We start from the raw sequence: 121896 nt of genomic DNA on the forward strand, positions 1-121896 counted from the left end.
AGCTGCCGTCAGGCTGACATAAAGTTCAAAGACGTGTTAGATGGGTCTCTTGGCATCAGGCTCTATTTTTACAGCTTGTACACTAATGCTACCAAAGTTTAAACAATTGCAAAGGACCAGCAGCTTTGAAGGACATGAACATGTCAGGCTTACTGCAGCCAGTGCATGCTGAGCCCCGGACGGCAGGATTTCCCAAAAGCCCCGACACACAAGCTCATTGCAGTGGTGTGGTGTGGTGTGGTGCAGTAGGATCCCTTGCTGTCCCAGGAGAGCTGTTGAGAGCAGAGTGGGTGGGCACAGCATGGGGACTGGGACAACACCAGTGTGACCAGGCAGTGCACTGGCACAGCAGGAGAGGCTGTGAGGGACTGCAGGGGGATGCAGCAGCCATGCAAGCTGAGCTGTGCGTGTTCCCCCTGGGGAGGGGGATCTGAGGGTCCCAGAGTGCCTGGGGTTCGGTGCAGCCCCATGCCATGTGAAGAAGCAGCCCCATGCTGAAGAAGGAGCAGACAGTGACTTCAGACGAGCAGAGGGGATAAGCCCTCCATCACCAGCCATCACACCGCACTGCCTGCATCTTCTTTAGTGCTTGCAAAATGCTGTCGCTCGAGTGCTGCTCCTTAGAGGGCTGTAGGGGCAGTTTAATACCAGATCTGTGTTTGAAAGGTTGGAGTTATGAGTCTGTCAGCATTTCCATTACAGGGCCTGATTAATTTGGGGGGTATGGGGCAGAGTTAGGAGTTGTCATTCCAGATGTGAATTTTTGTTTTAATTCCTCTAAAAAAAGAAAAAAGGGTTTAAATCCTCTAACTTTGTGTTTTCTCTTTCAAAGGAAAGAAAATATGTGCCGTCTGGGTCTGTTTTGTTTTTGCTACAGAGCTCCAAATGCTGTTTGCCAGGTTCATAGCCACAAGTGCTTTCATTTGAACCGGGTTCGCTCTCTATCCTTCTTTATAGGATCACCCCAATTTTAGCCTGGGGATCCTAACCAGCATACCAAGGGATCTGCCTGAAAATGGCCCAGGCTCTCAAGAAGGAGCTGCTCAGGCCTCCCGTCACTGGTAGCAGCAGTGTGATGCTGCTGCAGAGCAGCGGGTACCTTTTCCCAGAGGATAAGCTGTGACAGAGGGATGTCAGGTCAGGGGACCCCCACCAGTGCCACAGCCCAGCTATGCTATGAGCAGGGAGCAAAGACAATCTTCTGCAGCATCCAGTGTCAGATGCCTCGACAAGAGCACGGCAAGTCCCATATTAAAGATTTGGGTCTTTGCTGAGCAGCAGCTTGCCAGCACCCCCTGCCCCAGTGGGCAGCAGAGATGGGCTCAGGAGGCAGTGGTGACAAAACTAAAGAAACTAAACCTTTCTGCTAGGGGAATGTTGAAATGTATCAAGTTATCACCAACACTTTAGCATTTCTGAAAAGCAAATTTCCAGCACACTGTTTTCAGGAAAAAAACAAGCTAAAATGAGGGGGTTCCCTTGCCACGGAAATGCAGGTTTTCCCTCATACATGCTCAGCATCTGTGCCTCCTCTCTGGTGGGTGACAGGTGTTTCCATCACCCCAGCAAACTGCTAATTCCCCTGTGACTTCTGCCCTGCTCCCCATCTCACTCATGTGCCAAGTTTCTCATGTTAATTCTGTCCTATATAGGAAGCCTTTTCTGTTAGCACGTACATCTTTCATCCTCCTAAATGCTCCCCAGACACCTTTCACTTGTTTTTACATCACAAGAAAAGATAGGGACTGGTACACCTAATCAAATGTTTATATTTTCTAAAGCACCCTGGACATGGCACATCGGTGCCACGTTCCCCCCCCGCCCCCCCCCCCCCCCCCCGCTAAGCACACGGTGGGGGATTCAGTAAGTCTTGTCAGGTAAAAACTAAAACCAGGGAGGGGGGCTCAGCTCACACCCATGTGCACTGAAGGGGCACTTAAGCAGATAAATACTTTTCTGCAAACCAGAGGACATTCCCCAGCTGCCCTGCTCCACTGGTGTATGGTATCACCATCTGAGCACAGCCCTGGCAGCCTCATTGCACAAGAACTCAAGGAAACTTGTCCCTTTATGGGTTTTGCTGGGAACAAACCCTGTTCCAAGGAAGGGAAGGGACCGGGCAGCACCTGGTGAGGTCCTTTCCATTCCTTTCCCTGCCTACCCAGGACATGCCCCCTCCAGGGATGCCCTCAGTTTGCCTCCACGTGCCATCTGCGAGAGTGGATAGCATCCTTCTGCTTTCCCATTAGCCTCCCTGTAAGAGATACAGGTAAAACTGTATTTCTATCCCACCCACTGCTCTTAAGCATTTCTAATGTATTAACTGCTGTCCTGTTACCTTAGTGGGAAGGCTTGTTAGTTCTCATGATTTAATCATTACAAGGACCTTAACTTTCGATGAAAATGGGTGTGCTAGAGAGATGAGAAGACATTTACTCTGACAAGAAAGCCAAGGCAGAGCATCTCACACACCCGGGAAAAGGGGTCTAAACCCTTCTGGGGTGGGGGGTTGCTCCAAGCTGTTCCATTCTCAGTGGCTCCTGTGCACGTCCGATCCCACTCCCCCAGCCACGTGCTGGAGTGTGACTTGGAGAAAGGATCCCAGCTGCCGTCCCTCCCCGCTGCTGCAGCTTTTAAAGAAAATTAAGAGGTAGCGGACTCAGGATACAAGAAATGGGCACAGAGCTCAGCAAAGATAAAAACAAAAGCACCAGGATTTGCTGCAGCTGCTTGGTGAGATGCGGAGGGGGCTGTGTAATGGTGAATTTCCTTTTATTGCCATCTTTTCACTTGAAAATCTGCCTGGCAGCTTTTCAGCTCTTTGCAGAGAGACTGTTGTTGTTGCTACTGCCGCTGCTGTTGCTGCTGCCAGGAGAAGACTTGCAAATAATCTTCCCATTGAAGCTGACTTGGTATCAAACTTGGTATCAGCATTTTTCACCAAGGGCTTGTGCGGAGGCTGAAGGAGCTGGGCGGCAGGCTCGAGTGGCTGCATCTGTGCCTCACAGCCCGGCATTGTCAGCGCTGCCTGGGCTGGCAGGGATGCTGGGGAGCTGGCAGGAGAGCCTGGCGCCAGCCAGCCCACCAGTGCTCGCTTTCCTTGTTCCACTCTCCCACCACTCGAGCCCTTCTTGAGACCTTGGAAATGTAACGTGTTCTCTGTCTGGAGAGAGAGGCTGGCTGAGGCTGGCATCCCCCACTGTGCCCACCCTGCCTGGGGGCTTTCCCTGCTGTGGGGCCGGTGGGTGCCATTTACTGGGGCTCCTTTGTGAGGATCGCAGTGATGGGGATTTTTCTGTTCTCCTTAAGCAAAGGCTAAGCTGTGATTTCCAAAGCTGCTCTGTAACTGAGCTTATTTTCTTCAAGCACCAAGTGCCACACTCCTTCCTCTTTTGCATCCTGCCACAGACCGAGCTTTCATTTCCTCTCGCAGCCATCAGAGGTGATGCTGTGGGCAGGGTTCATTCCAGGTGAGGCTTCTGGGGCTCCACTGGCCAAATTTACCTCTCCAAGAGCCGTCAGGAGGGAGGCAGGGGAAGTCCTTCCCCATGGCAAAGCCTCAGATCAGAGCTCCACAAAGCAGCCATGGTTTTGCCTCCTCTTCAACCTGCCTCCACGCCAGGGTGGGTAGAGGAGTCATAGACAAGTCACAGCTGGAAAACCCAGGCATCCCAAGGGAGACTAAACCAGCCAGAGATAAAAGACTAGAAAGGAAAAGAGGTGTGAACAGCCCAGGTAGAGCTATCTGATAGATGAGAGGGGGCTGGATGGGGAATGGCTCAGCCTCTCCCGGGAGGACAAGCTGAGCAGCTGGGAGGTCTTGTCCTGCCCTGTCCCTGGCTGCCCTCTGACTGACTGCTGGGGTGGGAGCAGCAGGGATGAACCAGATAAAACACAGTTCCCTGCTGCCCTGCATAAAACTTTGCCTAACAGCAATTAAAATTATTTTTTTAAAACTGTAAAGAAAACAGCTAGAGTCCCAGATGTCACAGCAGCCTTCCCTGCCAGGGTGTTCTGCTGCAAGTGCTGCCTGCACAGAGTGGGCAGTGAGAGTGGCTGCCAGCCGATCCTAAAATTTTCCATCTGTAGGGGCCTGTTTAATCAATAGCTACAAAAATACATTAATAGAATGACACTAATAGGTGAGCAACTATGTAAGTAGCTACCTGCATTCCTAAAAACCTACTGCATAGTAATGCCAAGTCATAACCTCCGTGGTCACATCCATTCCACAAAGTGGTTTCTGTGCTCATGGCAGCATCCTCCCTGCCTGCCCAACAAATCCTCCAGACCCCAGCCCCTCGCATCCCACATGTGCTCCTGCTCAGTTTGCATTTGACACAACTGTTGACTTTCTTCCCAAGGAAATTCATGCTTCCTTATTAGGATCAATAGATTAATTGCTGACATAAAGAAAAACTGCAGGAAAAACACAGTTAAAGAACCAAAGTATGATCAAGGGAAAGGAAAACATTTCCAAACACAGGGTATCTTTGGCAGGGATCTGACACTGCCCCTCACCTTGAAGGCTGCGCCTTTGCCTGTATTTACTGAACGTCCCAGGAGCAGCTGGCCTCAGAGAGGCTGCTTTCCAGAAATGACTGATGATGGATGGGGAGCTCCTGGAGGGCAGGGAGGCAGGAGAGGAAATCTCACCCTGTCATCGAGCCCTGAGCTGGGGTACCACCACACTTGAGCACACCCGCACCCATGCACACAAGTTGCTGTGCTGCAGGAGCTGTCCCCCCACCTCGCTCTGGTCCTTGGTCCTTGTCCCTGGTCCTTGTTCCCAGCCCTGATCCCCGGTCCCTGGTGCAGCATACTCATCTGAGCTGCTCACCATGCAGATGCTCAGTAGCCTGTACCCCGATGCTCCAGCTCTGCTCCCTTTCAAGTGCAAAAGCAATTCACACAGTGATTTTTACAGCTTTTTAAAAATAATTCCTTTAGAGACTATTATTTTATATAATTTAGGAGCCTAACCATGGGAATGAAACAGCCCCAGTACCCATCTTCCCTGAGCACCACGCTGTCCAGCTGACGCTGGCAGGATGCGGTTATAGCTAATGCCATGACCGATGTGTGCCTGGAAAAGAGGTTTAGCAGAGAAGAGCGGTTAGCTCTCAGGATTAGCCCAGGGAGCGCAGGGAGGAGAGCACTGTGAGGGCTGTGGTGAAAGGTGTTTGCTGTTCACTGTGAAATTATACCTGGGCTCTTTGTGGAAGAACAAGGGTGTGAGCAGGCAGCCCCCTCGCTTTTGGGGCCAGCCACAAAGAAAAGCAGGTGAAGATTTGGCTGGATACCGAGGGCTGCCAGAGCTTCACCGTCCTCCATCATCCCCCAGGACCGAGGCATGAGCACAGACCCACATGGGATTTTCCATTCAGGGCCTGGAAAACCCAGCTGGAAGGCAGTGCCAGGCGCAGGGACAGGCCACCACACCAGTGCCTGCAGCTCCTACAGCATGGAGCAAGGCGCCAGCATGGGTCAGGCTTTACGGCACTTTTTTCCAGGTGAATATCACAGCGAACTGGAGCAAGGAGGGGATGCCCCCTGCACTACCACAGCACCCAGCCTTCACGGCAAAGGCTTGAATTTGCAAGTGAGCTCATGTCGGGAGGAAGGTGCCGGGTTGGCGGGCAGGGAGGGGGCGGCCAGGCGTGGGCCAGCAAGGCTTGGGGGCAGCTCCAGCATGCCAGAGCTGATAATCCCAGTTTTACAGAGCAGAGCTTGCACATCGAGGTGACAGAGCCCTAGATAGAAAATGAAATTTCCAACTCGCACCACACATTTTTTCCACAGCTTTTGTGCATTTCCCCATCTTCCTCTCCTTTTTTTTCTGCTTTTTTTCCCCTGCTTTGCTGGCCAGGCCTGGAGTGTGGGGAACAGATGTAGGTGGGAAAGGGTAAAGGGGAGGGGGCTTCTGTGTGCAGATGAAATTAGTCATGGAAACGCAGACAGCATGTGCATTCGCACGTCAGCCTAAAATAAGTGTGTGTTTTTATGGTTCCCAAATGAGGTTGGGAAGTGGACAAATAATTGTTTCAGGGTTTAGGTTTAGTTAATTGATTTATTTTTTTTTTCCTGGCAAATTCTCACGATGTAGGAAGCTGCAGCATCCAGCCAGGTGAGAGGATGCTCAGCAAAGACCATCACCCAAGCCCAGGACGGGAGAAACGCCACGCCAGGGTCTCTTGCAAGCCCATCTCTCCCCTCTCCCCATCACTGTGGTCCCCATGAGATGGACAGGACAAGGCACGTCCCTCTGCCATCCCCAGCTGCCCCACTCTGCCAGCACCACAGCAATGCCCCAGGGACCACGGTGTGTCCTGGTGTGAGAAGGACCATCTGTCACCCTGGGGATGTAGTTGTGACTTCCTTAGAGGAGCACCATTAATTAGCAGGCAGCCCTTGCTGTCAGAGAGCTGCCCACCGCCGGGCAGCATGGGGATGAGGAGGAGGCATCCAGTGAGGGAGAGAGAACGGGTCATTTTTCAAAGTGATGAATGGGAGGAAAAGAAAGTGGAAAGGCAGACAAGGCGAAGAGAAGGGAACTGATTTCCAGATAAAGTTTTCAGGACACTTAAATAAACAGCCAGTGGAGAAATGGATGAGGGGTGGCGGGAGGGACGCGTGTGAGCTGGGCAATGCGGGAAGCATTTCAGCAGGACACTTCAAATAAACAGTATTTAAAAAACCATGCGTGCACTCCGTCCCAGGGGTTTTTCTTCAAGGTTCCCCCTCTGCAGTTTCCACCATGTCGCCAGCTTGGCCCGAAGCTTGCAAGCATTTCCAGTCCCATTTTGCCCCCTCAGCAAGGAGGGGTCCCAGCCACAGGGACCCTTGCCACGGCTGCAGGGTCCTTTCTCTCTTCCAGCCCTCCTCCCCAGTGTAGGGAAGAAAGGCTGCGGGTCCCTGGCTCCTTCATCCCTGGAAAAGGAGTGGAGGAGGCAAAGCCATCCCATCCCGTCACACCCAGCTGCGTACTGCCGCCTCTTCTTCCTTTCAAGAACAAAAGAGCAAAGGGGGAGAGCAGAAATTGCCGAGCCATTAAAAACAAAAATGAAAGCCCATCAATGAATTAATACAGCATTAAATGTTAATAATTAGGGGATCGTAAACATTTATGGGAACAGATTAAAGCCAAGTTCTGCTCCATTAAATTGTTCACGTGGCCTCTGCTTTCCACCCACCTCAAGGGAGGAAGAGAGAAAACAGGAGAAGAGGTTTGGTCCTGAAGGGCTCTTGCTCCCTCCAGTCACATCTCCAGCCCTCAAGGAGCTTGATGCTCTGGGGGTCTCTGGCAGCTCCAGCCCTGCCAGCAGCCCCTGGGGACAACCCTGTGAGCAGGAATGGTGGCTCCCACGCAGGATGCTCTGGGGTGGGCTTAGTCCCACGAGGCAGAGCCCGTGCCCAGTGAGAGCCTGGCAGCTGCTGCGGTGGGCATGCCGGGGTGTGGCAGTCACTCTCTGCCACAGCTCAGGGGACACTCACATTGGAAATGGTGTGTTTTGAGCGTCTGAGCATTGACAATGCTGCAATTTGTCATCCACACTGAGCCCAGAGATCCTTTTTATTTCTTTGTGGTTTTTAGGAAGTGTTTGAAATCAGGTGATCTGAGATGATGCAGTGAAATGTGCTGAACACTGGCAGAGCATCTCTTGGACACCTCAGCTGTGCTTTCATATGTGCCTGCCTGTTGTGGCTCCTTGTCAGGGTCAGTCACCTCTTAACAATAGACAATGAACCAGCTGTGAAACCTTGCACCACAAGGACAATATTTTCCATTTCTGCAGCAATATTTTTTCATTTTTCTGCAAAAAAAATAAATGATTGTGCAGCCTCTTTTTTCCTTGGTTAAGCCTACAGCGGTGCAGTTAGCAACACTTCCAGAGGAAGAGAAGACAAGTTACTGGGAGCGAAATGCTGCCCACCTTTCTCCTCTCCTGTGTTTGCAGCATCCCCGTCCTCACTTTGCAGAGGCAGATGGGCCGGCAGCGGTGCACCCTGGCCCGGCTGGCTCTGGCCTGGCAACTCAAGAAGGTTTGCAGCAGCCCAGGATGAGCTGTTATGCTGGGGGCAATTGCTTGGCTATTTTTCTACCCCACAGAGAATAAAAATGTGTTCTTTTTATCACTGAAGTAATTGTTTCTTAGGAAAAAGTTTCCAATTTTTTCAGGGAATATATTCTTAATGATAATTTTTTTTTCTAACCAGAATTTTTAACATGCAGAATCTTTTCTGTAAGTATGCCTTTTCAAGCACTTTATTTCATTTACCAAAAACATGCTGAAATTGTTGGCAACAACAAAAAAAATTCCGTTTTTCACTAAAATACTTTTTGAACCTGGATTCAAAATATAAGTAGATCTTAGGTGTCTGCTTGGGCTGCCTGGCCCTGAGCTTGCCTCCTTCACACCTGATTTACCTATTCACTGCTCACAACTTCTCCTACAAAAATATCCATCTTTTCAAGCTTGTAACAGGGTCACAGGAAGAGCATGAGGAATCTGTCAAGCATCTCTGCACCACTGGAAACACGTCACAGTGCTCCTCACTCATCGTGGTGCTGCTGGAGCCAGTGCCTGGGGAGCAGGGAGAGCATCTGTGGCTCCATGATGGTTCAGTGGGAGCAGGGCAGCTCTGCCCAGACCCCTGGCCACAGGGAAGCAGCTGGGGAAGGAGGAAGACTCCCCACACCATCACAGCTGGAAAACAACCTATTTCGGGGCCATGGCCATGCTGGTGGGAAGCCACCTCCCAGCCGGGTGGGATGCATGGGGAGCTTGACCACCAGGCTACTGGAGACAGGCAGCTGGTGGCCATTCCATGGGAGCCCAGTCCTGCCCCTCAATACTGCTGCCCACCCTGCAGCCCTGACACTCTCCCAGCAGGCAGGGATGGGAGCGGGCAGCCAGCCCAGCCCTTGGCTTCATCCCTCGGGAAAAACCCTACCTGCAGCTTGCCTGGTTTGCTGAGGGCAGCCCAGAACAATGCGGGTCTGTACAGTCACAGGCAGGCAGCAGGCAGGCAGGGAACACATCTGGCCCCCACAGCCACCCCGCACCCATCCCAGTGGGACGGTGTTGTTGTTGGCCACCCCGCACGGTGCTGCAGGCTGGGGCTGGGGTCCGTGGCGGCGGGGGCCTTTTGCAAGCGAAAGCTTCCTGCTGGGGACCCTTCAAGGGCAGCCCTTGTAGCAGATCTAATTATACAAACAATTTTGTTCTGCTTCTCCAAATAAACACAGCAAGGTCTGCGGGACACGGCACGATGGGAAATTAGAAACGAGAACACTTGCTAATGGGCTCCTTAGCTGCAGGGGTAAACAGATTATTTGAAAAGGCCCCGGCCTCCCCTCCGACAGATCCACTCGCTCCTCTCCTCTCTCCTCCCTACCTCCTCTCTCTCCCCCCTGTTGCACCAAATATTAACAAAGCTTGCAATTCAATCAAATCTCTGAACTGTGAAAGGAGATTTCTGTAGATTCGATTTCAAGGCTTTTCCCTGTTAAGATTTGCATTGAGAAAATTAGATTAAAATCCTGCATGTAAAAGGAAAGGGTAGGAGGGGGGGCGGGGGAGGTGTGGAGGGGAACTGGGGAGGGGGAGGGCGAGGGGGCAAAGAGGGGCCCCAGAGTGGCTGCCAGCTGGCTGAGTCGAGTGGTGACTGGCTATGGAGTGAGGCCAGGGACCCCCTTCTCTCTCCAGTACCCACGAACAGGGACCAGGCTGGGATCCCCCGCTGCACAGCCTCCCACCTGAGCTCTGCTCCGGATCAGGACCCAGCACCCGAGGAGCCGGATTCCTCCTCCACACCTCTTGCAGACAAGTGACTTATTTCGGGCTGGGAATGGGTGACACCAAGGTGTCTGCACTGGTATCAGACTGGTGCTTTGGGTGCAGGGAAACGTGTCGCATCAGTCGTCCAGGCCTGACGACAGCCCCAGATGGGAGGTGTTACCACCCCATCCCACTGCCATGCCCCAAAGGGCTTCAGGGTGTGGATGTCCTCTCCCAGGCTCTGCCCAGCTCCTCTGCCCTGGCATGGGACCCTGACTTGTCCCCAGCCTGGAAATGTCCCACGTGTGGATCACCACAGTGTGATCCTGCACTCCTGATTATTTACGGAGCCTTCACATACATTTCATTAGAGGTTTCTCACAGATGATAAGCCCTGACCTCCAGCAGCAACATTTCGGAGCTACTGGGAGTACAGCCAGGACATCCCCCACCCCGGCCAGCACTGGGGAAGCTGGGTGCCTTGGCGGCACGCCACAGCACTGTGTTTCAGGATACCCAATACCCACAGAGCTCAGAGGATGAGGCGGGTGTGGGAGCTGGAGGGGGGCTCATCTGTTGGTGAGATGGGAGAATCCTGCCCCCATGCAGTGTGATGCTCTCCCTGGGTGGCAGCTGCTGCCAGTATTTGAGTGGAGCTCTCTGGCGCAAATGTGCATCTTGGGACTTGCCAGTGCTACCGGATCCTCATCCCAGGGATGCTGTGGCTCGGCTGGGGAGACCCCGGCACAATCCCACAGCGGCCCCGGCACACGCAGGTTGTCTGCAGCCCTCCCATCATATACACACACAAATGGGGTATATCAACACCCCATCACCGGCGGAAATCGAATGCGAGCCAGAGTCCCTTGATGGCGGCTTGGCAGGAACATGCTGTTGGATGGGACTTTGTTTTCATTACTACTCCATGTAATTTATAATTGTATCAAAACTGAAGAACTAATTGCAATTGCCATCCTGCTCTGTGCCTGCCCGCTGCCCATCCCGGTCCTTGGCAGCAGCAGGATGCAGGAGGGCTCATCCTGTGCTGGGACGTGGGATGGAGCATTGTGGCCAGGGCAGGGCCGGGGTCTCTCCAGGCTCTCCTGCCCACCGGGGTTGGATACATACTGGGATCCAGGGGTCACACAGCACTTGAGCTGCTAATGAAGCCTCTGAGATGAAAAATTATTCTCTTTGAGTAAAAGTTTTTGTCAGCCAACTACACCAGCTCTATGCTTCCTTCATTTGTTTTGGTCACACTGAGCTCTTGAAATTAAATTTTCTTTTTCCAGATTAAGAACCTCCCTTTGACATTTGAACAATGAAATGTGTCAATTTTTCTCTCCAAAATCCTTTCTTTTTAAAACGTCCTTCAATCTTACTTTTTAAAAACTAATGATCCAGAACAAAACAAATATTTCCCTGCAAGTGAAAGGTAACATTTCATTAAACCTGGATCAGTTCCTTTTTCACTCTTTGATTCCCTGAGTATCTTCCAGTGGCAGCTCTCACTGAGGCCCCTCCGCACTGCCTGAAACATCCCAGCGTGGGGAAGATCCAGGGAGAAAAAGGTGTTTGACCTCTCAGGGAATGCAAGAAATCTTTGCATTCAATTCAATTCAGGGAATGCAAGAAATCTTTTCAAAGGAAGCAATGCATTCTTCCTATGCAAGAGCCCGGATGCACACTGGGAAGCCAAACGCTGAGCATCTAAGTTTGCTGTTGCAAGATGAAGTTGCACACTACAATCGCAGATCCATACTCCTGTGACTGAAGTGGGACCCCACCTTGGGGCTCCTGATGCACCACCAGCCAGAACAGCACCTCAGCAGGGTGCCCAGCTCCCGCACCCATCTGGGCAGACCGGTGGACAGGCTTGGCTGTGCAACGGGGCGGATTGAAATGCAGAGCAAACCCTGAACTCCCGAGTGGTGGGATCTAAACGCAGCCCCTGGGGTGATGCTGTGGGACTCCACACAGCAGCTCTGTCTCCAGGAGAGATGGGCATCGTCTCACCACACTAGCAGCCTGTGTTTAAAGTTTTAAACCTCTTGTCACATTAATTCATTTTTTGCCTCACCTTTTGGACCTCATTGCAGCTAACACATCTTCTCTCATCAATTTTGCAAAGCCTGGGATTACACCCACAATGTCTGTTCACTGCCACACATGTTGTGTCCGAGCTGGTCAGCAGCGACTCACTGACAGTGGCACCTTCCAACCCACAGCTTCCCCATGAGAGCTGGGCCGAAGGAGGTGGTCCTTGGGGAAAGAGATGCCAAGGGAATGATGCCCCCAGAAAACTGCAGGGCAACATCTTTGATCAGGGGACTGTCCTTTCTCCTCCACCATACAAGCCACTAAATCCACTGTTTCCAACCGGCAGACCCCCTCCCTCCTGTTCTTGCCTGCAGTCACCCTCCAGGTCTACCCCATCACCTCTCCATGTAAGAGATCCCGCGGCTCCCAGGGCTGTTAAGCCTCCTGGCTGGAGTTGTGGGTCCCTTTGCAACAGCCCCTGGAGGGAAAGCTGCCCATGTCCCAGCTGTTGCTCTCCCTTCATGCCCTGGCAGGGCAGAGGATAGCCCCTCAAGTCTTGGTGTCCTCTCAGTGCCAAGGTCCCTCATCCCTCCAGGCATCAGCTGGAGGGAAGCAGAGATCGGGTACCACTACCCTGGCACCCTCCCTCCTCCTGTATCACCCAGGGCTTTTCTCATTGCCCAGAAGGATGGTTTCTGGTCTCATCTGCTGTCCTGCAACAAACCACCACCTGAAAGCAGCTGGGGGAGGCATGGGGCTTTCCAGATGCACGTGCCAGCAAAATTCAGTGTGGAAAAAAAAAAAAAAAAAAGGCTGAGAGAGGGAAAGAGGAGCTGTTAAAGGAAACCAAATCTGCCGACCACACCAGGGCGGGCGGCTGGACCCGTCTGCATCTGGGGCTATTGAATCACAGAGCTAAGTGGTTTCCTCTCCACCTCACCGGGGAGCGGCTTTTATGTTCCACTGAAAAGGTATCCTGCTCAAACAAGCGGAGACATAATGGGGAGAGCATCCATTAAACAGAAGGAAACGAGGGCATGTTAAACATGAAATATTCATGGGGGTTTTGCCAGCTTGTTAATGCATTTGTGTTTGCAAAATACCTCTGGCTCAGGAGCAGCGGAGGGAGGGATGCGCAGCAGGTCGGAGGGACCCTGGACATGGTGTGGGCAGGAGGAAACTGCGGAGGGGAAGGCTGGAGAGAGGACAAAGGCAATTTGTGCCTGGTAGAATGGTTTGTTCATAAATTACTTGCTTAGTATTGCAGAGGTAAATAAGGGCAGCTAGCAGCTTCTGGTTGGCACAGTCCAGCCCTGTCACTGGGATCTCTGGTGTTGGGGTGCCCTGTGCCCAGCATGAGCACCGGGCTCTGAGGGGCTCTGGCACTGCCTTTGCTTCCATGGCATTTCATGGACAGCAGTGTCCTGGGCTCTGCTGGTCTGTGCACCCCTAAGCCCTGCTGAGAGAACAGCCCACCAGGAAGGCTTTCAAGTATTTCTCCAACTTCATATTACAGGGACCCCATTGCTTCTACAGAACTCACTTCCATATGTTTACTGGGACATTATGAGATAACATCAATAATTAAAAATAAGCTACAACTGTTAAAATGGGTGAACAAAGTGCATCTGATGATGAATTACCCAGGCTATGCAAAACAGTATTTGCTCCGTTGGTTGCTAAGCCATAGATTTCATTAACTTCCAGCAGGCCTCCCAGTTATTTAGTGTAAGTTAGGGAAGTTCTATTTTATTATTTCTATTACTATCATCCTCATCATCATCATTATTATTGTCTTGTAACACAGGCTCATGGGTGAGTGTCACTAGCAAGACCTGCATTCATTCATCTCGAATGAAGAGCTGGCTGAAGGCAGCATGGTGCCATCAGGAGCTGGGAGGGTCCCAGCAGTGCCGGCTCTGGGATGTCCCTGAGCACTGCAGGAGACACCAGCTTGTGAATCTGCCTCTTCCCAGCCTGAGCAGGCTCTCCAGGACAGAGATGAAAGCCATGCATCCTTTCCTTGTTCATTCTATTGCCATCCCTCCGACCCATCTGTCTCAGAAGGGGTTTACTCACCAGACAGGAGTCCATAGATCATGCTGCAGTGCCAAGGGCACATGCTTTTGGTGTTACACTGGGACCAGAACAGCTGGCATCAGCCCTTGGCAAAGCCAATCTCAGCTCCCCTGGAGGGCTCTGTCTGCTGGGCATGTTGTGGTCACGCCAGGCTGCCCACCCCTCCTTTTACCTGGTTTTGGTGCCTCTGTTTGGGGTGGGGCAAGTCCCCAGTCTCCCCCACTGCTCTGCTGCAGGGGAAGGACCTGGGTGGGGAGTAAAAGGGTGGGGGGGACCTGGAAAGGCTCTTCACACAGAATAATTGGATGGAGTGCCAGCAGACAAGAAGGACAGAAGAAAGAGAGCACATTTTGATGAAGAACATTTTTTAATGATTCCTATTTTTCACTACTAATTAATGAAAGCAGGCTTGGGATGGAGAAGCAGAAGCAAGGCAGAAAGGATTAAAGGGGCTTTGTCACAGGTGTTACTGGAACTGGCTGGTGTCTCAGAGCCCAGCAGCAAGGGGGAAGTGATATCTGTTGGGCCTGGGCCGAAAGGAGTGTTTTGCAGCAGAAAAAAATCAGCATGTAACGAAGCTGTAGAAATGTGGTTCGTGCCTTTATAAAAATCTCCCTCTCAGAGAAAGTGGCTGGGGAGGGAGAGGGTTTCACCAAGGAGCAAGGAAGCTGGAGGCTTCCCTGGCTAGAGGCAAGGAATGGCAGACAAAGAGCTGGAAATTTTGCCTAGCACAGTGACAAATCCTTAACAAGTGTGAACTTCTCAGACCTTGAGTCCTGGGGAAATGGGACCAAAGTGTAAAAGGGAAGATGTTGATACAGATCAGGTTTATGCTGTGCAAATACATTCTTACACTGATATTTGGGAAATGCAGTTCGGACTTGGGCAGGGAGGAATTAACAGCAGGGTCAAATGCAGCTTGGGCTGAATATTTTCTCAGAAATTGTTTATTTCTATAATGCCTGTCTTACCCTGCAGCTTTTGCTTTCTAGCCCTCTGCTAGTGGCAGTCTATTGGAGTCCAATGCCATGCACCAGCAGCATTTCCCAGGCTCATACCAGTGCTCACTCTGCCAAAACCCAATTGGAATAAAAACCAGAATGATGAAAATGGTCTGTGGGGTCCTGAGGGACTGAGAGCATTCCCTCCTCCAGCAGGGGATGCTGGGTGGTCCAGCCGTGCTGCAACCCCAGCTGGCTGCAGCACTCACGGGGACTCAAAATCTGGCTCTGAGCATCTCCGGCGGAGCTGAGGGCTCTTTGGGAAACCCAGCCTCAATCGCTTCTTCGGAGCGTGGCCTTTTCTTCAAACATAGCAGCATGCTTGGCCCGACACATAGTTCTGGACTATTAATTCGTCTTCCCATTGCAAACCTCCTAGGACTTGGTTTTCTGAAGGGGAAGTGAGCTGATTATTTCAAATTGATGTTCAGGGTCATCGGCCAAGCTCCTTCCCACAGACAGTAATTCCAGCCAGCTCCCTGCTCACTCCATGATCTCAAATCCCATCAGCAGGATGGGCTCGCATTTAGAGCTTTGACATCATCAGGATGGTTTATCCCTACACTCTGCAATCTTGTGCAGCTCCCCACAGCACAAATGAAGCTTGCTGGAACATCTATTAAAAATTTCTCTTCCTTTTTGAATCCAAATTTCAGGTCAATGAACTCTAAGCAAATTGGCCACAGGTGCCTGGCAGCCCCTGACCTGCAGTGCTGCTGAGTGCAGTCCCTGTACCCTGCTCTGCTCCACTGCAGCTCACCTCCTCTTCTTCCACAAGTTTATCCCAAGGAAAAAGTAAGTTCAGCAACCTCAGTGCATCTGTGGGATTTGCTTCAGCTTTTTTCTTAGTCTTCATGGGAAAAAAAGAAGATTAAACACTCTTTCCCCATCTTTTTAAGAGAATTTATTAATTTCTTTCCCACTTGAAATGGTTATGTGTTTTGCTCTCCCCTCTATTTTATTTTGTCCTTCAAATTATAACACTACTAATAAAATTCAGGAGGAGCTTCTTGCTTGCTACATGAAGAACATTCTAGTTGTGCCCAAACAACACATGATGCAAATGACAACACAAACACCTCCTTAGCTGCTACCCCCTCATCAGCTGTGTGGAGAAAACCCTGGCTGAAAGGCATTAATTCTCCATGCACCCCAAAACTAGGGCTGGCCCTAGCCAGGCAAGAGCTGCTTGCAAGTCCCTGTAGTTTGGTGGTGCTGGAAATGTGCCTGCCCTGCCAAAAGCAGGGACAAGTTATCCCTGGTGTAAACTGTCTTGGTATAAGTGAAAAAATCTCCCCTTCAAACTCTTTTTTTAGTTCTAGAGGGGAGAACCTGGGTTAGGAACTGCCATCACAGGGGCTTTTTGAGTGGGAGGTAACCACACACTGTGGCCAGGTGTGAATCTGTTCTAATTATCTCTGGCTCATTAGCACCAGGGCAAAAGCTGGGAGGTTTCTCCAGCAAAGGGTTCTGCACTGGGAGCTAAGACTGCAAGGCTTTGCCTCTCTGGATGTCCCTTACCCTTCCTGAGTTGCGCCACTCTGGCTACCCTCTATCCAAGCAGCTCCTCTCTGTGACAGCAGCTCCTTTGCCATGGAGGTGAGGACCAGGAGGGATGGAGGAGGGGGATATTACACCTGTGGGACTTGAGGCAGGACTGGTGTGATGGGAAGGCAGCAGAGGACAGGCAGGATGTGGTACCTGCACGTCCCCTGTGTCTAACAGGGATGGTGATGCTGCAGCACAACAAACTTCCCTGAGCTTCAGTCTTTGCATGGTATTTGTGTGCGCTTTCATGGGCTGGAGACCTCCTAGCACTGCAGTGTCCCCATCCAGCCCCAAGACGTGTTCTGAGCTGTCCCCTGCAAGAGCCACCAGCCAGAGACTTGGGGTGCCCAGAGCCCTATGGCTGGACCTTGGATGGGGATTCACTGGGGGGAGCAGGTCCAGGTGTGCCCTCACAGCTCACACCAGTCCCACCCAGGGCCAGTTATTCACCATGGGGTTTGTACTTTCTTCTTCTTTCTCTTCCTTCCTTTTCTTTTCTTCCACTGATATTAAAAGCCTAAAAATAGCCGTGCTTCCCATCTCAGCCAGTAATGTAAAACCAGGTTAACGTAGCTGCAGCGTGCAACAGCAGCCATCTTGCTTGCTCTGAAATCAAATTTATTAAGGCATTAGTCTCTTTCTCTCTCTTCCTAGCACCACCACAGTAAGCACAGTTTTTCACACAGCAATGGCTGCAGATTTGCTCTGAGCAGAAAGCAGAGAGCAATGTCAGGGGGACAGGGCTGTGGCTGGAGCAAGGGGCAGCTGCTGCCGGGGGCTCATGAGCATCGCCCCACAGGCACCCTCGGCCACGGGAAAATGAAGCCTCAGCGCTGGCACCCACACTGTGCCTGATCAGCACAGCCCACGCTGCTTGTCTGTCTGGGGAGAGGGGGCTCTGCACCCCAAGTAACCACCCTAGCTTGTCCCCAGTAACTCCCCAACCTAATCCTTAGTAACTCCCGCAGCCCTGCCCTGATGGGGCTGCTTACAGGGGCAGCTCAGCTCTCAGGAGGAACAATGCACCTTTTCTGCAACCAGGCTGAAGGCTAACAGCCATCAGGAATTAGCTGAGAGCATGCTCTACGTGTAGACACAGCTTCAAATAAATGAACACAAGTGTCAGGCAGCTGGTGAAAGCCAGCACAAGGGGTTCAAGGGCAGGAGGAAGCAGGAATGGGCATGGGGAAGGGGGAGACCACCGAAGTCTTTGTGGATGACCGCTAATGGCAGCACAGTGAAGGCTCCTTGCTGTAGTTGGGGCCAGCCTGCAGCTCTGGCAGAGTCCATCCCTCGGCTGCTGGGACCAACCTGTGGGTAAGGAGATGGATGGAAACAGGTGGGCTGCCTCAGGCAGCAGTGGGGAAGGGGTGAGCGGTGGTGCCTGGCTGGAGCAGCAGAGCTGTGGCCTTCTGCCCGATCCACCTTGGGGCAGGAAGGGGGAGCACATGGCTTAAAATCAAGTGACCCCCAGGCTGGGCAGAGGCAGAAGGCAGCTGGACCCTCCAATGGATGGAAGAGGCTGCGAAAAAAATTTGCTGTTTGCTCCAACCACAGACCAGTGGGATCCTTTATAAATAATGAACCAATATTGATTGCCTTTGCCAGTAAACAGAGTGACCTTTATTAAAAATACACAAAAAACTCACTTAAGCAAACTCACTGACTTCTTGCTACAGAGAGATTTATGCAAAAAGTTGATTTGTGCCACAACAGCCAGAAATGTGGTAAATGAGGCAGGCAAGGGGATCAAGCCACCAGCACAGCAGGCTCTGCATCCCCCTGCCTGTTGCCTGCTCCTGCCCTGCAGCTGTGGACTGGGACGCACTGCACCATCACCCAGCAGAGCAGCCTGCCTGGGGACCCATAGGGTGCCCCAGGGGAGGGGGAAACCCTCAGGACACAAGATGTTGGGATGTGATGTAGTTATTTGAGATAAGAGAGAGCTCAACAGAGGAGGGGGAAAGACAAGATGTTACGCTCCACTTCAGGGCACATCACATCGCACAATAACCCACTCGGGCACTTTTGATGCAGTGGTTTAGAACTGACCCCAATTTGCTTTAAATTGCCCACTCAGCGCCCAGGACTGCACTTGCGGAACACTGAGGGCTGGACACGGATGGCTCCCTCAGCCTAGTGGAAGTGGCTCAAGGCACTGTGTAAACCTGGGAATTTGGCTCGGAGCTGCCCTCTGTCTGATCTCTTGGGGGTTTTGCAACAATTAATTATCTGCTATACAATAGCGAGATCATTTCTCCTGGCCAAGGTTAAACATCCCAGTGCTGCAAAACAGCATTCATGTTAGCTTGAAATAAATCTCTCTTATTCCCTAGGCAATGCTGCTGCTTTTGATTCTTTGCCCATAGATTAGAGAAATGGGCAACAGCGCGGCTCCAGACACTGCGAGGGAGATTAAGTGCTCCTCACCCCTCGGCCACCACTTGAGCTGTGAATTACCACCTGGACCCCTCTGGCTGGCAAATTGTTCATGACCCCATGGCAGTTTTTGCCAGTGTGTGACTCAGTCCACAGCCATTTAGAAATCCCAGGGCTGTCAAGCTTTGTTGCAGGTAGCCTTCGAGCACTGGGTGTTGGGGTGATGTGGTCAGGGATGCAGATGCTGCTTCTGGGCAGATGCTGGGGAGTTGCCAACACAGAGGAGAAGGGGCTGGTGGAGCCCCATATAGCTCAGGCTGTCCTTTGTCAGCAGCGGTGTGATCCTGGCATCAAGGTGAAATAAGTCTCTGAGGTCTAGAGGCTGCACGAAGAAAAACAGGTAGAAATGGCACTAGGTACTCAGATCCCCAGACTTAAAAGCATCTGGTTTTGTTCCCAAAGGAGAGGGGGAATCAGGTGTGTTTGCTGTCTGCTAGATGCTACATCCCGTTTGCCTTCTCACACAGTAATTGCCTGTGTATGCAAAGTGACGGGGAGATATTTCTCTCTTCGAGAGTCATTTACACACAGCACTTTGCCACATGGGAATGTGCCCGCTTGTGCACAAGTACAGGCATTTCCACAAATAAAAGCATTTCAAGTAAAGCACCTTCTTCAAGAAGTGTGTGTAGGACATGTGCAGAGGCGATGAAAGCCCATCCCAGCTGGGATGCAGGGAGCTTGCTGCAGGACTGGCCCGGCTCTGGCTCGGGGGTCTCACCAGCCACAGCAGGGACACAACCCAGCCTCCACTGGCCCTTCTCACTCTGTCACATGAGGGGCTACAGCTGCAGGACCCAAAGCAGGGGGCCATGGGAACCACACCAAGCACCCAGCTCAGGCTTTTACTGAGTATGGGATGCAGGATGCTACCCCACGCTGCTCATGCCTTCCCACCCTGAAAGTCAACACGCCAGGCTCTGTCACAATGGTGGAGGAGCCAGTTCCATTAACCTCTCTGGACTTGTCCAGGCAGCCTTCTTGGGTGCTTTTTCACCGGTGCATCTGCTGGCCTGCCATGTCCGGACATGTGGACTCCCCTGGGGCCAAACAAGAGCAAGAGAAAGTCTCCCTCCATCCCCTCTGATTGCAAGAAGGACCTGCAAAGCATGCAGGCTGCTCTGGCAGGGGTTGCTGGGGAGTGGTCTGGGCTGCACCAGGGCATGTACAATGCTAAAAAGCCAGCATGGACCAGGGCCAAGCGCGCAAAGATTTTATTAATTGGAGTGCATGTGGGTAAGTAGCATTGATCACTACAGTCAAGGGAAGTACATTACTTATGGCTTTGGAACAAATGCTTCTGAAGCAAATGCTTCTAGTTGCTTAGTTGATTTGGGATTTTATTTGTTTTTTCCCTCTCCTCTTTTTGGAGCGGCATGGCTAGGCACTGAGTGTACAGCACCTGCGCTGCATGCCTTACAGGTTTCTTGTATCAGAGTATCCCATTTCACATTCTCATTTCCACCTCCCTTATCACCCTTTAGCTCCCAGGAAAAGATGTGCAAGCCAAAGCCAGTCTGGTATTATGTTTTGTCCCTAAACTGTCTGTTAGACTTACCTGCAAAGGCATCAGATCCCCACACCCGCAACATCTTTCAAATATTCCAGCTGACCTGAGGCAGGGAGCACAACAGCCTTCCCCAGCATGACTCTCCGCTATTTTGTAATTAACTTTGGCACTGCCCAAACAGCATGGCAACACAAGAGCTATGTGCTGAAGCATGCTCTGAGGCCAGGCTGAGCTGTCCTGGTATCCAGCCAGGATCTGGCAGTCGACTGCATTTTTCCTGGGAGGCTGGAGTGGAGGAGCTTTTCCCCAAGCTCTCAGTGGTCCGTCAGCCTGACAAGCACCGCAGCATCCTCCATTACTGCTGCTCACAAGGGGCCACTCCAGACCATGCTCATAACCCAGCCCTGCAGTCCTGTCAACAACAAAACCCATTGCACGGCCAATAAATAATTCATGCCAGCAAACCGGCTCTGCTTGCTGCCACTCGTACAGCTGCTGCCCAGGGTGCCAGGAGAGCCCCAGAAGGGCAGAAATACCCTTCCACAGGGCTGTGGATGGGACACAGCTCCTCCAGCTGCCTTGCCACCCTGTCCTGCTGCTCCTGCTGCCCGTCCCTGACAGGACTGTTGGCTTTGTGCTCGCTAATGCCCGCTTGTTGCCTGCAAGGGCAGCTCTGCCTGGAGCCGGAGCAGCGGCCAGTGAGCTGTCTGCTCCCCGCCAGTGGCTTCTGCTGTTGCCCAGAGAAGCTGGTTAGCCCACAGGATGAGGATGCTATTGCACCAATTCAAAAAGGTCACAGTCTGCAGCAGCTTGTCTGTCCGTCTGCTGTAGTGGGGTGCTGTAGAACCCAGGCTGCCCTACAGGCAGGTTCTGAAAACACAGGTTTGGAGAGGGGCTGTGCTTCCTATCTCATGCTCCAGGAGCCTTCAGGTAGCTCCTTGTCTTAATCCAAACCCCAAAAAGAAGCATTAGCTAAAGGCCAGTGTTGACTCCAGGTCTAAACCACGTTTTTTTCCCTATACACACTGCTCTATTGCTGAGAGCCAGAAGCTGGAATGTTTCTAACCAGCCGAGAAGCAATGCCTTGGGACGGCTTCCCCAGAGAGGCAGCCAGAGCACAAAATCCTCAAGTGAATCTAATCTGAAATTTAATTAATTTATAAATGGAAACACATGGTATCACTGCCTGAGGGAGCAGAGGTCTGCAGCTTATCCAGGCATCCCAGGCCATTGCTCCTGCCACAGGGTATCCTCAGGATGTCCAAGCATCCCAGCCCAGGACTGGGACTGGGGAGCAGGGACAGTCCCACAAACAGACCTGTAAGTTCCCCTCACTTTTTTTAAGATTCTTTTTTCTAACATTAGAGAGAAAATGGGTTTGAGGGCTTGTGGGTGGTTTTTATTCCATACATACAAATACAAAACCAAAGGTAAATAAGCACATAGTTTTAATGATCAATCATTCATTCAATTTGCACTTGCTTTTTCCACCCAACACACTAAGGAGAGATGATCTGAATAAATATGTATCAAAATGATCAGTCTGTTCCCAAAACAGCTCAGGTCTTTAGGAAGGTACAGATACAGGGGGCTGTGTTTGCCTCTCCACCTCTGTCACCTGCACTGTGTTGGGATTTAGAATTGGTATGACAGAGGGACGATATTTGCATTTTGAGAAAATTTCCTCAACTTCCTGCAGAAATCTCTTGATGGAATGGCATTGATAGAAGAAAAAAAAAACCTTTTTCTCTAGAATCCTTGAAATGTTCCATTTTGGAGCAGTCAAAGCAGATTATGAAAGAAAACAGACTCTCCAATCACAGCCCAGGCAGGAAGGCTGGAAACAAGCGGATGCAAGCATGAAATGTGATGTGCAGTGGGATGAGACAAACTCCCTATCTTGTTTTGGCCCATTATGGCATATTATTCATCAAAACACTTTGTTGAAATCAGCTAGCTCCGGGTTTTGTTAATTTTCTCTGTTTCAAAAAAAATCCAACATTGGTGAAAAAGTGCCAAAAATGAACATTTAACTAGCTGCAGCCAAATGGTCCTTGAGTTTAGCCTGTCATCCCAGGTTATTACTTCACTTACATCCCCATGATAATTTGGGAATGGTTTCTCTGAGCCAAGGGTGGGGGAGAGTGGATAACACACTGTCTTGTTAAAACATTCTGGGTATTTTCCTGGATGGCAAGAAACAGCCAGGATTAAGTCCTTATCCTGGTGAGGAGCATTATTACAATATGCCTGGTGAATTCTTTGCACGGACAGAGGGGATCTGTGTGTCCCACAGGAGAGGGGTCCTTCACCCTTCCCCAAAGCTGCTGGACAGAAATTAATAAACCAAGCAAGAAAACCTCGGGTGTCTGAGCATCCTAAGTCCCCCTCATGCAGCGAAGCAGAGATGCTTTCCCAGCAAAGCCTGCTGGTGGTGAAGGGGGCTGGGAGCGGGCTGGGGTCCCGGCACCAGCACCCCGCAGCCCTCCCAAACGTTTCAATGTGCAATCAGGGGCAGAGGAACGAGTGCCACGTTTGAAGGCGCCGTTGATTTTCAAGTACCAGTTGCAGGCTTGTTTTGTTTGGGTAAGTTGGCGCTCGATCGAGTTTCTTAGCAACCCTAATGGGCTGATGCTTTCCTCTCCCCGGAACTACACATGGCAGACAAGCCCCGGCGGCATTTCTATCAAAGCATCCTTTGCACACCTGCCCAGGCAGGCGAGCGGGGCCACTCCTGCTCTGCCACACTGGGGTGCATGAGGCTGGCCCCCTGGGAATGGCATGGTACACCTTGCCTGTCCTTGTGCTGAGGCCAGAAACACCAACATCTCCGCAGTGAATGTAGGGTCCCCCTGCAATCCCCCCAATCTGTATTTCCAACTCCTGCTACATCCAAGCTTGGCCTCTGGAGCGAGGACAACCAAGCAGGGTTGTGCTTTATTTCTCACATTTATTTATTTAAATTTTATAAATCAGTCAAAGCCACATTTGCTGCTACTCATATTTCTTTGCATCAGCCTCAGGGCAAGGGTGGGTAGTTCAGCAGTCCCCTAAAGCAGCTTGGTGTTTTTTACATCACAGTGGAGCAGGAAAAGATCATCAGTGAGGGACCGTACATTGAGCCAATTAAAGGAATCATTGAGATTATAAAGGATGGGCCATGCTCATCCTGGTGCAGTTCTGGACTTTAGAGGGTTTATACAAAACCATGTATTGCTTTTGTATAATTTATCACCCTTCAAGTAATATTATGAAACCAAAGCACCACCCTTTAAGTAGCATTTTGAAACAAAAGCACATACGTTGTTTAATCTTGCTCTGACACCTCAGATGGTTGGGGTTTCACTATTCTCCCCTTTAGGACAGTGACTCCAGGCCAGCTAGTTGCAAGTTCCATTTTTTTATTATTTTTATTGTCCAGTTCTCCCCACTACTAACGTCAGTCAGATCACTGCAAAACAAGCACTGAGCGAGGATCTTTAAGGTGAGGGGGAACTCGCTCTCCACCAAAGTCTGCCCTGTGTCCTGTGCAGGGCATTAAAGGAGAGTCTGGCACAGGTGGGTAGTTTTACCCAGCTGCCCACCTCCCTCCATCGCTGGGGGCAAAGGAGCCCCCTCAAGGACCCCAGTGAAGCCCTCCAGACACCCTGACCCCTCACTGGGCTCCTCAAGGTTCAGTCCCAAGGCCAGATTTGTGAAACTTGAGAGCAAACAATGTCTTTTCCATTAAAGCTCTCCAGCAACACCACCCGGTGTGCTACCACATGCACAATCTGGTGAAAGTCAGCAGGTCTCTGTGCTCAACCATTAACGTCCCTCATTAGTGTGCTAGCACTTAGTCCCTCGGCTTTCCAAAGGGTCCAAAATCTCCAGGCTTTGCAGCATCACTAGTGGAAATCTTTTTCCTCTTTGTGCTTTCTCAGTCCAGGGATGCTCTGGTGCCAGCCATGTCCCCATATGCCACTGCAACAGAGATCAGTATTTCCAAGCTTAGGACAGCAGGTTTGGTTACTTTTGCTCACAAACTCTTTGTGGAACTATTTTAGTTGTGACTTTCAGGATAAACTTGGGCTTCCATGGAGGAAGTGGAGAGGCTGTGGTGTGATGGTGATGATTTGGGTTGATTTGCTGTGACCTTCAGCCATTCCTGACTACAGGAACCACAGATGCCAGCCAAGCCCGGACTTGGGGCAGACCAGGACTTTCATTCAGGCTGAACAGGTCAGGGGAGGTGGACTAGCACATGTGGGCATCAGGCTGGGGCTGAGCCCTGGACACACTGGCATTTCTCTGCACCCCACAGCACCAGGGCAAGGAGATGCCAGCCCCGTTCTTTGTAATTAGGGCACCTGGAGAGGTATAAGAAAAGAGGTATAAGAAAGAACCAACTGGAATATCACCGGGAAAAGGACAAGCCAAAGGGTAAAAATGTAGTGGGCAAGACTTCATGGAAGCCATGTGGGCTCTAAGCCCCCCCCTCCAGATCTTGGCAATGCCTTGATCCACCTTTTTTGGAAACGTATGTGTACATGTTGTGAGGGTGGGCAAAGCTGTGGCAGGGGAACTTGGCCAGCCTGCATCTTTTCTGTCATCTTCTCCCGCTCCCCTCGCAGCACTGGGCAGCTCCCGAGGGCCGCTGGACGTGACAAACCAGCTGAAGCAGCGACTGCGGGATGAAGCCAGCGATCTGGTTTCAATAAAATCAGCAGATTGTTTCATGGCTGGATGGGAAAGTTGTGAGGCTCCAGGATTTTCTCCTCTGACAGCTGGATCCTGTTTGTCCATCGCCGTCTCCCTGGACCACAGCTCTTACCCCACCTCTCTGGAACAGGCTTCCCAGAGAGGTGGTCGATGCCCCAAGCCTGTCAAAGGCATTTGGGCAATACCCTTAACAGCATGCTTTAACTTCTGGTCAGCCCTGAACTGGTCAGCCAGCTGGATTAGATGATCACTGTAGTCCCTTTCAACTGAAAATAATCTACTCCATTCCATTCCGTTCTGTTCTGTTCTGTTCCATTCTCTGGTGGTTGTGCTGGTCGGAGCACAGCGCCTGCCATGGGTCCCAGCACACCCAGAGCCCCAGCCTCCTCTGGAGATGCAAGACAAGACTGTGAAGCAGAAAACAATAGTTAGGTCTGAGAGCTAAATGCTTCTGCTTGTTAGCAGCTTTCAAAGTCTTTGGAAACACAGGCAGGTTGGACAGACTAGAGGGTTTCCAGGGAGAACTGGACTGGCTCCTTGGGCTGCCTCAGGCTCTGGTGCACCAGCCTCTCAGGGCACTCAGTGGCCAGCAAGAGTTGGTAAGCTCTCTGCCCCTCCTGCTTCTGAGGATGCCACTCCTGCAAGCACTGGAGTTACAAACCATGGAGAGGGCTGGACTTCAGGATGAACTCCCCTGTCTTCTCCAAAAAGTGTAGCTGCCCCCCAGCTCAGGGCGTCTGTGGGGTGCAGGAGGCAGAGACATGGGAGCACCTCCTGGCTCCGGCTCAGCAAGGCGCTCCAGTGTGCGGCTTTGATGGGGACATTAAGCATATGCTTAAAGCTGAGCCTGCGCTCCAAGGTGCTGCTCAGCCAGGGACCCAGAGTTAGTTCAGACAGAGGCAGCTGACTGCTTTGAAATATTGGGCAGTTTTCTAGGCTACATTTAGCCTTTCTCTTTACCTTTAAATTCCAAAAGCAATGTGACTTCTAAGGAAAAAAACAAGCCTTTAAAGCAGTAAACAGCTGTTTTTCCTCTTTCTATATAAGAGCAGTCTTAAAAATTTAACAACCTTATTTTTTTTCTAACTTTTTTTTGTGAAGCAAGGCTATTTCAGGGGTCTGTCAAGCATTCTCAGTAACAACGTGACATATCCAGTAACGGCATCACTAATAACCAGCCTGGCCTTCCTCCCTAGCTCAGCTTTATTACAGTCCCTAAACTGGCCCAATAGGAATTTCTGCTCTGTATTTAAATGAACTCACAAGCAGTAAAGGAGCGTGTATAAAGAATGGGGTGCGTATTATGTCAGTTTTGTGTATTGTAACCCCGTTACTTACAGCCCCTACATCTTCTAAATTCTGGCAGGGGCAGAAGCACTAACTTATTCACTCCCACTGTCTCCATCCCCAAAGTGTGCAGTTAATCCCAAATCCAAGGCTGCAATATCAGCTTTCTGTTCTAGCCAGGACAGAAAAAAATCCAGAGCAGGACGGACCAGCTGCATTTAGTGCCCCATCAGCTAAATTTCAGTGAAATCATTTGTATGAATCGTTCAATTTGATGAATTGTTTAGAAAGGGGAAAAAAGCCCCATTAACTGTACATTTGCTGTTAATTAATAGTCTGGTTTTTTTCCTCTCTTTGGCACAACGCTTCCGCACTGTGTCACACTCCGCTATGAGCATCATAGGCACGGCAGCAGCGGATGCTGTGGATGGGTCATCCAGATGGGCATGAGCTGCAGCAAGAGAGTGAGCTGCATCTGTATGACCCTGGGGAGGATGACTTCGCTGAGCTCCATGCCCTGCTCCAGAAAGGATGCCAAAGCCATGCCAAAGCATGAGGAGTGGTAAAAGCTAAGGGCTCCATTCTGCTCCCAAAGCCTCCATGGGGCTGCTCCTGCTTCAGCCCATGGGCAGCTGCAGGGCAGGTGAGATGTTCCTCATCTGCTCTGTTTTATTATTTTTAATACATTTTCTTTTTGTGTATTTATTTTCTGTACATATCTTGTAAATATCTCTGGAATGTTACTCGAGAGGAATGCTGGCCAATATCCCCTAGAAAACAGATGCCGGAACTGCTGTGGGCGATGGGAGCAGGGCATTCCTGTGCGGCTTGGGGCTGGTGGGTGCCCACAGGTCCTGAACCAGGGTGTCAAACCAGTAGCAAACCCACATGGTATACAATTGCAATGAGGGAAAGTCTTGGTAAATCATTTTCATTCATAACAACTGTGCCAATGTGCCCACAGGACATTTCAGGAGTCAAAACAATGGTAGGAGGAGGGAGCAGTTGCACAGCAGAGCATCTGCCCGGCTCCTACCTGGCCCCTCTTGCAGCGAGGCACCAGGTCAGCTGCAGCATCCCCATCCGCAGCCCTCAGCAGCGCAGGCAGCCCTTCAGCAAAGATCTTCATTGCCTGTTTTAGACCAGTTCCCGTGCTCCTACGGCTGCAGGCTGTATTTCACAGCTTCCGTATGAAACTCTTATGATTTTGAAGCCCAGAGGCTGAAGGCTCTCTCTAAGTGGCCCTCTCTCACGAAGTGGCTCTTCTATATGATTCCTCGGGCTTCCCAGCCTTATGTGAGTTAAGATACCCTTCCCCCTGAGACCTCCAGGACAAGTCACCCTGGGAAGAAAGTGTAAAATACCCAGACGGTGCTGAGGCTGGGCCCACAGTCCTGACCAGCCTTGCAGCTCTGTTCAAAACTCTTAATGTGATTCACTAAGTTTTCTGTATTTCATTTTCCGATGTATTTTCTTCCCTGTAATTAATCTAGGAACTTTCATTCAAATTACATTTGAATTTAGGACAAACCAAAGGCTGTAAAAATGCTTTCTTCCAGCCTGCCTGTACCACCAGCACTCAGCCCTGCTAGAGAAGGATAAAAATCCTCAGGAACATGCCTTGTGTTTTATTAATTCCTTTACCTGCGTGTCAGAGAGTGCAACGCCAGCTCCAGCACCTCCAGAGCGGGGCACTTGCCAACAGAAAAGGAACAGATACCTAAGGGTAGAAGGGCTTGTGAGCCTGCAAGTTTCTTTCGCAGCCATGCTGACCCTGCTGACAAGGGGGATGCGCCGCAGCCCCCACCCCACGGCTGCACTTACTGTGGCAGGGGCACTGCGCTCCTTCACCCCCATCCTGGGCCACCGAGCTCCTCTGGCACAGTGCCTGCACCCTGTGCAGGGGCACCCACTGTCCCAGGGAGTTGGACCCTTGGTGGACTGTTGCTCCTCAGACATGTCTGCCCATCACCCTGGGCCAGGACGGGGATCTGTGGGATGCAGGATGCTCGGGGCCAGCCACCTCCCCTGCACAGCGCTGCCCAGTGCAGCACCATGAAACCAGAGCAATGCAGGGAGAGCAAAAGCTGAGCTGGGGCCTGGGGCTGCACCCTGCTCCAGGGGCAGGAACGAGGATGACAGGCACCCCCAGTCCCATTTCCCAAGGCTTTAGCAAAACAGAGAGGGAGGGAGCAGCGTGCAGGGCTGGAGCCAGATCACTCACCTTCAGCAGTGACTTTCCATTCTTTTGAGTGTTTGGGTTTCCTGCAAATATGCTCTGGATTTCCTGGGGCTTTTTTATTCTTCTCAAACTACCGTGGCCTCCAGCTTGTGCTGGCAGATCCCCATGCCTGCACAAAATACTGCTGTTGTCAGCCAGATCTCTGAGTCTGTGCAGGAATCATTACAGGTTTGGGTCTAAAAACTTCCCTGGGGGATTTCTTGCCCTTAATTTTTGACGTGCACACTCAGCCTGGGCTTCACCTTCGGGAAGCGTTTTCTCTGGGTACCCCACAGTGGCAGCAAGCCCTGGTCCTGGCAGGCAAGAGGGGGTCCACCACCCCACTTTGGGTCTCTGGGCTATGAGGTATCAGTGCAATGAGCTGCTACAAAGCCCGGGCTCTGCATCCCTGGAGTCACCACCTCAGCCCAGAGGAAGAAGCTAATCTCCGCCTTTGTATGAAGAACGAGTCATTCACCACCGTGCCACATGCTTAATTATCCTGACTAGAAAGAAGAGCCCTAGTAACATTTGGTCCAAATTAATGATGGTTTGTTTTGAAATGCAAATATTTTTTAATCAGAGGGGGAAAGGTGGAAATAGACACTACTTAGTTTCTAGATTTTAATTTTTTTAATGAAGCCATGCATCTGTGTTTTTTTTTTTTAAATGTATGTTTCTTTTAATATGGAGAATAACTTTTGTGTGGGCTGAATTAGCTCTAAATGAAAGCAAACAAGGCATAATTAGAAACTGGTTCACTTTTTTTCTTCTGTTTCTTTTCCTTTGTAATGGCAGCATTATAATAAGGTGTGCATCTGGGAGGGGAGGGAAAGCACCCCAGCCTAGAGCATGCTTATCTGCAGGGGGCCCTGGCAGTGAGGAGGGCATGGAGGAGGGAGAGGTGCTGCAAAGCATGGTTTGAAGAAGGTGGGCTGAGTAGGGAATGGGCAGATGTTGGGACCCATCCCAGCTGCTTTGGGGCTTCTGGAGGAGCAGGATACAGCCCCCCTCCCCACTGCCAGCCCTGCCAATGGCTGTGTCACACGTGCCCAGACACCCCTGACCGCTGGAAGCTGCTTCTGCTGAGTGGAAGGAGAGGGGCTGGCTTCCAAAGGCAGCTCCACGTGCAAATCTGGGAAGGTCCCATTTGGGAAGTGCATGAGTTTCTCATTTAATATGGTACCATGCTGCATTCTTTCTCTATAAAGAGACCTCATTTAACTTTAGGCATGTTTATACATCTAATTAAAAATTGGTCATATTTAATTGATTGCATATATCATTACTGCCGCCTCATTGCATCCACAAGTACAGTCTAGCAGCAATCACAGAGCTGCTTCCCCGCGCAGCGGCGCAGGCACAGAAACACTGCTAGCTCCCAGCCAGTTCCTCTCTGCTTAATCCTTTTTTTTGCTGTCCGTGTCCATAAGCTGTCCGGTGCTGTCTGCTTCTCAGAGCTCCCACCGCCTGGCTGCTGCAGCCGCTCTCTGGGGAGCACCTGGGCAGAGCGGGGAAGGACACACTTTTCCAGGTGCTCTGTGGCTTCCCTCCAGCACCACAGCGTGCACACCACTCTGGGCTGGTGGTTTCTGAATCCCTTGGGGCCAGGGAGGAGAAAGCCATTTTCAAGGCAAGGCAGAAGCTGGAGAGCCCTCTCCCGTGTCCCTACCATCACTGCACCTGTGCCGAGCGGGGTGCTGGGGCTGGGTTGGGGCCGTGGCTCTACGGCTGGCAGCTGCCTGCCCTCCCCATCACCCTGTGCTTGATGCCCCACACAGTGTCCTGCTCCTGACAGCCCCACCGTGAGAAACACATGGGGTCCTCAGGGTGGGAGTCTGTCCCGCAGCAGCAACATGGGCAAGCACAGGCAGACAGCAGAGAGCATCGCTGTGGGACAGCCACCACCCCGGTTGTCGATGGAGAGCTAAACCTCGCGTGGCATGTACCCCTGGCAGTGAGCACCGCAGCTGCCCCAGCGTGCCGCCCTGGGTGGAAGGCAGCCACTGCGGCAGCGATGGGGCACTGCTCATCCTCCTCCCTGTCACACCTCGCCCAGGTAATTGAATCAAATTGTCAGCAAAGAGGGTATGATGATTCAGCTCCCACCAAAGGCTAGACTATTACCTAGCAGCTTAATAATGAAAACTGTCATCATTCCCGCAATAAGGAAAGATAAATAAGTTATTAAATGCAAGAGCCTGCCACCCTCCCCGGGCAGGGCACCTCGCCAGAGGAATATTAACTTCTGGCCACAGCCTATCTGTTCAGGGAATGGAGGGGGATACCCTGAGCACTCAGAGAGCTCTTTCTCCTCCAGGCGGCTTTGAAAGGGCTTCTGCTTGCCTTGTGCTGCTGCTGCTCTGCTCTTGGTGAACCAAGAGCCGCTGCTCCCCGCTCCTCCTCAAAGGCTGAAAGATAAATACAGTCCCAGAAAGGGAGACAAGTGGGGAAGACTGAGTCTGAGGAGGGACCAGGGCGGGCTCTGAAGATGGGCATTATTCACGCAGGTCTGATGAGCCCTAATATAGAGCAAGGAGCACATTAACCAGAGCTTTACTGAGCAGCTTTGGTGGGACCCTCTGCTGCAAGACAGTTGAGGAGTGACCGATAGACCATCACCTGCAGGCAGCTGCTGCGAGGCTGAATTGGTGTTCAGCATCCACGCTGGACCCAGCTCAGCTCAGCAGCCAAAGTCACCTTCATCTCCCTGACGGCTCCTGCCAGGCTCGCCTGGTTGTGGCTCAATTTAAGCACCTGTCAGTATGTTACAAAATGAAAGGCACATCTGATGTGGGGAGAAAAAGGTGAGAACCAGGAAAGAAAGGAGGAAAGAAGTGACCTTTCTTGTCCAGGTACATTTTACCGGGAAAAAATCCATGAGCTGTTACACGACCTGCTGGGAACTGGAGGGAGTGAGCCCTGGTACTGCTCCGGCTGCAGCTGTGTGCTGTGGAGACCCGTAGATGCTGTTCTGCAGAGCCAGCCATAATAAATGACCTTCATAACACTTTCCCTCTAAAATTCTCCAACTTTCCCGCTAATAAACAATGTGGTTGTCTAGGCAGTCCTATCGTTTTATCTAAAAATTGCTCCTTCCTTCCCTGCTGAACAGTCAAAGCATCTTCCACTGAGCCTACAGCAATACATTCTCTTCTCCTGCCGCTTTCTGGGGATGAGTCCTACCCTGGCCTTCACCCCCTCCTGCTTCCCAGGCTGTGACCCCTTCCCCACTGCTGCTAGCTTCTAGGGGATTAAAAAGAAAAATATTTGCTGATGTGGCACCTCTCTTTCTCTGGGCTACCTCAGTGCCATTTTTAGCCTCAGCACAGCCCCTGGAACCATTTTTTTTAATCACCATGTTTACATGCACCTTCTGGAGGCTGCTAAAGCGTCCTGACAAGCCTCTGAAATCAAAGGCTTGGAGCTGCCCCAGGGGCAGGGACCAAAGACAAACCATCACCTGGGCTCCTGCCGGGATTGCCCGGGAAGTGCTGCAGGAACATGCCTGGCGCAGGCAGGTGGGCTCTCATCCATGCAACCCGCAGCTACCACCCGCCTTCCCACCCAGCCACCCACGGTGGCACAGGTCCTGACACGCCGCGCTCCACTCCCACCCCGGCAGCCCGAGCCCACAGACGCCATCAGAGACCACAGGCAAGTTTCCACACTTGGCCAGAAAAGAATCCATAAAGTTAGTGAACATCTTAAAAATTAAGCATCTAATGAGCCCCATCCTGAAACCAAGGGCTTGGTTCCAGTTTGGCACTGGCTCTGTACCGTGCCCTTCCCATAACGGCAGACAGTTCTGCTTGGCTTCTCTGCTGAATCCCAGAACACCCTCTTGGTGCCTTCTCTGGGGGAGCGGGGTGTGATGGCAGGCAGGTCCTGGGGCACTGCCACCAGTTAGATGGAAAATGAAGGTACGAGGACACTAGGAAAAAGTGGAGAAGACATGACCTGAGTTATGCTTTGGGTTATCTCAGCAGACTCCCTTGCTCTTTGACTCCCAGAAACATTTTACTCCCTGAATATCCATTTTCAGGTCTTGTGCTATAAACAGCTTACGTTCCCTCACCCCATCACCCGTGAGAAGGGGCAGTTCTCTGGCAAGGTCAACCAGCAGTGCCCTCAGGGGACTGCCCATGTTGCAAACACCTCCATGCCATGCATCTTCACTGTCACAGAGCCAGGCCAGCCCCTTTCAGAAACCCAGCAACAGTGAAACCTGCCAGCAGCTCAGAGGGGACCCAAGAACCAGGCTGGAGGCAATTTGTCAAAACCCTTCATAACTCCATGCTTTCCTTGCTACTAACAACACAGCATCAAGCAAGTGGGTGAAAAAGACCTCGAATGTACTTGGGTCTTGTGGAGGGAGGGGACAGCCCCTTCCCAACCAGCAGTGGGGATTTCCTTCGTACATCCCCCCTGGGCAAAGTGAACCAAGGCGGTCCCTCCACTTCAGCTGCCCCTCCTTCCCTCACCAGCCTGCTTTTGGCATCCTGCACCCTGACTCATCCCTCTCGCAGACATCTGGGTACTTCACCCCACCACTCACCCACTCCTGCCCCACTCTGCACTGGACCAGACCCCAGCCCCAGGGTACCTGCCCGCCTTGGGCTGCACCTCTAGAGACTCTTCTCCTACAGCCTTCCTTCTACTGGCCAGCCTTCTGCCATTCCCTGCCCTCTACTGCTCTCCTGCCAGTCATAAAAATATATAGAATATAGTACATTATTTTATGACATACTATAAAAAAAAAATAATCCTGGAACTACAAGACACGTGCCAAACCTCAGCAGCACATGCAGGAATGCCTTTGTTCCAGCTGTTGCTGGATTGCCTGAGCTCTTCCCAGCATAGTTTGAAGGCTTTTCAGGACAGGAATCTTGTTTTCTGGATTTTTATTTTTTTTTTCTGGCATCAGACAGCAGCAGCAGTCATGGCTACAATGGTGATAGCATCTGTCCTTTACATACAGCCTGTTCGTGTCCCATCTCCTGATCCTGTGCCCAGGACTCCCCAAGTCAGAGGCACACGCGGAGTCTGAAGTGTGGGTATAGACCGAGCCTGAAAGTGTGAGGAGGGGTGTGGGGCGGGGACCTCCCATTTCTCACCAAGAATGCTGTCTACATTTATTGCTCCTTATATCTTGCTCCTTCCTCCTGTAAGAGCCCTCTCCCTCCCTCCCCAGGGCTGAGGCTCCCCTCACCCACCAAGAGCTGGTGGACCAGAGCCCCTCAGCGCCACGCCACCCTCAGCTCTCTCTAGGCTTTCACTGAGGTGCGCAGATGCTTTGGGGAACCGGTGAGCCGGGAACCATCTGTGTTTCTTATCAGGGCTCATGCCAGATCTGTAAATCACTGTGAGATGCAGTCCTGCACTGGCACCCCAAGGTGCCAGCCCCATGCCCCGAGGTGCCAGCCCCTGGTCCTTGTTTCCCTTCCCCTCCTGGGCTGGTGAAACTTTCTTATAAAACCTGCAAACCAAGCTCCATAAAACTCCCGATTCATTCTGCAGATATTTCCTGCACTGGGGCTTTCAGCAGCATCTGCTAGTTTGAAGTATGCCTTTTATTCGTCCTGGGGGCACCATTACTTTCTGCTTTAGCAGTTTTGCCTGCTCTGTAGTCTTTGCCAGGCTCCATCCACGGAAGAGAAAATTGGTGAAAGAATAATAATTATGATTGTTATAAATATATATTTCATTGCAGTGGCCATTTGTGCATGTGTTCATCACTGATGAAGAGACCAGAGGGGAGAGTGGGTGATGCTCAGCTCCTAACAGGCTCCTGACAGCAGATGCTGTGTCCTCGCCCAGCCTGGTGGGCAGGTGGACAGATGCCTTCCTCCTCCTTTTCCTCCTCCCCAGGCACCAGCCGGGGCACCCCCAGCTCTTCTCTCCAGAGAGGTTCTGGTGTGTCAGAGGAAGCAGAAGAGCTGGACATCTCTGGAGGTGGGTGCCTGGCCGTCCTGCCTGCAGGGCATGCCCTGGGGCTGGCTGGAGCCACTTCCAAGCTTGTCCATTCATTGGGATGCATGAGCAGGGGGAGAAAGCAGCTGGGTTGGGAATGCTGGGGAAAAACACTTGCAAAGTGGGGCATGGGGGGAAAGCGCATAGTCATGTCTTCTGGACTCTGCCTCAGTTTCTCAATGCATGTCTGCTCTTTTCCAGCTGAGTGGAAACAAAAAGGACTGACAATTCCATCTGTAAATGATTCATATTGGCAACCAGCAGCAAATTTTTCCTCTTATCAGGGAATTATCTGAACGGCGATTTCATGACTGAGTGTAGAGGATCTTTCCCCTTCTCTTAGAAGGAAATCCTTTTCCCTTCTTTCCCCAGCCGTGGACGACCACCTTCTCTTCACATCCTCAACTGCACAGCCCCTGCAGGCTGAGGATGCTCCCCGGGTGAGTGTCCTGGCCCCTCTCTGCCACTCAACCTTCTCTGCTTTCATTTCCTGATGCAGAAAGTTTCAGGTATTTCCTGTAGCCACTTCAAATTTCCTTGAGGGTTTCTTCATTTCATCCTCAGGGGGATGGCCTGAAAGCAGGACAGTAGGAGTCATGCAGAATGGGGTACACAGGAAGACTTTGTACTAATCAGCATTTCTCGGCTAATTTTTCCACTGGCCTTTCCACTCTGAGCAGCTCCCCTCTCCTTGCAGATCAGACTAGATAATTATATATGGTCCCTCCTGGTTTTGAAAATCAGTAAATGCAATTCCATCTGCAAGCAAGTCTAATATTACCACTGTCAGATCTTCCCTACTTGTAGACTGCAGCTCCTGCCAGAGACTGCCCATACCGCGGTGGCTGCCACTGGGGCTTCATTGGAACATACAGAGAGAATGAGCCCGTGGTGGATACTTTTAGCTATAGATGGAAATTCATCTCTGAGGTGCTTGCTCTTCCATAAACTCATTTGCCGTAACTCCTCCAGAGGACCTGGAGCAGGTTGCCATGGTTTGCCAGCAGCAAAATAGAGAAGAGGTGGGAGAAAACCCCCATGCACACACATTTTACCCTAATCTGCTCCCACCCCACAGCAGCACACAACCTGCTTTTGTCTCCCACAGGGGCCTGACGATGGAGCATGGGGAAACCTGGCCACAGAGCACCCTAACCTGGCCAGCAGCATCTCCCCAAGGCCAGGCAGTCCAGGCTGGGCAGCCGCCTTGCACCCGTTCTGCCAGGCACTGGTGGTGAGGAGGGGAAGGGACGATGCCAGGCTGAAGTGAGATGTCTGACACATGCCAAAGTCAGTTTTGGAGACTGGCATTGCCACAGCTGGGATGCGAAGGCAGAGGATCCCAAGTCCAGCTGGGATCCGCTGTAAAACTGCCTTAGGTCTCAGTGCCTTGAGGAGCAGCCGGGCTCTGGCTGACACCGGCTGTCCCCTTCAGAGCCGGCTGCTGCTCTCTCCCACGTCTGACCCTGTCCCAGGGTCTTGCACTGAGGCTCATGTTCGGTCAGCTCAACAGCTCATGCCGAGCAGGTCCAGCGGCTCCTCTGAAGCCAGGCCAGCTGCTTTGGCAAGCTCAGCAGTAAGTCATCAAGCAGGAGCAGAATGGAGTCTCTTTCTGCCTCTCCAGCCCTACATACTGCAGCCCAGGAAGATGGGAGAAAAAGATGAAAATACATCAACAACCAGAGCTTGTACAAACATAGCACTAGATGTAAAACCTGGAACTTGCTTTTCTCTATCTTCTGTAAGACCAATCATAACCTCTGCTGGGAGCCTTCTCCTGGTTTGGCCAAGGGAGGAAGAACTTTCCTGTCCCACCGTGGGGTCACTGGCTCCTTCCCTGCCTCCCGTGTTGCCCCGGTGCATGCATCCTGCAGAGAGGAGCCAGCTCTCTGCAAAGCCAGAGTATCCTGCTGTGGCCACCTCCATACCACGCTTGCCAAAAGAGCCTTTCCAAAAACCCTGATATCTGTCTCCAAATGTAAACAGACATTTCCATGGAAAACCCACAGCTCAGCTCAAACAACAGGTCAGGGATGTTTGCTGAAAGCCTGTTTTCTGAGCCCAGAGAGTCTCAGTTTCCCTTGTTTGCACACAAGGAAGCTGTTTTTTATGGTAATTTGTGCTTCAATAAACTTGAAATAAAATTCATTCTGCCCTTTCCCAGCTGGCGTCATCAGCATTTCCCTCTGTTTATCACATCATAACCATCACCCCGGCAACTGCAGCGTGTCCCAGGCAGGGATGCTGGCTGCAGGTGGGGCAAGTGCCAGCTCCACACCCCTGAAACAAAGGTCCCACTTTCATCTGAGCATCTCCAGTGGCAGACGGAGGGAGGCAGGGAGGTAGATGCCAGTTGGGAGCTAAACGGCTTCTGAAGAGGATGCTCTTGGCAGCAGCAGGTGCCAACCCTAGGCAACATCTATGAGCTGGATCTCTGGAGGCACCTGCCAAGCTGCAGACAGGGGCATCCCCACAGCCTTGCTCCAGCTCCGGGAAGGAGCCACAGAAAAACCCAGCTCAGAAGGGAGGGAGCTTGGGTGCAGTTTGGTGACCTAGTCCTGGTGCAAGTTCATCTCTGCACCCACTCCTGCTCTCCTACCTTGCTGGGGCCCATCCCCTCTCTGTGCCTCCCCCCTGCCCCATCAGGGACTGAGTTCACCCCTTCTAAGCCACAGTCAGGGATCCCTCTTTAGTGGCTGGGGCGTTTCCCCCTTGTAACCCTGTATCGGTTTGATTTCAGAACTCACTTTACAAATGAGGTCGTTACTCTCTGGTGAGCCCCCAGACCCTGCTGCGCGGCTCGCTCCCTCCTCTGCATCCTCCTCTGCTGAGTGGCAGGACGGGCTGGATCTCTGGGAAGCGGAGATGCTCCGCAGGCAGCCCGGCGCAGACCCGGCCGGGCATCCCGCGGTCTCCGCCTGCCCTCCCGCGGCAGCAGCCGGCACCGCGCACGGACCCGCACCCACCCCCGCGCACGGACCCGCACTCGGATCCATGCACAGACCCACACACGGACCCGCTCCCGGCCCCACGCGTGGCCGCAGAGCAGGTGACCTCTGCCGTTGCCGCACCCCACGCAGCACTGGGATAAACCCCCCATTCCCACGCTGCAGCGGCAGGGGGACCACCAGGGCAAGGGGACCACCAGGGCTCCTTGGGGCCTTTAGACGGCTTTGCCTCCACCAGTGGTAATGACATTAACGCTCAGGTGGGCCAGTGGTTCCAGCGCTCTGGCTCACTGTCCCCGAGGGCTGGCCGAAGGTTTTCCTGCTGCGCACTGGCAAATCCTGTTCCTGCACCCTTCTTGCTCCATCACCCAGGCAAAACCAACAGGCCGGCTCCCAATCGGCCAGCCGCCGCTGCACAGCACCAAAACGGGGCGCCCTCCTCAGCACGGTGGGTGCGAGGAGCCGGGCACTTAACTCCAGTTTTGGGGAAAATACCAGGACACATTCTCCCGACAGCTTGTAAACAGTGAGAAGCTAACAAGGCAAGGAAAGCAGTCAACACAGCTTTTTCAAGAGCAAATCATGTCAAGCCAAGCTAGTATTTCTTTTTATGACAGAGCAACAGCCTTCTGGATAGAGAGAAGCAGGAGTTATCCTATATTTTGTCTTTAGTGCGTTTTGATGTTGTCTCTCATGGCACACTCATAATCAAGGGAGAGAAAAACTGAAATGCTTATGAACAGGGTGCTCCCTGCCCGAAACACGCACTCGTGGAGAAGTTACCCAGCGTTCACTGCCAGGCTGCAAGCGTGCACAGAGCAGGGCTTCAGAAGGGCTGGAGCAGGGCTCATGCATTCATTAATGGCTCAGCTGATCGAATGAGCCTGTCTGTTTATTTTGCATATGTGATAGAGCAAGAAGGACACAGGAATAGGATTTGAATTTGAAATGATCTTGAGAAATAGAAGAAATGGTCTTGGGGGAAAAGTGAAGCAGCTCAACAGGCACAGATGGGAAATTCTGCCCTTAGGACTAATCAAGTGCACAGAAGCAGAAGGAGGGGTGAGTGGTGAGGCAGGCTCAGAGAATTGCGGTGGACTTCAAGCTTAGCATGAGTCCACCACTCCACCCTGAGAAAGTCAAAAGTTGCCTTAGGTGCCTAGGCAGTGCCAGCATTTTTGAGACACATGGAATATAAGCTCTCCTCCACTTTGCCCTGGAGACATGTCAGGAAAAGCAGTTTGAGGCATAGAAATTTGAGAAAGATGGGGGAGAAGGCCAGAGAAGAATGATGAGAAGGATCAGAAGGACAGGCTGAACCATCAGGGAGATTTACACAAGAGAGAATACTGGAGAGGGGACATAACTGTCTTCAAAGACGTAAGCTCTGGGGCTCATAACAGCCTGACTCAACCTCACTCCAGGTCCTTTAACTTCATCAATTCATGCCAGCGTGGGTGAGATGAGTCCTACCTGCATTGAGGACGGAACTTTCTGGAGACCTCCAAAGCTGGCCTCAGCCATGCCTGGCCCTGCAGGCAGTTGCCATCTCCCCCTGCCCTGCACCCTGTGAAGCCTGTGGGCACCAGAACACCACTGCCACTTGCCCAGGAAGGACACACAGACTGGTCCAGCAGCCAAGGGAGTGGTTTGGATGCCAAGGTCCCCAGAGGACCCTTGTGCAAGGCTCTCAGCTGCACAGTCAGCAAATGAAGATTAAATAGCCAAGTGAAGTCGCTTTCCCCGTTATCAAAGAGCTGCTGCTCTCCCCTCCACTTGCAATGACTCATGCTCTGCTACAGCACTTTCCCCATCAGCCTCATCTGGGATGTATTACAGCCTTGGACCCCACTCTGCTTCCTTACAGATGTGGATTCTCCTGGAATGTCTGCCTGCTCCTCCTCTCTAGCGTTTCTGCTTCTCAGGCGTTCGCCTGCCCCGCTAAGAAAGCAGTCCCCAAAGCAAAGCTCCTCTTGGCTTGTGCCCAGCTCCTGGGAGCCCTTGTCACACGTGCCCCAGAGCCAGCGCTGGCTGTGCTGCTCACTGCCATCCCTTCCATGGATGTTTCCCCAGGGAGACTCCCCAGGCAAGAGCTCAAACCCTGTGGGGGGAAAGGTGGGTGGGAGCAGGCTGGGCTGGGCCAGGCTGTCTGCCTTCCTGGAGACTGCTCAGGAGCCATGGCTGTACCTGGAAGTGGAAGTTCATCCCGTGAACAGTACAGCTGGAGAGGGAAGCCAAACCAGCCTGGTAAGAGTGAAAAGCAGTCAGGAGACAGTTTGGGACATGACAAGCTTCAGTGATTATATGCATGAAAGGAGAGAGGATTTTAGCCACCAGATCTGATGCTCAGGCACATGAGAGGTGAGGGCCCAGCCATGGTCCCACCTGGAGATGAGTGGGAAACCGCCCCTCCCTGCCCTGAGTACCCACTGCAGCCAGTTCTGCTTTGACAAAGCAGCCCAAGCACCTGGAAAGAGGGTGCTCCCCCTTTCTCAGAAGCTTCAGAGGTCTGTCCTGCCCACTGGCCCCAGCTCTTCCTGTGTGGGTTTCGCTGCAGGTTGCAGAGCCTTCGTCTCCTGGGTCATTTTAATTCTGACCTGCAGAGGGGAAGGAGGAAGACATTCAAATTCAAGGTAGTAAGTGTGGATTCATTGGATCTTCATTACAAGCTGCCAGCTGACATTTCAGAAGAGGTGATCGCATCCCCCTCTGTTTAGTAAGGTTTAATTTAACTGTCTCAGAAGCCCATATGTCTTTCAGTGCCTGGGACAGTGGTGACTCAAGGAGGTAGCAGAGCTAAATCAGATGCCAAATACTGATTCCTCTGCACATCCCCAGGGACCGACAACTGGAGTTACTCTCACCATCTGTCTTTCAGCATGCAGCCCCTGGAGAAGATGCACACTCCTTCAGCTAACAGTGAAGACAGCAAAAGGACAAATGCTTTCATTTCCAAGTGTATGGATTTTCTGTTCAGGTATTTCAGGAATGTGCTGCACTAGGGGAATGTGTTTTGTTCATCTCTGTAATGGGAGGTAGCTGTTGCACTTTGCTGTTGTAACAGGTGTTGCACTGTGCCCATGCTTTACTGCATGTCATGGATGGCTGGCCCAACTCCTCCACATCCCCTGCCAAGGGCATCTTTCAGGGACGTGTAGATGTTTTCCAGAGGTCCCATTCTGTGATTCTGTGTTTGTGCTTTGGGCTCTTTGGAGGAAAAAATGTGTAAAAGGTTGTGTTTATTGTTCTCCTTGTGCTCTCACACTTACACCAGGCAAGCTTAGAGACTGACTGGGTTGGTCAGAAACTTGGGACATATGATAAAAGCATTTTCTTTCTAGATAGGACACATCTTCATGGGAACGAGTCCAGTATTAATAAACTGTCAAGTAGCAGCCAAGTTTGTTGTGTTAACTCAGAAGTAATGAGGTCGTTGTGAATCACAGGGAGCCTGGGACGTAGGGGTAGAAACCAGCTTGGAAAAATACTAGATTAGGCCAAAACCTGGAACTGAACCCTTCTTCTTTCTTTATGATTGAAACTATTTAACAGTTTATATTGTTCACATTAGTTTTCCATTTCAAGCTTCCAAGAAAATGGGAAGGGAAACCCCAGGTACCACAGAAACCAGCCCAGGGGGGTACAGGAGCCAGCAGAGGGGGGGGGGGGGGGCTCAGGCAGGTGCGGCCCCTGCCCCCATAGGCAAAGCCCACCGAGGGGGGTCAGCGCCCTACTCCAGCTTTGCAGGGACCTGTCCCCGAACCACCTGCAAATGGGGCTGTGTGTGATGCGGCTGTGCTGGAGGATCTGAGCTGGGGAGAGAGGGCAGGCTGTGAGCTTTGCTACCCAGCCTGGCCACGGACAGCAGGAGGAGAAGGAGGAGGCTGGGGCCACTTTCACGTTCTCCCCGGCCGCTCACCACTACAGCATCAGTTCCCAAAGGCCTTTTGTTCCTTGAGGGTCACTCGTGGGCAGGGCACTCACGAAATGTGGGAAGAATATCTGTTTGCAAAAGTTTTCCAGGTGTCTGGGGACTTTGGGGAAATAGCTCAGTGGCAGGGTGACATCCGTGTCAGACGAGTTCTCACAGAGAAAGGGAGCTGCGGTGGGAAAAACCCTTCTCCCCAGCTTTGCATATTCATTTATTATGATTAACAGGCTAATCCACTGCCCCTCCCTACACTCTGACAACCTCAATACCCATTTGCACTTTTCCCCTGCAAAGTCTGGCTCTTCCGACCACCCACAGTATTGACAAAAGCTCCTTCTTACCCCCTGCCTTACTGTCTCCTGGGGAGCTCCCTCCCTTCACGCATCACCCTGGGGTGCCAGATTCGGCTAGGAGCAAAGCCCCAGCTCCAAACCCTCCTGTGCTTTGGGGGAGCTCATCCTCAAATACAGACAACCCAGCCTAAGCTTCTCTTTGCTTTTTTGTTTCCACACAGTTCTGCCCTTGCCACAGTCTTCCTCAGTTCTTCTTCCTGTTCTCACTTTCTGACAGGTTTTCTTCATCATCCTCATCCAGCCACCCGGACCTCTCTTCCTCAGGCCCTGCAGATGTGCAAGAGCATCTCTGCACAGGTACACCAGGCAAGGTGGCATCTCATCTTCCTCCCATCGTCCCTGCGGTGCAGCTGCCTCTTGCCCCGTGGCATTGGCATCAAGCCCTGTTCCTCCCAAGGGCAAGTGTGGGTCCCTGACCTTCTCCTGCACTGATCCCGATCCCAGTAGCTCTGCTCCCTGTGCCAGTATTGCCACAAGCTCTAAAGTATCAGCTGCTTGGCTCACTTCACACCTTTATCCACACCTGTAGGGGTCTGACTACATTTTCTTTTAGGCGGTCACACACACGCCCCACCCCATGTATTCAGCTGTGCTATCAGGGCAGCCATGAATCACACAGGCACTGCCCAGACCCTGCAGAAGCTTGCAGACAGGAGCATCCCAAGGGGGTCACAGAGATTGCTGGAAAGGTACTGCCTGGCTGCTGTCAAGCCTCAGGAACTCCTCGTCTTTGCTTGAGAAATGCTCTCTTGCAAAATCTCTGAGCAGGGGAGGTTAATCCATCTTCTTGGGGGTGAAAACTGAAACAGGAAAAGGGATATATAAGCTCTTCCAAACTGTGAGACGCAGCAAACCCATTGGATCAAGGATGCAGAAATGCCCCACTCGGACCATCGATGTTTTATGCAGTACTAATTTGCAAGTCTTTGCATTCAAGATGATATTGAAATTACTCTACTTTCCAACAATGGTAAAATCAGGGCTTAGGCAGACCTAGAGGAAGCTCATCTGCTTCCCTGCCAGCTTGGCTCCCACAGCATTTCTCAGAAGAGCGGAGAACAATTCTGCAAAGAATGAGCTGAAAAGTGACATATTCGCTCTCCTTTGTTTTCACTTCCATCAGCTGCAATCTTCCTCTTCTCTATTTCCTAAAAGGCTCCCATTGTAATTAACTTCTCAGGAGCATGTGAGCAACACGACGCTGCAAGTTCCTCAGCAGCAGAGGCAGCCGAGCAGATAAACCCGCAGGAAGCCACGCGTGCGCTTTGGTAACAGCTGTCCCATGGCTCACGCCTGCCTGGCACCAGCCCGGGCACAGAGCAGTGCTGCTGCTCCCCAGTGCCTCCCTGCCCGCACGGAGCTGGGCTGGTCACAGCCGGGCTGTCGGGAAGAGGGCAGGGGGCTGGCACACACAGCCCCCGAGGTGCCTGCCCACCCCAGAGCCCGCAGGGTTCGTGCCCCCAGCAGCCCCAGCCAGCACCCTGGGCTGAACTGCCTGCTGCTGCTCCCCCATCCCCAGGGTGTTGTTCATTGCAGGTACAATTTTTATTGGATTTTGTTAAATTAAACATATGATCCCATATTATCTGACCCAGCTCTGAAATCTCCCAGGCACAAGTAAGCTCTGCTGTCTCAGCTTTTCATTTACATGTTTATTTACTGCCTTTCAGATCACCCCGTGTACTGTGAGGCACTGTGCAGCCTCTGATGAATAAATAACCAGTGTCCTTGTAGGCCAGATTGATTAAATGTATTTAATTAATGAACCCAGTGCCCCTTGAGGACTCTCCCAACTAAAATACTGAAACCAGCCTTTTATATATGACAGTACCAGGCCCCATTGATTTGCAGCAATATGAAAAAGGAATAATTTAGTAACTTCATTGATGCCGTAACAAGGACATCCCTGAGGATGGGGAAAGGCTGTCAAGCAGCTGGATCACAGGCGGTTCACAGGTGACTTTCTCCCCCTCACCGCTTGGCCACGAAACGCCTACAAATGTCTTTATTTGTGGTGGGGGTGGGTGCTGGCTGCCCCCCCCTCAGCCCACGTGGCTGGAGGGAGCGGGTGCTGCGGAGCCAGAGCTGCTGTCTCACTCCCAGTGGGCATTGGGAGCAACAGGGAAAGAGCAACTGTCCTCTGAGGGAAAAATAATCTGCTGCAGTTCAGAAGTGCTTGCTCCTTTGCTCAGGTGAATTAACAGCAGTTCAGGGAACAGGCAGGGCAGGGCTGTGTGAAAGAATACGGAGACACTGCTGGCAGCCAGGGAAGACACGCTGGAGGAAGGCTCACAGTCTGCCTGAAACCACCACTGGGAAAGGCACGGAGGGAGGACTCCAGCGTGGGCTCACCATCCAAACTGTGCAAAGCAGCATGTGCTGGGAGGGAGCTGCCAAGCTGCGGGTGCAAATGAAGCAGCGTGAAGGTGCCCAGGAGCTGAGGGGAAGGTGGACCGTGGGGCAACCCCAGCCCCACTGCAGGGACAGTGCTGGAGCGGTGGGGTGGCAGCAGGGACATCACCTCCCACACACAGCCAGTCGGGCACGGAGCTCTCTCCTCACACAGCAGGTGTCTGCACCCACATATGCCGTCTCCCCGAAAGGGGAAAGCCCTTTGGTACCTGCCCGCCCAACTCAAAGGATAACCGCTTTCCAGACGGGAGGCAGGGAAGGCAGATGGTGCCCCAGACATCAGACCTGAGAAGCAAGACAAGCACCACACAGAGCTGCAATTCAGGCAAAGGCAGCACTGGTTTCAAGGACAGGGGTTTATGGGGACAATGCTGCCTGCAGTCGGAGGATGAGGCAGACCGCTGCCCAGCCCCTGGGCTCTAGGGAGGGAGGTAGCAGCGGGCAGGATGAGGAAAGGGGTGCAGGGAGGGGTTCTGGCCTGGTGCTTTCTCGCTGACAGATGCCTGACACACAAAAGCTCACTAGCAGCCTTTCTAGAATCTGCCCCTGAATCTTCCGCCCTAATTCTCCATTAGCAAATGTGATGACAGGCAGATATTAAGAGCTCCCCTGGGCCACTCCTCACCAGGCAGGTTGCAGAGACATCACGATCTGGGCATCAAAACCTGCTCTGAGCAGCTCTGTGCACAGACCCGCAGCGATCTGTCCCCGGGGCAGGAGCTGCTGAGCTGATGCTCCCACAGGAGGCTGTGCCAGCTGTTGGAGGCAGTGGGGCTGCAGCGAGCTAGGGGCTCAGGGGGCACAGGGGGTGCTGCAGCCCGGGTGGCAGGGCTTTGCTGGGGGCTGTGTAACGCCACCCGGAGAGGGGACAGCTGGGGCTGGTCCTCACCAAGGTCAGACCTGGAGGTCTGCAGGAGAGGGGAAGCTGGAGCAGGACTGGGGAGCCCACGCTGGGTTGGGGCAGGGAGAGCTGCCCAGGGCCAGCCTAAGCAGCAGTGTGCTGGGGACCACGTAGCTAAAGAGGACAGACTGGCTTCTGCTTGCAGACATGCAGTCAGGGTGTTCAAGCAAGCCACCTCCCCGCTCCCCAGCTTTCCCAGTTTGAAGGCAGATGGCAGGCCCCGCCAGCACCTCACCATGCCACAGACCTCACCCTGCCAGGCTCAGCAGCATCCTGGAGAAGATGCCACATGGGTTTATTAATTAGTCCAATAAATTATTGCTGAAGCTAATTGAGACCCACACATTCCCCCTCCAGCTCCCTCCCCACCGGCCAGCAGCTCGGGCAGGAAGACACAGCATTACAAAGGATCAGTAGCGTGCAGCTAATTAGCTGCCGTTGGGAGCATCCAACGCCAAGTATGCCGCGTGTCCTCCGTGCTGCCTGACACAGATGTCTGCCAGGCTCATCTCGGTGACGATCATCAGGTTTTAATTAGTCTCAAACACGATTCCTGTCACAAACACTCTGCTGGGGGTTGTTTGTTTTAATTTGATCAGGGACAGGCACAGAGAGGGGGAAGAAGGAAGGTAATTAAATTTGACTAAAAATCTTGGAATACCATTAAAGCGGATGTCCTCATTTGCATAACCCGCTACCCGCAGTGCCCAAAACTTCCATCAGATTACTGCGGCTATTTTTGCCCCTGAGCAGACGCGGTGCCACTGCCCGTAGGTGTCGCTGCCCATGGGTGGCACTGCCCGCCCGCAGAAACCTGCAGGGGGCCCACGGACCCAGACACCGGGAGGGTTCACAGGGCAAGAGGGGAGGGGGTCAGTGGGAAAGGATAAAAATAACCCAACCCCACACACACCAAAATCCTGGCTTGCTTTTGGCAAGCTGGAGGGCTGGGCTGCAGGTGGAGTTGTTAGAACCCCAACACCTGGGTGAAGTGGTTGAAGTAGCATCACCTGGGCTGTTCCTCTGCTGCAGCCTGGGGCTTGCTGAGGGTACGTTCCCTGAGGCTTTCCTTGGGTGCTGGCTGGGGGTGCAGGAGCAGTGCGGTGGTGCTGGCAGGACGGCGGGGAAAGCAGCAGCGTGATGAGCTGGCTGGGACTCCAGATCCTGCACTTTGGGAACGCTGCGGTTCTCAGACCTGGGGTGTCAGCCCCCAGCGTGAGGACAGCTGAGCTGCAGGTGGGTGGAAGATCAGACCGGGTGTCTCTCCGCAGCCCTCCCTCCCTTCATGTGGCCTTTTGTCCTTCTGTTTCCCTATTTGTGTTTCCCTGTTTAACATGGAGAAAATACTATTCCTAATTTCCCTACTCGGCTGTCCACAAAACAATTATCTGATAATTATTTCTGCTCATTGGCAAGTTAGTTCTAATGATGTTTGCTAAACATTAGACTATTATTGCAAACACGGCTTTTGCATGTGGAGTCAGGGCTGTGATTGCTGGAGATGGTTTCTGAGAGAAATAGGTTTTACAGGAAGGTGTTTGTTTCATAGAGATGTCACAGTCAGAGCTAGAATTCTGTGGTGCCAATAGGTTTTTCTAGTTATATAGATAAAATAATTAAGGTGATAAGCTTACACTGGGTGACAAACAAGAGTTTAATGATTGATAGAATTAGACAGTAAAAATCCTGGACAGTTTGGGAAGAAACACAGAGAGGAAGAAGGAAGCAGGAGTATTGGGCACAGATGTCCAAGGATGCTCTTTAATACAGTACGCAGCAGAGCCCCAGGAATTTTAAGATAAATCCATAGCTTTGCAAGGCAAGTCCAGACTTGCAGGGGTGAAGCTATCAGCATGGGAAGGCTGGTTTTTCCATGTCTGAAGGACCAGCCACTGGCAAGAGGAAAATTGTGCTGGTGCCCTAGTAAAGCCCAGAACTGGCTTAATCCTTGCCCAGACCTAGTGGCCTTCAGAGAGCCAGTTCTTCTGGGCCTGAAAATCTGAATTTCCCTGCTTCAGTGGCTCCCAAACCTCCTCCTGCAAAGTACTTAAGATGCCTAAAGCAGTGGAGGGTTTAAACCCTAAAAAGCAGCACAGCTCAATATTTATGTCTAAAATGCAACATCAGAACAAGGTGCTGTGATCAAACTTCTTGTCTGCTTTAAGGTTGGCAATTTCACGCAATTTCAGCATGATGACTGGAAAGCAAAGGTCCAGATATTTTCCTGTGACTTATTCTGCAATGATCTGCAAAAGGAAGAAGCATGTAGGTTTGCAGAATATGGAAGAAAACTGCCGAGTGTGCCAGCTTAAACAGCTTTAGCAATTTGTTCCACTGCTTCTTCTCAGCTGTTGTGTAGCCAGGAACAGTCACAGGCTGTTCCACCTCTCCCTTGGTTGGTCACTGATGAAACTGGTTCTGTTCCTCTCTCAGAGTTTAAACCATAAATGAGTGGGGTAATTATTTCACTCCAATATTTACAGCTTTGTTGCCTGCAACAATGTTTCTGCTCAGCTCTAGGACCTGTCTGACAGTGGTGGGTTCGCATGTGCTTCCTCCCTGGCTCTTAGAGTCTGGGTGCGGTGGAAGGTAACCTTGGTAGAAGCCCAAGGGTCAGAGCTGCTTTACAATGCAAATGCTAACTCAAAGCTAATGTTTCTCTTTAGCTTCAACCATATGTTTCCCTTTATGAATTCTAATTTCTTTAGGGAGTCCAACTTTTACAATGGTTCTCTTTTCTACTTGCCAATTCCCTCTCGGTAGCTGTCCTGCTAAGGTCATGTTATGCTTTCACAGGGACTGCCCCACGGCAGAGGCAATCTTGGTGGCAGTGGAGGTGGATCTTAACCCGCCTGGCACCCTGACAGGCAGACTCTGCATGGAGCAGCCCAGCAAGCCCTGCAGCATCTCCTCAGGGAAGCGTGACTGCACTTGCACAGATGCTGCCCAGTACGGGGTGCATGGACAGTGTCTCAGCGTGCATGAAAATGAAAACTACATGCCAAGAGGTGTATTGGACTACCATGACTAGTACTTACCCTATTTCACAGAGCATGTGCAAATGGCAGCCTTTGTGCAGCAGGGAAATGTTATTCAGTTCTGGTTTGTAGCAGTACTCACTAAAATTTCCATTAATGTTGGGGGGTTTCAACCTCAAATGGCTTTGCAGCCCACAGAACAAAATTAGCAGCAGTGAAGCACAGCCACAGCCAGAGCAAGCACACAAACCGCAGAGGGAAGAAGTGCTCAGCTGAGGCTGCAGAGAACAAGCCAGCAGAGCATTTCTTCCCAGCTGGAGCTGACACCCCAGCTAACCTCCTTACATCACCAGCGTTGGAGTTTATTGAAGGCCATGAGTCAGCCAAACCTTGCCTATGAATCTCAGTAAGAAGGACAGGGCTAACATGCCCTTGCTCTTAAGAAAGAGTTTGTCTCCTACTTCTTCCAGTTCCTAGGTCATTCCCCTTGCAGCAGGGACCTGTCTGGCTTCACTGACCTACAGATTTTGGTCAGATTTGTGCAATCTCTTTTTCTCCCAGCAAGATAAAAAATGATAATGCACAGGAGAAGTGTAGAAGAATGTGAAACTCTGTGGGGATTCACACGTGGAAGGCAACAGCTTCCTGCTAGCCCTGCTGTGTTCCCATCAATGCCAGGACATGGCTCTGCTGCGGCAGCAGGGGAAGTCAGGCTAAGGACGGTATGAGCAAGTTCTGGCTCATGCTGTGGCTCAGGCATTTTCACTCAGTCCAGACTGATTTCTCTACAAGCACTGCAGCACTGGTGTAGTCCTCATGGTGTTTGCTGAGAGATTTCTGTCCCCTACCCGTGAAGTAGTGGGCAAAACACAGCCCTGGTGCTGACAGTGAGCTATTGCAAGGTCTGGGTTTTGCTCCACCAGCCCTGTGCGGTGGGAGTCGGGGCCAGAGCCCCTGTCTGCAAGCATCACACTTTGGAGAGAAAACCCGTGGAGCTGTGTGGGAGCAAGAGGCCAAGCCTCAGCAGCAGCAGAGTTCAACACTGCTGTTCATAACAGAGCCTTCCTTTCTGAAGTGCAGCTGTCTGCCACCTTGAGAGCCTTTGGGTGTTCGTTGTAGCCCCCCAGGTCTGGGATGAAGCCAGCCCTCTCCGCAAGTTCAGCTTCAGCTCCTGGATGGACTTGGGAACTGTTTGCTGGCGCTGGAGATTTCTTCTCTGTTGCTGCCATCATGTCATTCTCAGGGCTTTTATCTCCCCACCTGCAAAGCGGGGGACAGCAATTGCTTCTTAACCAGCCATGGAAAAATGAGGTCTTAAATGAGCCTTTGTTATTGCTCCTTCGCCCCAGCCAGAGGGGGCTGCCAATGGGAAAGGTGCTCTAATTCCCAGTCCTGCAGCAGGCAGCGACACCTCAGGCTCTGGCTTACAGGGGATGCTCTCCAGCAGTGATGCAGCTTTCGGTCACTCTAGCGAGGGCTGGCAGAAATTGTCTCTTGCTTGTCCTGGGAGGAAACCCCTGCCCAGCGTATGTACGCACCTCCCTTGGCACCTCCAGGAATATTGTTAGGGTCAGAGCTGAAGTGTTGCAAGCTGCCCAAATGCCTGTGGGCACCTGCCCAGATGTGCAGATCGCACCAGGAGAAGGGCAGCAGAGACTGAGTCTGCTTTTCCTTTAGCTGCGTAGGGCAGCAGTGGAGGCAAAAGTGCTGCTGCTTAGTCCAGGAGGACTTGGCAGGTTAAGGAGAGGCTGCTGGGCTGGATAAGGCCCCCTGCTTTGCTCCAGGCAGTACTGGCAAGGAAGGGAAGGGCAGCTTTGCACCTGTCCGCATGGACCTGCTGCTTCACTCCCACTTATCTGCGCTTTCTAAGATTATACGGAAGAAGAAAATGGGGGGGGGGGGGGGGAGAGGAGAAGATCTAAATATCACCACAAAACCTGCTTTCTACTCCTCTTGGTGTTTTTTATTTTCATGCCAGGTTTTTCAAAGCAGTGCAGCCTCCCAGCTGGGACCAGGACTGCAGCAGCAGCTGCTGGTGGTAGCCAGGCCAGGCAAATCCAGATGTGCCTGCTGGAGAGCAGGCCATGTGTAGGAAGGAAAGTCCTGGTCACGGCATCTCTTTAGGGCAGGAGGGAGCAGAGATTATTTACAGCTGGATCAGAGCAATTGCAGGTTGTAGTATTTCATCGCAGACCAGCTTTGCAGAGAAAGGAGTGGTGGTCTCCCTGCTGCTTCAGTTCCCAGGGGTATCGGATGCTGCTTCCGATTCTCCCTTTGCAGTTTCATGCGAAGTCATCAATTTCCACCTATCTGACATGAAGTTGGTTCTGGGAGCTATTAAGTGGTCCATATTAGAGAAGCAGACAAGGCAATGTAGATGTGTATATGGACTGTCCAGAGGGATAGATTGTATACAGATGTGTGCATTGTTAATTATTACTGTGTTTTCTTCTAGTTCAGCAGGGAAAGGTTTCTCCTGCCCATTTGCTTGTTACTTGGCAGGCTCTCAAACCTGTGACCTTAAACTTGGCACAAATTTTTATTGTATTTGCTGCCTCAGAGAAACAGGTACTTAGGAAAATCAAAAGGAGCAGTCACACATGATGAGTTTGCTTTTGTCCATCTTGCAACACATTAATTTGTTAGAGCAACTGCTTGTGCATGCCCTCTACCAGAGTGCCATGTAGCAAAGCTTTCTGCTGGGTTTTATCCTCCCTTGGGTGGGTGCACCTGCTCAGCTGCCCATTCACACCCACCTGAGCCCCTGGTGCGGGGGCTGGACCTGCTGGCAGAGAGCAGCTCTGTAGGCACCATCCCTGCTCCCTGTAAAGTAGGTTTTGTACGCTGCTGTGGTGCTGGTCTTAGTGTATAAAAATGAATCTTGCAAAATCAATTCCCCTTCCAGCTCAGTTATAATTAACAGGTAGAAATAAAAGATGGCTTTTCCCTTTTCCCCACACCCCCTGGTTTTTGGCAGCAGCCCAGCCCGGTCTGACCAGCTGGGAAGAGGTGGCATGAGTCATGTCATTGCCAGAGGAGATGGCTCCGAGCAAGGTGTTATTCCAGGCACTGGCTTCGTTCCAGGCAAATTGTGTCATGCTGATGGTGACGCTTCTATTGCTTCCCAGCTGGATAGAGGTTAGCAGCTGGAAAGCCCTATTCATTTTGGAGCAATGCAAGCAGGGGAGGCCACACGCAGGGTCATGCACGGCTGGTAGAGACTTGCGCCACACACGCCTGTAGGAGCCGGTGCCAGGGAGCAACACTGGCTGGCTCCATCCAAGGGCACTGCCTACCCTTTTCTCCCTCTCCCTGTTGTATTTCCATAACACCCTCCATTTCAAAGCTGATGCAATCCGGAGAGCACCAGCCCTCACCACACCCCTCTGAGCTTTGGGTGGACAAAAATTTGCTCTTGATGAGTAAGACAGTGTGGCACTAAGCAACTGGCCCATCATCATGCAGGAGATCTGTCTGTATCTGTCCTCTTGGAGAAGTTTGGCTTCATAAAGCAAATCACGCACAGAAGTATTAAAGTCACTGAGTCTCTGCACTAACAGGAGGTCTTGGATGAGGCTGTCTGGTAATGAGCTGCCCGTGGGCAAATTCCCTGGAAAGTGCCACTGGAGCAGGAGCGGCCTGCACCACTCACCAGAGAGAAGCAGCCATGTGCTGGCTCGTGTCTTTCTTGTTTTAGATATATGTGACATTGTCACGGCACCGGCAGGCTGGAAAGGGAAGACCTCCAGCACACGCAGCAGTCCTCACCCACTTGTCTGTCACAGCCTCACCTTGTGGTTGTGTTATCAGAAGGAAATAGATGTTCTTGCTCCCAGCTAAAGAAACAAAAGATTGCACATAAACTAATTTTCAGTGCTAAACCTTTGCAACATTTAATAGCAGGTATGCTTTTTAACATCCCAGGCGGGGAGTAATTTGTTTGACAGTTGTCACACATCTCGGCATTCTGCAGCAGCGTGGGCGATACCCCTGTGAGTTTGGACATGTCTAATACAGAAGTATAGCCACAAGCGTTTATAAAAAATCTAAAATTACCACTTGGTTTCCAAAAAGACTAGCAAAGGCAGGTACTTCCAAAACAGAGGTCTCTGGGAGCCCAATGTACTAAACTAATTGTACCAAGGCTACAACCCAGATTTTTTATTTTGTGGTAAAAGGGACACGGCCCTTTCTGATGGCACAGAGCCCCTGGCACAGGAAGGTCGGGTCAGCCCAAGGGGTCCCCAGCCAGGGATGAAGAGCTGCCCCCTCCCAGCTCCCACACGCTGTCAGGCAGCCACCAGGCAAGGTGATGGTTCAGCCTTTACAACCTTATAGAAATGGGCCTTCCCTTCATGCCCAGTGGCTAGGATGTGGGATCATGGCTGATTCCAGGTGGGAGACAAAGAGCAATGGTATGGGACTGCTAAAAATGCCACTTGGACCTGCTTTATGGCTTCAAGTGGACAGAGGTCCCTTCCAGAGGTGCTTGGGATGGCTCCAGTTTTTAGGAAAGTTTTACAGAGCCACAAAAGACTGCTCCAAATCTTTGAATCATGTTGATTACAGCCACGGGGTTTTGCATGGATTTGGAGTCCTTGTTTTCCCCAGATGCATTGGTAAATCCCAGGATAGGCTTGTAGAACCCCTGGCCAGTCAGAGATGTCTGAGCTGTGCATGCAGTTTATGTCTAGCTCAGCCAGCTATTGCAGAAAGCGGGAATATTTCTAGGCTAATAGAAACTTCCTCAGGTCCAGGCATGACTTGTCTGCAGGAAAACTGCACTGGTGAGGACAGCGCACCCACGATTTGGCTGCCAGACTGGGCAGAGGGGACTGTGTCCATGTGATGCTGCTTGCTGGAGTATTGTGAGTCCCCACCAGTCATCCCTAAATCATACCCCTTTCTGCATCACACAGCAGTGTGTGTGAGTGAGGCAAAGTACTTTTAACTATAGCACACACAATTAGCCATTAATAGCCTGGCAGTTGGAGAAAATCCTGAGCGACAAGCTGGTCCCCCCCAGCCGTGTTCCCCTGGTGCCTGATAGCTGCCACTTCCCAGGGCCCTGATCAAAGAGGGCTGTGTGGAAACGTTTAGCTGGATCTGAAGCATGCCTCTGCTGTGGATAATTGCAGGATATTAACAAACAGGGCTCTGGCTATCTTTGATGGCTCTGATGGAAGGGGCTCAGTAAAAGGAGAGCCAGAGCTGCCAAGACAAGACAGCTTTGCACCCAGGGATGGGGGTGGCCTGGGGGCTGGGGGGAAGAGATGGGGCGGCCGGTTTGTTGGGGCTCTCCTTGCTGAATTTCCACACGCTCCTCAGCCAGACTGCCTCTGCTCAGGTCTCCTGCCTTAAAGGCAGCGTTTTGCCAGCTGAAAATGCTCCCAAAGCAAGGATTTGGATCCCTCTTTTCCCCTGGGGCATGCTCATGCCTCCTCAGCAGTCTCTGGGACCCCATCAGCTCACACTTGTTCTGGCCAGAGTGTGGTCTCACAGGGTGCTGGTGTGGAGGTGCTAGTCCTTGGTGGCAGCAGCACAGGCACCCTTCAGCACCCCTAGCCCTGCACGTCCCCAGAGCTGAGCACAAAGCAGAATGCAACCCCAGGAGTTCAGCTTCCCAAAGATGACAGCATAGCATCTGTGAGGGGTCCAGGGGCAGGAGGCGCTGCCCCAGCACTAAGCACCTCCTCTTCCTCGGGCAGAGCTGTCTCTCACCCACTCCCAGCAGGAGGGCACACATGCCCCTTGGGGCAGCTGCCCTGCGGTGACCTCTCCATTTGCTGCCACCAGCCCTGCACTGCAGCGGGGTGTGGGGCTGTGATAATGGAGCCGATGAGAACCGCAGTCAGCAGCAAGCTCCTCGCAAAGAGGGATGCCCTCAGAGTGAGTAACCCCCAAACCTGGGAATACCAGGATCCACGACCATGAGTGCGCCAGAGCAGACCTTGCTCTTCCCCTGGGAACAGTGACAGCATGAGTGGGTGAACAGTTGGACTTAATGATCTTAAAGGTCTTTTCCAACCGAAATGATTCTATGAGGAATCCCAGATCTGCTTCAGCATCCAGCTCTTGCGTGTTCAGGCCAGCTGGCACAGTAGCTGTGTGTGCCCCCCAGGGAGGAGTTGATCCACCAGGAATTCTCCTGGGCTGGGATGCAGGAAAACCCTTGTTGCTGTAAGTCTGGGACAGTTATTTCTGGGTCGTGGGGGAAAGGCAAAGGAGCAGAGGGGCTCTGCACTGTCAGCCAGGACATGTGGGTTCGGCAGATTTAAACACACAAAGTGAATTCTGTTTTTTTGCACAATACATAGCGCTGTTGTGGAGCTCTTTGCTCAGTGATGTTGAGTCCAGGACTGTAAATGAGTTAGAGACCGGACAAATTCATACCTTCTGGGAGCTGATTAACTGAGTGGCTTGGATGGAGTGTCTGGCTTAGGATATCCTTGAAGCGAGCTAGGTGAGATGCTAGACATGGAGGAAAGAAAATTTTATTGTGACTGTGCCTGCAGACATGCCGCAGGGCTGGATGAATCTGCGTTCTGACCTGGTACAGCCATGGGGCTGGAGCTACTCTGTGATCCAACACCCTCTTCTGAGGCTGCTGGGGTTTTGCTGCACACTGATGTCAATGCACAACAGCTGGTGCCAAGCAGTGGTCCCCATCCTCTGCCTTGCTGCAGCTGACAGCTGCTGGTTGTAGATCTTGGGCAATGTGCTGGCTATGAGGAGCAGCAGGGTGGTGGTGGTGGAAGATGAGGGTGATGCCTGCTGTAAGCCATCCTCCTGGCTGGGCATCCTTCCCCAGCCCATGGGTCTCCCTGCCCTGCACAGGCCCCCTGTGCCCTCTCCAGCACATCCTCACTGCGTGTCTGCAGGGCTGGAGCTCTTCCCAGGGCAGTGCCAGTGCTGGGGAAGGGCTGTAGACTTACTGAGCAGGACCTCACCAGTGTCTCCTGGGTCTCCTTCAACACAATTGGGATGTGAGTAGAAATGGGTACATGCACCCCCTGCCCCGAGAGAGGCACGAGCAGGGCATGTGCTGCCACCTGGCAGGAAAAAAGCTTAAAGGGAAGGAAATAAAATCCCTGGCTTTTACTTGTCCCTGGGTCCAAAGAACCAAAGACCCTTCTCTGCTGAGCTTCAGCTGCTTGCTGCAAGCCTCCCATAACAGCACTGAGCTGGGAGTGGCCATATCCTGCCTGGAGTGGGGACTGGGCAGCCTGCCTCCACTGCCAAGCCTCCAGCCCAGATGCACAGGGTCAGAGACAGACAGCAGATCTGAGGCCTGGGGTACCTTTGCATGCACAAAGCAGAAGCTAGGGAGGGAGGAGAGTGTGGAAACATCATCTGCAGCAAATAAAGCTTGCAGATTGGGAGGGCAATTAGCAATGTAGCTTTAATGAACAGCAGATGCCTTGCATTGTGTTTGTATTGCACAAGAAGAGGAGGTCTAGTCTTCACTGTTTTCATTTGAGAAAGGTCCCTCCTCTGTCCTAGCCTTCTAGCCCTGGGTTTGATGTTTTCCTGCTAGGGACCTGAAGAAAAATAAAACCCATTCTTTGCTGGACAACCAGTTTTGCCGGGTACAGGAGTCTGTAGAAGCTGTGAGTATTGCCACCTTTATCCTGCTCTCTGGCTTCTTTGTGATAAAAGGGGAGAGCGGTGGATGCACGAGCCAGCAATGGCAGGGCTGCATGAAGGGAGCTGGGGCTGTAGGCAGGTTGGAAAGAGCAGCTTTAGCAAAAGCAGGTTTAATCAGCAGCAGTGTCTGAGCAACTCTCCTCCTTTGCACTGCTTCCAGATTCCTTGGCCACAACACGATCACACAGCTGAAACCCCGGGGGTTTGAGGACCTGCATCGCCTCTGGTGGGTGCAAGTTCCTCCTCCAGTCCCAGAGTTTGTGACTGATCCTGACTCTTCCTTGCATTTACCATAATTTAATTTCCTTGATGGGAAAGGAAGGATGTGAGCATGATGGTTTCAGGGTATCTGTATTAACATGCCCATGCTGGGGGCTGTGATGGTGTTGGGCACAATGCCGAGCTGGGTGTCCCCCTCCCCACCTTCCCCACCAGCCCTAGGGACTGGGGTGCAATTGGCCTCTGCTGTGGCTCTTCTGTGAAGCTCCTATTTGAGTTTCCCTCCCCTGTTACTGAGGCCAGGTTTAGCACGGACTGGTCATAGTCTTGTCCAAAACCTCGTTCCAGCTGGCTGGTCCGCGGTCTGGAGCAGCCGCAGCAGCAGCAGGGTGCAGTGATGGGCTTCGCTTAGACAGCCTCAGCTCCCAAGCTGCAATGTCAGTGGTTCGTATATAAAAGGCTTTAGAGTGCACTATTAAACACAGAGACTTGCAGCTTCATCACCTTGAAAAATACATGCCTAAATGTGAAAGTACAGCTAATAACCTTCCTTTCTGCTTATCCTCAGAGGCTGTGTTTGATCTGGGCCCATGCGGTGTGTGGTTTTACAGATGGAGCTTATAAAGGTATTGCTACAGAAGAGAAACCATAAAGGCCGCTTAACAGTATGGTTCATCCCCTTTCTGCGTTTGCAGGAGCAGCTCAGACAGGTCTGCTGCCCCACAGTCTTCCCCCCTCTTACTTGCCCTGGAACCAGCGCAGTGATTCCTTAAACCAAGGAAGGAAAGCAGAGGATGAGCAGCTCGCAGAGGGTGGTCTGTGATGCAAACATGCCAGAAGACTTTTGAGAAGCCAAGCACGGCCCTGAATTCCCCAAATGGTTTCTAATTTATCTTTATTTCACAGCAGAAGAGAGGAAAAATCCAACAGACCCTGACTGTGAAGGAATCCAGACTCCACAGCTGGATCTAATGCTTCAGCCAGGGCTCCTAGGCAGGATTGAAAAGGGGGCTCAGGCTGCAGAGGGGGGCAGCCCCTGCCTGTGGGTGGGTGTCTATGCTGTGCAACAGGATTGCTCATCCTGGTGAGGTTTGCAGGGCTGAAGTCGTTGTGTTTCCTGTAAGTAGGGTTAGGGCAGCCCTCCCGCAGGGTTTGGGGAGACCCCACTCTGGAGGTGTCTGCGTGCTACCTTCTGCGCTGCTTCTCCAGGCAGCTTCCAGCCTTTTCCAGGGCAAGTCAAAAATGCTGTGGCTTCCTCACCCTCCCCAGTGCATGGGGAGTAATGGTACAAGGGAGAAGTGTGTCTCGCTCCCGCACCCAGGAGCTGGCAGGGGGAACCAGCAGGCTTTGCTGGTGCTGCTGCTTCTCTATGCCATCTCCTGCTCTCAGCATGCTCTGATTAGAACTAGTTAATTGCTTTTGCTTGGGACAGGGACAGGCAGGTCCTGGGCAGGTTGGCCTGAGCAGAGCCTCAGAACTTACTGATGAGCAGGATGGGTAGCGATGCCTGTGGTTTGGGTTGCTGACTGCTTTCCTTGGGTCAGTGACTGCAAGCAGGATTGGTTGTTTTCCCAAACTACCACCCTGCTGAAGACCCCCTCGTCTTCACACCAGGTCACCTCAAGCCAAGGGGTTTTTAAGGTCCAGCCATTTCCAAGGTGGGTATACAGAATAAGGAATTTGCTTTAACCACCATAAAAACAATTTTGCAGTCACTGTAAGATGACTTTAACACCTTCTCCATAGTCCAGAATACAGATTGGAAACCTTGGCAGCAGCCTGGAGTCAGCGTTAGGGGAGATGGTTTGGCTGTTACAGTGGAAAAAACACATGCGTGTTTGAGTGCACAGGCGCACGTCCATGCTCACATACCAGGTTTTAGGCTGTATTCCCTGGGTGTACACCTGCAAGCAGAGCACTTCACCTGTGGCTGCTGGTCTGGGCTCGCACCATCTCTGCTGGAGATGTGACTGCTGGAGTTGGCTGTAAAATCCTGAAAGCTGGTTTTGAGGATGTGCAGGACTGGTAACTGCTGTGGCCATGCCTGGGGACAGGGAGGCCGTCGGCACAGGGGGATGGAGGGCAACCAGGGCTGGCACCAGGCTTGGGGAAGAGGGGTTGTGACCCCAAGATTTTGCTCTTCTGCAAAACCTGGGTAGTACTCCGTGTCTGCAGAGCTGTCCTGGCTCTGTCCCCACAGGAGGAGCCGTGCAGGCTGTGGTGGGACAGAGTGCCCTCAGCCACACGTTCCCACCTTGCAGGCAGAGGCACCACTCTGCTTAGTGACGTACTCTGTTTATCCATTATTTTTTTTTAGCAGATCAAGTAATCTAAAACTGCAGTCACAAAACATGCAGTGAGGAACACTGCAGACAGGCATGTGCAGAAGCGCTGGGAAAAACACCAGCAGGAGTTCGGGCTATAAATTTGCTTTTACTGGCTGTGGCTCCAGGGTCACTTGCTGCTGTTTTTATTCACCAGTCTCCCAGTGACCTGCCCGTCACAGCTCACTGGAGAGCATCTCCCACAGCCACCAAATGTGCCCGTATCATTACCTTCTTTTCCAAAGAAGGTGAATGAAGCTCTGCGACACTGTTAACAGCTGCGTGTGCCAAGTCTTTGCCTGGGGTGGTGGTGTCTGAACTTGCTCTGTTGTTCCAGACGGCTGTGGCTGCTCTGCTGGGATGTATGGGAGCCAGTGCAGCCATGCTGCTCTGGGCTGGCTGCACCACTGGCCCTAAGCTTGCCCCCAGGCTTCTGCATGAGCAGCCCGTGCAGTGCAGGTGTCCCCTTGGCTGAGCCCACAGAGCAGCAGAAAGCCCTTGTGAAACACTCTGTTGTCCAGGAGCAGTGACATGACCTGACAATATACAGGGCTGTGACCTGGGGAAACATACAGTGCCATGGGCTCATTTTTCTTTGTTGCCTCCCAGCTAGGTACATGCTGAACAACTCTCTGACTCAAATATCCAGCGCTTCCCTCTGTGAGGAGATGCTGGAGCTTGGCTGGCGGTGAGTACCCTGCCTGTGGATAGGCAGGGGCTGCTGCAGGCGCTGCTCCCACTCCCCAGCCAGGCTCCTGAAGCAGGGAAGGCTTGGAAAGGGCTGGGAGCATCCTGCAGTGGATGGTGATTGGGGGTGTTGGGGGGAGCAAGCAGGAGGTGAGGGATCATGCTGGATGACCCCTGAGCATGGTGGGGATGCATGGGGTGAACCTAGGGAAGCAGCAGTCTGCAGGGACCTGGAAGGGAACAGGGTCCAAGCAGCATGCAGGGCTGTCTTCCAGGAGTGCTGCAGCTTCACGGTGCTGTGAGGACCTTGGGGGTCTGGCTATGGCCTCCGCTTGCCAGTGCAGACCCCATCCCATTGTGGGTGCATGGAAGGGATAGCCAGGGCTCTGCTGGGCCCCGTTTCCCACTGCTCTGGGCCAGATAAGGGGCTGCTGTCTCACATTTAATGGTTTCAGCCCATGTTTGTACACAGCATCAACAGCACAGTCAGCTTCATGAATTTTATATGTATTTTGTAGGGACTTGCTCAGGGCCCCCAGAGCCTTTCCCAGCAGCTGTTGGCTGGAGGATGGCTAGCCCTGCTGCCCAAATCAAATTCATGGGGTGGGAGATAGTGTCAGGACACTGCATGGAAAAACCTTCCCATGGTGTATGAGTGCCAGAGCTTGCAGCCAAACCAGACCCTTCTGCTGGCATCCCAGTCCGCTAAAAATGTCCCTGAGGAAGACCATAAAGCTTGCGAGCCCACTCTCCACATGTCAAATACCATCTGGCTCCGGTCTATTCTGTTCTGCCTGAAGAGCTCCTGCCCCATTCCCTCCTGTCATGGAGGCTGATCCCAGGTGCCCTCCCAGAGCTGACAAGTGCAGAAGATTTGCTCCAGTGATGCATGGGCCTCTCCCAGGGTCTAGTTTTCCTGCATGTCACAGTCATACACATCTCCCAAAGAGAGATATATGGCTCCTGGAGCCACAGGAGAGGAGGACAGGAGACTTGTGCACTGTGCCTGTGTTCTCCATGAGCACAGGGCTGCCAGATGCCACAGGGTGGCAGCAGGAGGGCAGAAGTGGGGTGGGGAATCAAGCCATCCTCCCAGGGGATCTGTTATCATGATTATCTGGAGAGCTGGGAATGCACCATGGGACCCTGTACCAATGCTGCTGGATCAGAGTGAGCTTATCTGGACAGTAGTGATACAGGGCTGGGATGGAATCATCTGTGGCAGGAGCTGCTCTACCCTCTCCTTCCCCAGATATCACTTTCCTGTGAGGCGCAGCAGGGTACACCTCTGCCCCAAGGGCAGATGCAGCAGCAGCAGTGCCCCGGTGTCCTTGCTGCTCCATGCAGGAGCAGTGTACGTGGCCACTAGCAGCAGAGCAAGGGTGTTGGATTCTCTTAGTCTCCCAGCTGCTCCCTCCACTCGTACAGAAGTCTGCAAAATGCTCTTTAATTCCTTGCAGCTCCTGATGGAGGTCCCAGCAGGTGATACAGATGCTGAGCAGTGTGTTTGAAAGTCGTGCTGCCCCAGAGCCTGCCCCAGCTAGTGTCTTCATGAGTCCCCTCTGTCTCTGGCAGCCCCAAACCCAGCCTGGGGCCACTCACAGCATCCCCTGCACTGGTTTCCCTTTTGCAGGGGCTTGCAAGAGCTGGAGAACCCCAGCATCCACAACTTGACCTTCCAGAAGCACCAAGCTTTCCCAGGTGTGATCCACATCTGTGAAGGTGCGCACTACACAGGCAATGTGGGCCAGGCAGACTCTCACGGCCAAGGCATGCACTGGCGCTGAGCTGTGTGCTGGGAGCTGTGATTAAGTGATGCCATCAGAGGCCCTTTTAATTGGGTCTGAAACAACGACCCAAGAACCCCAGAGATGTGCAGATCAACAGGCTGGACAGGAATCACACACAGGATGGAAACAGGACGGCACAGCCAGCTGCGAGTGCTTCAGCTTCTTTTTGTAAGGAAAAAAAAAAAATCATTAATTTTCTCCAGATGCACATTTTAAAGTACCTGTAATGAAAGACAACTGTAGATCTTCCTTTCCGTAATTGGTCTGTTCGCAGTACAAATATGGTACATTTTCTACCTGACTTGCTAATAAGCAATCATTTGCTCTCCTGTTATCTATTAATAAGCAGAAATGAGCTTCACATTGCAGTTTGGTAGTAATTTTCTAATGTGAAGTTTTGCTAAGCTTATACGGGTTGGCTTTTATAAGGCTTCAAAAGATTAATCTAAAATAATATGCAGAGGGGAAAATGTGAATCCCTGTTAATGGAACTTGAAGGATTTGAATAAGGGATTGATTTTTAAATGTTAGTTTGAGAATTGTGGGCTGGAGGAACACACTCTTGTATTTATCAGTTGACAGTGCTGAATAGCGGCAGATTTAAGAGTGTGGCTGTGGCACGTGTTCCAAAGAGCACTGGGGTGCCTCCAGCCAGTTTTGCAAAGGCTTTGGGGTGTTGCTTAGTGTCCAAACCCAGCTGTAGTACTGTGCAAACAGGGAGCTGCCTCGCTCGGCCCCACCAAGCTCTGTGTGTGTCCCCAGATCCCTGCCCTAGTGGTGTCATGGGGAGGGCTGTGTGCTGGCATCACCCTGTCCCCACACCCACCCTGCATTGCAGCTGCCTCTTTCCTCCCCCTAAGCTCCCCATCTCCCTTCCCCTGGTCTGCGCAACTCCCCAGGCTCTTGGCTAGGGAAGCTGGGGGTGGGATCTTCTCTACCCAGACAAGGAAAAATATGGCTGAGAGGCTGGAGGGAGCCAGTGTGAGCAGGCAGGGTTCAGGGTATGGGGCAGGGGTCTGTGAATGCCAGACCGTGTTTGCTCCTGGTCCCAGTGAGAGCCAGGAAACCTTCCCCCTCCAACAGTTAATTCAAAAAGTATCAGTAAACACAGCTACGTGTCCTGTGTGTGCTGCTGCAAGCCCAGCTGTCGTGGCATCTCCTCCTTCGACAACCTCCTCGCCAACATCAACCTGTGCATCTTCATCTGGGTCATCACCTGCCTTGGCACCCTCTTCGTCATCTGCATGCGGTCCTTCATCACCACGGAGCACAGCCAGCACACCATGGCCATCATGTCACTATGCTGTAAGCTGGGTGGCAGAGGGGCAGGGACTGGTGGGGGGTGCAGAGGGAACCAAGGCAGATGAGCTTGCCCACGAGCACTTCCACAGGGAGAGCCCGTCCAGCGGATGCCAGCCCTCCCCCAGTGCAGCTGGGTCCTCTTTGCTGCCATCTTATTCTGTGTGCTGATGGCAGATGGGTTTCTGTGCATCCTTCTGTGCCTGGGGCATCTCAGCCACCACAGGCACTCACAGGCACCTCTTTTCAGTATATGTACACATAAAGGCGACGGCTGCCCGGCACTATGATGGTGTTACAGCTGTGCCGTTAAGGCAAAGGGCTACATTTGCCCACTGGCTTTTTTCTCATGCTTCCTTGTCCATCCGTCCCCAGGTGCAGATGGCCTGATGGGCATCTAACACTTCATCATTGCAGCCTTCTCCCTCAGCATCGTACCCGTGGTGTAAGGAATCCTTTGGGAATTACTGTGGGAGGAATGGGGTGTGCTTCCCACTGCAGTCCAGCCTGGGCAAGCAGCCCAGAGCTTCTTCAGCATCATATACCTCAGGGCTCAGGACCCAGGGACGGGGATGATGTGGGGGAGGATGGGCACTCCTGGTGGGAGCAAGACTGTCTAGCCCACCCTCCACTCCAGGGTGCCACAAGAGCCTGCGCTGCCTCCATTAGTGGGGTCTATGACTCTACAGGGTACTGCCACCCTGCTGGGACCCTGTAAGATGGGATGTCAGCTCTGCCCTCCACCCCGAGCTGGGGAGTGTCGCTGCTCCAGCCTGGCGCTGCGCCCAGCCTCACCCCAGAGCTGGCCATGGGCATGGGCATCACTGGGCTAAGGCTGGATTCGGGACTAGCCAGGGCTTCCGAGATGTCTCTGCCCCCTCTAGTGATAACAGTCGGAGTAGCCCTGCTGCTGGCCGCGCTGCCCATCCTGGCTCGCAAGGGTTGCGCTTTGGTTATGCTCTGAGCGAGATTTCTTCCTCTCCAGGCTTGAATCTTGTGCCCTTCATCACCATCGTCTTCGCTTGCTCCAGCATGTTCTCCATCCACTTCGTTGCATCCAAAACAGTGGAGAGAGGCATCTGCTCCTGGGAAGTCACCACCACAAAGCTGTTTTTCCTCATCGCATTCACCCGTGCTCTCTGCTGGATACCCATCTTCTTCCTCAAGCTGCTCTCCCTCCTGCAGGTGGAAATCCCAGGTGAACCCACATCCCCTGGCAAGGCTGTGAAGCACAGCCCACCGCCGGCTGCTGCCCACTGTGAGTCCCTGGGCTGGGAGGCCTTGAGGTAGATGCTGCTGTGTTTTGATCCCTCTTCACCCCCAAATAGGATGGACAGGGTTAGTGGTTTCCCTGGGCCCCTGGTCTCTCCACAGGGAGCAGCAGCCATGGCCCTCCTGTGGGAGGCTGTCCTTCCAGCCGTGAGCCCACGAACGGCATCGCTCCACTTTACTGCATGGGCTGGAGTGGGTGGGTTACCCCTGGGCAGGGGGCAGCCCCCCTTGGCTGCCTAATGTTGCATTCTTATTGGCACAGGCACCATTGCTTCTTGGGTGGTCATCTTCATCCTCCCCCGCCACAGCAGACTGAACCCCATCCTCTGCACAGTCACCACCACCTCCTTCCAGGAGAAGGTGAAGGGCTGGTTGCTGACCCAGCAGCTGGAGCTGCACAAATCCCGCAGGAGCTTTACCCTGGGGACACTGCAGCACTTGCCCCTCCCTGGCAGCACAAGGATGCCTGTGGCTCCCCAGCCTGCCAGGCAGCTCCACAGCCCCCCAGGAGAGTGCATTGCTCAGCTCTGGGATGCTCCTTTGTTGGAGAATCACTCAGCATGAAGGTTTCCTCATCAGACAGCAGATACCATTAGTATTTTATTAATTACACAGATCGGAAGAGCAGCCCCGATCCAAGTCAAACAATCTGCTGCAGTTGCATATAATACAAAAGTCCCTTAAATATAAAATACACGTCTTTTAAGTGAGCATCACCTCGTGCTGAGCTCTACTGCTAGAGTTATATATTAATATTCCAACTGTACAAGTATTTATAGATAGAAAAAAAATTTAAAATATTAGGAGAAAAATCACTCCCCCAAATGTTAGTTATATTTTTATATATATATAAAATATATATATATAAAAACAAAGAATACAGGCTGAGTTACTTTTTTTCACCAAAAGAGAGACAGATAGGATTCGTTACAGCAAAACTGACACTGGGGAACCACTCCCGTGTGTGGGTCATGTTGCCTTCCAGTTGAAATGGTTGTCTGGTAATTTGGGTCCCTGCCTGAACAGAGAAACCAGGTTAGCTCCCAGGTGCTATTAGCTATGCAAACGGCTTCTCTGTGGAGGAAAGGGAGGGATGGGAAGGGGAATGGTCATCTCTGAGGGAGCAGCGTTAGGGAAGCAGCTCTGCACCCAGGAGGGGCACAGGTTCTGCCACCTGTAGTTCCCACCTTACTGCAGAGGACGGGACTGAGCCTGGCCCAAGCAACTGGCACATGCTTGGCCCAGCTTGGGCTACCATGCTTTGCTGGCATGGTCCCCTCGTCAGCTGGGATGAGCACAGCCCTTTGGTGCACTCACGCTGCCTTGGCCAAAGCTTTCACTCCAGAGCGCTGCCGAGGCTGCTCTGCCCTCCTCCACTCTCCCCAGCACTGGAATATGAACGGGGAGCTGCTGCGCTGGCCGTGTCCCTCCCTCACACATCACCGAACTGCCCTGAGGGGCCACTGCCCCTGCCCAGCTGGTACCCGCCTGCCCAGGCAGCTGCCCTGGGGCTCCTCCGAACAGCTGGTAGGCTGGTTTGAAGGGACAGGTTTGGCTTGGAGCATCGCCCATTCAGCCCCACCAAAACCCCGTGCACAAGAGAGGGCTTTCAGCTGAGCAAAAGCGAGGCACAGGACTGGGGGGCTTTTTCTTCTATGAAATTCAGCACCAAAAGTGCAATAGGTTTTTTTCTACCACTCAAGACATACCTATATATCTCTGTGTAGCCCCCCTCCTCCCAGAACAGCCGCCTCTTCCACTACCAAATTGTGACTCCTGGCGGTCCCCGCTGGGTGACACCACAGCACAATCCACCCCTCGTTTGCCCACCCTTCACTTCCCAACACAGCACTGTGACCTACTGAGCCACGCTGTCCTCCCCGCTCACTTCTCCCATACCCTCCTGCTTTGCTCCACGCACCTTCACCCCCCTCCCAGCTGCTCCCGGCTTGCATGGGGGAACCCAGCTGAACCTGAGCCAGCTGCTTCCCAGCCCTGCCTGTGGGATGCCTTCCTGGGGGTCACCCCCAGAGCCCCTCTCTTTCCCTCTGCTCACCAACCTCCTGCAGAGACCAGGGGCTGCACGGCTTCGCCTCTGCAGACAGCCTGCTACGTGGCACACTTGAGCAAGGGGCAGCTGAAGCAGCAACCAGGACGGTGGGATGCAGAATGCCCAGCCCAGGGGAAAAGGACGCTTATAAATATGTGCCTGCGAGCGTGCCAGCCTCCACCTTCCCCTCCACGACCAGCTGCTCGTGTCACGGTCCCATCCAGGAGCCCCAGCCCAAATCCACCGGCAAGTCCATGTCAGACAGGACAGAGCATCTTCCTGGTGCCTCAGATCTTTGTCTCAGGGCCGTTGGGACTCAGGACTGGGAAAGAGTCTCGGATCCTCACCAGCTCCATGGCACAGAGGTGGCCAAAGACCTTGTTGTACCACTCGGGAGACCGGCCCCTGGAGAAGGGAAGAGGCCGGAGGAGGGTGAGCGGGCAGAAGAGACCCTGGCACAGGCCAAATTGCAGCACGCCACTTCTTGCTTAGGGACAGGCACTTGCCTTGGCTCCAGCTGTGATGGACTATGGGATGATGAACGAGCAGTACATGACACAAAAGGGAACCCACCTCCCTTGCTCCCCACCACAGACATGAAGCAAAATGGGGGAAATCTGTGAGCCAGCCACGCTTGCACCAGCCCAGGGTGGTGACCAGACTGCCCCTTGCATCAGCCCACACCACTAACACCCCAGCACAGCTCATCACAGAGAGGAGAGCATCTACGCTGTGCTTCAGACCCATGTGGGACCCCGGGTTTTCTGCAGAAGCTTTAGGGGACTTGCTGCCACACTCAGAGCCACCAGAGGAATGGCCAGCACTGCAAGACTGAGCTGGTGGCTCCCTTCCCAGTAACCATGTGGCAGCTAAAACGTGGCGCCAGACCAGCATCCTATTCCCTCCCTCTGGGCAGGCAGACACTGTATTGCATGAGCTGCAACCCTGCCTGTGCTGCACGAGCAGAGGGACGAGCAGCTCCTGCACCACACCACTACCTGCTGCTCCACCAACCTCCCCCACGGCTGATGCAGCCGCTGACGCAGTGGCACCAAGGGCCCCATTACCTGAGGTCAGCTCTGCAGATGTGGGTCACTTTGGAGCGGCCCATGGCGCTGGGCTCAATGAGGTACTGGGATGTCAGTACGATGGCTTTGACACCCCCCTCCACCGGCAGCTTGTCGTGTTCCACCGAGATGGAGATGAGCAGGCAGGCTCCCCGTGGCAGGTCCATGCGCCAGCACCTGCAGGACAGCACAGGCCCGCTCAGCTCCTGTCCCTGTGTGCCCACCCACGGGCAGGCCCTGCCTTGACCTCGGGGCCCACACCGGGAGCACAGAGGGAGCGCAGCCCAGGGAGGAGCAGCCAGGGCTGGAGCCAGATGGGTTCCACCAAACCAAGACCAAACTCTCCCGCTCGGGTTTTTCCCCACCCTCACCGGAGCACAACACAGTCCCTGCGCGGGTGCGGTGCCATGCTGTCCGTGACATAGTGGTAGACCTCCATGTTCTTGTCCAGGGCCTCCACAACTTTGCTCTGCAGCAGGTCCTCATCCCAGAGGTGACGCTCCCGAAGCACCCGGTGCAGCACCATGGCAGGAGGGGCCTCGACGTCTGTGGAGACCTTCCACAAGCGCAGAGGGTGCCCATCTCCAACCTGATGGGCCAAGGAAAGGGTCAGGCAGCCTGTCCCATAGGACTCCCAAGTTCCCAATGGCACCCAGTGCTAACCCCCAAGCAGCTTTACCAATAGCTCCCACCACCGTGGAGCAGCACGGTTACATCTGCTGGTTAGTGAGGGATGGGAGGGGATGGGAGCTGCTCAAGCTGCTGGAGAGGCTCTGGCCACGGGCAGCCAGCTCCTCTGCTAACAACAACATGGTAGGCTCCCTCCCAGGACTGCTGGGCACAGGGAACCCTCCATCCCAGAGCTGCCCCTCTCTCAGGCCCTGCTCTAGTAAAGGGTTGCTGATCCCTCCTCACATAAGAGAACAAGCACCACGGGATTGCTAGCAGGTCAGCAGGTGCCCACAGAACCCAGTGGTCACGCCGTGCACACTTCCCTGTGTGATCCCAAGCTCCCCTCCACGCAGTGGCATTTACCTTTTTGCAGGAGAGCTCCGTGTTCAGGGGTCCTGGGGTGCTCAGCCACCCCTTGAATTTCTCTGATGACTCTTTGAGCAGGTTCTGGACACTCTGCTCAAAGTAGGAATGTAAATCCTTGCTTTCCCCCTGACACATGAAGTCAGACAGGGGATGGGGGTAAGCATCTGCAGCCATATAGGAGCTGCTCAGCTGCAGCAAGATGTCATGGGAGACCTACAAGCCAAAAGTACAGAGATCTTCAGCAAGCCAGATGGATGCTACGTGGACTTTGTGAGTGGTCCTGGGTGGCTAGAAAACCATTAACTCCTCATCCCACTAAGGAGGGGGGGAGGGTGGACACAGCCTCGCTGGACATATGTCCTGCAGCTTGTGACCTGTACCACCACGAGACGCAGCTGGGCTTTGCTCAAGGGCTGACCAATTGGTGACAGATGCCCAGCTGAAGGATGTGTGCCCTTATCTCACCCCACACTGACTCCGCAGGACCAGTACCCCACCAGTGAGGTCACATCTGCTGCTGCCAGCACCCAGGGAGGGCAATGCTGGGCTGGACACACCACCACCACCCACCTGGAAGAGTTTCTTGCAGTCGGTGATCATATGCGAGAGCCCCTGCGTCGCAGCCATGTTCTCATTGAGGTCCTTCTGGTCAGGCTTCCCCATGGTGCCCCTCTTGTGTATCACTCTGCAGGGGAGCAGGCATCGCTGGGACTGGGTGGGCATCACCCCTGTCTCTAGTTCCCCATCGCTCTACTTTCTCTACACAGAGCAGCAGACCCCCACTTTGCAAAGCAGAGCGATGGGGGGGCTGTGCAGTTAGCCTGCATGTCCCCCCCATGCCTTACCCTAACCCACTGGCCTCCTACCACAATGGACAGGGAAGGGATGACGGGGAGGCAGGGGCTGCAGGAAGACTGGGGAGGCCAGAGCCAGTCCAATCCTTACCTCGGCGAGGTGCTTTCCTTCTTGGACACATTGAGGTGGAAGATGGAGGGGGCCAGGCACACGGCCAGGTTCCCCGCAGTCATCTGGTTCTCCTCCGCGGAGGCAATGTCACTCAGGAAGTAGAGCAGGGTCTGCAGCACCTCCCGGTTCTCATCCGGCATGAGGATAACGGCTGCCTGCACTGCCTGCAGCCGCTGCTCCTTTGACACAACTGTGAGCACAGGACAAAGCTGACGGTCAGCAGGTCCATCCCTGCGGGCCACCACCTGCCTGCACTGCCTCTGTCCAAATGAATAAAGAGCTGCCTGCTCCCCGGGAGACCCCAACTTTCGTCCCCAGCCCAGCACTTACATTGGTAGATCTGCAGGAAGGTGTCGGTCAGCTTGCTGGTGAAGATGGGCTCTGGCAGGTCACGGAAATACTGCTTCAGCAGGTCAGCCACGTCATATGCTGACTGCCCATCATAGTTGACGTTGTCAGGGCTGGTTTCATTCATGTGACGGAGCGCCTGAATCCGGGACTTCACCCCTGACTTTCGGAAAATGCCAACCTGCCGGGGAAGAGCGGGTTGGTGCCCAAGTGCAGAGCAGGCACCGCGCCAGCAGGCACCCAGCTGGACTCCCATAGCACTGGCAAGGAGACCCCTTCCGCAGCAGCCTCACGCCCCTGCAGCCCAGGGGAGAAACCCGAGTGAGGGACAGCCAAGGAGACACCAGCGGGTGTGGGTTTCCCACAGCCTCACACTCCCATCTCATCACAGCCAAGCACCACATGACCTGAACAAAAAGGACCCCAAAACCTAGGTTTTTTCCCAAATCACAGCACTGCCAGCAATTGTAGCATCACCTGGTCCAGGCACTGGCTGCGGATGTAGCGCATTGCCTGCTGGATGCTCTGGGGCAGTGGCTGCCCTGTCCGCTGCACGTTGATGATGGGTGGCACCCCAAAGACCATCTTGTCCCTGTAGTTGGGGACTTTACTCCGCTTCATGAACTTGGGCACAGTCCTGCGGGGTGGGACAGACAGATGTCAGTACAATGAACAGCTCCCGTGGCACCATGACGCAGAGGGGAGCAGGACCCCAGGTAACGCACATGGACACGTGCTTCTGCCATGTTTTGAATCTAAGCAAGGCAGCTTTTGAGCAGGAACTGCAGCACCTTTTATTAAGCAAAAATGCTTTAATACTTGGCTGCAAAAGGAAACCACTGTCCCACTTTCTTACATTGTTGCAGCCTTTTTAGTGCTCCACAAATGCCAGCAGCCCTCCTGGATGCAGATGATGCTGGGAGCCCAAGTGTCCGCCCCCAGCTCACACTTTCAATGAAGCCCACAGCCATGCAAAGCAAAGCCAGCTCCTGTTTCAGCTTTTTGCCCCCCTCTCCAGCACCTTCACACACTGAAGCTGCCCCAGGCTGCAGGACAAGGGCTGGCAGGCAGCGCCCAGCACAGCACAAAGCTGCAGCCCTTGCCCACCACATGGGCATCATCCCAGTCCCCCTCCCCACCAGCTCACCATGTCCAGGCTTGCTTGTGGGGCACAGAATACTTCTCCATGATGGCCGTGAGACGGAGCAGGGAGCACTTCTGGAGCAGGTTGAGCTGGGCAGAGGACTGGCGGTTGATCTCCAGGGAGGCAGAGTTCAGGCTGGGCCGGTGCGAGTTCTGGAAACTGTGCCAACGCAGCTTCCTATGGGGCAAGGCTGGCGGTGAGATCTGGTGGCCCCAGGGAAGGGTCCTGCCCTGCCCCATGGCACCTGCTGCTTTGTGGGAAGGTGTGGGCACCGCAGCAGCCGGGCTGAGCCCAGGGATCCCAGCGCCAGTGCCACGGGTGCTGCTCCCTCCCTCCTGGCGCTCACAGACCCACTGCCAGAGCGTGCCAGGGGCAGCATGAGAGACACCTTCTCTTGCCTCAAAGGACTGTCCTGTCCCTCAGATTCCCCTGAGACCACCCCTTGCACTTCAGGCGCACTGCACCTGCACCAGCACCCAAGGGCTGCACTGCGCTGCCAGGAGATTTGGGGAGAGCTCAGATGCTCAGGGTGACACCATGCAGAACGATGCTACATCAAAGAGGACATCTACAACACCCTCTTTCTCAAGAAGAAAAGACACCCCAAAAAGGTGGTGCTCTCTTGGGAGCCTGCTAAAAACCTCCCTGAGCCCATGCTGCTCCAGAAAGGCTCCTGCAGTGCTGCTCTACTGCATCCTCAAGCCTAGAACGGCACAAGGGACATCCCTAGCTAACAAAATGCCCCTCCATGCCTGCCTGAAGGCTCATTATCCTCCAGCATCAGCCTAGGAGGAACTAGAAAAGAATTTGGAACGGCTGGAGTTTCCTCAGGGGAAACACAAGGGAGCACTAGCACACTGGAAGCAAGTGCCTCCTTCATTTAAATCTGTTATTAGTACATGAAAAGTCATTTAATTACAGGTGCAGGCAGAAAGGTCGCACCCTATACACAACAGGCAGCAGCTGCAGGCAGCAGGGCTGGCAGCGGTGGCTTGCAGCCGCCAGAGCGCACCAGCAACCCTAGCTGCTTCCCTGCCTCACTGCACCGTACCAGGGTGCCCACCCAGCAGCATCTCCCTCCCTCCACCCGGCTTCTGCCACGAGGGAAAGGGTGATCATTAAGCCCGGGCTTGCAGGGCACCGGCCAGCATCCCTGAGGAACGGCTCCGGTGCTGCTCCCCCTGAGCAGAAGCACCCGTGGATTGGGGGGGATGGGCTCGCAGTGGTCCCCTAGCCAGCAGCACCTCGGCAGCTCCAGGACCAAGCCCTTCCCAGGCACGGCAGAGGGGAGGAGGGTGCAGCCCCAGCCCCGGTCCATGCTCACCTGCAGGGTCTGGTGAGGGATGCTCCCACCCCTGAGTCCCGGCGCTCCCGCATCTCAATCTCTTCGGCCTCATTCAGGGAGTTGCCCGTGCTGTCAAAGTCACTGGCAGAAGTGCCAACATCCGACATGGACCGCTCTTCAAAGTGCAGGTTGGAGGGTTCCCCTCCTGAGTCCGACTCCTCCTCCTCCTCCTCCTCGCCCCCTTCCTCCCCAGCCAGATCAGGGGAGATGGCTTTATACCAGAGCTCCACCTTCTGCTGCAGCCCCCACATGTGCTGCAGTATGTCGTCGAGGTTCTCATAGGTCACCTCCCCGTCCTTGCAGAAGTCCTCGCTGCTGCCGAACTCTGGCACGTTGTCATACACGCTGACCCGGCTGCCCAGGGAGCTGCAGGAGCCCCGCCGGCGGCGGCAGGCAAAGCCCCGTGGGGAGGACAAGCCCTCCACACTGCTGCTGCTGCCACCCCCACTGCCCCCCACCAGCCCGATGGGCACATTCCCTGATTTCCAGTGGGTCAGGGAGCTGCCACCCAAGGGGCACAAGCTCTCAATGGAGAGGGATTTGGGGAAGGTGCCTGGCTTGTGGTCCTGGGGGATGTAGACCAAGCAGTCCCCCCGGCGTGCCTGCCGGTGCTGGCACCCTCCAGCAGCCCAGTCACCGCTGCCTGTCATGGCCATTTCATAGTCCTCCAGGTAGACTCCGCTGCGTTTCGAGTCAGAGCTCACCTTGCTCCCACCTAAGCCTAGCAAGCGGTTAGTCCTGTACGACACCGAGAAGAAGTGTTTTTTGCCATGGAAAGAAGCAGATAACCCTCTTTTAGAGGAGCTGGCCTTGGTGGCTGCAAGGTCCCTGTTACTCTTCAGGGAGCCCCACCCTGGTGTGGCTGCGATGCTGCTGTTTGGGGCCACCTTCTCGTCTGGGCTGGCCTTCTCTTTGTCCTTCCTTCGAAGGGACTCAATTCTCTTCAGGAAGCTGCGAGACCGTCGCTTCTTTGGCTTCTCCTTGGAGCTCTCACTGTGGCTCGAGGGCTGCTCCAGCAAGGAGCGTTCACTCAAGCTGTGGCTGGAGGCGATGATGGCAGCAGCAGTGACATGGATGGGGGACAGGGGCTTGGGTGGTGCATCCCCAATGCCCAGCATGCCACCCGTGCTGCCTATGCTGCCGCTGCTGTGCAAAGACACAGCCTCCGGGTTGGTGCTGAGGTCCGTGAGGACACTCTCACGGCTGGATGCCTGTCGCATGGTGGAGCTCAGGACCTCGGAGCTCTGGGAGAGAACATCGATGGACCCCACCCGGGACCACCTCTTGCTGTCCCTCTGAAAAGCCCACCGGTTGCTGATGGCATACAGGTCTTCCTCTTCGGAGTCTTCATTCTGTGGGTGGTTGAGAACAGGGGACAATCAGTTGGTTGGAGCCACAGAGGGCTGGCATGTCCCCCCAGCCTGCTCTCCTGGGACAAGCACCCCAGAGGTGGGCACAGCCACCAGCAGAGCCCCAGGCAGGGAAGCGAGCAGCGTGCACACCCCCTTAAACCAGCTCCCTTCAGCAACAGAGGGCTCCAGAAGCCACCAGGCATTATCGTGCCATGCCAGAGGGCCATACTGCACTGGAAAGGGGAAGGTGCTGCTTCCAGGCCACCTCTGGAGAGCCCACAAGCAATCCGGACATCCCTGCGGAGCCTCCCCACAACCCCGGGGCCACACACGGCAGCACAGCAAGGGATGCAGGGCTGAATCCTTCCCAAGCCAAAAGAAGGGCAGTCAGAACAAGCAGGGATACACCCAGTAATGATTTCCACATACTAAACACCAAGCTGCCGTGCATTTAAAATGTATTATTCATTAAAGGAAATACAAAAGGTTTTGCTATTAATATGCCAATATTAATTGTTGTTTGTGACATGGGCTGGTTTCACCTATCTCTCCGGGGTCAGGCTTCCTCCTGGAGATGTGCTGCTGGGGGTTCTCACAGCCCAGCTCAGCAGAGATCCCGAGGGTGATGCTGCAGGCTGCAGGCACACAGCCCTGCACAGACCACCCTGGCTGTCCTGGCACGGGTGTAACAGCTCCTGTGGTTTGACTGCTACCACCAGAGCCTTGGAGAGGTGTGGGGGCACAGGGCAAGCACAGGTGCCTGCTAATCCAGCCAGGGCCACATCTGTGCTGGGAGACAGTGAAATAAATGAATGACAGCACCAGGCACGGCTGCACACCTGGGGCAGTCCTGAAGCACGCCGTGTTATTACTGAACACAGGACTGCTGCTCCACCAGTGAGCACGCATTCCCCCGCACCCCTCAGCCCCTCGCCTGCCCTTGAACTTACCCGTTTATGCAGATAGTGAACTTCCAGCTTCATGGAGGCACATGTGTTCAGGGTCATCAGCCTCCTGCAAGGAACCAAGAGAGGTTTTACCCTAGTCCTGGCCCCTGCTCAGGCTGCAGTGCTTGCTTGTTCTTTGTTTTCTTTTTCTGTCTCAGAGCTCTTGCTGTACACTGTCACCTGTCACCCAGCAGCTGCAGCTCCAGGGATCAGAGGGACACATGGAGCCCGGCACAGCTCCAAGCCTAATCCCAGGGGAGTGCCACACCACAAGCTGCACGCCTGCCTGCAGACCTCTGTGGACACCCCACGCCTTCGCCACCTGCCCAGGCACCCAGTCATGTGAACCTTCATCATTGCAGCCAAGGGGTGACACCGCTCGAGCACACAAGTGGCACAAGCCCTTGGTTGCGTGCCAGCAGGGATTTTGCAAATGCAGCCATCAAAGCAGCGCTTCACTCCCTCTGCACAGGCACTGGGATGTCCTGGCCATGCTTAAATGCCTGCAACAACCCCAGCGCCAGTGCTCTCCCACAGCCACAGCATCCAAGGATGCCCATCTCCCACTGCTCATGGCACCCCTGCACTGCTGGGTCCATGCAGCTGCTGGCCACCTCTCAGGCGGTGTTTTCCAGGCATCCCAGCTCCCTCCATCTGCTGAGGGTTTGCTTTGTAAGCGGGCCCACTGACGGCTGTGGTGCAGCCGTGACCCTCACCCTGCTGCCTGCGGACAAGCAGCCCAGCAAGTACCATGTCTCCACAGCCAAAAAACAAACCTCAGCGACATATTACCAAAAATCTGACTCGTGTCCCTTTTGCAGTCCCACTGAGACCCCTGACTGAGAGTGGGGTCTTGTAACGCACCCTGCATCGTGGTTAAACACATGAAGTCTGGCAAAGGGAGCGAGGTGGGAGCACACGTGTGCTAGGCGGGGAGAGAACACCTCCAAGGGATTCATTTTCTTGGAAGAGCTGCCTTTTCAGTGTCCTTCTTGACCTTTTTGTTAGAAAAATGCTGCAATGGGACACCTCAGGGACCCCAGAGACAGCTCAGGGGGTCAGGGTCATCCCTGTCCTGTGTGGCCCACCCAGCTGCACCAGTCGCCTGAGTGGGCTGGGATGAACTGCTCTTGGTTATTAGAGCAAAACAATCTCAGAAGCTCCTGTGACCAGCCAAAGAATGACAAAAGAACCTGAATGCTCAGACAGGGGGCTGGTCAAAGACCTCTCAGCATCTCCCACCCCACTGCCATCACCAGGAGGAAAACCCAGGACCTCGCTGGGCACCCGAGAAGCAGCGCAGGGGATGCCCTCCTGCCTGGCACAGCAGCCTGTCTGTTGGGAAAACAAGTAAGTAACAGACGCTTTTCCCATCCCTTCTCTGTTCTGTTCAGCAGTGGTGTCTGTGGGAGGGACAGCAAGAGTTAAGGCATGGAGTCAGCGCGGGAGCACGGGCGTGATGATGTGGCCCAAAAGCCAAGGCAGGGCTGAGTCACCCACAGCCTGTCCAGACAGACAGACCATCTGGACAGACAAACTAACCAGATGGACCGATGCTGGGGTTGAGCGGTGTCCCTCCTTTTGGGTGTTAGCTCTTGCTCACACTGGCAGCACCAGGAGAGTTCCCCCCATCTCTGAAACACACGCTGCCTCCCTGCAGCAACACACCCTGTGGCATCTCCCGGAGCTATTTTCAGCCCTGCTGCTGCAAGGAGTAGCTGTGTCCTCCTGGAAAATGTATGACCGGGCTGTGTTGCCAGGCACCAGGATGACTAATGTCACACAAAGCCAGTGAGCACTTGTGAACGCAGAAATCCTCTGTTGGAGCAATCGGCCAGGGTTGTTCCAGGGAGGAGGAGGGACCCCCCAGCACAGACTTCACCTGCACGAAGCAAACCACAGCACAAACAGACCGCTCCCGAAGCCCCTAATGACCCACCCAAAGCACTAATTAGCAGCACACGCCTTCCATGGAGCCCCTCGCACTGCACCACAGCTCAGCAAACCCCTCACTGTGTGTTTTCTGTCCTTCACAGGCAGCACGTGCCTGATGACCGAGTGAAACTCCGTCCGTGGACACGATTCCATCTGCAGGTGCTTTGACCTCAGTCTGCCTTATGCCAACAACCAAGCCAGTCTGCTCGCTCTGATGCAGAGATGTGGTTTCCAAGCTCTTTTGCTCTCGGAGACATTACGAAGCAACCTTGCAACACAAAGCAAGATAAAACGTGCCCTGGGCACACAGGGCTCCCTCCCCTTGGGACTGCAGCCCATGAGGTGCCGCCCAGGGCAGCTGGAGGTGGAAGGGGAGCGCATGGGCAGCAGGGACAGCAAAACTGGGTCTCTCTTTGCATCTCTGCTCAGTTTGACAGTTCAGCTCTGAACAAGCCATTTCTAATCGAGTTCTATAAGCCACAGTTACTCAAGCTTGAAATTAAAACACAACCTGAAAGCCACAAAAAGAGAAAAATTATTCCTGGGAGATCTTTCCATTCCCCAGGAGCTCTCTTTGTTCAAAACAATAAGTGCTGCTGTTTCCCCAGCACCACCCAGCAGCCCGCATGCTGTTCTGATCCGGAAAACTAATGCATCCAGACTCCTCACTGCAGAGGGAGCGCCAGCGCCCGGGTGGGCTCCAAGCCGCAGCCAAGGTGCCAGGCAGGCCCCCCACAGACCCCACCGCCCTGTTGGCCCCAGGGACCTCGGGCGGCTGCCCCTCGCCCTCGCCTGGGGCACATCCTCGCGCTGGCTCTGAAGGGGTGCACGGGAGTGTTACCTGCACAGGGATTTGAGGGAGTCCTGGTCCAGGAAGCCGTGGTCCTTCTTCACAGCACTGATGTCAAGAGGGAACAACGAGTCTGGGGAGGAAAGCGAGAGGAAGATCAGCTTCTGTTTCCAAGCCAGCCGCTGCACCAGGCACAAAGGCCAGCAGGGAGCATAGGAGGAGGGAGACACTGCGAGGGGCAAGAGGAGGAGATGCTGATGATGGAGAGCCGAGGATGCGGGAGAGCAGCGAAGAGGAAAGGTGTGGGAGGCTTCTGGGCCATGAGTATGAGTCAGAAGAAGCTGGGAAGGCTGGGGCATTGCTTTGCCACCATGAGCTGCCACCTGTGACAGCCATGGCTGTGGGAGGGGAACCTACAGAGAGGGATGGTTCCACCAAGCTGCCTGGGAAGCAGCTCTCTGCAGGCAGGATTTGACCTGGGCTCCTGGCAGCGGGTCCTCCCAAGGGACCACTTTGTGCCCACAGCTCCAGGAGGCAACCAGCGAACAGCAAGACACAGATGGGGCAGGCATGGAAAGGCCAGGGATGCCCGGGTGCCATGATGGTGAGCGCAAGCCAAGTGCAGAGGTGGGAGGGATGAGTCAGGCAAAGGAGAAGGGTGGAAACCAGCCCCATCGGCCTGGGAGCACAAGGGCTTGCAGCAGCCCAGACACTCAGAGAGGATCACAGTCATGCAACAGTTATCCCTTGCATTGCCTCCACCTCAGTCAGCTTCCCCCTTGCAGGACAAACCACCCTGTCACTGCTCTGGGGACATGCACACCCGGGACAGTTAAAGCCCACAGGAAAGGCTCCTGCTGGGCTGGGGTGCTGGGCTGGCTGTAGCTCATGGAGAGATAAGCAGATTCACAAATAAACACCAGCCCTTTGCAGCGCTTTCACACACCCACACAGGTACCCCTGCACAGCTCTGCTCCCAGGTGAGCACATCTGGAGCCTGGACTGCCGGCAGCACACACTGCAGAAGGGACAGGGACCCCCTTGGCTTCTCCCCTCGGCACCTCACGGTGGTTTTTGGAGAGTGACCATTTCCCTAATGCTGCCCAAGAAACATCTTGCTGTCCCATAACACAATACATTACACATGCATTGAGTGCTCATCAGTGACTCCCTTCTCCCACTGATCCCCCACGGTCAAGAAAGCCTCTCAGATGCCCTGGGAAGAGCTAGGAGCTGCTAAGAGGTCTCCCAAGGGCAAGAAAGCCATACTGGTATGGTGGTACTGTGGATCTAGCATCTCATTCAATCCCCCCACATGCCCCAATGGTCAGGTCTCCACAAGCAGATATGCTAGCTGGCCTCACAGAAGTGGCTGGAGGAGCACCCAGAGATGGTACATGCCCAGGGTCTTTGGGCAGCGCTCTTTCCAGGCAAGTTAGGTGAGGGTGGCAGGCTGCCCAAGGGCCTCCATCCAGTTCCCTCCTCATCTCTGTGCACTTTGAGACAGCTCTGCTGGGATCAGGTACATAAGACCTGGACCATTAACTGAACGTGTCTAATCCTGGCTGTTAATGAAGCTATCGAGTGCAATTACCAAGGGGATGCTAAGCCCTGCCAGCTGGGGAGAAAAACAGAACAAAACACTCTGAGGATGTGGAAAGTTTTGCTCAGAGAGGCTGGAAAAAGGGTTGGTTTATTCATAGACTCCAGCACCCAGCACCCGCTCCTCACCACCCTGGCTGTAAGCACTGTTAGGAGCCAACACCTGGGGCTAGGTCTCCCCTGCAGGAATCTGGCCAGTCCTTACACGTGGCCACACTAAGAGCCTGCCCCCTAAAATAGAAACCAGAAGCAAACAGGCAGCCGGTAAAGCCATTACCTGAGGGGCAAGAGTGTGGCTCCTGCACACGTGTTGCGGGGGGCGGTGGAAGTGCCCTTGCTGAACAATAGCCATCGCTGCGCCTGCTGGAGACCCAGCTTCCCACTATTGTCCCAGCCAGCTGGGGCTGGCTGCAGCCACCACTCCTTGGCACCACCACCCTCCGGCAGGGACCGGCCATCCCACCACCAGTTTGAAGTAAACACAGCTGAGCCAGAGGCGAGAGCCACAAACAGCTCAGGGGTGCGTGGATGAGGAGGTGGGAGTGGGTCTATGGTGGGGGGGGTCTGTCCAACACCTGCACCCTGGGAGCTGTGTGGCATGGGGACCTGGTCGTCCCCAGCATCACTTCCTCCAAAAGCACAGACCCTACCACCTAATAGAACAACGAGGCAGGCCGGGAGACTGCAGGATGCGTTAGCAGGGAGGGAGGAAATGCTCACGCTATGTTACCTACACTGGCTGCCACTGTGCTCCCACCACTGCAAGCGCTCACTGAGCTACTGAAAACCTGATGTCTCTCCAAAGCCGGCCTGCCCTTGACCTCAGCAGCCACCCCGGGGACTCCTCACAGCCCTGCCTAAAGGGGAAAAGTTCAGGAATGCAGAAAAGTTAACAGCATGGCTGGCTCTCCAGGCCATGGCCAAGTTCAAGGGCTTAAAGTTTTAACACGTAATCATATAATTAGCAAACAATCCTCTCTGCCCTATCCCCAGAGCTTTGTGAGCTCTCCCTGCAGCCACCCGCAGTATTTGGTTGAGACACAGGATAGGAGACCAGGTACAGAGCAGGCACTGGGGCCAGCAGGAGCAGCCAGTGCTCACCTTCGTAAAGCTGGGCATACTGAGGGAATCCCGCCGCTCGCAGCCAGTCACAAGCTTTCTTGGCTTCAGTTTCTGAAAGAAAGCAAAGAACCAGCCTGAGCATCCCTGTTCTATCTATCATCCCCAGAGCAGCAGCCTGCTCCCCCCGCTCCCGTGGCACCCGAGCCCCTGTTATATCTGCCCCACGCAGAGGAGGTGATGGGCTGCAGACAGGGGGTCTGGGGAGCCCGGGCTGTGCCAGTGGGCAGGGATGCCCGTGCGCAGGGGCAGCTCTCTGCTTTCTGCTGAGAAACTGCTTGGCTTTAGCCCCTCCGCTAGCACATGACAAGAGGAGGAGGAGGTAACAGGAATGATACGACCATAAGACACAATTTTAACCTTCAGATGAAAACGTTTCGTTTCTGAACCCACCAAACCACATACAATACTTTGCCAGGCAAGTACTGTATGACTGACAGGCAATCACCAGGCAAGAGGAAGATCTTTATTTTTAATAATTAGTTCAGAGCTCCTCAAAGCTTAGAGTCAGTCACTTTTGCAAATATTCTCCAGAAAAGCCTGCCAAAGAAACCTTTCCTTCTTCCTCCTTCCCACCATCCCGGACCACCAAACCTCTTCTTTCAAGCTGGCATTCACCCTGGCAGGTACCAAAACCCTGGTTTTCTACACCACCCGCCTGGCCGGTGTAGAACCCATCTGTCACACACGGTTCAGCTGTCGTCTGGGTGAGCCCATCTGATGGCCAGCACTATTTTTGGGGAAATTTCTCAAATTTAGGGGAAAACAGCCCTAGGTTCACGCAGCCAAAGCAAGCTGCTGCCTGGTGTCAGCAGTATGCCAGTCTGTTGTGATTTATACCTCTGAGGGTGACAAACATTTGACCTCAAGTGTAGAAAATGTGATGGCAGTTTCAGGGTCTCGCCCATCTTCCCCGGAGGCACCTCCCAGCACTGACTGGACTGAGGCTGGATCCACCCAGCAGGCTGCAGTGAAACACCCCAATTTCATCACCATCCACCAAACAGCCTCAGCTGAGAGCTCTGCCTGTATTTCTAATTACATAGCTACAGCAGGGGAAGAGAAAAAAAGCTCAAAACAAGCAGTTCAGTTAAGGACAGGACCAAGCCAGATCCCTGAACCCAAATACTTCAGAAGTTTTTGGAAGAAGTTTTGGAACAAGCATCTGCATCTGGGTTCCAAACCGTGCAGCTGTCCTTGGCTGTGCCATGAGCCCAGCCGAAATCCCAGCACTGACCCCTCCTACCCTCAACAGGGCTCAAACCCAGTAATCCCAGTGGAGACCTCAGCTGTGGAGCTTGACCAGGCCAGCATGGTCCCCGTGGAGCACCGCAGCCCTCCCGTGCTCCCCAGCAACTCCGCAGGGGAAGGCACCCTGTAGCTGTGGCTGTCTGGCCAGGAGGGCACCAACCAAGACTGATGGTCCGTGTGAGCAGTCTTTGGTCATGATGGCTCTAGAGAGCAGATCCCTCCCACATCCCTGGGGCTGGCAGTGCCCAAGGACGGGCATTTCACACAGCCCCCTGGTCAACAAAACTGTCAGACCCCGCTCCTGCTCTGCTCTGCTCCTCTTTTCACTCACAACGAAGTTGCTGGCCATGGGGCTGTCACAGCCAGAGGCTGCAGCTCAGGCTGCCCCCAGCCAAGAAGAGAAACACCAACCTCCCAGCTGCTCCTGCCCCATGACGTGCCGACCCCACACTGCCCACTGCTCCATGTGGGATGGGGCTGGCATCTGCCCCCAGGAGTGCACAGCAGAGGGCAGGGCAGCCAGAAGCAGAGCGGCACACCGAGCTTACCCCGATGGCGGAGGGGCTGAACTGGTAGAAGAGCATGTCCGGGGTGCCGATGGGCACCACTCCGCCGGCCAGGGGACTCGCAGGAGCCGTGTGACACCCAGGGTGGCCGTGGCCACCCCGCCGGGCTGGGGAGCCGCTGGGGACCAGGGCTGCAGTCTGCAGCAGCATGCTCCCGTGCAGGACTGAGCAAGGCCACCCATCGTCCCAGTGGAATCGGAGCACGTTTCCTTCCCCTCCGCCACCTCCTCCCAGCACAGGGCTGGTGCGGGGGGGGGCAGGCAGGAGCATACCTCTGCTCACCCTGTTTTGGAGCCGAGTCCCAGGCTTTGCCTGCTGCAGCAAGTCCTGCATCCGCCCTGGAGCTCCATGCAGTGGGGAGCAAGCCCACCAAGGGCCGGGGGGTTCTGCCCACCCCAGGCAGGAGCCCTCCCTGTGTTGAAGCGCTGGCACAGAAAAGGTTTCCAAGTGTCTGGGTCCCAGATGGAGCCACCAGCCAGCTTCCTCCACCCACCCACCCTTCCCACAGATGTGCTTTCCCAGGGAAGCGCAGGAAGGACGGGCAGGCAAACCCTCCGATGGCACAGGTGGGTGGCAAACGGGCAAGGCCATGGCAGCAGCACCGGAGCCACGGCTAGACACCATGCATGGGGTCACCCATTGCAAGCCATGTCCCCAGACCTCCCCACAACCTGAAGGGGTGATGGGGGACCCAAAGACCCAAACGTTGCACCAGACAGCTGGCAGCACCTGCACCTGTCTGCAGCCTCTGCTGGAAAGGCAGCCCGAGCACCAGGGGCTGCTGCCTCAAGACCCGCCGCTGCCTCAAGCTGGGCAGAACCGTGCTGGCAGAGAAGCCACAAGCAGCAGCAATGGAGGCGGCATCTCCAGGCATGCGGGCTCTCTGATGTCTAGTAAAGGCTCATTGCACACTACACCCACCCCTCAGCAGTGCAGGCGAGAGGGTCTCTTGCCTTCTTTGGTCAGCAAATGCTTTTCCGCAGCTTGTAGCAACATAGTATCTTTGAGATCTGTAGTTTAAATGTGGCAGAAATGATCCCATCCAAGCTGTATTGCAGGATGAGCAGGCACGCAGACACCAAACAGGCAGGCACACAAACACTCACAGAGCCCACACCTCCCTAAAAAGCAAGAGGATAAATCCCATGAAGCCACCTTCCCACCACACACTGAACGCAACTTCAGAGGACCCCAAGAACACCCCGTGCACGGGCACCCGCTGCCGCAGAGCCAGTGTGCAACAGCACAAGTGACCCGTGCCCACCAGGCACCGGGCTGCACAGCTCCCCCGGCTCCTCACCAGGGACCGAGCAGCAGATGAAGACAAGGTGCACAAAGATGTCAGCGCTTTCACCTGGGCACTCACAGGGCTCTGTGCAGGGGAAGAGGGCTGGTGGGTTCCTGGTATTTTCAGCGGGCTTTCCTAAGAAGACTTGTGCAATCTGTCTCTCCTCTGCACGTCTGCATTACACCCACTGCCAGTACCACCACCAACCTGCCAGCCACATCCTCACCCATATCTGACAGGGGAAGTGCAGACACACACATAGAAAGCTGCTAACCGTTTTCACAAATGCAGACAGGGAAGGCGGATGAGTGGTCTCATTACGTCTCCCACTTCTGAGGAAGCTCACCATGTGAGATAAGCCCTTGGCAAGTGCTGGACATCCCCACGGAGGGGAAACCAGCACTAACATGCTCGCTGGAAACAGCTCCCAATGTGCACAGCCCTTACAAGTCACCAGAGAGTCCCCGTCCCCCCCCAGGCAAAGCCTCTGCCCTTCTCCAGCAGCTCTTGAGGCTGGATGGTGTTTCCCAAAGAAAAGGCATCCACAGCCAGTCTCCCCATCTCCTGTACCCAACAAGGAGCACATGCTGTGGCCCAAGTGCCAGTGTGGTCCATCACATATGCCCTGAGTGAGTCCAGTGGGAGCAACTCCACCAGGTTGGCTGCTGCAAAGGGACTCAGGGATGGAGGCGCTGCAGGCAGGTGTGTCCCCAACAGAGTGGGAAACCTGGAACAGACACCCCCCCAGCACCTCCCAGCATGCAGGGGCATGGGGTTGAAAGCAAAAGCGAAGGAAGAGAAGAGTTTCATTTTGTTAGTGAAAGTGGAAGAAAAGGATGAAAACCAACATGAAGGTGGAAAAAAAGGACAATATTCCCCCAGGCACCTTCCTGCACAGTCACTGCACCGTGGCATTTTGGGGTACAGCCACCCCACCCCTGACCTGGAACCGGCATGGATGGGCAAAAGCCTGGGAGATGCAGTAAGAGCTCTAAAATGAGCGAGCTAGAACACCGGAGGCCAACGTAATTACAGGCAGGAAAGCCACTTCCCAGAACCCCAGCTCTGCACTTTTGCTTTAAAAACCAAAAATAAAAAATGAGAAGTCACACCCCAGGATTCTAGCTTCTCACAGCAAGTTTCCAAATTCCCTATAAAAAGTCCCACACAGCCAATTAGTGTGTGAAAAGAAAACCACATCACAAAATTGCCCATACATTACCTAATGGAAAGCCGTGAAACCAGCTGCCTGGCAGCTGAGGGCTGGAGCTCCAAGCCTAAGGCTGTCACACTCCAGCACTAGCGAGGGGAACGCTGCTTCTTCTTTTCGTTTTGGTGTGTTTTCTTTCCATTCTGTCTTAAAATAAACTGTTGCCTACAACAGTGACTATGCAAAAGTGGAGTTCAGCTTCCCCCCCCAGCCTGTAAACAGAAGTAGTTCCCCACTTGTTACAGAAATGACAGAAAATCCTGACATCTCCCAAACCAGGGGTTTGTGCCTTCACTGCTTGAAAAAGCAAGGAGATGAAACAGCAGTTTCCCACGGGGAACACCTATCCCACTGCTGCTGAAGGTACAGGGGCATTGCCAGTGAAAGAGGAATTACCTCTGTCCACACCAACCTGGCCTTTCAGAGCAGGAGAGGCACGCTGAATTTATACAGCCACAGGCATCCCACATCCACACGCAGTTTGGCACACAGCACCGATAAATCCCAGTTATGTGCTTCCAGCCCAGCCAGCTCCCAGCACCATCCAGCAAACCGCAGAGATTTCAAAGCTACCAGCACGGACAGGGCACACAGATAGGAATGAGAAACGCAGCTGGACATTCTCCCAGATGCAGTGGGTTTCCATAATTAACCTTCATGCAGTAAATAGGTCTCACAAGTTTTGGGAACTGCTCCTTGCTACATTGCCAACAAGGAATTGTTTAAATGCCCCCACCACCTCCAGCCCTGAAATGCCCTGTCTGCTCCCAGGGGCATCGCTCCCCTGGCGATGACACCACACCAGGGGTGACAGCACCGCGGGGGCACCGACTGCCCGGCGCATACCAGAGCCGGCTGCTGTCACGTCCACGTCCCAGACAGCTGCTGTGTGGTGCACACGAACACGAGGGAAATCCAGAGGTAAAAATGATTCTAGAAGTAGCACAGAAATACCTGGCCAGTGTCTGCGTAGGTGTCAGTCCCCAAGAACCGGCTGGGACAACCTGGGCAAGAAGCCCTCTGGTCACCCATGAGGAGGGCCATTGGGTTTCTGCATCACCTCGTGCACCACACTCAAAGCTCACTCCAAGCTTCTCTGCTCCCAGCTGCCCTCCAGCCACTGCCCGGGTGCCCCCCTTTCCTTCCCCATCGCCCCCAGGCAGTACCTGGCTTCGGCAATGCTCACAGCCCCCCTACCCTGCCCTGGAGGGCAGCAAGGCTGGAAACCCCAGCTGGCCAGCAACCCCTCCGGAGGACAGCAGAGAGGAAGGAAGGGCCCTGGGATGCCAGACAAATTGCTGTTCTATTGTCAAAGCAAAGATTCCAGGTAATAAAACAGGCTCTGCTCCAGTGGGTGCCCCCAGCGCAGGGCAGAGGTGGTGCTGTGCAGGGCTGCTCCAGGCAGCAGGGCAGCAGTCACCCCCGGGAGCGCTCCCCCCACCTTATCTCTGCCCTGCTCATATCTTGGCTCAGCTCCAGGGTTGCATGTAACTACACTTATCAACTAGATGTGACAGGTTTGGTTTCCTTTCCTGCAACTAGCCTAACAGTAGTCTTGTGCCGTTCTAAAGAAAGTTAAAAACACAGCCCTTTGCACCCAAAGTGAGTAGAACCTTGTGCTCTGTGGTGCACACCACAGCCGTGAGGAAGCCCAAGGGAGCTCAGCTCTGCACCATACCCAGCAAGAAAGCAGCTTCTCCCCTTGCAGGCTGGCACCCAAGACAGGAGCTGCACCCCATCTGCACAGGGAACACTGCCACTTCCATAAACATCACCTTGAGCAATTTAAACTCATGTTTGCAGCTTTTTTGCCTATTAATAAAGATTGCAAGATAGCACTGAAGTAGCCACATCAGTCCCAAACGAATGAGGCTTCGTCAGACCTTTGCAACATGCAAACACATTTGTTACCTTCTTTATTTAGAAAAGGGAGAAAACTCCTCTCCTTTCGGTACTCACTCCCCTGGGACCACAAAGCCTAACAGTCACCTCCAGAGAAGCCAACTTCTGCAGCAGCGAAGGGTCTCCTCCTCTCGTGGGGTGTTACTGTAGACTCAACAAGGCAGGGCTGAACGAACACCTGACCCATACCCAAGAGGCATAGGCTGCACGAGCTGCTGGAGAGGAGAAACCAGTTGGGCTGCTGGCCACACTGTCCGCTGGACGTGGCTGCAGGATGAGGTGGGGTGGCAGAGACAGACTGGGCCAGGGTGTCCCTGCCACCAGCGTGACAGTTTGCCTTTGCAAGGCAGCGCTGCTCCTGCCTCTGGCTAAGCAAGCTGGAGGAAGGAGGCTGCGGCCAGTGCCCTGGAGCTGGTGGCTGCTCCTTTCCGCGGTTTCAGGTCACAGGCAGCACAGCAGACTGGACAAGGGCAGGTGGGGGTGTCCCACAGGATGTTATAGGTGCCTGCTCCCTACAGGCATCTCCACTCCTAAGAGTTTTGCAGCACCTTTGGCCACCTCAGGACCCCTCCTGCTGGCCCTTGGCTTTAGACTGTCCCTGGGAGTTCAGGGGTTAAACATCCTGCATTTGAGTGCTGCAGCTGCAGAGCAGATGTCTGGTGGGAAGAAGGGGATGGAAAGGGCATCAATAGGAACAGAAACAAAGGGCCAGGAAGGTGAAGACCCTGATCCATCCTCCTTGTCTCCCCCACCTGCATTTTTGCAGCTGCTCTGACCCCAGAGGAACAACAAATGGGGCAGGAACCCATCCCCTCGAGTGCAGCAGCAAGCCACCTTCATGCGGGACAAGGGAGCCCAGCAGGAACCTTGGTTTCCATATCTGAAGAAGACAATGGCAAAGCAAGCTCAGGGGAGAGAGGGCCTCTGGCTCCAGTCCACCCTATGCACCACCCCAAGAAGGTCCACCAGCGCCAGCACAGCTGATGGCTCTCCTCTGCCCCAGTCTAGACTTGGGGTGAAGTTACTGTCTTCTCTTTGGCATCGGTTACATTATTCCTTTCCTCGGTTTCAGGCTGCTATTTACTCTGCTGAGCTGCCTGTATCTCTACAAACATGCGCCTGTGCACATGGGACAGGGAGAAGCTTCCCAGTGGAAATGAGTTGGAAAGAAGTTGGAAAGTCCTTGCGAGGCTGAAGCACCCAACAGGAACAGTGATGCTGGTAAGAGTGACTGCACTGCAGCAGCGGGATCTGTCTGCCCATCACTACACTTTACCAAGTGAAGAGCACCAAGACACCCCAGTACAACCCCAAAAAGCTGAAAGAAAAAGATGGCACCCAGCTGTGGAATGAAAAGAGAGCTTTGCAGGTTCGCCTGCCTCCCCCTTCCACACGTTTGTGTTGCAACAGCCCTGCGCCTGCAGCCAGCGAGCAAGCACTCACCAGTAAAGGGTAGCCCGCCCCATCCAAAGGCAATTGCTGTGTACGTGGAAAGCACTGAATGTTTATATGTTGGCATATGTATATGCATTTCTGCTGTTCAGGTGGCCATGCTGGCTGGCTGCTCTCATCTCTGCTACTGGAAATCCAGGAGAGAAGCAAGATGAAAACTGCTACTCAGATGCTGAAGAAAATTAATCTGTCTTGCCTATCCTGTATCCCACCCCTTCTAAACTTGCACTGTTGTTTTCCTGTTGATAGTCCCATGGATCTCACACACACTTTGTTTGGACTTAGCAGATACTGTCCCTCCGAGGGCAGCCAGCGGTGCCAGAGCTCCCCACCTGACCGCTTCGGTAGCACCAGGGCACAGCCAGCACCCACCAGCTGCCGTAGGTACTGCCCAAAACCGCACCTCCCTGATGAGGAAGGATCACATCATGCGTTTTTTTACACAAACATAAAGTGTCCATCTTTCTGCTGCTTGGAAGAGCATTAGACCCAGCACCAAGAAAACGATGCACCCATAGCCTACCCCCACCTCCAGCATGCTCTAAGGTTCAGCTCCACAGAGCTGCATCCCAGTGCTGCTTCCACCACAGCATTTACACTGCATGCAGTGCAAGACCCTACACAAGCCATCCCCAAAGGCCCAGGAAGGTCAAGGCAAAGAAAAATTACAATAGTTTTGCTGAAGAGAATCAGCAGCAGCTCTCACCTTTGCAGAGCTCTCAGCTCCACAGTGCAGCACGTGCTGTAGGCTCGCATCTCCAGTCAATGCAACCCGTGGCAGTTGCACTACACGCTTAGGAACTATCCTCAGCTCCCACTTTTAAATCCAGGCATTAAAAAAAAAATATTTACTTGTCTAATACATGAGAGAATTTCCTCCTACTTCTGTGCATTTATTTAGAATAGACACTAGGGTGTGTTACCAGAGGAACCCCACAAAGCAGCATTCCCTTGTGGTCTTTCTGCAGCTTTTTCTGTGTCATACGGAATTATAAACCCATCCGGTTCCCAGCTGAAGAATGCACAGGCTCCTGTGGCCTTGGGTGGGAGTGCTGTGAGCCCCTGGGCACATTGAGTCCAGAGCCAGAGCTGTCACACCTGATCCGCTGGCTGCCTAAGCCAATGGCCAGGCACTGCCACAGCCCTGGCACAGAAACCCGTCCTTGCAGGAAGAAACGGGCACTAAATGCTCAACAGAGGCACAAAGAGTTGCTTTAGGGCTCTTTTCTTCCCTTTTTAAAGGCTGCAATACAAAACTAAGCCAGAATCAAGTACTTCCCCAGCTCTGTGCAATAATCCTCCTCACCAGTCCCCTATTGCAGACTCATGTTGACTCCACAGTCATGCCCCCTCCTGCCCGCCAGCCACACGCCCTCCGCCAGCAGCCCACTGGTGTTTGCTTCAGTCAGGCTCCGTCACCTGGTCCCTGCATTTGCTGCAGCTCCATGGGGAGCCCCGCAAGCAAAGGCACTCTGATGCCTGCACATGCTAACTTGTGAAAATCCTACCTCCTGTCAGAAAGATCTCTGGACAACTCAGGTTTTTAATACCACAGGGTCCCACAGATGCAGATGGCCCCGATCTCACCCCTCAGCCCACAAACGGCATGCTGGAGGTTCACTGGCAGAACGGCCCCCAGGGTCTGCAGGGCAGCCTCCACCAGACAGGCACATCTCCCTGCAGCCCTTCCAGAGTAACTAGAAATCGAGGCATAAAACAGATTAAAAAAAAACAAAACAACAACAACCAACCAACCAAACAAACAAACAGGAAAAACAAATAAAAAACCAGGAAAACCAAATAAAAAACCAGGAAAAACAAACAGAAAACCACCACCACAACAACAAAGCCCAAAATGTAAGTTTCAAGCAGCCGAGTAACTTTCACTGACCATTCTGTGCTCTCTCCTGCAAAGGCAGCTGTGTGCGCAGGGGCAGGAGGCTGGTCCCGCTACGGGGTCCCTGCCGGCTGAGGGGCTCGGGCTGGGGACGGGGCTGGGGATGGCACCACCACCGCTGGGCATTGCTCACAGCGCAGCTGCCGCGGCGGCACTGCCCTCCCCACGCCGCGGCGTGCCCCCGCGGGCAGCCCTCGCCCGGCTCCCCGCGCCCTCCTTGTCTCTTGCTACAGCCGCTTTGAAGCAAACCAGCGCGGGCCGGTGGTGATGGCACACGGCACGGCTGGCACCGCGCACATGCCTGGCACGGGGGTCAGGCTCCTGGGGAGGTATTTTGGCTTGGGCTCAGGAAAGAACCGAAGATTAAGAGGAGCTGGCATGCCGTGTGGCCACCGCGCTTTCACCAGCCTGGCTGACTCTGTGAGAAATAAGCCCAGATATTAAAAAGGCTGCAGATCTATCACACCCACTGCATCTTAAGAAGGGAGCACAGAGGGGCTGAAAGAAAAGCCACACACAGCACAACTGACACCAGCCTGAAGTCTGTCACATACATTTCTCCTCTCCTTCCTACCATGCACAGCCACACCCTCGGCACTAGTGCCTTGTTTCATCAGGGCTCAGGGCTCACACCACACCTAACTGCAGCCCCTCTCCCAGGATGCACACTCCCATCAGGACAGAAGCTACAGACCATTTCAAGGGAAAAAAGAAAAAAAGAAGAAAAAATACCCCCCCCCCCCAAAAAAAAAGGAAAAAGAAAAGAAAAGAAAAAAGGAAAAAGGAAAAAGAAAATTTAAAAAAAGGAAAAGGAAAAGGAAAAAGAAAAGAAAAGAAAAGAAAAGGAAAAAAGAAATATGGTAAAGGAAAATCTGGTCTGTTTTTCAAGAAAAGAAATCACAAAAGAAAAGCTTAACAACAAAACAAATCATACCTCCTAACCCTTCCCTCACCCTGCTGCATAAAAGCCAAAGCAAACTGACTTGCTGCAAAGGAAACACTGTTTTCAAGAAATCTCTGACAAGAATAAAAGGTCACTTCACAGACTTTCCCATCTCCCCCAAGAGTGTGTTTGCTGGCTGAAAGCTCCAAATACAAATACAAAGCTGGGACACAAGGAGACTCACCATGGCAGGAGCTGTTAATCCTGGCTTTGTTCATTGGAAACCGTGGATTAAATGCAGAAAAAAATACCAGCATGACCACTGGCCTCCTTGATCCCCCACCTCAGCCACCCCAGCACCATTCACCCCAGGCAACAGCACTCCTGGCCAAAGACCTTCCCGCAGGCGGTCAGCTGGAGAGCTCCGATTTTTCCATGCGGGACGACTGTACCGAGCTAATAAAATTGACCCTGTCTGCCCAGGCAGCCATCTAATTTCTCGGCAGAAGCAAACAGGACATCCCCGGCGGTGCAAAGGCTGAGCTGTTCCAGCAGCGGGGGTGGGAGCAGGCGGGGAGCACACATGCACGCAGACACGCTGCTTAACTGTTTCCAGCTCTCCGCCAGCGCTGCCCGAGCAGCCGGACACACTTGCTTCCCCCAGAGCAGCCAGTCCGGTGGCCGGGGACGTCCCCTGGAGCAGGGACACCAGGGAAGCCTGTCCTAGCTGCGGCCGGCCAGCCACGGGGTGCCCATTGCAGCCAGGTGGGTTGCACCTTTCAATTATAATTGAAAAAAATATGTACCCAGATGCTCAAGTGTGAAACTTGGCGCAGGGCTGCGCTTTGCTGGCACCAGGCTCGGGAAGCAGGACCCACCGGGAGTGCACGGCACTGCCCTGCTGGGAGCAAGCAGAGCGACGCCACCAAAGCCCCCTTTCTCAGCCCATCAGACAGCCACTAGCCAAACCACTGACTGTAAAGCCGAGCTGAGGGCTTCCCTTGGCCGGCTGTTTGCCAACAGCGGGAGCCACCCGCCGCTCACAGCCAGGCAGGCCAGCGCGTGTGGATGCAGCCTTTCCCAAGCAGAGGTGACGGGAAGGCTGGGGAACCCAAAAGCATCCATCATAAATTCCCCAGTCCCCCAAGATACCAATGAGGACTAAAAGCTCTGGAAGAAGACGGTTGAGGGACATGAACAGGAGCACCTGCTATCCAAGATACCTAGACTGAGCTGCCTTGTTTTCTACAAATTCATGGTCTGCGCTCAACCCACGGGTGCTCCACCTGGCCCTGGGAGGGCTCCTTCCCTCCATCCAGGCAGGACTCACCCCATGTTTTCAGGCAGACCGAAGCTGAGGAAACAGCAGGGTCCAAGCAAGAAGCTGTGACTGACACAGGATTAGCCTCTGTAACAAGAGTACACTGCAACCGCACCCCCGAGCCGGGGCTTTTGGCGTAAACAGTTTACAGAATGAGCTGTGAGATCCCCTTGGCTGAGCAGGACCCGGCAGGGGAGACCCTCGGTCCAAAGTGCAGGAGGGGACAGTTGAGAGGAGCAGGCTGGTAAACACATCTGCCAGCAAACCTTGGAAAGGAGCGGGATGAAAACACCCGCACACATGACAGCAAGGGCATCCAGCTGACAACAGCGATCACCCGGCAGATGGGGAGGCGTCTCAGTGGCCATCCAAGTTACCAGCGTCCATGTGTAAAATATCCACCAACGCAGGAGGAGTCAAAAGCCGCTTCCAAATGTGATCTCACATCCCAGCGATGTAGGGAAGTACCGTGCCTCAGAGACAGCAGCGCTGCTGCCCTTCAGCGTGCTTGAACGGAGGGTGCCTTGGCTGTTGCCCACTCCAGCTCACAATATGCACTCCGCCAAAGCTGCTCAGGGATCCCACAAAGCTATTCTGACGTAGCAGGTTAATGAAATCCCTGAACTGAGAGGTCTTGATCCTCTTGGGACTGAAAGCAAGCACTCCTCTTGCAAAGAGAGTATTGCTAAAAGCCAGCAGTGGATTTAGCCAACCAGTAACAAATAAAAACCGCATTTCACAGTGCAGAAGACCTTTCTGTGTGCATGTGACAGTGGACACCAAACCCAGCTGATGCCGCAGGTGCAGGCTGGAGCTGCGGGATGGCGGTGGCCAAGGCTGGCTCTCTGCAGGGGACATGCCACCCACACTCATGCCAGCGATGGGGCTGAGTCCCAGCCAGGGCAAGGCGTGCAGGGAGGCACAGGCAGGTGCCACACACACATCCTGCCCGCTGCAGCACCCTCCCCCTCAGCAAGTGGAATTTGGTCTGATTCTCCCCAGGAAAAACCTCTTCCACCACTATCACTGGTGGGACCTTCCTGCAATTAATGCTACCGTGGCGCCACAGAAGGAAACCAGACCATTAATTTCCAGCTGCAGCAAAAGAACAGCAGCTGCCTCCTGGGTCTCCAGTCCGCCAACATCTGTAGGTGGGAGAGAAGGGAGGAGAGAGCCTTTGCTGGCTCCAAAGCGATGGGAGAGACAGCCGGGCATCCCCTTACCCAAAGCAAACTGCAATGCTGCCCAGGAGAGGAGGCTGAAAGGGTCCCTGAACTTATAGCTCCTTCTGAGTCACAGAGAAGGTCCCAGTGCCACTGTCCCCTTCACCCCTGGGAGAAAGGCGGAGCTGGCATACCCCATCCAAGGGGCTCCCTGTATGTCCTGGAGAGCTGCTGCCTGGAGAAGCAATGGAAGGGGGCCCCAGGAGAATACCTGGCACAGGGACCTGCAGGTTGGCTTACTAGCTCACGCTTCTCCTTCTCAAGTTGGTCTCCTCCTGGTCTCTCCAAAGGCAGGCTGCAGGATGACTGAAGGAGGGCTGACGTGTTTCCCAGACATAACCTGATGCAGCTGGTAACAAGCTGTATTGATTCAAGCCAAGCTCTCCACTAGGTCGCACCATGGGCTTCAACACCAGGTTCGTTCTTTCTCACCTTGTTTCTTACTCCCAGCGGGAAACAGGATCTGTCTCTCATCCCCTATCAAGGGATACAGCATTGCAAAACATCCCACCCACCCCTCAGCTTGCTTCCTTACACAATGGTAGGTAAGACAGAAAAGGCCAGCGCTAGAGGCAGGACACCAACACAAGGACCACTGTGGTGGCTTCTGCCTTCAAACACAGTTCTGCTCCAAACCCAGGACCCTCCAGACTGAGCTGTCCACACGGGCTGCAGCAGTGATGAAAGCACAGCTAACAAGCCCATAATCATCACAAAGATGTGGAGGTCAGAGTGAAACCTTAGGACAAGGGTGGAACCAGATAGCATGGACCTGAGGTTTACGGAGGTCACCCATGTCAAACAGGAGTCCATGACCCTTGCTCTCTCTTTTTTTCCCTTTCTTCCCATTGGAAGGAGATGGTGTTGGGGCTGGAGTCAAAGCTCAAGGCTTCCTTTTCTTTATGAAGCTAACAGAAGCTGCTGCAGAGAGCAGGCCAAGGGACTTTTTGAGAAGTAGTTTTAAAAGATGTCACAGTTGTGCAAAAAGACAAAGGAATATTAAAAAAAAAAAAAAAAATCACACAGAAGTTTCCTTGCCAGGAATGTGGGGAATGTCAGGGAATATTACAAAACAGGATGCAAAAGCTGGCCTCAAGCAATGTAATAGACTCATATGCTGGCCTGACAGTCAAGATGCTGAATCCCGATGGAAGACAAACCACGGGAATGACAGACTTGACTTACCTGGCTTGGTCCCCTCTGTCTGTCTCCTGCCAGAGAAGCCAGCACAGCCACCTCTGCCAGCCAGCCCTGTGCCCCTTTCCACGGACATGCCTGCCCACATCCTGCACGCAGCCTCAGACGTGGCCCTGCGTGTGTAGCACAGCATCTCCTGAGGAGCCAAGGTGAGCAAAGCCCCAGGGACACAGCCCAGGGGCGCGCTCACACTGCGGCGGGGGGGCTAAGGATGCACGGGGGGAACTGGACTGGTCTGCAGCCAAAGGATAGTCCTGAATCTCAGACCTCTGCTGTAAGCAATACAAAACGCTTCTCAGAGATGGTTAAAATCACCCTCTGCTTCAGTTCTGTTAATTAACCAAGTACTTCCCAGACTTCCAAGGCATTTAACAGGCACATGAGCTCACACCCCCCTGCACAGCTATTCTGGCTCAAGGGAAGCGATGACGCTGAGTGCATCCGAGTCACTGCTTGCGGCTGCAGACAGCAAGGTCAGAAGCAGAGGAGGACCTCCCCCGGGTCAGGCCAAGGAGAAGCCCATGGGTTACAAGACAGCAGGAAGCCCTAATTGAACACACCAACTGTTGCAGCAGCAGCATTAAGAAAACAGGCCAGTTACTGGCAAAGCAGCGCCTTTTTGCAGGAACAGGCATGTTTTTTTCCAGCTTCCCTTCCACATGAAAGCCCCTGTGGAAGTGAAAAAAGCATTGTCACAGCAAGACCTACTTGGGGGTTTTCTTGCCTGACTGAATATCGCCCCAACAGCACAATGGTCTCGCTTGTGCTCGCAGCTGGACACAGCAAGGATGAGCCTGCTGCTAACGGGAAACAAATTCCCCTCCTGATGATGGGCTTATGCACAGGGCTGATGGAGGCTCCAGCCCGCATCTGATGCTTTCTAGGTGTTACACTAGGAAAACTTTGCCCTACAGACAATTGTACTGGAATATTCACCTGTGATCACACATGGAGGAAACTCTCCAACAAAACTTCTGCTGCAGGGCCATGCAGGCTGCAGGAACCCCAGTCTCCCCATCACTGTGGAGCAGGAGGACCAAAGCAAAGGCTGTCCTCATGGTGCTCATCCAGGTCTTCTTGGCCAGCAGGAAACCAGCCAGGAAGAGCCCTCCCCAGGGCTCAAAACCCGTACAGCCATGTGTTGCAGGGTGAGGGACCTCAGCAGCATCATCCCCCTCCCTGCACCTCAGAGGGGCTGCCCATTCCCGGGGCCCCTCAGGACCGCCTCAGTCCCACGCTTAAGATGCTTTGCACGGCAGTATTTTACACATGTAAACTTCCCCAGCAGTCATCTTTGCATCCTTCAGAACAACTCTTCAAAATGTTTATGTCTTCTTGAGCAAGCATTACTTTTCAGTCTCACTAGCGTGCGGCAATTCTCCTGTTGACGTTTCTCAGGCAACCTTTGCCTCAGAAAACCTCTACCTTAGAGCTGAGGTTAGCGTCATTTGTGGTAAATCAATCGGCTCACATCCTTCTAAACCTCATCTATGTCTATTTTTATGAGTCATTGATTTTGAACTCGCACATGCCATGTTTTCTGAAGGGACTCAAAGCCCTTAATTAACACTCGGCTTTTACCAGTGGTTAGAAAAACCAAGTGCTGAGTTGCTTTGAAACAGCAGGCTGTGAAAGCCTCTAGTCCCATCCCTTTGCAACAGGCTAGCCCGGCACACCAGCCATCCTGGTCAGCATCTTCAGGGGGCAGGCAGCACCCGCCCACCAGCCACCACAGCCTTTTGCTATCCAGCCCCATCTGAGCCAGCCTGTACCTTGCTCTTGCCCCCAAAAAATGCATGTTCCAGTGCCTGGATTCATGGATGCATGGCTGCTCACCTACGCGCCGCTGAGCGAGCTAAAGCGGCATGCACACAGACAGGCATGCTCCAAGATCCTGCCCGGCAGGCAGGATGGCACGCACGGACGCACACACATGTGCAGGGTGATATGACCCATGACCGCTGCACTGAAGGACTCACTGCTCTTGCCTGCCAGCTGCTCACGGAGCATTCTGTCCCTACCTGCCAGCAGCCTGCCTGCAGAGCTGCGGAGGGTCACAATGTGCCTCCTGGCTAAGACCACCAAGCCAGAGCAGAGGAGCTGATCTTTGCTCTCCCTGGCTTTCCAGAGCATTCCTGGACAGAGGCGTGGGATATGGCATCTCCTCCCACTTCCACTGCAGAATGCTGGTGTGCCCATCCCCACGCCGGGACCTGCCGCTGGCACCAGAGGGACGCACAGGACTGCTTGGCACAGGCAGGTGGGGCTTTCTCTGCCATCCCCACCTGCACTCCTGGGAAGCAGCACACAGCACCCTTCCCACCCTGCACCTGCCGAGGTGGAGAGGGCTGGAGATGAGCAGAATCCCTTTCTGCCCTTCATTTTCCCCCACACAACCTGCAGCTTGCACACTCACAGTTTTTTTGCCCCAAGAAGGGTCTAAGGTGTACCAAGTGCTGGTTCAGGCCATCCCTCAAAACTGCACTGCTGAAGGTCTCAATGCAGCCCCCCCCTCACCCTGCCAGAGGATGCCATCCCAACGCAAGAGGGTAGGATTAGTGGTTGGTCTCCTGCTCTCTGCCACAACCTTGACTACTGATTTACACCACCAGCATCGTCAGGCAGGTCAAGCCACGCTTGCCAGGCTCAGTTTCCCTGATATGCTCTCCTTCTCTGCAAGCCCTGCCTGCTGTTGCTCTTTTCCCCTCTGTACAAGGAGCCATTACCAGATAAATTACATGTGCCCACCGGCTGGGCCAGAGAGATAACAAGGCAGTAACCAGGAGGGAGGTGCTGGCAGCCACTGGCAGCAGGCAGGATATGCCCTACCAGCTGCTGGCACCTCTGCACCACGGCAGGGCCATGGCACCGACCCTGGGCAGGAAAGCAGCTGCAGCGGCCGTGGGCAGGAACTCACTGGCAGCCCATGGTTCCCCCTGCCCACAGCCAGCACAGCCTGGCTCCAGGCAAAGCCAGAGATGGGAGCAAGGGGAGCGGCCACTAGTGCATCGTTTAATGCCCCGGTGGGCTCAGGAGCCTGGCCAAGAAACAAGAGTGCCTCAATAATCCACAAAACACAGACTTACACAACATCGAGTTGTATTTATCCATGCTATCTCCACGCTGCCAGGAGCCATTTACAAGCACAGCTCCTGTTCAAGGAGTGGCACATGTACCCCCAGACAGCAGGTGAAGCAGTTGGGCAGGTGTAGCCCAAGGACACTGGAGATCTCCGTGTTCATTTGCAATACGGAGGCTTCAAGGCCCAAAAGGTGCCCCATCCTGACCCAGAGCTGGGCACCTGGGGAAGGCTGGCCCTGCCAAGACAGATGTTTGCAATTCGCCATGTTTTCCTCCTCACTATGGAGACAAAAGATAAAGTGTCGGTGAACTTATCAGATACTATTCATTGAGACTTCTGACCTCATTACCCTCTGCCTTCTCTGATGGCCGTGGCCAAAGAAATAGAGGTGCGAGGCATGGGCTCCTTTCACAGGACCCTGCCTGAGCAACCTCAGCCCGCCACCTCAAAGCGAGAGGTGCCACCCCAAAGCACAGCTCTGATGGGGCAGGGAAGAAGGGGCAGAGGTATAGGCTGCCATCACAGAGTGAAGGGCTCACTCAGGGTTTGCATAGCTGAGAAGGGGGCAGGAAGGAAAAACGTCAAACCGCAGAGCTCTGCCAAGTGCTTGGTGCTGCTTCCGCCAGTATTTTGCAGAACTTAATTAATGAGCAAACATCTGTGGCTCCACATCCCGTAAAGAATATTCACAAAAAAAACTCCACTTAGGAAAAAAAAAATTAATTAAAAAGAAATAAATCACTGCTTCTCAAGCAGGTGGGAAAGCTGTGGAGAACAAGAGCAGGAGAGGCAGGCATCGCTGGCACGGGCTGCAGTGGCAGCAGGATGGCTGTGCCTGAGCTCCAGGGACAGCATGACCCCCGCCACGGCTTCCTGCGCTGGAGGAAGAGGTCTGGGGCACACCCAGCTCCTCTCAAAACAGGCTCTACGGAAAGAGAAAGGCAATCCACCAAAAATTCACCTTCAGCCAAGTCCCAGCCTGCCTGCACCCTCCTGATGCCCAGAACCCTTCAACCACTCGCAGCCTGCTCATGCTGCAGGCCACGTACCGCGCTCTGCCAAGTTCAAGGTCACGGCTAACAGCACCCATGCGCCCAGGGAATGGAGCATGAGGCACAAAAGCTTCAGCTTATCAGCAAGCTCTGACTTTCCTCTTTCTTGAGCACATCAATTCCATGCTACATGTCCTATCATCACCACAGGGATCTCTCCCAGCGCCTGGGGACTGATCAAGGAGGGCAGGATGGGGAATGACATGAGCACCTCACCCATCTCTTTGAACCTGCATGCCAGAGCAGGAGCGTGCTTTCCACTAGACACAAACACCCTCACTCAAGCCCTTCAGCTGCAAGAGCACCCCTAATAACTACCCACCTTCATCTCAGCATCACTTCTGGTGGTAAGGCACCCAGAGGACAGCAGCAGAAGAGCAGAGGACCATGCGGACCTCTTCACTTCCTCCTGCTCCTCTGTGTGGGTAACTGACTGCAGGCTCGGTGGCTCTCCACCAAACAGCCCCAGGTCTCCCATTCCCGGTGACAACTGAACATCTTTAATAAAATAAATGAAACAATTCCATTCTTTCCAATGCTTCCCATGTCATGTTTTGCAGAAATACCCTGCACCAGTGCAAGGAATGCCTGTGGCTGCGGAGATGAGCCCTCGGTGGGCTCTCCATCCAGCCCCCACAGCCCACCACAGCAGCACCCTCTGGCAGGCACCTGCAGGTACATCTACAAACCCTCTCTCTCTGCCGTGCCTATGAAAGACTTAAAAGTTACACCACTTCTTTTGTGTGGGAGTAACCCTCATCACACCAACCAGCACCACCTGATGTTATTTACCTTCTCCTCCCTGGCTCCTTCCCCTTTTGCAGTCTGGATGCCAACCATCAGACCAGCACCTGTCTTTGTACCTGGCCTGGCACAAGATGATGCTGGATTGCAGCTGAAATTTGAAAGAGTGGTGCTGGTAACAGTGTTGTATTTTGCAACTGCTCTCCATGCTGAGTATCATCTCCATTTCAACAGCAGGCACCCGGTCACACGCCCCAGGGGCTGAATCCCATTCAAACATATGGGATCCTACTGGCACGTATCAGCAAGGTGGGTATCTGGAGCATGTACTTGATGTGTGTTCAAGCAGAAACGGTACCAACTGGATGCTCCAGACAGAGTCTTGCTGGAAGAGTGGGCACATACTGGAAAACCAGAGCATCCCTTGCTGGAGCAGCAGCCATCCAAGCCAACACCCCAGCAGCAGCCTCACAGCAAGCACGCTGCCTTGTTAACCTGTGCAAAGAGGCAGCCTCCAGCCAGCCCCACAAACACTTTTGGAGGCTATCTACAGAATACCAGTGTTCCCAGTTCAGCTTTTTCAGACTGCCTCATAGTCAGCAGCATTTTGTGGCTGGGACCACCGCTCCTCGGGTTGCCGGAGCAGAGCGACACTACCAGTGGCCCCAACAGAGATGGGGCTGGGAGCCAAGGCGAAACAATGGAAACCATTTACAGAGCAGGAAGCTGCATCTGCTGGATGAAACGCTATCTTCAAACAAGACGTGTTTGGATAACTCCAGTTTCATAACTCGTTTCTTCCAATGTTAGGAAATCACAGTAATAAAAAGAAAACAAAATAGGGGAGAAGAAACTTGGCAGGGGGAACAACGGAAGAACAGCTTCAACCACAGTGCTGCCTCGGAGGTGAGCCCACAGGGGCGGCGGGGCTCCAAGGACCTTGCACAAGAACCAAGGTCTGATCAAATATCAACAGGAAAAGAGTTAAACCTGCACTACAGGCATCAAGAGCACAGTAAATTTTCATTATTTTCTCTATTACCACATCTCCTTGATTGTTTTTGGTTTTAATGGGACTCAGCCACCTTGGGAGAGGGAACAGAATTAACCAAAGGTCAGAATTTGGGGTCCAGCAGCACTTAATCTTCATCATCTTAAAGGTAATGGAAGGGATGGTCTTAAAGGGGTGGAAGGGGATGACATCACCTTTTCTTGGCATTGACCACTTCTCGGGCACAGACAGACAGCTGTTTTCTGGTGTTAGCAGTGCTGAATCACAGCAAAGATCAACCTGCCTGCTCCTTAAATTCCTAATGCTAACCTAAAAACCCTACAGACACTAGAAAAGGACTTAACAGTGTTTTAGTAGGTCACTACTTAGCAGGGAGAAGCAACAAGAGGGAAGACAAACACAAAGCTGCTTAGCTCCAAGCCCAAGGCAGCTGCTCTCTGACCCAGCACAACATAAATTCCCACCAGAGCTGCTGCCTGAGCAGATGACTCGGATCCTTACCCCAAATCCTGCTCCCAGCTCGGGGCAGCTTAATTTCCAGAGCATGCAGCTCCTCTCTGATGTTTTTTGCAGACAAAGGAACAGCCAACACTCACTCTCCATCACCCCGCGAGGTGGAGGGGAGCAGCCAGCCCGTGCTGGGGTGCATCACCCCGTGGTTCAGCTGCACCACAGCAGCTGGCACAGCACAGCACCCAAGCACATCCCCGAGCAGAGAATCCCCCTGCATGGGAACCACATTTTGCAGAGGAACAGGGTGCACCCACTTGGCCACCTGCCCTGTGCAGCCCCCACGCTGGGCACTAGCCCCTGGCTCCCAAATGCACTGAGGGGGCACACCAGCCACAAGAACAAGGCGGGGGATCGGTAATGGGATTTTGTTCTTATATTTAAACACTGAGGCTTTAATGTAAAGCAGGGCTTGCTGCACCACTGACAGCTTCATGCCCTCCTCTTCACTCCGAGCCATCAGTGCAAACAGGTGTTTTGGGTCCCTGACACCCCGCACACGCCGGCAGAGCTGCCAGGGGCCAGGAACCCACTCCTCGCTTGCTCCGACGGCTGGTCCCACGGCCACTGCTCCCATGGCTGGCACCTCAAACAATTTGGGACAAGGAGCCAAAAGCTGAGGTCACTCGGCTCAGGCTACCAGACCCCTCCTCAGCACCCACCTCCTCTCCCCACCCTCCCCAGTCCAAATATAAACTTGCTTACAGGAAATGCCTTAAAGAAAAGGCACCTCCCTGAGTCCCGGAGAATGCCCAGAAAATAAACTGTCTCTGGACATGAAGGAAATGACTTTTTTTTAAAAAAAAAAAATCACACTGCAAAGCAGCTTTAACCTTTTCAGTCCCTGCTGCAAACTCAGCCACCCTCATGCCTCAGGGAATTTCGAGGTGTGTGTGCTCCGGATTGGCAACATGAGAGGAGACTCCTGCCAGAGGTCCCTGTGTCCTTGCAGCATGACCAGGTCTTGAGCAAAAATGGTCCAAAACCCATAATCCAAATGCAAACTCTTTTCTGATATGGAGAGCACTGGACCCTCAGAACAGGCTCATAGCCTGGGACCTACTCTTAATTTCCACAGAATCACAGGATGGTCAGGGTGGGAAGGGACCTCTCGAGACCATCTAGTCCAACCCCCTGCTAAAGCAGGTTCTCCTAGAGCAGGCTGCACAGGATCGTGTCCAGACCAGCCCCCACATTCCCGGCAACACCAGCCTCCACACCCAGCAACTCCTGCCCCATGCAGGCATAGCACTGCATCTGGTCCAGCCGGGCTGGGGAGCAAAGCGACATACGGAGGCTTAGGAAGTAAAATACTGGTTTCATACCAACACCCCTACACAAAATACAAGAAAGAAAAAAGAGAAGAAAGTCAGGAAATCCAGGACACAGAGAGGTGTCTGTCTCAAAACAGTCAGTCAAGGAGGCTCCAAAGCAAACAGCCCAGTGCAGGGAGAAGAGCTCACCCTCCCGGTCCCTCCTGGGGACCCAGGACAGTGCTGCAGCAGAGGGAGCATCTGGCATCCCGGGAAAGCCCTCCGACCAACGCGCTGCCACAGCACTGCCATGGGCACAGGCACTGCCAGGGCTGCCAGAGCGGAAGTGTTATGGGGCAGGAGCAATACATAAAACTCAGTGGCAGGATTCAGTAGTGTCCGATATTCAGAGGTCACAATCTGCAGAGAAGGCAATTCTGTTCTCTCTCTTCTACAGAGGAGACAGCTGAGGCAAAGCCTCTCCTGAAGCAGTGTCAGGAGCAAAGCCAAGAGCACGGCACAGCTCCCTGCATTCACAAAAGCCCTTCCCTTGTCATTGGACTGCAATGCCTCCCTAAGAGTGCCCCTTAAAAAATGTATACTCAGGGCTTTAAGTCTCAGATGCACGAAGTAGTTTGATACAATTCAGCTGCTGCTGCAAAATGCCTAAAATACTTGTTGTGGTTTTTGTTGGGGGTTTTTTGGTTGGTTTTTTTTTGAATGGCAGCAGCATTGGAAAAGTCATGCTGCAGAGGTGTGTGCAGGCCCTGGGCGTGGGAAAGGAAAGCAGCAGGGTCAGCTTCCACTTGGCTGGAAAGCAAGCGTCCGTCCGGAGCACAAGTCAAAGGTTCAGCAGGAGATCACACTTGCCTCCTGAGAAGAGGGTCAATTTCTGCTCAGCCCCTGGGCTTTTTGCCTGGTGTATTGAGGTACCCAGTGTGAATAACCCTGATGCCCACAGGAGGAGAGCCTGCATGAGCTGGCAGTCATCCTGGAGAGCAGCAACAAGTGCTTTGGAGAGCTCTGCAGCAGAAGGATGCTTCTGCAAACAGGGTCCAGGAGAGCAGGGTTGTTACTCTGGCTCTGCCAAGACAAGCTGTGCAAGGCAATCCAGAGATCAAGTAAGCATTTTGGTACCTAAAGCCTCTGGAGATGCCCCCACAGAAGGTGTTAGGAAGAGCAAATCAGACAGCAGATGTTGGCAGTTTCTAGGATGGATGTCTCAGGCAGCTGAAATCTGCAATATCTGCTGGACAAACCAGCGGAGCTCCCCAGCGCTCTCACCGCTGTGCTGTGCCTGGTATGCATTTAACTGGGACAAAAAAAGCCCCTCTCAATTGAAGTGGTCTTCACAGCAAAACCACTGCATGTGCTGGTCACTGCTGCCAGCAGCAACATGGCAGGTGGGGTTTCACCTCCCTCAGCCTTCAGGGATGGGGAGCTGCGGCATCGGCCGAGAGCCCCCACTGCTGCCACAGGGATTTGGGATGCTGCTGCCGCTGCCCCATCACTAACCGCTTGGCCCCACATCCCCGGCATCCCAGCACCCGCATTGCCAGCACACACCCTGCACCTCAGCCAAGCAGCTCGGGCATCTCACCAGCAGGGACCCACACCAGCAGGGACCTTTGCCAGCCGCGGGCTCCGTGCCACACACGGGTACCCCTGCCAAGGGACAGCAACTCCCATCAGATGGTGCGAGCGGCCGGGGAGGAAACACTGCAACGTCCTACAGCAGCTCTTGTAAATCATTTATTTGGATATCAGCTTAATTTCTGCAGCCCACCTGCCACACTCCCGGTCCCATTTCAGGATGGCCACAACACAGCACTCATCCATCCTGCTGACAGGATGAGGCCCTGGGAAGACACAGCAAACACGCAGGTACCTTCCTCTGCGACTCCCAGGCAGCTACTGCCAAGCTGGCCATAGACAGAAGATTTATGCACCACAGAAACTAACGAGGCCATGTAACTGTCCAGCGAGAAACATTTCCTGCTCCAAATTAGCAACAAAAGATCAGAATCGGAAGCATTTGTAATGGAAGATAAAAAGATTTGGAGATGGGCGCAAGGATGCTGAATGAAACCAAGAGGGGGGATAAAACGCTGGCTTTGCTGCGACCCATGAAAGGCAATGCTCAGTCTCCCATTGGCAGGAGAAGCGTCCCTGGGCCGGAGGGGAACAGGAGGTGGCTGAGGGGACCCAGGCAGGGAAATGGGGCACCCCAGCACATGGCAGGTACCGACGACCTGTTTTCTCATACACACAATCTCAAGCACATCTAAGTGCTTCAAACATTGGGTTTTTTAGAAGCCCTGCATTTTAAGCTGGGAAAGAACCACTGCTTCCTAAATTCTTGCTGCTCCTGAGACAGCACCACAGCTCCCAGGACTTCATCCCAGGAGAAATCACACAGACAGTTCATGCACAGCCCCAGGCACTGAGGCTGGTGCATGCCCGAGCCCAGGAGGCTCACAGCAGCAGCTCTCACCAGCCAGCAGCCTCCCCAGGAGGTTTGCTCAGGAAGGCATCTAGCAGCCATGTGGCAATTCTCTGCCTGGGAAAACACAGCTGAAACACTGGCCCTGGCTGCCCAGATGTCCTGCTCTTGCCCAATGACACTGACGAAACAAGATCAAGTGTGCTCTGAGTCACTCTTGAGTGTCACTGTCCCACAGCCTTGTGACACCTTTGCCTGCAGCCATTTCCAGTTTCACTGGGAGCAGCAGACGGACCCCCAGCTGCCCCTCACCAGACCCCCGCCCCTCAAGCAAACCAGTGCCAGCAGCCCCAGGACCTTCCTCCCCAGCCCGACCTGCTGCCCACAAGCCCAGCCTTTAGCTTGCAGCTATGCTTCATCCTCTTCAGTCCTTTCCTTTTTTTCCTTCCTTTTTTCTTCAAACGCTCACTTTCTTGTCATCTCTACCTCTGCTTCCTGCCCCAGCCCCAGGCCGAGCTGCCAGCTGCCAGCCACCCCATTCCGCAGACACGCGTCCTGGGTGGGAAGGCAGGAGGGGCAGGAGGAAGGGGGACAAGTCCCCCAGCCCCTCTGCTTCAACCCTGCACTGCCCACAGTCGCAGGGGAAGCTCACAGCTCAGGGACGGATCCCTCCACACCTGCAGATTTATTGCCCCTGCTCCACAAACACCCGCCTTCCAGCTGGCAGCCGTTGGTTTGACCCCCAAAACATCTGGCAGCACCGCAGCTGGAGCACCCGGCGAGGGGTGCAGAGGGAGCGTTCCATTGCCATTCCTAGAAGGAATGGGGGGAGAGCATGACTCCTCTGTGCTGCACCAGGGAAACAGGCCATTCAGAGACTGAACTTGTGCCCTGCACAGCACCAAAAACACTCTTACAAAATTGGGGGGGGGGGTGGGCAGAGAAGGGGAATAGGAACCCCATCATGATGTACCTTTGCAAATAAATTGTCAGTGAGCAGTGACGGACTTGCGGGTCCAAAGCACTCTCTCCCACTGCCACCCACCCACACTCACCTGCACAGGCAGCGTGGGGTCCTTAAATAGTGATATTAATCACTTGTGCCCCAACGAGCTTTGAAGGCTGGCATCACAGCCAGCTCCCAAGGGGCACAGCAAGCCCGTGACCAGCCCAGGAGGAGCAGGCTCCCTGCAGGTCCCGCATGCACATGTTGCCATCAGATGCTTTTCACTCCCAGATAAAGGGCAGGAAATCCCCCGGCACATCCGGGCCTGGGCTGGGCCCCTCGGTTCAGAGCCACCATACTCCTGCTCCCAATTAAGCAACGGGAGGCCCAGGCCTTGGCTGCAGGGTCCATGGAAATCCAGATGTTCACACAAGACCACGCTGCCTGCCCCGGGAGCCAGCTGTTCTGGGATTTATCCTGGCCACCCATCAGCCTGGGCACTATCATCACATTGGATGGCAATGGCAGAGCACAAGCACACCTTGCTGAAGGCTTGTCCCCTCCTGCAGCATCCTGGGCTGTGACACTGTGCACCTCTGCCCAGGTGTCCCAAGGCAGGCAGCCTGGCTGGGGCAAAAACAGCGCTTCATGAGGCTGAGCAGAGACCCCTCACTGCTGCTGTGGGGCTCAGCCCCCAGCTGCTGCCCCTGCTCCTGCTCTCACTTCACACACAGGTCAGTGGACCCGGGGTTGGCATCACACCTATCTCGATGACTGCCCCAAACTCTCACTGCTGTCCCTGCTCCGAGCACAGTGTTTGCAGTCGCAGCAGTGAGAGGTTTCTCGCTGGCTGAGTTCCCTGCAAAGCCTGCACGACTGCTAGACCCAGCTCAGAGAGACTCTGCTAGGGACCAGCCTGCACCTCAGCAGCTGCATCTCACGTACACCAGCTGTGACACCAAACCACAGCCAGGACCTGCCTGGCCAGTGGGTTTTGGTAGCCCCGAGCTCCCCCTGACCAGCAGCAACAATCTGTGACACAGACCAGGACATCTCAGGGGGACCTGCGAGACAGACACTGGGGAAGCCACAGTAGGGGACAGCTGAGCTCAGCCATGGGACAGCACAAGGAACCCAAGCTGGATATGTGCCTCCATGCAGCAGGACACCAAACAGCTGAGCCCACTGGGGAAGGTCCCCCAAGATGCTGCGCTCATTAAGGCCAGTTCCCAGCACCAGCCGTTAACATCTACTCACTGTAACCGGCACTGGGGAACAAGTGCCCTTTTCTGATAAGGGATCCTTCAACTGGCTCGACAAACAGCTCTGCGCTGGGCAAGCATGCCCACATGGCGCGCGGACCCTGTCAATTATTAACCAAGCGGCAGAGGGAAGAGCAGCGGGCTGGTGAGACAGCCACCATGGGCATCATGACTAAGCAGACAGGGGCTGGGTGCTCCTGGACCCAGCAGTAGCTGCATCCCACAAGCCCAGGGATGGCATCCAAGTCATCCCCAGAGGAGTATGAGATAGAGGAGGGATGAGCCTGGAGCATGGCAGAGCAAGGCCAGTGCAGCCCCGCACCGCCAGCAATCCCTTGTGCAGAACCATGTCAAATTAACCGGAAAGCAAACAGACAATGAGCACCTGCAAGCCATCACCTCCTGCACCTAAAAAAGAACTTAGTGCTGCAAATGTAGGAAAAGACCCTGTCTCTTTAAATTTCCACGCCCAGCCCCAGCAGCCTGGAAAAGTTAATGTAAGTATCCGGAGATGACTTTCAGAAAGGCTCGAACAAGAAGGGTTATTGTGGCTCAATCATTAACTGGGCGGGAGACCCCCGGCCTTGCTGGAATGTGGCTGCACGCTGCTGGTCCTCCCTGGAGCACACAGGAGCTCGGCACAAAGGTTACCGGACGGCTCCTCCACGCTCGCCACTGGCCCTGGGAAGGCTCCAACCGCTTTCCAGTGCAGCCTTTCTTCCAGCGCTAAATCCAATCAAACATCTCCTTCACACTTCCCAGCGGGGCTGGAAGAGCTTGTGGGCAAAGGGAAGTTGAGAAATGAGAAGACTCCAGTTCCATGCAGATGTTCCCGCTGCCGCACATGCCTCAGCTCCTGCCTCAGCTGGCCCCGGGCAGTTTCGGCAGCACCCATGGCTCAGGGTGCTGCTGCTCCAGGCAGCTCCTCTCGCCTCAGCATGCCACTGCTGTGCCACCAGCACGGGCACGGCATGGGGCGGGCAGCCTCGCAAAACCAACATCATCCCAGCCTTTGCAGCCCACATGCTGCCCCTGAAAGCCTTTTATACTGCAAAACCAGCTCAGCTTTCATCCCTGGGCTCTGGCAGTAGCATGCTTCACCAAATCTGGTGGGCAGAGGAATGGAGCAACACCTCCATTATCAGGCTGGCGGAGATGGAAGGAGATACTCGTGTTATGTGATACAACACTGGGCTGGGCAGCCCCGGGGAAGGTCCCACTGTCCCACAGGACCCTCGCAGCTCCCTGGCACTGACCATGCCAGGAGGCATTTCTCGCCCCCACAGCCTCCCCGCCAACACACTGCCTGTATTTGGAGGATTAAACTCCCACATACCTCCGAACATAAAAGCTCTTCCAAAAACACGCAAAGTGCAAATAAATGCAAGCCTGCAAACCCCTGCAACAGGCAAACCGTTTCAGGGTCTTCAAGCAATGAACAGCTTAAGGAAGAAGACTTGGTTCTCCTCTCTACTGGGGGATGATTTACCGGGTTCACCAGGCAAGCAAAGCCAGGGCAGCACCTGGCTTCCAGCAGCTCCCCTTCTGCTTCCCCACCACCACTGCCAGGCTCCACTGTGGCACAGAGGGGCCAGGCGACCTGCTCTCGGCACTGCCTGCAGCACCTGTGGGGCTCGGTGCCAGCCAACTTGCCAGCTTGTTCCTTCGGTGCAAAGTCATGCAGCAACCTCTGCTACACCCTCAGGGAAAGGGCAACCTATCTTTCCCCTGCCTGACTTCAAGTGACTTTGAGAACCTTCAAATCTTTTTGAAATTATTACAAAAACCAAGAGGAAGTACTGAAGCACCCTTAGGCATAACCATATTTTTTTATCTTACAAAACTAAACTGCTGGCACCCTGTCCCATGCATATGCTCAGTTTTGGACATTTGAGGCAATGCAGATGAGGAATGTTTAAGAGAAGCACTGGATTTTTTCAGCCAGTCTTTCATTAGAAAAGTATTTCCAGAGGAAGCACGAGTACATGAAGTGAATGTGAGTGCCGCCTCAGAAGCCAGGTTTGATACTTGCTCTGCACTGGGACTTGATGCTTTGTCACATACCAAAATTACTGACGAGCTTTTGGCATAAGGACGGGAGCTAATTTTTTTCCCTACAAGAATGGAGCGAGGCTGATGGGGTTCACCATGCTCCCTGACCAGCTCACGGCGAGAAGCAGGCCCGCTGGGACATGTGTGCAGAGCAGCGAGTGGCTGCTGTGCCTGCTCCAGCAGCACTGCTACCTCTCTTAACTGCGTTTCTGTTAAAATGTAAACAGAAAAAAGCATATTCATTGATAAGAATTCAAGTATGCACATGGAAAAGAATGCAAACTCCTGCCAATAACATCACGATACGTGCTGGGACATCCTGGGACCATACGAAGCTCTTTAAAAGAAGAGGTTCCTCTGCCCTCTGCACCAAGAAGCTGTTCCAAAACACAAACCACAAGACCAAACGCACAAAGAGATGGTGTTTAAGTTAGTCACGATCAAAGAACCCCTGATAAAACAGCATCTCACCTTGGCAGCACGCTCCGACAGATCAGTGCTAGCTCACAACGTGACAAACTATGCACACACAGCAAACCTGCCCATTTCTACTGAAGGTCTCCAAGAGAGACGATTGACTGGGAACACATGCCCACAGTGCCAGGAGCCTGCACGCCGAGTCCAGCCTCCCCCCGCTATAGCGAAAGGGCCGGATCCGAAGCCTCCTGACTGACGTCAATGCAGTTTTTCCATGAACTCACTGACTTTCTGGATCAGATGGAAAATCCGTGCTTCTCCAATCACCGCTTTAATTGTCAGTAATCCCAGCTAGAGGAGGGGGAAGAGTAGCCCTGAGAAACTCCAGACAGCCCAAAACCCACAGCCAGCCTGTCACCGACATCGGCAAAAAGAAAACACCTTAACACCAACGTAGCATTGGGAAGCGGCATTCCTGTATTGCAGCACTGGATGCATCCCACCGAATGTGCATCCAGTGCTGCAATATTAGGAATGCCTGCTTCTCAGTGCTACGTTTTTCAAGGAGCTTTCTTATCCCCGACTTTGGCGACAAGCCCACCCGCACCCCCCATTCGCAGAGCACTGGGGTGCTGGCAGCGGACAGGCCAGTCACAGAACAAGCAGCTCCAGTGGAAGCTGCGGATTCTGGCCCCGCACGCTGCTGAGATTCCCGGGAATGACGGGGATCCAACTAACAGCTCCAGGATATCAGGGAACACACCAGCTCCCAGCTTCCCCGGCTACAGCAAGAGCCCCCTCGCACCGGACCGTGTCTGCGCAGACACGCGGTGCCCAGCCACAGGTAACAGCCCCGCCGCGGCCGGCAGCGGCTCCATCTGCGGCGGAGCCCCCCGCAGCCGCCCCCCGCAGCCCGCCGGATGCCCCCCCAAACCCACCCCCGCACACGGGCCCCCCGCCCGCACCAGGCGCGGGTGCGCATTTACCGTCAGGCTGTGCTGCGCCGCCGTCAAACCGCGGGGCGGGCGGGGAGCTGAGCCCCGGCGAGCCGGAGGGTTGGGGGGGGGGGGGGGGGGAGGGGGAGGGGGAGGGGGAGGATGGGGGGCCGGACCCCTTGTCCCTGGCGCCGCCGCCGGGGGGGTGTCGGGCTGTGCCTGCCGCGGCTCCGGCTGTTGTCGGTGTGAGCGCGGCCGCGGCAGGTGCGGGGCTCGGTCCGCCCCCGCGATCCGCCCGCCCCCGCGATCCCGCCGCCCCCCCGGGGCCAGCCCGGCCCAGCGACGCGGTGGCGCTGCCGAGCCAAGAGGGGTCCCAGTGCCGGTCCCTAGTGCCGGTCCCCAGCAGCGAGGCTGAAGGTCCCAGGGCTGCGCCAGGCGCGCGGGGACAAGCCAAACCCCGGAGCCGCAGCCGCTGCAGGCTGGGGAGGGGGCTGCCCACACCCCCCCGCCCCTTCAGCCATCGCCCTCCCTCCCCTCCCAGACTGGCAGCGGCAACTGCAGGGCCTGGCCTGGCCTCCCCTGGAGCGGGCTGGGGGCTCTAGAGCAAGGACACCAAAGAGCTGCAGCCCAATTGCGCTCCCACGAGGGTCCCTCAGGCTGCTCCCCCAGGACAGTTCCTGGACGGATGCCCAGTTGTTCCTAGCCCTCCCTGCTCATCAAAGCAAGCAGGTGGCAAAAGCCACAGCAAGGCACCAAGAGGCTGCTCTCACCAGACTTGTTTTCCCAAAAATCCGCACCCCCCCTGCTGCGGGGGATTTCCTTGCTGGGCAGGTACCGCCTCAGCAGCCCAGGGTGAGGGAGATCCCCCACGGTGCACGCCATGCAGCCTGGCTTCTGGGTGCCAGATGTCAGGCAGGACCAGCCACTGACTATTTGCAGGAAGGCAAAGGAGAAAACGGGGATAGGGTCTGGAACAGGGGGAGCTAAGAGGTGGAAAAAACATTGTTTAAGGTGGACATGAAGGAAGAAAATTCAGGCAAAAGGGCTGAAGGTCAGGAAGCACCAGCCCGAGTGTGGAGGGAGAAGCAGAGAGGAGGGAGAGTGTGGGGGGAAGTGACAGGACGCTGAGCAAGAGGCTTGATCGTGAACAAAGATGCAACACAGGGAGAGACAGGCAGTGATTTGGCATGGGGTGACCAGAAAAGCAAGAGAGAGAGCAGGTACATTGCCACAAACCAGCTTTTCTCTTTAAATTACTTATTGGAGTGCTGCCCAAGCACCCTAACGTGTGAGGATCAAGACAAGAAAACCAGGCTTTTTCCATTGTTTTGATAGTCTGAGAGGCTTTTGATGTACATCTCCTTCTTGCCTTCCTGAGCCCCAAGCTCCTGACCCTCCTCCCACCAACCTCCCAACTGCCTCTGCTCCCCCCCCCCAGCCCTGTAGAGCCATCTGCACACCACAGCCCTCGCCTCCGCAGGGAAGGGGCTCTCGGCAGCAGCCCTCTCAATGAGGCCCTTGTTGACTTGGACGTCTCCATACAGCTTTGTGTGAGGGAGCCTCTTGCCAGCCAGAGGCTGGGCAGTGGGCAGGGGGTCCAAGGGCTCCTGCCGCTGAGGAGTGAGGAGCCAGTGCCACCGCCACAGTCAGCCCTGGCAAAGGGAGAGGCCGTCGATCGGTGCTGGTGGACATCAGTGGGAGGTCACTAAAAGCAATGAAGGCTGCAAGCACCCTGCTACAGAGCTGTAGGCAGACAAGGGGTCAGAGGGGGGGGTCAGGTTACGAGGAACCCAGCTGAGCCTTGACCCCCAGAAGTAACCAACATCCACATGTGCTGCTCCCAGCTGCTGGGGAAGGTGACAGAAAGGGATGGAGGGTGAGCAAAACCTCTGGATGGGTGCACAGCCTTGGGGTGCTGACCACCAAGCCAGCACCCCAGGGGCTGGCCGAGATTGCTATTTCACTCTGGCCATGTAAGTGGGAAAGGGGCAGAGGCAGAAAGACACAGCAGCATTCCCAGTGCAGGGAGCGTGGCTGGGCAAGGGCAGAGCTCACAACCCTTCATGCTGCCAGGGGCTGCCTCTCGCCTGACACCGCGGTGGGTCAGAGCCGGTGGCCCCAAGCAGCACAGTGATGGCCAGTGGAAAAAGCGCTCAGCACAAAGGAGGATTTCAAGCATTCTTCCACTCATTTCCTCATGCAGAGCAGGAACAGGGAGGGTGTGGGGGCAGAAAGGCAGGAAACCTCCCGGAGACAGTGAACTATGAACAAAGAGGGCAGGACTGAAGCGCCGGGTGCCCACTCGTCCCGCTGACGCTTGGAAAGCCGAGGCTGTGCTGCCGGGACGGATGCTGGGAGGAGCAGAAATCGCGCATACTGCATGCTCCTCCCGTGCCGCCCCATGAATGAGCCACATTCACGCCTGGCGATATTAATAGTTCCCAGCATATTGCCGAGGAATGGCAGAGCGCCTGCAGGCTGCCCCGCCGCCTGCACAAGGTGCCCAGTGTGCGCCTGTGCACACGTGTCCGCTCACCCGGGTGCCTGGCAAAGGCATTAATGCAGGGGGACTGAAGGGATAGAAGAGCCTGGAGCGGGATGCTCGGGGGGGCTGGAGGTGCCCTGCCCAGCACCTGGACAGCCACCACCAGCAAGAAGAGAGAGGCTGTTTAGGATGGTCCAAAGGGTGTTGCTGAGAAGGGACAAGAAAAAAATTCAACAATGGCCTTTTGGGGCTGGCTGGATACTAGGAAAAAATACCAGGAAGGGTGAACAGGCTGGGGAGCTGCCTCTTCCTCCTCCCAGCAGGGAGGGCAGGAGCCACCCAGCTGCTCGGGACACCCAGACCTAAACCTGGGAAAGCTCCAGTAATGGGCTCAAAGGAGTAACCCTGGCCTGGCCCTTAGAGGGGACCATAAACGGGACCCCAGAAGAGCTGTGCCTACCCCAAGGCAGCCCCCCCCAGCCACACGCACTCAGCAAAAGCCAGGTTCAGTCCTGAGCTACCAGGGAAGGCAGCACACAGATGCAGCCCAGCCCAAGCCACAGGTCAAGACATTTTTGGGAATCCATTCATGCTGCCCGCACTGCAGCCTGGCTTCTGCTGCCCATGCTGCCCACTCGCCTGCCAGCACTCAAACCCTCCCCTGCTATGGGTGAGATCCAGCGGGAAAACTGGCCAGGCCACGCTGCAGCTATGGGTGAAGGCTTATTCTGAGGAACAGATCACACCGAGAGATGCACACTGAACATTTCTGCCACGGCTGGGAAGCTCAGACAATATGGTGCTGAAAAAGACGGATTATTGGGCCAGATCCACAGTTCCCCGAATTAAACACTCCCCAGCAGCTGAGGACAGAGCATCTCAGGTTGTGAAGGGCACAGGCGCAGATAGCTTATCCTGCCCAGATGGGGAGGAGGGCAAAGGGGGTGCTTCCACCCCCAGGGGGCTTCTGCCGGCTCCAGTGGGAAACCCAGGCTCAGCTGATAGGAGCTCACAGGGGCAAAGATGCTCAGAGACCCTCCCGGCTCTGCTACAGCACCTGCACAGGTCACATCAAGTGGCAAACCCTGTGAGGGGGGAGCCCGGGAGTGGGGCACGGGAGGGTCTGTCACAGGTAAGCAGCAATTTCAGTAATTTCAGAAAGCCCGGCCCCTGGCAGCGCACCCCCACGCATGACACCTCCCATGCGTGACACCTCCCACGCGCGACAAATTCCATGCGTGACACCTCCCACACGAGACAAATTCTACGTGTGACAAATTCCATGTGTGACAAATTCCACTAGGAATTTGCCAGGGGAAGGTCCCGCCGGGAGCGGGTCCTGCCGGGGGGTGGGGGGGTGGGGTGGGTCCCGCGTGGAGGGGGGTTGTCTCACAGGGGGGGTCCCCCACCGGGGGAGGGTCATGCGTGGGGGGGGTGTGTGTGTATGTGTGTCACGCGCGGGGGGTGAGTCCCGCCGGGGAAGGGTCCCACCGGGGAGGGGTGTCACACGTGGAATTTGTCACACGTGGGAGGTGGCCACGCGTGGAATTCGTCACACGTGGAATGTGTCACGTGTGACACCTTCCATGCATGACCATCTCCCACGTGTGACAAATTCCACATGTGACACCTCCCACGAGTGACAAATTCCCACACGTGACAAATTCCCACATGTGACAACCTCATGCCTGGCTGCCCTGAAAGAAGCCATTAGCTCAGTCCCTGTCCCTCAGCAGCTAGAGGCAGCCACTACTTAATGACATTTGCAGAGCATGCTCCCGATCCTACTTCTGGAGAGGCCTGATGCTGCTGTCAGCAGGGATTTATTTGGAGGATGCCTTTTTCACCTTAATGGCTGGTCTGCAAGCCTTTCCTTTCTGCTTTGTCCAGAACAATACACGGGAAATGAGTATCAGAGAGGAAGCGGAGGGTTGGGAAATCCATGGAAATCTGGCCCCAGCTGGGACTGCTCAGCCGTCCCACACAGCCTGGGGTTGCCTGCAGGAGGGGACCACATGGCAGTGCGAGGTGGGGTCCTGCCACTGCATGGGTAGCCTACTGTACAGCTTTGGCTGGTTTGTCTCAAAAATCAAAGTCCTGGGATTTTTCCTTCGATGCAAACTGTCTGAGAGACTGTGACTGCCCGTGGAGGTGGGTTACGGGTGACAACTGTCCACCAGCTCCCTTGGCACTCGCTGCTGGCACAGGCATTGGCGATGCCCCTCTGGGCTGGCAGCCGCTGCCAGGAGGAGACCGAGTCCCCATGTCCTCCAGCTGAAATGTTACCTCCAAGAAGGCAGATGACATCCAAGTTGTTTTCCACTGGGGAGCTGAGCACAGCATACCCAGCTATTTTAATAACAGTGGGAAGCTGCAGCGACTTCATACAGCTGGCATTCAGGGAAGGGGCCGTGGCAGCACAGCCCTAGCTCCCGGCTGCTCCAGGCAGGGACGGAGCCTGGGCGCTGGGAACGGTTCTGGCTGTACCTTGGGCAGCAGCTCCGGAGCTTGCTGGGTGTCCTGGGAGAGCCGCGCTACCATAGGGGGAATCAGGGCCAGGCTCTGGGAAGCAATGGAAAAGCCAGGAGAGGCACGTTCCCAACAGTTACCAGGACAAACACAGAACCAACTCCATCCGGCCTCATGCCATTGTGTTGAGAGCTGAGGTCCTCTGGGCACCCACCCCAAGGAGACTAAAAAGTCATCAGGGAAGGGAATGATGTCTCCTGAGACCACTGTCTGAATGTTTCCTTAAGTGACCCATTTGTCAGAACATCTTCTAGGGACAATCAGCTAAGAGGACAGCAAGCAACTGCACTGGCCTCTTCTCAGAGCTTCAAAAACCCCAGCAGAGGGTATGAACTGACCGCAGGTTGGCTCCAAGTCCAGCATGATTCATGTGAAAGGCAGAGCTTCAACCACACTCCACCAGGCACCGTGCTGTCGTGGACTGCAGTGATGCAGAGCAGCCTGCTACGGCTCCAGCCGATGCATCGAATCACAGGTGATAAATCCCTCAGCATAAAACCACGCAGCTGCTCACATACACAAGGGGTCCTGCTTCTCCTGCCCTCAGACCCCTACACAAGCCTGACACCGTGACGGCTGAGCATCCCTCCAGCAGCATGGAGCTCATCAGGCTGGGATGTGGACAAGTGGCCAAGACGGTGTCAGCTGGGTTTGTTGTGAATGTTGCTGAGCCTTCACTAGGAGAAACTTAGATTTTACAGGCAGTTTTAACCAAGGGGAAAAAAACCTGTAATCACTTTTCTCCCCAGAAGCCTAGCCGTAGATGTGATCTGTAGGAGTCTTCCCTGCCCATTCCCTTGCACAGGGCTCTTTAACCCTTTTTAACAAGCTCTTGATTCTTAATCACTCTGGTGAAAGGGCAAGAGAGACCACCCAGGATTACCTCTGGAGCTCTGTTCACAAAGCACCTCTTGTTGCCCAGAGCTTTCCTGTGCTCCTGGGCTCCTGTGCTCACCTCACCCTTATGTGGGTGAAAAACATTGCCCTCTGATTAGGGGAACTGCTCGGAGATCCCCGGGCACATCCCACAGGCTCCCTGTAAGGCGGCATTTCCCTTTTCACAGCACTGGAGGCTCTGGCCAGCAGCATGGGCAGCACCGCTCCTCCCTTCGCCACCAAGAGCCATCGGCTTCGGGGGCTGCTCTGAGCTCTGTGCCCGCAGCAGAGGAGCCAGCGCAGGGCAGAGGAGCACTCCAGGGTCCCTCCGCTTCCAGAGCTGCTGAGAGCCAGTGACACAAGCTGACTGTAGGGCTGGGCCAGGATTACTTCTGAAGATGACACTGAGCAAAGACTCTCCATGCCACCAAGCAGTGACGTTATAAAATACAGGACCTCTACCCATCTTTCCCACGAGCTGGGCCACGCTTGGCAGCACGGCTGTTTCTCCAGGGTGGAACACAAGGACAAAACAAGATCCAGAGCATTTCTTTGCAGTCGGCAAAGCAGCAGCCAGGACCGGCAGCACCGTTTCAGACACGCTTGGCAGTGGCTGCCCTGCAGTGTTCTTAAAACAAGCAGCTGGCTGTGCTCCATCTGGGAGCCCATAGCCCCGTCCCCATCCCTGGTCCCCAACCTCACAGGCACACACCTCCTCCTCTTCCTCCCGCAGACTACCAGCCCCCAGCCTCGCCAGCACCCACAAGCCTCCCATGGCAGGGTGGGCCCCGACCCCCAGCCTTTCCTCCCACCTTTGCAGAGGGATAGTTAGGGCAGAAGCAGCCCATGGACACATGCACAATAACCATGGATCAGTCCAGCTGTCACTGGTGAGACATCTCAATCACACAAAGCTGAGGTGGCTGCAAGCCAGGGGAGACCCTCCTCCTTCCTATGGCATGGCAGTTTCCACGCTCTGCAACTCCTAATGAGATTATCTGTGGAGCACAAAGTTGTTCACCCACAAAGAAGAGAAGAATTGAAAAGGAAAGAGAAAGGAGCAGAGCTGCTGCCGGGCTGTGCTGTGCTTGTTGAACAGCTCACCACGTCGGCACAGCTATGACAGCGCACGCACGCCAGCAAGGGGGCTCATGCCTCTCTGCAGGACTCCCCTGCACACACAGCAACTGGGATTTCATGCCACTACCTGGTGATTACTGCAACATATGGCCAAGCCGCAGTTTCAGCCAGAGTGGGGAAGGGATGGGGCAAAAGAGGGGCTGGGCATGTCTTGTGGGGGTGCCTGCTGGGGACCGAGCTGGGGCTGGGTGGGTGCCCTGGCTGGCAGTGCCTCACACCTATTGCCTTTGCTACCCCTTTGAAAAATAGAAGTTTAGGGGGAAAATCATAGCACTGGCAGAATAATCCGGTAGCCCAGCAAGGGGACAGACCTCTTCCCGTAACCCCTGCCCACCCCAAAGCAAAGGCATTCCTACCCCAAAAAACATTGTCGCAGCTTACCTGCATCTTTTTTATCTTCTAGCAATGTGAAGCACTGTGAAAACAAAGAAAAAAAGCACAGAAATAATTTTGTTATCCTTTTGATTTTCACATTCATGGACTCCTACCACTCACACTTATGTTCAGTCCCCACTCCAGCCTCCCCTCTGCCAGGAGAGGGGCTGCCACTGGCGGTGGTTGCTGCAGCTCTAAGGATAAGCAGAGTTCTAGCAAAGGCCACAGCACTGGGCAAATGCAGTGTGCCCAGCATGCGTCCACCACCATGGCTCCTGGCCTCCTGGAAGCCATCGGAGGAGGAACGGCAGCCAGGACTAGGAGATCTGCATCCATGGGGCAGGCGAGGGAGCCAGGGAGAGAGATGGGGCTGGAGAGATGGACCTTTCTGCCTGACAGCTTCACAAGGATGCTGCAAAGCTGCCAGAGAAGAGACAGGGCTGTCAGACCCACAGCAAGGGATAAAAACAGAGGTTGGAGGACGCAGTCTTTTCCTCCAAAAGCATGGACCGTGGTGCTCTGCTCTGCACCATAGGTGACACCCTTGAGCCACCCACAGCCCATGCACCGCGCACCGTGCATCACACCCATGTCCGCTCCTATGCTGGAGCTGGGCCTGGCTCTGGACCCTCTGATGGCGAAGCTGTGGGGCAGACCCTCACTCTGGTGGAGGAAGCACTGGGCTGGCGTCCCCCCGAACATGTCCCTTGGTACCTGTGCAGCTGCACAGATGGCAGTGGAGATGTCCATATTTTAATCGCAGCAGGTCTGGAAGCAGAGCATACAAAGGTGCCTGCAGGCACGGAAAGGCAACAATAAAGAAAGGAGGAAAATAAAAAAAAGAAAAGCTGAAAGCAGGCTGGCCTCTCGCTCCCCAGGCCTCTTCATGGGCACAGCACCCAGGGTGGGGAAGGGGCCACCAGCACCATGCACAGGGGCTGCCTCTTGCCTGGGGATAGTTTATGTGGGGGCAAAGCCAAGGGAAATGGGATTTACAGACAGCAGAGCCTCGCCAGCACATGGGAGGTGACAGCAATTTGCACGGAGGTGGAGGTGGCGGAGGGTCCTGGCACTGCCCAGGTCCCAAGGCAAGCGCAGAGCCTGGCAACCTCCCCACGCCCCTCCCCAGACCCTGGCGAGCCCCCCACAGCACAGCCGCAGCCCTGCCGCGCAGGGCCAGAGGTGCCGGCAGGGCAGCGGGATCGCTGCAGGAATGCAGCACTGCTGAGCCGGCCTTTCCCACGGGCCACCCGGGAACCCTCTTCCTGCCCGGGCAGCAGGGCTGGGGATGACCTGGGGCGGGGGGGCTTAACCATCTCCCTGCTGCCAGGCTTCTGCCACAGCACCTGCCCAAGAGGTGCCCATCAACAGGACCAGGGTTACCACTGCAACCTCACAGCATGCCCGCGTTTGCATGGGGAGGCCACCGGTGTCCTGTGGCTCGTTTGGCATCGCTGAATCTGTTCCCACTGGGGAGGAGTGCAGGGAGCCATGGCTCCAGCGGTGTGCTCGGCTCTGTCCTCCTCAGCAAGCGCCTGGGCAGACGCCTGAGCCCCAACCTGGCAGCATGTGGGCACCTGGAGAGCATCAGGGCTGAAAATGTTTGGACAGGGAGATGATCACTGGGACACCTATCATGTCTCTTATCACAAGCTCTGAAAACATCAGCCTTGCAGCCAGCACATGCAGTTGATGCCCACGGAGTGGGAGCAGGGCTGGCAGGGGATGAGGTAGGGCTGCTCTCCCAGCCCACAGCAAGGGCAGGGATAGCTGGTCCCAGTGCTAAGGCTGCTATGGGGAGCCGTCTCTCCCTTGCTGTCATGTCTTAGCCCTAATGCCTTTTTCCCATGAAATCTTTCACCAGCCACAGCTCCACCTCATTTAACCTGGAAAGCTTTAATCCCACAGACAGAGCCCTGCATGTTTCTCCCTCTCCAAGAAATTCCTCCGCTGTTCAGGGCAAGTAGCTGAGCAACACTGGCACGGGGAGGAAAACGGGAAACCAGGCTGAAGCAGAAGCCTCAGCTGCATGCGAGACCATCAGTGCTCACCAAGGGAAATCAGAAAGGTGGTGTTCTCTGTCCCTTCGGCTTCCTGGGGGGCCAGCTGGCCCCGAAGCCCACCCAGCTGCTCGGGCCTGGGAGCAGCTCTTGGCTCCAGATGGGTAGAGCCGCTCCCCAGCTGCTCCTCTCCCAAAGCCTCCTAGTGGCTTGTCCAGCACTTGTGGGACCCAGGCAGGCATCAGCCAGGTCTTGTTTGCTTGTGGGGGGCGGCTGCTGTAGAATTGAAGTGGAAATATGGAAACAGAAGTCTGCCAATAGAAGAAGAGAGAAATGAAGTGTCCACCAGACTTGTGTTGCTGCAGGCAGAGCAACGGGAAGCTTAAAACCAGCACGGGGAACTGCACGAAGAGCACAACCACTCCCGAACTTAGGAAGAAGACTCCTGTAACATCTAACAGGGAGACCCTTAGCTCCATTTATCTGGGGTTTTGTGATGCCATGTTTGACAAGAGCCTCATGGGCTGAGATAACGAGGGAGCACAAAAATCAGAAACATCATTTTGGCCCTCGCCTCTGAGCATCAGGGAAGCTGCCATCCAGGAAGAGTCCCCATCCTTCACTGCTGGGCCACCAGTCCAAGGGAAGCACCACTTTGCCTACACTTACTGAAACAGATTTATTTTTTTTCCCCATGGCAGGTAGCTGGAGGTGGTGAGCTAAGGGGCTTGCACCCTTGTTCTGCTCGGGTGGAGTGTAAAGGCCACCTATCTCATGGCAAAGAGTCAAGTACCAAATACCTCCTGGAGCCTCTGATTGCCTAGTGTTTCCCTTGTCACAGTCCCCTGGCCATGATACCGCAGTGCCTGGGGTGACAGTGAGGAGGAACTGCCCCAGACTCAAAGGACAAATTTACTCCCAGACCCATGAATGACTTTTGCCCACACTCAGTCCCCACACTGCTCCAGGCATCCTGCAAAAGTACAAATATCAGCTTAATTAGTAAATTCGGAATGTTCAGATGGGCAAGTATCCTCAGACAGGGAGGGAGGCCAGGAATGTGTCGGGGTGGGGAGATGCCCTGTGTGCTGCCCGGGGCTGCAGCCAGAGGAGCAGCTGCAGCCGGGGGCGGGGGGGGATGGGGTGGGGGGGGCGGGGGGATGGGGACAGCGAGGGCAGAAGCCATGTCACAGTTATCAGCAGCTCTCTGCCACCTCCCTGCCACCCATGCCCACTCGGCCCCTGGCCCCTTGTCCGGCTTGAGGTGACAGGCTGAAGCCAGCCATCTGCTGGTTGCCTTCAACTTCACCAAAGTCAGCGGGTGTAAGGCACCCCAGCGCGGGCCAGGCTGGACCCTTTGGGGGCTGCAGCTCTGCAAGGTGGGATGCAGGACCCGGGCTCCATCTCCGTGCTACCATGAGTACGCTGGCAGTGACAACACGCAGCTCGTGGGGACAAGGAGGGTTAACAAGGACTTGCTAAACTCTCTGGAGACAGCTGGGACAAGACAGCTACTAATATTATTAATGAATTTCACAAATGTCATTTTTAGATGTAACTATTTTAAGCTTTGCTTGAAACCCCGGGGGAACAGCGTGCATTCCACATTGATTTCACCATGGCAGATCCACTTGCTTGACACAGCCTGGTGCACAGCGCGGCTTGTAAAGGGATTTTACTGCTTTTTCCAGTCTGAAGCTCCTGAGACCCATACTCACACCACCTCCAAAATCTACCTAGCCCACGTACCACCACATGGAACAGGCTGTGATACAATGAAGCCAACACAGCAAACAAGGGCAGTCAGAGAGAGTTGCACACTACTAAGGCGACAGATGAGGAATTAAACCCAAATGAAAAATACCAGATGCCGCAAGAACCACTGCTGCAGGAAATTAAAAACTCAAGGCCTCCAGTCTCGCTGTTCCTTTGTCATCCCACTCGCAGCTGCCCTATCCCTCCAGGTCAGCAAAGCCCAGTGTGGTCCTGCTGTCATGCCAGCAGCCTCCAGGTGAGCCCCCGTTTGCAGGGGTGCCCCCAGCCCAGCTGCACCACCCAAGCTGTGCCGTGGCAGGACCCAGCCTGGCCTGTGCTGACCATGCCAGGCGGCTGGCAGCACACACAGCCCACTGATAATTGCATTATAACCATGGCACCCATGCACACACCGGTGTTTGGCCAGGTGCAGCACCCTGCCTGCCCTCAGCGCTGCTCATGCCGGGGCACGGGTAACCTGGCTGGTGGGTAGTGGGTGAGCATATAGCGTGCATGGACCAATGCATCACATGCAGCCCATCCAAAATTAACCTTTCACATTGCGTGTGGGGCATCAACACGACATCCCTCTGGAGCAGATGTCAAAAGCACTGTAAGCAAGCCCCAGCCCCTCCAGAGATGCCTCCCCTGCTGTCCCTTCTGGCAGCTTCTCCTGAAATTAGGAGGCTGTCAGAAAGATGGACACCATTCAAATAGACAGTCGCTTACCTTGGCTCTTTTGAAGCAAGCCCAGAAAAAATCCAGCAATGGCATGATGGGCTGGGCAGGGGGTGGCAAGCACAGAGCCCCCCTAGACCGCAGCCCCAGGGAGAGCCCACGCCGGCACTCCCATGGGTGCTGCCTGCGGCAGGCAGCGGGCAGAGCCCAGCGCGGGCAGAGCTGGCGCAGGCAGGGCGGAGGGAGGGAGGGAGGGAGGAGGCAGTGCTGCCTGCGGAGGCGGGCCAGCGATTCAAACCCTGCACCGTTACTCAGTTGGTTGTGAACAGGCTTGGACAGCGATTGAAATTCCCTGAAGATTGTGAGTTTTAAACAGCTCCAGGCTTTCCTTCCTGCCTCAAACACACCAAGCAGTGCTCCCATTCCCAGGCAGTGGGAAAAGAAACGCCCCCAGAGCAGGAGAAATGGGAGTCTGGCTGTCAAAGGCACATGTAGGACATTGGAAACCCAAACCCCGAACAGTTTAGCTTTTGACTCCAGCCCCAGCAGCGGTCACAGCTGCGCTCGAGAGGGCTCCTGACGCTCTCCCCCTCCGAGGGACAAGCTGTACCCACGCAGTCACACCATCATGCCCGGATGCCCCCGTAACAAGCCCCCACACACTCTGCTGTGGCCAGCCTCACACAGAGCAGCAGGCACTGCTCGGCAAGCCTGCAGGTCTGACCCCAGCAGGGAGAAAAACATAAGGAAATAATACTCCCCAGTCATCAAATGTGGCCTAGCCATTCGCTCCGTCTCCATTCACTGCTCCTGAGCTTCCTTTCGCAAACGTGGGTGAGCTTAGCATTTGTTTGCAAGAAGGACAGTGATAAAAGGCAATGCCACAAGCTTTTTTTCGAGCCATCCAGTGCACAGGGCCCCCCAGGCTAGAATCTTGCAGGCACATAAGAAACCCCCACCAAGTGGTGTTATATGTGATCATTTCAGAAAAAGCTATGGCAAGTTGATGCCCAGTGACGCCCGGGCTGAGCCACGCTCCCACAGGACACGCGGTGGATGCCCAGCAAGCTGGCAGCACCGCTCCTGCCCACCACCCACCCCAGACTGGTGCCTGG

General features: G+C 54.1%; 1 protein-coding gene across 6 annotated transcripts; it reads right to left on the minus strand.

Annotated features, from left to right (window-relative positions):
- Positions 1-63929: 63929 nt before the first annotated feature.
- STARD8 (StAR related lipid transfer domain containing 8) lies at positions 63930-120999 on the minus strand. 6 transcript variants are annotated; one of them, XM_027807836.2, is made up of 15 exons: positions 120833-120999; positions 116355-116388; positions 79028-79099; positions 76376-76457; positions 73603-73666; positions 71280-72652; positions 69959-70132; positions 69289-69448; positions 68794-68992; positions 68443-68653; positions 68068-68182; positions 67495-67710; positions 66831-67048; positions 66460-66636; positions 63930-65797 (listed from the first exon to the last, which is right to left on the minus strand). In XM_027807836.2, the coding sequence occupies exons 1-15, from the start codon at positions 120875-120877 to the stop codon at positions 65680-65682; spliced, it is 3258 nt and encodes a 1085-aa protein (XP_027663637.2). In that variant the 5' UTR covers positions 120878-120999; the 3' UTR covers positions 63930-65679. The 6 variants fall into 6 exon arrangements, with proteins under 6 accessions (XP_027663637.2, XP_055583483.1, XP_027663638.2 ...); XM_055727508.1 differs by lacking the exons at positions 116355-116388; positions 120833-120999 and adding an exon at positions 108995-109199; XM_027807837.2 differs by lacking the exons at positions 116355-116388; positions 120833-120999 and adding an exon at positions 93224-93337.
- Between the last annotated feature and the right edge of the window lie 897 nt (positions 121000-121896).

This window comes from Falco cherrug, chromosome 15, assembly GCF_023634085.1.
Source record: "Falco cherrug isolate bFalChe1 chromosome 15, bFalChe1.pri, whole genome shotgun sequence".
Taxonomy (NCBI): domain Eukaryota; kingdom Metazoa; phylum Chordata; class Aves; order Falconiformes; family Falconidae; genus Falco; species Falco cherrug.

Bases quoted from the DNA above. Each gene is read 5' to 3' on its own strand.
- STARD8 (XM_027807837.2), bottom strand. From the start codon at position 93,323: ATGTGGGCAGGCATGTCCGTGGAAAGGGGCACAGGGCTGGCTGGCAGA. The intron at 73,667-76,375 runs GTAACACTCCCG...GGTTCCTTGCAG, and splicing joins TCCCTCAAATCCCTGTGCAG to GAGGCTGATGACCCTGAACA. The intron at 68,654-68,793 runs GTAAGTGCTGGG...CTGTGCTCACAG, and splicing joins CTTCCTGCAGATCTACCAAT to TTGTGTCAAAGGAGCAGCGG.